The 103,150-nt window shown below is 43.3% G+C and overlaps 1 protein-coding gene across 1 annotated transcript; it reads left to right on the top strand.

Moving 5' to 3' along the window:
- The first annotated feature begins 6,089 nt into the window (after window positions 1–6,089).
- Window positions 6,090–98,924, top strand: iglon5 (IgLON family member 5). Its single transcript, XM_051407785.1, has 8 exons — window positions 6,090–6,710; window positions 81,004–81,082; window positions 84,025–84,257; window positions 86,070–86,189; window positions 92,403–92,534; window positions 92,815–92,935; window positions 94,057–94,208; window positions 95,951–98,924. Exons 1-8 carry the CDS (start codon window positions 6,650–6,652, stop codon window positions 96,052–96,054), a joined length of 1,002 nt encoding a protein of 333 aa, XP_051263745.1. The 5' UTR covers window positions 6,090–6,649; the 3' UTR covers window positions 96,055–98,924.
- Window positions 98,925–103,150: the final 4,226 nt, after the last annotated feature.

A 103,150-nucleotide genomic window follows, 5' to 3' on the forward strand; every position in this document is an offset into this window, starting at 1 on the left:
GATGACAGGGACAGAGAATCCATTAGGGCACTCGGGAGTGGCTAAGATGATGTGTGAGCCAGTCATAAGCAGACATGCTCAAAGCTTAAAACTATGGCACTTGGCATGGTTATCCGTGATAGATATCTACCTTCAGATACTGGTTATTCATCAATGCCACATTTCTGCTGGCAGTGAGACTACCAATTCAGGCTCAGAGCAAAGTGTTTCATGGCCTCTCCTTTTCTAAGGTTTTTGAATGGACTAATCTCGACCAAACTGTTTTTGTGGACCCTTCTGTTGCTGCCTTATGGCTGAGTCAGAGTTCAATAATCCTTACACAAGTATCATTGATTAATGAGTTGCTACTTAAAGTGCAACAGTTATGGATACAAATGGATGCAAAAGTACTCTGGTTGATAATGAAGCACACCATTTTTTTTCTTCCCACCACCGAAAAGTTCAGTTTTTCGCTAAAGATCTATGGGATATGTGGATGATTTATGGCATAAGGAATGCTCTTGAAGTACTATCATTAAGAATTTTTTAATTAGTAGGGGATGGTTTGCGGAGTGAGACGCAGCACTTATTCCCAGACTGAGGCAAAATGAACAGAGCTCAGCAGCAAAGGCCTCTTCTTGGCCAGAAGGCAACCAGCGGACACCAACTAAAGCACTGATGTGACATGAAACACGACCAACTGATCTGACATCAATCTGCGCTAATAAAGTAATTATACTGATGTTTTTTGTGTAGTTGTTCTTCAATAACCCATGTCAGTGACTTGCATCTAGAAAGTCAGTGTTGCAGTGATGGAGAAATTTGATGGATTGGCGAATTAAAATGAATGGAAAATGGCAGTTGCATTCTGAAAGCCATAAAACAGAGATAGAGAGAGAAAGAGAGAGAGAGAGAGCATTAGGCAGCAGACATGATTAAATTCCATCATCTATTACAGCTCGGCTCGTGGCTTTGATCTGGCTTCAAGGCCGCACTCTCCGACGCACTGAGGCTCCATTCGCTTCTTAAAAGGTGACTCTCCCTGCACTGTGTTTCATCATTCATTTACTATCCATCATTCTCTGCCTATGGGGAAACACAACCATGTATATGCCTGCGTAGACCCACATACACTTACCCACACACTCATCCTTTGGTTGAAGCAATTAGCAGCCTTGACCAAGACGGAGTATAACATTTACATTTTGACCCTCAAAGGGAGAAACCTTCAGTTTTTTCTATATTTGACTTTCTCTCCCTTTTCTTTGACTTCTCTCCATTTCCTCCATGTCTTGGCAGCCTCTCTTTGCCATCTCCTCTTCAGATTCAGATGCAGTTCCTCAATTTCAAGGTACTTTACAAGCGTGGCGTGTTGCAGCAGCAGCAATCAGCGGTGAAAACAATTGTGTGCTTAAAGTGGATGTAACAACATCAACTTGCGAGGCGCTAACAGCAAGGGTTGTATCAGCGGTGGAAATGAACCAAATTAATAGGTTATGGTTAATAAATCAATTTTCATGAATTGGAAATGTGAGGCCTGTTCCTCCCTGACTTTTTCTCTCAGTTTGGGAAGTTTACAGAGGATGAAAACCATTTATATTACAACAAGTGGAGCTTTAATGTCAATTGACCTTTGTCATCTTCTTAAGACCTACCAATCCCATCTTTTTCCTTTTCATCTTCTTCATGTCGATCAAACATCCTAACCCCCATCCCCCCACCCTTTTTTCCACCGATCCAACTACCAATCTCCATCCATAATCCCCATACATGAATCTCCCATCCAATTCTCCTCTCCTTCCATCTGTAGTCCTCCATTTCTCCAGAAGCAAGGGAGCTCACATCACAATTTCCTCTCCAGCTTCTCCCTTTCTTTTCCCTCCATGTTCCATATCTTCCTCTCTCGCTTTTCCCTCCCTGTCTTTCTGCTTCCTTGCACCTCTTGGGATAACATAACTCAGAGGACAAGCCTTTCGAGACTAAAGTCTCTCACTCGCTCTCCCTCCGTCCCTCTCTCCTTCAATCCTTCTCAGTGGGGTTCTCCAAGGGACAGTGATTACAACCAAGTAACTGCCGCCTCTGCCATGCCAATTAATATGGGGGCTTAAAGACGGAGCAAGGGGAAAGAGAGAAAAAGTGCCCGTGCCCGCATCTCCATACATTACCATACTAAACAGGCTGGTGGGGCGTCTCAGCCCAACTGGTAGCTCTACAGCAGACACTTCAGGGACAGGTTCCCCCCAGCCAGACGTACTCCAAGCCAGACATGTTTGCATAAACTGCCCCACTCTTCAAACAAGCTCGGTGAGGTGTCCTTCTGTGTTTGTCCTTACAGTCAAGGTGCCAACATCTGACATTATAGTATGGGTCTGCTTTATACTCTATTAATTGGGTGTGAAATTACTGTCATTTCAGCCCAGGCACTCTGTGAATGACCCTGGGTGATAGCTGCACAGGCTTAGGAATATCCCCCCCTAACTGGACATTTGAGTGTATGCCTATACAGACAAACATATGCTACCATGCATCTTGCAGAGATTTAAATAGCTTGCTGCAAAGTGCGGTTAAGTTACAATCCATCAAACTAACCTCTCTGTACCTCCCCACTGATGAGTAATGATGCATTCAGTGGCATTGTGGCCAGTCAATCACACTCTAGTATGCATCATGACCCCATCATACATCAAGACCACATCAAACCACCCTGATCACTGTGACTCTTAAGATTTCACCTCATACTCAGGGAAGCCAGATGAATAAAGTAACTATTCTATTTTGCTACAGCTTCACCATGACAGCGCCGTGAAGCCTGTTAGCTCAGTACAAGAACGACTACAAGAAAATGGTCACTCACTGAAGTTATGAAAAACAGAGATAATGAGAGTGCAACATTTTTGTAGAAATGATTGGGATTATTAAGTGAAACATTAGTTACAATAACTGGTTGCTACAGCTATAAGAACCTTTACTTAGAAAGAAATTAAAGACTGAAAGTAAAAACATAAAATCTACAAAAGGTCAGAGCTCCAACATGACTACTCTAATTAGTGTTACCTTCAAATAAGATGAGGTCTTACCACTCCAGAAAAAAGTCTCCTGCTCTTCTGTGAGTAAGAGGGCCTGGGAGAAGCTCTAAAAAAGCTCAAAGTTTTCTCTGACTCATCTTATAGTCCATTGCATTACATCCTCTTTAACCCCCACCCCCCATACAAAGCCACTTGCCTTCACTTGTCTTTTGTATTACTTTGCTTTCAGCCAACATTTGAAGTTACTGAGCACGCATATACAGACTCATTTCTAACCTTAAACATGTACTTTTCTTCTATTGTGTATTCACCTTTACTTACTATCTTTGAATTTCTCTTCATTTAAGCATTTTTTTGCTCTTTCTCTACTTGCCCTTGTCTGAAATGAGGATCCACTAAGTTATCTTAGTGAGTCTCTGCGGGCCATCCAAGTCTTCAGGAGCCCTCAAGTCCAGTTCGACATTAATATCAATGCTGCACATTGATGCAGGACTAACATGATCGGTCACGTTCTTCTTGGCAGTGTTGCCCTGAGGGGCAAAATCAGACATTAAGACAACAATGCTTTTAGATAAAATAAATAAATTAGAACGCTATATTGATTAGAATTTGAAAACATCACACCAGACTTAACAGCCAAGATGGCTTTAAACTGAGCAGTCAGAAGATATAAAAAAAACCAACTGGCTCTTATCCATTCCTCTAGAAAATAAAGCATCTACAGATATGCTGCTATAGTAAATAATAAAGTTAATAATATAACAGACACTCAAAGTAACAACGTATGTATGTATGTATGTGTATGTACACATGAGCATGTGTCAACAGTAAGTGTTGCTTGAGTACGTGAGGTTTTTTTTGTCTCATAATGCAAAATGCAACACCATTTCCTTATGCTGATGCATGTCAGTCTTTTCAAAATGAAGAAATATTTCTCTGTCTCAGCTCTCTTCCACTGTGCTCAGGATGTCATACAGTATGATGGGAGCTGACGAGGTCTGAGGGTAATTGGCTTTGTAAAATCTGAGTCAAAATGCAAATTTATGTCAACATTTTCGCAGGTGTTTCTACTTTTATTAAATAACTTTGAACAACAGAGTACAAACAAACTGCAACTTGTGACAGGTCTATAAATAATATCCACGTGTACGCAGAAATCCAGCTGAATTACTGATTGCAATCATGAATACCATTAATAAAGCTTCGCAACTGCATTGCACATACAGTATGACTTGTTTGGATCAGATTTTTTAGTATCAAGCAGAGGAAAACGTTTCTATACTAATGTGAAAGCTGTACAATAGTGGTCCTGCAGCATTTCAGTGCAAATACTATGTCCAAACGAAGAGGAGGAGAAGGACATGCTGATTAGAGGAACAGCTACCATACTGTGCTACTGTGCTAATTGTTTTGAACAAACAATAGCATATAGTTAAGGGTGTATAAGCCATCTTTAATTGGGGTTACCCTCAGGCCAAAGACTAAAGCTATTGTCTTTATTCAATTTGTATTATCTTTATATTGTTGTTCTCACTGTTTCGTGTATATATATGCAACTTTGCCGCAGCTAATATCAAACAAATCTATCTGTCTATCTATCTATGTCATAACATCCATAAATCATATATCATTAATTTTTCATCAGATAGAGCTAAAAATCAGAAATCAACATTAAAAAATAACAGCCTAATGAGCCCGTGGTTAACATTATAAACATCACTGGCTCCTGATTCACTCCACTGTGTCAAATTTAATTAATAGTGAATAATAAGTATTTACAAACAAATCACACACTGTAAGTAACTAATGTTGGTCTTTGATTAGCTGACTCATTAATCAGTCCTGGGGTTTTGTTCGAGCTTGCCCGTTCATCCTTCTCCATCTTTCATCTGCGACAGATATGCAGTCAGTTATAATTCCCAACTGTATTTATTGTAATTTTGTCTGAATACCATAAATCAGCAAGCAGTGCTTTATTACTTATGCACTCAGCAGTAATAAAGCATTAATTGGTTATTCGGGGAATAAGGAAACAAGTGTATTAGTCAAAAGTGGAACAATACATCAGATTATATGAAAATAATCATCTGAGTCATAGATTAAATGTTGCAAAAAAATGGACCCAATGGGCTCAGCGTGAGCTGTATGTTGTGTTTCTGACCGAGAGGAGGTCCGCATATGATGCAATATGACTGTAATTGACTGCCAAATGTTCGGGAAGTATGCATAAATTTGGCAATCAAGTTTTCTGGGAGTTTCACAGCTTCCTGTGTGGAAGCTGGTGTCTCTCTGGCATCTAGCTTTCATGCGAGATGATTAGCTCAACATGTGAATGCCCTTCCAAAGAAAATGAGGGCTTCACTATACAGGCAACTGCTCCCACTTTTAGCACCAAACGCAGCTCAGAGACTAACATGTTCATAAATGGCTCATTAGTACTTTCGCATAAATATAGTCTTCCTACATGGGGTTTATGCCGCCTGCCATTAAGTCAGCATGTGTGACTGAGTCAGATTTTTACTGCAGTGCTGTTACAATCTGCTCTGATACTCTACCCAGTCCACCCAGTGTACCCACAACTTATATGGTGGCATGTGGGCAATTTTCTCATTGTCTTTACAGGCTTCTCCTCCTCTGGTTTGACAATATTCATTTTCAGCAATTGAGTAACATCTGCTCATCAGCAACACAACGTTCTGTTTACATCCATCGTTTCAAAAAAAAAAAACCGCGCACCGGAGCCCATATGGCTCCACCTGTCCCTCACTCACCCCCCACCCCCTACCCCCCACCTCTGTCCCTGTAGTTATTATGCCCGCCTGTCCCCCTGTGGACTGTTTTCTCTGAGTACTGCAGCAACACCGAACTGGCTATAAATCACATTGCATTATCACCGCGCCGCGCTTCGTTCTCGCGCTCTGCCCGCCCAGTGCGCGCCTGCGATTGGCCGGTGAGGCTCCTCGGCCGGCCTCTCCGCGCGGGACATCGGTGCAATCGTAAATCCCGCCTCCTTCCTTGGGGCCGGTGATTGGGGAAGGGGCTCTCCTTGAACTGTCAATCATGCTCTTTCTTGTGCGCCTCGCATTCAGTGCTGCTCCCTGCGACGCGCTGAGTGCGGAGCGACGAGACGCGCTGCATACCAACAGAGACATACGGGAGCAGGCTAATTAAGGCTGAAGTGGCGACTTGCGACTGGTCGGGACGCACAGACTCCATCCTGTTCTCTGACAACAACAAAAAAAAAACATATTTATGTCAAGTCAGTGGACAGTTGAAATTTTACCATCTCTTCCCATGTATTTTCTAAAATATTTTATCTTTCCTTCAAGGCTCTGAGAGACAAACTAAGTGTCTGGGATATTTGTTTTTTTCCTGCTCCTGATATTTTTCTGGTTGAGAGATTCTTCTACACAGGAGAAGACAAACAGACCTCTCCGTTTCTCTCTCCGACATCAAAAGGAAAAGTCAAGTGGACAAGACTGATGTTTTCGTCCAGTCACATGTAAAAGCGTTGGACTATTGCTGTTGACATTCATTCACCGGGTCGGTTTTTTTATACACAGAGTCCCCGCAACGGCACCGTAAAGGAGGAATACCAAGGCATTTGGCTGCAAAACAAGCAGAAAATCAATCAGAACTCCATCATGGGCTGCCCCCTCTTGCGGAACGCGTTTGCTGGTTTGATCCTGGTTCTGCTGTCGAAAGGTAAGTTCTTACGAGCTACTTTAGCGATGTGCTGGCGGTTCTGTGCCGCTGCGCCTCTACGCATGTATATCTTTCATTTTCTGACAACGCTCGTGGAGGTGAATACTAATGAAGAAGGGGGGGGGGGGGTCTACCTGCCTGTGAATCACGCGTGTCTGCTGTGCCACTGCGCTCCACTTTTCCATTTCCTCACACAGAGATATACACAAACGTAGAGAGAGATTGGGGGTGTATGTGTGTGTGTGTGTGTGTGTGCACGCGTGCGCGCCGTCGTCGTGCGTGAGCGCGTGCGTGTAAGCGCAGCGCCAGGTTCATCTCCAAGCCAACCTCGTGGTTCAGTGTGAGCAACGGGTGATGCATGTTAAGATGTTTACTATGGAGGAAGAAAAAAAATAAATATAAGACTCCCATCCCCAGTCGTCTGTGAACATTCCTTTACGTGACATGAATGGCCTGGTATCCCACGCACATGACGCACCACCAGTGCGGGGGGGGGCTGGTAGAGGGGGGGTTAACATAAGTACGGGTAAAAGCAATGCAGAGAGACTCGGGAGAGAAAGACAGTGTTTTGTTCTCGGTCTTCAAACCCAAGGTCGAGAGAGACAGCGAGTAATAAATGGTGAGGGATGGACGGGGGCTGAGGGGGTCAAACATGCACCGGGTAATCAAGCCTACATTTCCTCTCCTTGCACTGGCATAAAACACCTTCCCCACAGTGCCAGAGATAACTTGCACAACCAGAAGATTCAGGTGGCTATTTACACTGCTTCATAATGAATAACACAAACAGACAGTGTTGTTATGTTGTTGTTGTCCACAGGGAATGCTGACCAGGGGATATTTAAAACTCCTCTTGCATTTTTTATCATGCCATCCTCTAATATCCTAACCATGCTATGGGATGTCCCATCATATATTAGTTGTACACGGCATTCTCACCATGTACTCTAATTCCCCCCTGCCCATCTAGCATGAACACAGACACAGACACACACACACACACACACACACACACACACACACACAAAAATACACACACCTGGCTCAATTAGTCCTGCCTTCATCCTGTGGGAAATCAGTATATAAATAAATTACTCTGGCCCTTAATAACAATAATTGATGTGTCAGTGCAATAAGATGTGAGGTTAACAACCTGCAGATGCAGACGGGCTATAGCCTCCTGCTCCTGAGCTCCTTGTGGGTAGGAGAGCCCAGCTGGTCATGGTTGGCTTGCCACAGCAAGCCCCTTTTCCACACCAGGCAGAGACCAGACGGACAGCCCTGCAGGACGCACACAGCACACAAACACAATGAGCTGAGCACCACACAAACCGACCCTACAACCATACTGAGTCTCATTTCAGCTTTCGGCCCTCTGAATTTGTAACCTGTGGGTTTTGGGATGTGAAGGTGTGACCAATCATGTAAGCCACAGTTGAGGAATGATTGGGTATTGATGTGAGTTGTGCACATTGCAGCACATGTGAATCAGACTCATCTTGGAGAGGGATCCCATCTGCTGCTCTGAGTTGCTGTAGGTCCACATCACGTCCGTATTTTAAGGTAGAAAGCATGCATTATAAAAGAAGAACATGACTGTTAAAAGGGCACTGTCCGCTGCTTGATAAATCATGCAGCAGTGGAATAATCCTCTTAATCTGTGCCCCTTAGAGTCGGACCAGTGTGGTTTGTGGTTGCCTAAATGCTTCACCACCATCGTTTAGCAGATTGTGTGTGAGTTATTAGTGCCAGGTTAATGATGTATAAGACAAATTCCTCTGAATGACTGTACAGTATTTTATTCATCTGAAGATATTTCTTCCGCTTGACAGAGATTATCACTCATTTAGCCACTTCACATTAAGCACAGGCACAGCAAATATTTATTAAGAGGGAGTGCTATTTTATCTTCCATACCCTCAGAAACAGATAGTAAAATCTGTTTCAGACCTCTACAATGGCATGCCAACCAGGTTGAAAAGGGTCTTTTTCTATGCTGCAAAACACAATTAGACTATTCAAAGGTTTCCTACTGGCTTGGCGTGTGAATGCACAAACCACTCCATGGGTGTGATGGCCAGCTCCTGGCATACCATCATGCCTTTCCCTTCCTCTGTTATTCTCTCTTTTATTGCACTTAAAATGTCTCAGAACTATAACTCTTAAAAAAGGTGGATGGCCAAGCTCCCGTTCATACATACAGTAAAATATCTACATCTTTCTGGCAAATAAGCCGTCTGCAATTTCTCAAAACTTGTTTCATCCATGAGACTAGACACTGTGATACTTTGCTTTTTTCCCGATGATGGAACATTAAGGCTGTGAATGTGTTCACACACACACCTCCACACGAAATTAAACAATTTACCCTCCGCTCAAAGTATTTCTGTTTCTGTTATGACAGAAACCTGCAAGATCTGATAATGAGAATAATGCCATCATTGATTCAGTGAAAAGTGAAGATGACAAGAGAAATTGCTTCTGCTTATGGTGCTACATTAGGTCACAGCAGAGGACGTTTGAGGTTATTTATCAAAGGATATTATTTCAATGATATATTTAGATGTTAAAGAAAGGATTTCTGCCTTACAGATATCCATTAAGGCAATTATTGCAGTAAATCCCACTTCACGCTGTATTGTATACTGTACATATATGTCCAACTGTCTAACAGATGGGTCTTCCCACCAACATGCACTGCTGTGATGGAGGTTCTGGTAAGAGGAAGTGTACAGGGCAGGAACACAGGTGAAAACAGTCGGGGTTGCTTTGTAGCTCACCATCCTTCTTGTTTCAGCAACATATGGGGGCCAAGTGGGGTCAATGCGCATCGCACATGTTAGCACGTAGCCACCCTTCTTCCCTGCCCCCTCGCACACATACACAAACACGCACACTCGACTGGATCACCAGTCTTGGCTTGTAGATGAAGAGACGGGAGATGCCAGCATCAACAGATGCCTTGCGCTCCTATTCTGGAGGGGCCTCTGCTTTTTCTCCCTCCCTTTGAAATCCATGGTTTCTGTGTGCTGTTGTTCTCCATGTTTGGCTTAGAAATGCTCTGCCATTTTGGCAGGTTTTATTTATCTGCGAGTGTTGCAGTGAGAGGGCCTGGATTTGGTCTCAAGAGCCTCAGGGACAAGGGTCTGAGGTTTAACCAGCCTGGAGTGGCTCTGTGGTCTGAATGTTTTTCCCTTGGGTTTTACTTTTTCTATTTCTCTTGCTGCTCCGTGGTGGCCTGTGGTGCTGTGGATCCAACATCTTCCACTAAATCTATTCCTCACACTAGTGGAGGAATAGATAGTACCTTAAGAAAAAAAACAGCTGCATTTTGACCAAGAACTTGCAGAAACAGGTGCAGTGATGGAAAACCAAAGAGGTGAGTGTGGTGTTTAAAGGAAACTTCATTTGAATTTCTGGTTGAGAATTGTTATATGGAAATTAAAACACGTTGCCACCCTGATAAAGGCAAAATGTTTGGAGAATAAGGCATGATGTACTGGAGAAGAGTTGTGAGACCACTTTTCATTTTGATTGGTTAATGTTGTCGGGTGTAGCAACGTTAGGAAGTGCTGTTATGGTAAAGACATCAGAGTAACAACAATCTTGAGATATTCTCTTAAAGAAAAGAAACATTTTGAAATGTACTAGAAGTTATTGCATTGTCAAATTCCACCCACCAATGATTTAGTAGAATCACTTTAGAAGGGAAACAGCTATTGTACCATGACTTCTGAATACAGTGCAAAGAATCATGTCATGCCATGCGACTACTGACAGTATTTCTATTGGATTCCAAGGTGTTAAGGATCCACATCAAGAACTATAATTTACAACCAGTTTAGTTCAGTCTTTATTGTCTCGCATGGGAAACGTAGCTTGCAGAATGGCAAAAACACACACAAAAGCAGACTCATTCATCAGTAAAATATGATTTTGAAGGAGGAACACACAATAAACCATAAAAACAGTAAGAAACAGTAAGTAAGAATTAATTTGTAAATATGAACAAAACAAATTTAGCAAGTTGAAAAACAACTAGACAATAAGGCAGTAAGACAGGGGCTGTATTTTTGGTAACAACTAAGGCTGCAAATTAAGTAGTCTTATTGCACACACTAAAAATAAATGTTTGAAACTATTGCACCTAGCTCTGGGGAGTCTATTCCTCGGCCCTAATTGAGGCAGCTCAGACTCCTTATTTAATTGGTGGCAAGTATCAGTGGCAATACCGAATGATCAGAATCGAGAGAAATGTTGAGTCGTATTCATCGGCGTGCCCTCACTACGTGGGTTTTGCAGCATTTCCAATTACAGGGTAGACAGAGATGAATAACCCCTTAGCTGGTGACCCCGCGACCTGCCAGGCTGAAAGCTGAACTTTGCATCTCTGAGTGTTAGCAGCTATCTGGCCAGAGAGGTGACTGAGAGGTCGCAGGTTCAAATCCTTTGAGTATGGTTAGCCATAATGTTGCCCAGACGATAGGCGGATGCAGCACCTCCTCGCTGCCCTTGAGATTTCTCCTGTCGGTTTTGATAAACACTTCACTGGGCCTCACATATTGGTTCGGGGGGTTAGCAATTACACATAGTGTCAGTGTCATAAATAATGATTACAGCGAGGCTTGTTTGCAATTATAATTACAGTTATAATATATGGAGTTCAGTGTAATGGAAAGGAACTGGGACCGCTTTCAGCTCAGGACAGGTAGTTATACTGTTTAATTACTGTAGTAATTCGCTCCGTTACAACCTCCCCTCGTCCTCCCTGTGTCCCAGTCCCAGCTTAAAGACCTGCGTCGGTCCGGGTGTGAATATGAACATTAGCTGTGGGTTCTCACTGTAACAAATGAAAGAGGGATATGTTTTATTTAGTGCACAGGAAGGATCATTCAAGAGGGAGCAGAGTGGCTGTAGAAGCAGGAATAAGTGGTGGCTCGTGTACTCACGTCAACCACAGCCCACGCAGGCACGCACCCACACCCACACCCACACACACTCTTACGAAATAAACGTATGCATTTATACACTGTGGAATAGCTCCTTTACTTGGGCCACTGGGAAGATGAATTTCTACAATTCCCTCGCTAAAGGTGTGAACGGTAAATCAATGGAAAGCCAATGTAGCCGAGGCATGAGGGAGATGAGAGAATATCTTTATATATATATATATATATATATATATATATATATATATATACACACACATATACACACACACACACACACACACACATATATATAAACACACACACACATACACACACACATCAATATAGATATTAATAACTCTCCATTGATCTCTGTTCAGTAAGGTTCATTTAGAGAAAATCGAATGAGTCTCAGCACAGGGCAAATTTTTACGCTTTAGTTTTCAAGCAGTCCATGCTGCAGATTGAGCTGTCTGCAGGGAAAAAGAGAGAGGGAGAAAAAGAGATGTTTTCTTGTTTGGTGATGTGCAGATGTTACACATTTAAGAGGAATGAATACTGTTAGAGGGGGAGAGAGAGCGCTGTGTGATTTTCTTCCCTCTATTCCTCTTCCTTCTAGTCTTTTTTGTGCCAGGGAGTTAGCATCATTGGAAACACAATTCAGATTAGTGCAGGCGGCTTGTCCTAGGGGAGCCGGGAGGGACGAGGGTCCCGCTTCTCTCCCTGTCCTCATTACCAAAAGACAAGGAGCTCGCCGGCAAATCAATGGAAAAGGCTTAGGCACTAATGCAGGCCATGCCTAGTGATGGGACTTAGCTTTGTGTGTGTGTTTTTTTGTGTCTCAGTGTGTTCATGTGTTTATGTGTGTGATCCTTCCCTTGTGTGTGTGTGTGTGTGTGTGTTTGTGTGTGTGTGTGTGTGGAAGTTTAATCATTTGTGCTACAACAGAAGGCTGGAGAAAAACATTAGTTTCAAACGACTGCTGAATTGCTCGCCGTTGGAGTAACCTCAAAACTCCCGGTTAACTGCGTTGATATTTACCACGGGGACATACGATAGCACGGAAGCCCTTTAATTACGCAGAGATAACGTCAGATTCATCAGTGAATCCATTTAGTCCAGTACTAACACTGTTACCATTGTAATTATAATTGCTCGGGGCATTGTTGCCATGACTACTCCTACTTCAATACCCTGCAGTTGTGTACAACTTCCTTTACACTGACAGAAAAGGAACAGCACCTTGGTGTTTCCTGTCAACAACCCCCTGCAGCGGATGATGGCATCAAAATATGCTGAACCATCCCCCTGTCTCACGGCTCAATCTGTGCCGCATCTGTCCTTTCTGTAGCTGATGTTGTTCTTACATTTACCTTCATCCCACACTCACTCCTTTTGTTTTGTTTACACAGGTAAAACTACTGGGTGCAACAAATGCTAAATAATGGTTTCATGTTGTGGATTTTCAGCCCCTCCGCCGCCTCTGACATCTCATGGTGCTGGAGGTGTTTCTGGGTCTGTGCAGAAGGGAAGGGAGGGCAAGAGGGAAGAAAGGGAAATAAATAAAACTGAGGAAAACAGATCAATAAATATTTCAGCAGCTGCTCCCTTCACAGACTTCTCCTGAAGCCATAAGAGGTGGAGAGAGAGCTAGAGAGAGGGAGGGATGGATAAAGTGCAAGAAGGAGAGAGAGAGAGAGAGAGAGAGAGAGAGAGAGAGAGAGAGAGAGAGAGAGAGAGAGAACAGGGGTAATTGTGTTCCAGACTCTCATTCACAGTGAGTGAGAGAGATGGAGGGTGAAAGAGAGAGACAGAGAATGGGGATAATTGTGTCCCAGACTTTAATAGACAGAGAGAGAAGGCATGAGTGAGGGGTGGAGAAGCGACACAGGGTGTGCTAATGAGCACCACATACCAACATTGTCTCCTATGGGAATGAAAAAAAGGCATATGAGAGGCTGGGTCCCCGGACTTTGGCACTACATAATAGCGACTGTAAGAATCTCTCTCGTCCTGACTTTCACATAATTCTAATTCCTGTCAGGAGTTAGCGACAGACCGTGTGGGTGTGTAGTTTGTGCAGCGAGCAGTTCTAAATGATAATGAGCCGGTCAGCAGCTGAGACGGCTAACGTGTTGCTGTGAATCAAGTGCGGCCAGCATCAGCGCCACCTTTCTCCAGTCATTAGCTGATATGTTCTCACATTGGCATGAAATTTGCACACACAAGGAGCACATTACATGCACCGTGTTTGGTGGGGTATGTATAGTTAATGCAGATAGTGTGAAGCAGCGGGGGGGGTGGGCTTATGAGGGTGGACAGGCTGGAGAGATGGAGGAGTTATGAAAAAATGATTGAAGGAGGGCTGCTGGGAGGAAGCAAGGGAAGAGAGACAGATGGTGTGAGGGAAGAAGGGGAGGAGGGATTCAAAGACCCGCAACAGGCAGTGATCGAGATGGATTGATTTTGCAGGAAGATGATTAGGTGGAATAAAAAAACATGGCAGGTTTATCCTGCCGATGAAAACTGTGTTTGGGTGATATTGCTATGAGTGGGAGTAGTAAAATTGTTTCAGGGTCACTTGTTGTGTGATATTGCGGCATTAAGGAGTTGGTGCTAATGTGATATGCCACTGGTTAGGGAGTCATTCCAGCGAGGCAGCACACCTCTAATAAGACGCTCATGCAGTGCACCCACATCATAATAAGTGGTTTGGAGCTTGTCAAGAATCCACAGGTTACATAAAATATTATATTTAGACACTCTTTAACATTGCCAGCAATCAAATGCTAACGGTTGCTATTTGGAAAGCTACATTATTCGGAAAACAAACCGTGTCAGTACCTAGTGATAGTTACTGCTTAGTGTAGTTGTTGCCCCACACTCAGAGCTTATGGTGTGATTTAGAGATATGCCACAATTCTCCTGTGGCTTAGGGCTGGCACGTGGCTCCATCCCACTGGCAACTCCAGCTGCGAAGGTGCCGGTGGGATTTTCTTGTAATAAAGTGCCCATATTAGCGCGACATCCTGACAGTAAGACTCAAGTTAAGGGGAATTTCACTAAGGATTTGTCTGTGACAGCCCATAAATGGACAGGAAATGTTCTGCAGTGTCTTGAAAGATGTTGATTCTGCATGCAAACCTGTGTATGGGGTGTGAAAAATTGCCTCCCACATTTTCAAGCAAAAGATCACAGGAATATTTTCTTAACAAAATATCAGATTTGTGATGTATATTTGGTAGTTGGGATGTTAGGTGAGATTTCATCAAACATTTGTACTGCAATAGGCCATTAATTGGGTTTGGGAGAAGACGCTGCCGTGTTATTGTATTATGATATTTCACTAATTAGATGTGTAGTTGGATAACTCTGAAAGCCTGTGCTACTCTTCCCAGTTTTGTAATGCAGTGAGTGAAATTCCATTAGTGCTTGGACCTGCATGGGGGCAGTTGCGAGCACAGTATTTGACTCAGATGTTATTTAAGACGTTTTCAAGATTGGGTCTGCTTTTACATTGTGCTTCAAACACATTTTGTTCCTTTATTCATTGTGCGATGTGGGTGAATAGTGCTATCTATTTTTTTGTGTAATATCATTCCTGGGGTGTCAGTGTGATTTCCAAATACTGATCAAAAATAATTTAGTTTTTGTTTCAAGGCTGTGGTTCACTTTGAAAGCACATTACTTTTTTCCCTTTCCCCTTGTGTTAGAGCGGTACTAAACATGAAGGAATTTGGCCAAATTGTACTCATTAAAATGCTTATCATTCCACAGATGCAAGTCAAATTTCCAATTAAAATTCCTCTTCATTCTGTCCTTGTTGAGCTTCTGTTTACTCCTAGTTTCAGCAGTTATTGCAATATTAGAGCACATATAAATGTATCAATACAAATGATTGCAAGAACACAGTGTTCCCCGTCATCCAAAGGGTTCTGGATTAATGCTATGATCAAATATACAGCAGGAAATGTCAAATAGGTTTAGTAAATCAAAAGAAAAACAAACATAAGAACAAATCTCCATTTAGACACTGTAAGATCATTTTGTCACAGCAGCAAAACATCACATTCTCTCTCCATCAAGGGGGTACCGACTGTATCGATGTGACCTTTCTCTGGCCAGCAGACCTCCAATTCCATTAAGAAATAATGAAGGTGTCAGAAAAGGGCAATTAGCTGCTTAATGTTGGGCAACAGTACTCTAATACAACATATTTCTGCTGACAGGTCAATATCTATACCTGACAACAACTGCTGTACTGTGAGACATGATAAGAGTTATTGCAATGGTTGTCATTATAGAAATGAAGATTGAAGTTCCACTGAGCCTGTTTCACTGTCGCTTTAAAAACCAAAGTGTTATGCACCTCTGCATTGACAGACTGGATGAAAATAACATCTGCGATAGAGATGCTTTTAAATGGTACAATAAAATGAAAAATCTAATCATAGACTGATGTGATGAGAGGCCACCAATACCAAATAAAACGTGAGATGGTTAAAGATAAAAGTATTGGAGTTTTGGAAAACAACAAAACAAAATCTGTATCAAGTTGATGTCAGAGCCAAAGACCCACAGTATTGAAGATTTAAATCAGATGATTTCTGAACCCTAGAAGATAAACAACCCAATTCAGCACTTGTTATTAAACTTCATGTTGGCCTATTTATTGTAAATATCTGCTTTATCAAACCTGCAGTTACCTTTGTTTGTTATTTGGGGTTTGACAGCTGTAATCAGAATTGATCTGTATACTGCAGGGAGGCAGCTAAATCAGACATGACAAATGTGGGGCAGACAGTGCAGGTGTTTTCTCAATCAGACCGACTTGATTGATCCTCCCTTGAATCCATCATGATCAGGTCTTATTGACATTGGGTTTCTATTTATATTTTTTTTTGACAGGAGTGATAAAAGAAAGATAGCATGCAATTAACTACCGTACGAAACGTTTCAGCAAAAAAATTGCATTTCAATTCAGTCCTACAGAGGATTTATGAATCCAAAAATGTTAGAAGGAATTCTGCTGGTGGAATTGATTTTCCTTTAATTAGATTTTTTACCAGACTGGTTTTGTGTGGTGAATTAATGTGAAGAGTTATGATGGCAAGGGAAGATTTGCCTTAAGGTTCAGTTATTTCAGACAGTTAACGCAATTACATCATATGTGTAATGGATTGCATTTGATTAAAACGTGTTTTGTCTCTCAAATTTGGTATAAGGATCTGAATATGGTGCACTTAAGCAAATATGTTTAATATAATGTTCTGAATAAGAAATGCTTTAGCCAATGCTTGCCATTTAATGCCTCATTTCTGCTCCCTTCATCACAGCAAGGCTTTTATTCTCAACTATATAGATGTCCGTTGTCAGCATTTTGACAGTGCAGTTTGATGTAGAGCAGCGATTTCTTAAAGCAGAGACTTCTAAATGAGCAGATATTCTCTTTTATACAAGTGTGCTGCAGAGGCTGAAAGCAAAGATGGCACAACACAAGTTGTCAAGGCATATAGACTGAATGGCTTTGAAATACAGTGTCTTTGAAACTGCAACATTTCAATTCAGAGGACAGCAATTACACAGTCAAACATGGAAGTGGATAGAATTGCATTACAGTAGCGACGCATTCATTATAATGTAAAAACCCAGCCAGTTTGTGTTCTATAAGTTATGCTTTGGTGCTCAGCCCCAGGGACCCCCTGGCCTTCCGACTGTGCCCACTCACCCGTTGCTACTTCCTGCTCTCAGCTCACACTTAAAGACACAAGCGCACAACCTAAGGCCATCTGTTTGCTTTTTCTGGGGCAACGTTGTGCCTACAGGGTTATGGACATATATGATAAAAAGTACCATCAGAGTTGTCAACCTTCTGTGTCTGCCCTGATTACCTGGGGAACACCACATCTTCACAACTTGTAATAAAAACTTGTAATTAAAAATTAAAAGTGTTTAATGGGAATATGTGCAGTTATTTATAATTGAATTCATGCCATGCTTGTGAAACAATCCACCATCCGTTATTCTATCAAAAAAGTATATCATAGCAGATGACAGGCTGAAGAAAGGCTGTTAATATCACAATAGTGATTACAAATATCTATATAAACAATATCTATATTTGTCTTAATATGACCAATGCATGTAAAGTTTTCCATAAACTTTTTACCTCCTGAAATTCTTTCTTCAGTAGTTTAACAAGTTGTCGATGCCTTTTTTGTTTTTTTGCCCATTGTGCCCAGCTGGTTGAAACACTAATCAATGTAATGTTATGGGAGGGAGAATTATGTCCTTTTTGTTTTGTTTTGTTTTGTTTGTTGTGAAGAGTTGTTAATTCATCAGTTGGTCGCCGCCATGTTAAATCACACTCCTGGTCGCACAAGATTGGGAATCATAGTGCCATCTCACTCCTCATGAGGTGACACTCAATGGATTCTGGTGAAATGATTCATCCAGTTTGAAAGAACATCAGGGGGAGGCAACATCTACAATGGCATGTAAGGAAGTGGTAAGTTAGAAGAATGCTGCATTGCAGGAGTTAATTGCCTGGGCTGGAAAGGGTATGGCCACTCCTGGGATGGACTGCTTTGCACAAAGGATGGATGAGCCAGATAGAGTTGGTTGAGACAGAAACACACCATATGGAGGGCTGTATCTGGCTGTGGTTGGTTGTTTTATTTATTAGCTCTGCCAGGTTGGTTGCCACATTCATTTCATGCCTGTGTTACTCCACCTGCATCTTCGGTTGAAGCTGCTGATTTTAAGTAGCTCCATAATCGGGAAACACTTGCTTTCCCTCAAACTGCAGGGGGAAAAAAAAGGAGGAAAAAAGCAATGGGGTGTTTACTGTAATTGCATGTGATTAATAAAATGTTAAATTTTTCTGTATTAGCTTTAAGCGTTTGATCTTGTGCACACACTTGCCTTTTGATCTCATGTATTCCCCTTCTCAGATATTCTGGCGTGTGCCACTGAATACAGATGCACTTTGATATTATCCCAAAATCGTCAATTGAGCAGCAGATTCCCAACATAAACGTGACAAATCAACTCAGCAGTACTGCACTGACTAATATCAACTTACATCATGTTCCCTGGCACGTTAGCTTATTTACCATTTCTCACCAGTGTTTCTTTCAGTTACTCATCATAATGTCAGTCACCTCTGATTCACTGATTGATTGAAGGAGAATTTGTTTGAGTAAAAATACAAATGTTTTAGGACTAAATGGATTGAATATGACAGCCCTCCATTTCCAAGACACAAAGAAAATATCTCAGACTCACATCTGTTGTGTCACATGCTCAGAACGTTGGGTCATTGCAAATTTAGCCCTAGCCAGAAAGGTGAGTTGTTTGTAAATTGTTCGTGACAAACCAAACTCAAGGGTAGTGGAGTCTAGTGGCTGGAGAGAGGAGGGGAGTAAAGTGAGGAGTCTGACCTCTTGGCCAATCAGTGAGTATCAGTTTTGAGGGGAGGACAGGCTCTCAGCTGCAAGCTTCTTCTCTCATATTGAAAACAAAACCCTGAGCAAGAAATGAGCCCAGCCTCAAGCATCCAAAAAATAAGCCATGCCGTATGATTTGACACAAACATTAAATCTGGATCCAAAATCTGTAGTCTCTCTTTTGCAGGTTCGCATAAATAAGAGAAACTGCAACAAGTGTGCCTGAGAACTGAATCCCCTCTCTCTATGTCTGCAACAGGATGACCTACCTGTCCAAAAGATTGTCTGAGTCCATGATCCGGGTGCTCAACTCTAGTCTCATCTCATGGTCCGTCAAAACCCACTGGGGAAACAGCTCTCCCCTCTCTTTTTTTCTCCTATTCCTTCTCTCATATCAAACAGACAGCCACTACTAAAAGATTCATGCATGTGGACTTTGGGTCATTAAAGAATGATCCACAGCAAAGCTGTTTTTCACCCTCATAATGAAATCCAATATTCATGAAATGGATTTTCCTCTCTGCTCTCCCACTCACTCGAGCCACAGATGTGTGTTTGCTGGTGTATTTAGTCTGTGTTTGCGCAGCCTTGTTAGGCTAGCACGGGTTAATGGTATCCTAAAGGCGCATTTTCAGGCCACCCAGTTAATTACACAGGGTTGACGGATGACCTTGCCATACATTACCTGTGTAAAGCAACGCAGAGTTGGGGCATATCTGGGCTTTTCTAAGATTGGGGTCAGAGTAAAGACCAGTTAATCAAAGCTTTGTTTACACAAGTACGGTACTCACCATACAGAGCTTCCAGTTAGAGGTAGCAAGACAACATAATCAGATTGGTACATGTGTATCTGAAACCTACAAATGCAAATTTTGACATTTAAATAATAGAGAAGAAGAATTTTCATACCTCATCAGTCTGTTTCTGATCCTGCTTTTCCATGTGCACATTTTCAATGTTGCACTGTTGAAGACATTGTTCATGTAGTGGTTAATAATAATAATTGTAATACAACTTTTTTTAATACCGCACGTTATTACAATAAAATAAAAAAAAGGAGATACATTAAAAACAAAGCAGGAGAAAGGATAGAGACAGACAACAAATTAAAGCTTTAATTTATTCATTCATTTTTAATTAAAACTAACAGTAAATTAGTTACAATGAATCCTATAGGCCGGGTATAACTAAAGAACAAGTTTCTTGATAAAAGCAAGGAGCTAAGACCTAAGCTGTCGGGGAAGTGTGCGTGTCGCCCTCTGACGGTTTATAACTTGTCATTTTGAAGCCTGTTGTGTTTTTGGTTGCTGCTGTGTCATTTTTGGGAAATGAAGCAGCCAGATGGAGCAGGCAGAGCCAATGGGGAGTGCAGTAGGTGAAACCTCAATCTACTGAATGATGACTTAGACACTGGTTGTCATATCAGTTTATTTCTTTCAGTCCTATTGTTTTGTTTTGTTTTAGGGGGTTTTGCACTCATGTGATCCCCTCCAGATCCTATTTAAAAATGACATTATTTCCTCCAGTTTGTGAAAACAAGTTTATATATAGTAAAATTTGATTTCCTGCATGCATGAGGATCGAATTATCATACAACATGACTCAGATGTTAACAGACACAAGTTTCTCTCCACTTACAACCCTTTACAATGTGTGTTATGTCTCCAATCGAGACAACACAATGTAATAACCCTCCTGTAACACCAAGGGGCCCCAAGTAAAGATCCTATCTCTAATCAGCCTGTAATACACTCTGGCACTGTAGTTCTTTTGGATCTGACCACTAGATGGCAATAGCTTAAAAATTCAACCACCTTTTTAGCAGGTGGGATCAACATACATAGACAGAACTTGTTAATTAAAGAGGACTGATTTATTTATGTTCTATATTGCAGATTGTCCTGTTCTTCAACACCTGTGTCAGCCTTTATGAATGCTGGTTACCTCAGCCTCAGGCTAGATGGTGGACAACTCATCAGTATGGCTGACTGGAGTTGGGGTGGGACCTTCACTAACTGAGGGGAAAGAGGGTGGACAAGCTTAAAAGCTTAAAGCTAATTAAATCAAGAATAACTTGCTTCTGTAGGTATGAAAAAAGGCCATGTAGCCCTATTTAATTTTTAGGGTTAGCAGTCATACTAGATTTAAAATAAAAGCAAGTGAGTGACACCAGTGTTTTTACCCCAGGGCAATATTGGTGGTTGAATATTCATGAAGTAATATGGGGGATTGCATTTTAAAATGCAAAAAAAAACCTAAGGGCATTATTTGATGCAAAACAGCCTTCCTGCTATACTGAATTATGGCAGAATATGTAAAATCTGGAATCTCTGTGATTAAATTGTGCCAACAAAATACCACTATCATCACTGGCATCAGTAGCAATTTTAATCAAGTCATCTTTTTTTGTCATATCATCAAGACATTATGCCACGTTTGATCCTCACCACCTTCATTATGATAACCACCAACACTGTTATCATCAACACTGATAATCAGCCGAATCTTTCCTCCCCATCTTCTCACTGTTATCTCCATCTTTATCACTGCTGCTAATTCCCAGCATCACACTCAGCTCTCGGCAGCACAATTGTGTTTTGTTGTCACAGCGAGTCAGTGTTTTTTTTTTTACCACAATTACATACTCCACTGAAGCAAAGGAGGTAATCCTTTCTCTCACTGTCTTTGATTATATTTCATTGCACTCATTCTTCAACCCACCACCCCCCAACCCAATCTTACCCCTACCCCTGGCCATGCACCCTCTTCTGGAATTTGTAGCCACCTCAAGATGAGGACATCTGTCCTGACAACTTTTTTTTATAAACGTCAGTGTACGCCTTCTTTAAAACCTGTTTGTCTTGTTTCTCCCTCAATTTCACTTGTGAAGTCTCTTTCTGTGCCTTTTTATGTTCCTCTCTCAACCCATCTGCTCCCCATTTCTTTTTTATTCAATTTGCTCCATCTCTTCATTCTTATGTGCTGGACCTCTGCTGCTCTTCCCGTCTCTCCGTGCCATAAACTGTGAGATTGCTGTGTCGCACCGGGCGTACTGCTCTGCATGGAGCTGTTGGGGTGTGTAACAGGGCTAGGGGGCGCTTGATTTGAAGAGTGTGTTTGTGTTTGCTTGTGTCTGTGTGTGTATACAGCCGTCATGCACGTGTGTACATGTGCACATTTGTTAACCAGGCCTATTCTCAGTGTGAATCTAAATGAATCTAGAATTCTGGAAAAAGGACTGATGTCAGGAGGGCTGTCGTACATGTTCACATGCATGCACATGGAGTGTTCATATTTGTGTGTATAGCATTTGCTGATGGCTGCAATGGCATGTGTGTATCTGTCTGACAAGAGAAGGATGGGTCACGTCTGTGATGCCTGAGGCTTTGAGCACAGAAGGAGGCAGGGTTAAAAGGTCAACACAGGGTAAGCGCTCCTCCCCCTATAAAGCATGAGTCACCACAGGAAGTGGAAGCCAGCGGTGGGTCCGGTGCAATGTGCACCCCCCTCCCCCTCAGGGGACCTCCACCCGCAGGGACAAACACCTCGTTATCTCCTTCATCGTTATCTCTGTTACTGTCGTCCACACCTCGGTTGCTGTCACTGTGAGGGAGAATAAAGTCATCACACCCACACACACGCATGGTAGCGGGAAGGGGAGCGCTTGCTCCATTAACAAGTGTTTTCTAATTGGCTCTGAGCACTGACAGACAGCCACGCGCTGAACAAGAACAAGAGCTTTCTATAAATACAGTCTTAACAAGCTTGCTTCGCCCCAATGTGAAGTGTACAGAGAGGAACGCACACCTGCCTTCACACAGGCACACATATGCACACACAAGTTACACAAACAAGTGAATAAATCAGAGCCTGAATAAATCGAGAGATCTGGATATGTATTTTCTCCCTCTTTTCTTTTGGCTCATCTGCTCCTGCCTTCTGCTTGATCTTTCAGCCTCAACAGGAAAAGAGAAATTGAATTAAAAAGTGCTTTTGATATCTCTTCCTTGCTGCAGATAAATAAAATGATCAGACTCTGTCAACAGGATGACTTCCGCTCCTGTTTCACCCCCCTCCTTCCATTTCTTTGCCCCCTCCTTCTATCCCACCCCTCTCCCCTGATTGGAATCTGGAAACCCATTTGCTGTCTTGCTCTCAGACCCAACTCAGGCCGTGTCAGGTAGTCTGCGCACGTCCCCCTCAGTGCTTCTCCCCTTGTTCCCCTCCCTCTCTCCTCCCTTCCCTTTTTTCTCTCTTATTGCTCTCTCCTTTCGTCTTTATCCCCCCGCTGTCTGCTGCAGGCTCTGTGGAGAATTTGCCCAAATTACCTGTCATACTGGCAGCTACGTGTAAATAAGCCCAGAAAGTGTGTCGCTTTCTCAGTGCCCCCCCCCATCCCCCACCCCTACCTTGACGCTATCTCATCTCACTTCAAACTGCCCTTCCCCTTCTTTTCAATCCATCACATCTTTCCCCCATTTTTTTTCTTCTTGCCCTCAACCTCAATCTCCCCTTGCTGTTTATACCTGCTTCTCTCTTTCTCCATCTCTGCTCTCTCCGTTCGCCAACAAAGTCTTTGTGATTCTTTATAGTGGGGAAAATGAGTTTGTTACTGACTCCGTGGGAGATGTAGCATGCAGAGGAACAGGACATTGACTACCCGTCATTTAGCTGCAGGGCTTAGTGAATTAGAAATTGCAGCCTTTGGTCCACTGTCCTGCTAGCACCAAACAGCTTCGGGGTGGGGGGAGTTGGGGGGCAGGAGGGAAGCGGTGTGTTGCATGTTCTTATTAATGAACAAAGGGCAGGTACATGTCTGTTATGATGTACCGACGTGATAGTGATTAATTAATATGTACTTCATGCAGCAAATGTTAATGTTTTTTTTCATTCTTTTTTTAATTCTGGAGGTGTTCAACTCTGTTTAATGGTTGTTGTTTTGTGTTTCCACACATTGTTAGTCAAGGTGGGTGGAGGTGGAGGTGTGCGAGTGAGGTCAGGGCCAAGCTCTCAGTTCAATTTCTGCTTCGGAAGGTGTAATCATCTCTCACCCAGGGGTTACAGGTGCAAAGACTGTGATTTGGAGGGAGGGAAGTGGAGGCAAAACCTGGAGGAGGATGTTGTAGCAAAGTGGAGAGAGCGATAAGAAGGAGGACATGGAGAGAGGGAGCTCTTAAACCTTGTCCAGGTAACAGTGCAAGTCTCTCACCAGCCATCTGGTAAGATTTATTGAATGCCCCACCCGCTCAAAATTATAAGCCAATAGAGATGTGTCATTCTGATAAATGAAGAGTGTTCTGGGTTATTTCTGGGTTTTTTAAGGAGCCCAGTGGGACCAAACACTCCCAACCCCCGTCCAAATTCAAGGACAGTGGTTTTTAAAAGCTGGACCACTTCATTCATCAAAATGCAGTGTCGATTTCATGTCTTCAGACTGATTCAGTACGGACCAACAGAGCTAGAAATCACTAGGGTTTGCCTACACAAATCCAGGAAACCACCTCCGCCTCTGAAATTCAGCACTTATATTTTTTTGTTCTTATCCTGCAGTCCAAAAGCCCACTTTCAATTATGATTCTGTCTGGGATTTCACGCTGTGCCTCTCTTTGTGATCAGATAATTTATACATTTGTTCTTCTTTTACACCTTTTGTGGGGACCATGAGTGTGAAGCGCTGGCAAAGGTTTGCCAAGATGATAGCACCTGTTAGCTAAAGAGGGCTCAATCATGAGCAGTCACGCATCACCTCACTGCGATCCCACCATGTGGGAAAGAGGGCAAGATATGCACACTGGGCCCAAGCTGCAGTGGTGGAGCAGTGTAGTGCTCCTAATTGGAGATGATGGCCTGTAGCGCTGGTAAAATATATATACACAGAGAAGAACGAGGGGAAAAACATGGGCAGGTAGATCAAGACCTCAGAGCATTTATTGCAGGTATGTGTTTCTCTGAGGGTGTGCAACATAGAGCTTCTGCACAAACATACGGACGCAAAAGCACATGCACATACATATCCTTCCACAAACTGATGGTAATCCCTGAGCAGTACTGTAATGTATGCATAGCAGTCCCCTGAGGCATGGTACATCCATGAGGATAGAAAGCTAAGAGAGAAATTCCTCCTTCTAGTGAATCTCATTAGCATACCTGTTGGAACAACACACCTCAGGGCCTTTTTTCACGTGTTCGGTTTTCACAGACATAGAGGTGGGAGGAGATAGAGGTGGGTGAGCGTGTGTGGAGGTACACTGAAAGAAAAAAAAACAAGTGCTGTTCCCCTGCTGACCATCTCTTACCTGTGCAGCTTTTTCTGTGAACTTAAAAGACAACAGTGGATCTTAAAAGCAACATGAGGTAGTGGGGATTGTGAATTCCAACCCGTTGCACCTCCAGACTCACACACAGACTAATTGCATATAATAGTGTGTTACAAGCAGTGTCTTCAGATTTTTTCTTTTTGGGCTATCCACTGTTCAGATTAGTCCAGTCAGTCAGGCAGGCAGACTGAGCAGAGAAGCAACAGAGAGGGTGTTAGAAACTGTGACAGCAAACTGAGATAGACGCCTTTGATCAGGGCAGCTTTGTGACTCCACACAGCCCTATTTACTCTGGTCTCACTGACACACAGCTGCCCTATTGTCACGAAGCACGGAGAGGCCTCAGGACCCTCTTCCTCACCTCCTCTATGGCCCACTGTTAGTTTGACAAGCTGAAGCCAAGCTTGATTTCTCCCACGGCTTGTTTGCCAGAGAATATCTGCAGAACAAAAGCCCAAACAAACATTCACAATTAAAAAGCATTCATGAAAATGTAGAAGCCAGAGAGAAAAAAATATTCTATCGGCATATTGTGCACCATTACGGTGCACGAATAAGGAAACATGCTTTCCTAATGAGCTCAGGATAAAATTCCCCACCATGCCATGTTGGCTTTTCATGGCTTGATTTCACATCCATTTATCCGCCCCCTCACAGCAAATGGGCTTGAGAATTTATGCTTTTCTACAACAGTGGTGCTATCAAAGCGGAAAGCTGCCTTTGGATGGGAGAAGAGATAATAAAAGGGGTGTACGACTGGATCAATACCACAGCACTCGCTTGTGTTCAGCCAACAGCATAAAGGTGTAACAGCGATTGAAGCGCTTGAGCCAGATGGCAAGAAGACATGCTCTCGTAAAAAAAAAAAGTTTTGTAGGTTTAATTTTGTTTCCATTTCCTGAAAGAGTAATTTAGGTGCACGCATCCATAGACATCCCTGGCTTTCTTGAAACGACAGTGCATTATGTTTACGCTCCGCTGCTGTTTGGTTGAATGTCTTCTTTCTTCCCCTCTTTTGATCTTCTTTTTTTGTTTGTTTGTTTTCTTTTCACTCGTGTACGCAGGACACAGACACCAAGGCGGAGCTGGATCACATACAGCTTTGGCTCTCCAAAGCTGATTGAATTCCTAAGCCCATTTCCCTTCAGAAAGGGAATGAGAAAAAGCAAAAATGATGCATCTCCCGGGCGCTCCAAGACTATCTTCTGCCTCTTCATTCTCTTCCCAGTTTAACTATGTAACAAAATCCCAAACTCAGATTGAATGATATGACCTTCTTATTCACTCAAGATAAGCAGGAGCCCTTTATTTTCAGCTGTGAGAGTAAAAACTAAACTTTGATTTGATTTACTATGCAAACCTAATTTTCTTTTCTTTTCTTTTCTTTTCTTTAAAGGACGAGCTGAGAGAGGGCAGGGTTTTGAGTTATTGATTTCTACATATTTCCTCCAAGAGAATGCTTTGCAGGTGTACAAATGAGCAAATAATGGCATCCCCATGATGCATTTTGATTGGATTACTCCAGTATCCAGGAAGATGCCTGCTCAATAGGTTGGCAGTGCAGTGAGAAGAAAGTAAATGGACATTCTCAGATTGGGATTGATTTGGCAGTCCACATCACTGGAGCGCTTGTTACTCACCAGTGTTTCCCTGGACGCCAAATTATCCCGAAAACCCAAGCAAATTAAGGGCTCGACTGAGTGTGTTTGTGCAGCACTGTCCAACAAATGTGTCATTTATGGTGACTTGTGTTGTAGATCTCAGAGAAATTGTATTAGCAGTTGGGAATGCCATTAAATGATAGTGAATCTCTTACAGGAAGTGCATCTGCAAGGACCATTAGTCATGCTTTTGCTGCTTTTTTTTTTCTTCATAGAAATGACACATAAGTGCAATTCTATTTGATGTGATTCCCCAGGCAGATTAGCGCTGCAGCTCAGTGGGAGACCCAAGCCTGTCCACCGTAGCTCTCCTTTCCTGCTAAGAGGGGTCGTGGATGTGCTACAGAGAATGGCTGGGGTCCCGTCAACCTAAAACTGAGCGGGAGGAAGAGGAGAAAAGGGAATGGAAAGCGCGGAGTAACAACGAACGAGGGAGAATAATAGGAGCATTTGTAGTAATGGAGACGAGAAGTCATGGCAGTGTCAAGGGAAAACACTTTGCTGATGATGGATACACTGAAGAGTATTGTTAGCCATGGTGGGGAGTAGTGCAAATGAGAGTTAGGGGGAAAGAAGCATTGGTGGAGGGGGATAATGAGCTGGTCAGGGTAGAAAAGACAGGCGCGCATTGTACAGTGAGGATGAGAAAGAATCAGAGTTAGACGAAGAAAAGGTGAGATACAGATACAGAAGCAAGCTCGACTCATGTATTATTGCTACCCATATTGATTGAGCTGGGAAGGCAGAAAAAAGGGAACTACTGACTGTCTTGAAACCAAGTACTGATGGATGATGGGATGACAATACTGTTATACAGACGAATAAAGCATTCATTCTCCACAGTGAACAACATCCAAGAGCCTAGTGAGAGTTCGCAGCAGCGTGTATAGTTCATCCTAACTTTGTTAACGACATCCCTTCATAGGTTTACACAAGGAGCTGTTGTTATCCCTCTAGGTTAGAGGCAGATGATCTACTAACAGAATGATTGTCATCAACACTCCCAGGGAGGGCAAACTGCATGTTTACCATCGCTGATTGTTTTTTGAATGACTAATACAAGCAAATACAAAATGGTTGTTGTTGTACCACTTTTCCCCCCCACAGGCCTCAACCTCTCGCAGAGGCAATTAGAAATCGAGCATAGACGTAGACATGCGAACAGAGGGAGTTGTATGTCTGGCTCCCTATCCCCCCGGGGGAAACCACTGTCTGTGACCTTGAGCAAGGTGCGCAGTTTTCAGTCAGTGAGCATGTGACAAGTGCAGCAATTGCAGAGAGTCTTATCAATGTGGGAGTCGTCGTCTCATCAAGCTGACATGCAGATAATAATATGGCTGAAACAGGAGAAAGACAAAATGTTTGGGCAGAAAAGCTTTCGGCTCAGCACGTCTGTCCACGGGCAAGCTCTCGTCCTTGGCCCCGGCCATGGTTTAGTGCATGTTTGTGTTGGTTCTCTGTGATTGTGTGCGTGCCTGCACTGTGCCCGACAGTGTGTTTTGATTATGTCTGTGTGCACGCCCTCGTGAGTCTATGCGCAAGCGATCTGTGGCTAGAGCCATCCCTCAGGTGTCTGATATCTGATCGCCTGGATTGATCGGCCCAAGGAGAGCGTGACATTCAGCTCGTGCTATCATGCCGCAAGCTCACCCAATAAGGCTGTGGAGCAACGGCGGTAGAGCCCTTTGTTACAGAAAGTTAATTAGGCCTGCTCGAATCACACAAGTGAGAAAAAAAAGAGAAAAGACAGGGTAGCTACTATGAGTCGCGTTGATTTCCCAGCAGTGGATGACTGCACGATGGAGCTTTCCACGGCTATGATGTAGGAGGGTGGTGGGGGTGGGGGCGTGTGGGTTTCCCTCTTTCTGCTGTAAGGCGAGTCCCCGGGGATGCCAGCTCCGTCTTCAGAAGAGACGCAGAGGCTTTTAGTGGGGCTCCAGGCAGCACAGGTGCTGCCCCTGCATGCATTGATCTTTCAGTGCTTTTACTATAGGGAATGTCAACCGTGACAATGGAATACACCCAGGCATGGCTATAAGACATGGTGCATTGTAACCACATAGTGGAGGCTGCGCATCTAATATGTGGCATTGCTGTCAGTGCATCTTTAGTTCAAATGAATACTGCATGACATGCTGACTTTACTAATGGAATTTTATGGTCAAACGATAATGCATAGTACTGAATACAGCAAGCCTCTGGTCTCTTCCCTAGTTTCCAGCATGACATGATCTTACGAATACTACCAATTTTCTATAAATGTCTGTGGTTTTGGAGTAAAATACATCCTTTGATTGGCTTCACTATAACTTTAACAAGGTTTAGACATTGCATGCTCTCCTCTGTCCTTGATCCCCTACCACTCTTAACCAGACCATTATCCATTTTACATCCTGTACTGCGTTCTCTTTATTTATCAGTTTTGAACTTTTTAATTAGTTTGTTTCCATCATTTGAATGTACATTTACAGCATTTTCTTATGCTGTACTTCAGCACAAGGCATATGCTGTACTGTATATTGCATTTGAGGGACCTGGCCTTGCCTTACAAGACAGTTTTGGTTTTGTGCTATGGCCTTATGTCACATGATAGGCATGCATGTTGACAGATAATGCCCAGGCCATTGATTCAATTAATGTTCTTTTCTGATGTGGTCCACAAGGCCGCTTTTTCACAATAGACCACTGGAACAACCATGACTGCTGTCTCCCATTCAGTCAAACAGTTTTTTTCTCCTTCTGTAAGATCTCTCTGACAAAAGTCTCTCAGTAGCTGCCAACTGGGAAAAGTTCCCCCCTGCATATCCAATAAGACCTATGCTCATATAACTTGACACAATAGATAATTGTCCTATGGAAAGTTTATTTTTTTATTTTTTTTTAATCAAGAGTTTAATTCTATTAAAAGGGAATTAATAGGAGTTATCGCAAGCTCCAGAGTGGTGCCAGAAGTCACAGTGGATCCCCCTGGATCTAGATCAAGAGTCCTTCTAGTAGAGGATCCCACAAGACATCATTAACATTATCTTGGCCGACTGGCTGGAGGGACATATTTTCTCTCTAATTCCACTGCAATGTCCTGAGTAATCCCCAATCATGGAACCCTTTTTAAAATGTGCAACCAAAGAGTGGTCATTACCGGCTAAATGAGGGAACTCAAGGTTAGTTAAAGTGGACAAAAGGATTACATAGATAATTGATGAGACATTGTTCCATTTTTGTTGGTGTGGATCCACTGTGTTGTTGTGGTGCCAGCAACAATAATAGTTTTCTAGCTGGCATTGCCTTGATACGGCTCATCTCTGCTGACATCGTAGTCCACATTGTGGATTTCTTCTGGCCAGCAGCCATGGTCATCAGTGGCAGTTATGCCTGTCTTTGATCATCAGCTGGGAGGGCAGAGCCTCACACTTCACAGCACCTGGTTGCCTCACGCCCCCGCATACCGTACACCTACCTAGCTTTCCCTGCAGTCTGCTGTGTCCTTCCAAACTCCTTTAGCTACTGCTGCACTCCAGATGTCCACCACCGCAAACAGGATAGAGGTGGGGCGTAGTTTGCAAAACAATTGTAAATATAGCCTAGTCACACATGCTGCAAGACTTGATCACATTCAAAACTACAGCCCCTTTGTGCCTTGTTAAAATTATTTCAATTTATATGAAAATCTCTGTTTCCTGTATGCAAACTCTGCATCCTGTGTAATCCTGATTAGTGGCTGATAGAATGAATCACAGAAGCAGCAGGTTCAGAATGAAATGAATACATTTTCTGGTGAGGCAGACTGCCTGTGACACAATTGAACATGTGGCCTCAGAGGCTGCCCAGCTGATGTAATTGCATATGTTTTAGTCACTATGTGTTTAGCGCCCAAAGATCAAAGGCCATAGCCAACATTTTCTTAATGTGTGTGTATTTTCTGAGGTCAGAGCATCCTCTTCTCACCAGTCATTTTATGCAGGGCACCTACTAAACCTTTCATAATTTGCTAATGTAGCGCTTTGGTTCTGAGGTCAGCTGTAATAACGCATTTCTCTGAACATTTAGCCTTATCCGGAGTTTTGCTCAGAAAGCACTATTAATGTTTCATTCCAATTTGTTATTGGTAAACACTGTGAAATTGCATGAGTCAACAGCTTCACTGTGGACCTGATTTGCATTAGTTTGCTTTTTGAAACAACATCCTCCCTCTTAAAGTATGTTTTAGTCTGCACCATCTGGTCCTTAGTTCAGTGCTGTATCATACACTGAATAGTCATTCTCCGCACCAAGAACGGAAGGTTTCAATTTTCTTCTCACTATTGCCGTCTGCAGCATCGAGCGTCAAAACCAGAGTAAATTATATGATGTAGGACTATATTTCATCTGCTTCTGCTGAGTAAATCCTAATGACTATTTTGTAGATGGACTAACATCTGTCTTCCCTGTAGATCTCTGATTCGTCTTTTAGTTTTTTGTTGTGAAGAGTGTTTATTTTTCTCATCCTGAAATACCAAACTTTACAGGCCATAAAATTCTCTGCTACATAGCAGTGCCAGTGAATGTATCTAATGTGTATTTTTATCACGCCTTTGAAAATGGGTGGCTGCCAAGTGAAAGGATAATAAGATGTGGAACGTGCGGGTGAATTTTAAAACAATTCCAATTTTGCCCTCCGTTTCCATTATCATAATCTTCAAAGATGCTTGTCTTGTTCATTTTGCTCATGACCCTGGCAAGTAAGTCATTGAATTTCCTGAAATAACTGCAAATAAGAGAGCCATCATTAAGATCCCCAGCGTGTAGGAGTGATAGGACAGCAGAGACTTAGGATATGAAAGGACATCCAGTTGATGGCTTTGCAAATGATCTGAACTCCACTCATGACATGAATGCAAATCTGTCAAGTTTTCCTCTTCTTTCTGCAGTGCTGACTGACCCCCATAATTAGATGAGTGCTGAGAGATGTGCTCTGCTTGTGGCAGTGCTGATGTGAAAGAGAGTGAGGTGTTTTTATACACGGTTTAAAGGTTGTAATACATAGGGCAACTCTGATAGGTAACACTGTACCTGAGTTGACTCAGCACAGTTCTAATCTCATAGGAATATTTTATTGAGAGGAAATATTTGACTTCCTACTTTATATTTTTTAAATATTAGATTTTTCTGAACTGTTTTTTATACTTTGATGCTTGTTACCAGAGCTTCTCTGCCTGAAATATGGGCTCGGGTGACTGTTTGAAATGTCAGTGCTATAATACCTGAGTTTTTGTGTCAATACTAAAACAATACTTATTACTTTCAGTGCCTTAAATTGTGATGTCTACAAATGCATTTTGTCTTTGATCTAGCTAAATATGCCAACCTTTACAAAGCATCAGTGTTTGATGTCATCTTTACGCAGTCAACCACATAAGAGCTTTGCCTTAATAATATAATCTAAAAGCAGCAACATTGAGTTCTTGAGGGAACACTTGATCAAAGAAATAAGTGAGAACCTGGCTGAGAACTGGTGCTAACTTTTGATACTTGATAGTTTTGAAAACTCAGTGCTACAGACATATTTCAGTCGATACTCAGAGCTTTGATACCAAGCCATAGTCGCTCAAACCAACAGCAATTAGGAGTATAACATTTCTGGTAGGTGCAGCGTAGAATCAAAATCAGAACTCAGAGGCAGAGCAGGTAAGGTTACAACAAAGTATGCTTGATCAATATTGAGAAAACAGGTCAGCAACAGGCAGACACTTAGTGAGGTTCAAAGTCCAAAAAAAGGATGCAGGCAAGCTAAAAAACTGACAGAGATTATGAACAGACAGGCAGCTCAGACAAGAACAAGGAGGAGGTTGAGAATGCTATTATGGAATATAAGACAATCTGGCTGAGGACTGGATGTGGGTAGGTATATAAATACTAAGTGAGGCTGATGAGAGACAGGTGTGGCTTGATGATGGAAGGAGGATCAGATGGGTAGGTGGTTGTGGAGATTGTGTGACTGGGAAAGTCTGAGAGCATTTGGTGAACAGGTGGAGAATATCAATTAGGAAAGTACAAGAGGTTTGAGGGTGAAGGGAGGAACAGGCTGAATCCAAACATCCACCCTGCAGACTGAGCCCTCACAGTCTTTGGTCACATGTACCTTGACATGATTGCTCATCATCATCATCAAGTCATGTCTATGAAGGTTCTGAACCACAGGGGGTTAAAATGTGCTTTGAGACAGGATTCAATGAAGATTAAAAACAGCTTTCCACACAACTTATGTATGTGCAGGGTATCCTTCTGTACATAGTACTTATGACACATATGGTAATGCGCAGTGAAATCTTCTCTCTACATGAGCTGCTAAATGTTACTAATATTATATTCGCATAAAACACTCAACTGAGGACCTTTACACTATAAATGGATGAAAACATTACTTTTCACTTCTAACTTTGCATATTAGGCTACGACAACTTATTCCTTGTGTGTATTATTATTTCTTATTTCTATCTATCTATTAACACACTTATCTTTATGAATAAACTTAGATAATAACAAAATAGCATAAATGTCCTCAAAAATAACATGGGTACATATTTTATTTTTATTTATTTTTACATTGTCACAAGCATAATTCTGTGGATTGTGGTAAATTTTCTGGACAAAGTCTGGTGAACTCTCTAGCAGAGTTTCTGGAAGTCCACAGAAGTCCACTTGAGGCCTCTTATGGAATTATAAAGAATTGTGGATTTGGACAGCTCTGGCAGACTTCCTGCGCCTGTTAAGTCTGCAAGTCCAGACATTTGGATTCAGCCACAGACAACTTGTCGTCATGACAATACATCATATGCAATTTCCTCTCCTGGGAAGTCGGTATTATGCTAAACTTTTAGAAATACCAAAGTTCAGCGTTGAGCTAGTGGCACCCTGAGCAGAAACCCTGTGATGATTTTTCCAACTAGAGGAGGCAATATATAACTAGTTTTGCCTTTCAGATCATTAGGGGATCATTAGGAAAGGATCATTTCACCCCATCAGATCATCAAGGGGAACTGGCCAATGAACCAAGCTAAAGCCGTTCCACTTGGAAACAAATTAATGATAAAACTCAATTCTGTTTCATTGTGTTCTGTCTAATTTGCTGATTGTGTTGTCGTAGTCTACAGGCAGGACTTAAACCTTTAGAGTGTTAGATGAATGGGAGGATGTGCAACTGAAAATCTTCTTGATGAATCACTTTTTGTCTTAATATTGACTCATTAGATTCAATTATTTTCACTCTGTAATAATATATTTAGAGAATGTTATCAGTTAAGCAAATATTGAGATAAAACAGGATAATAACAACCTCTGCAACAGCTTTCCAATGGGAATATGATTATGGTAATTGCATTGTTCACTTTTAGTTACATTATGCAATAGTATATTCAGAATTAAGAATCACTGTCTGTTTTCTTGCATAGCATGCATAGTAGTATTGCGGGGTATCACTCATTCTTCCGCTACATTGCTATTTACATGTTACATAAGCGTTATGACTGCAGATCTTTGTTTCTGTTTTTGAAGATAGGGAATCTTGGCAGGCCTAAGGCTTCCATTTGCGCAGTTTTACGAGCTTCCACCGAAACACAGAGCCCCAAGGTGAGGGGGGCATCCATACTTGGCCTACTTAGCTGAACTTTCCTCATTCTCTGCTGCTTTCGCCAACATTTCTCTTCCTTTAATGTCACATCATCCAAATATATTCTAAATGTATTCTTTACATCTTTATGTTTGAATGTTTTTGTGCTTTAAGATGTGGTAACATATTTACTGTCCAATGGCACAAATTGATCAGAACGTGTGTGTGTTGCTCTTCAGATTCGTTGTTGATTGACAATAAAGAAATATTACCAGTTGCTGAGATTTAATGGTCTTATAAATAAATGAACGGCTGTAAAGCGCTGTAAAAGCTATGGAGACAAAAAGCCTCATTCTTGAGCCAAACTAAGAAATGGCAATCAGTGATATATTATCTGTTGAGTAAATGATACTTTTGGGTCTCTGCTCTAATTAGCTAAGCCCTACTAGTCTCTATTTTGAGAATTGACTTTATTATTTTTGTCAGTTATAGGCCACCAAAAGCTGTAACAAATTTATGTTTATATTTTTACAGCACCTTAGTGACTGCTAAAGATCAATTCAAATTTTAGACATATTAAGAATATTGCGGAATACATGTAGGGTTTTCTCTCATTTGTGAAAATGTGTGCCCACATTATGTAACAGTGTGATACACAACCTCAGGATTTGCATCAATGCTCTAAAATCCTCTTAGCACATTTTATTTGTTTAATCTTATTTACAACCATGCTACTCTGCACTGACAAAGTCTCGCTGTATCCCATCTGCAGCTGAGACTAATGTCATATATTTTCACGTATAGGGGATTTTGTCCAGTAGTTTCTCCTTGCACTGCTCGTGCCCTTGTTCTATGGAACATGTTCAGAGACAAAAAGCTGGTGAGATGAATCACTGACACACATAAACAATATTTGTGTCCTTACACCGGTGTCATTCGAGGGCAGCTTTGAAAGAGTGCAGAAAAAGTGGTCTTATTTCTGATTATTAATCTGATGGAACTACTAGCTGCTGCTCTAACCCTGAGGTTAGGGGTAAAGGGTCGATGAGGGACGTATAAAACAAAATGTGTTGGGAAGCAAATCCTGTGCTTACCCTCAAGGTTCCTTGCTGTAAGACTTGGTGCATAGCAGTTTGGGATTAAGGGACACAGCTGGGGACAAAGAAAACTGAGTTGGCTATGATTTGCTGTGTTATATACATACCACGCGCTGTTCTACCTGGCACTGCAGAAAACTAAAAGTGGTGGGAAGAAAAATGCAATGCAGCACTTTGATCCATTTTCAGGTGTGTAGCGGCCACATGGCGCTACTGTGATATAAATTACCGTAGAGGTACAGTAAATAAATAAATAAAAAAAGTCGCTAGACCACATTTGAGGTTATAGGATTGTAATTTAACTCAATATTCACACAGAGGACAAGGTAACAAGCATAAAATCCTCTACACCTGGCTGTGGCGCGTGTCCAACTGGCTATCGGCAGCGTGGAGCCGGCAGCCGCAGGCCTGGGGACTAAAGCGACATGCCACATGCTTTTTTTCCCTGCTGGTGCTACTCCCATTGAGACTTATTGTTTTATTCTGTCACTTATTCGCTTCATGGCTGCCTTAATCTAATGCAATTTAAGCCACTTACATTTTTCATACAGTTCACATTAGCGAGTTAGTACTGCCTGAGTGGGCCAGGTTAAGGACCCTCCTGAAGGGCATTGTCACTGTTACACACTCCCTTATCTTCTGGACTTATCCACTGTCTTATACACTTTGTTTTACTCTCTCTTTCTCTCCCACCCCCGGGTGTGGAGTGGATGCAAGGGCTACTTCGTGCTGGGGCTCCTCAATAGGTGGCTCAAAACCCATTTGCAGGCTTGAATGGCCTGGTTCTAGTCCAAAATACAGCCTTTTGTTTTCATGTCTTTTTTTCTCTTTTATTGACTGGACAGTATATCACACTACATGAGAGGAAAAGCCCAGAGTGAGGTGATAGTGGAAATAAAGACAAACACTCTCAGTCTCTCAATCTCTCAGTGGCTCGCCTAAGCCAGGGCATAATGCTATCTTGTAAATGACAGAGTTGTGGCTTAACATTAACATCGCACATACAGTAGCTGGCAGAACGTAGATAATGAATTGTGAGGTTTATGTGTGTGTGTGCATTTATTTGTCTGTGTTTATGAGCATGTTCACCACTGATGAGCATATTCAACCTTGTACAGAGATCCTCTCCTTACTCACTTAATACAGCTTGTTAACTTATTGGGTGGCAGTCCAAGGCCAGACCTTACTTTACATTTAGTATTACGTCATAGTTAGGCGTTACTTATGGAGCTGTGTGGAAGAAGCACCCCAGATAACATAAATCTATTACGGGCAAGGCAAGGAACACAAAACAGATGTTAGCTGTAATTTTAAACTGACAAATTAATATTGCAGTGTATTTATTAATCCTGATGGCAAAGGGGTTAATGGTGTTCACTTCATCACACTTTTGCTCTAATTCACTTGCTTTGCTGCCTCCATCCTTCTCCTCCATCCCATTGGTCTATCACACCATCGTGGTGGTTGTCAGAGATGGAGGAGAGTATTCTGGCTATAGAAACTCACATCGATCCGCTCGCCCGCGGTCCACACCCAAACCTGCTGACTCCTGGCAGAAAATAAAGGGAGAGGGGGAAAAAAAGTCAACCCTCAGCTCTTTTCTTCTCTTTCCACCCCTCCGTTATCACAACCATCAACAATACAGGTCACTCCTTCACTCTTTGGTCCCTCTTCCTTCCTCACGATCATACCTGCCATTTTCCATCTCACCCTTTTCTCTCCAGACAACACTTCCCCTATATCAGATGTGACTTTCCCCAGTGTTTGCTCCCCTGTTCAGCCTTTTTTTTCATCCCAGGATCCAATTTTCCAATTCCCCTCCCCATCTCTCATATTTCTACCTCCCGCCCATCTATCTTTCACCCGCTCCTCTTTGCATCTGCTCCTTTCTGCCTTCCTCTGCACATCTATTTCTCTGTGTACACAACACAAACCCAAATGATCAAACACACACACTCAGACACACACACATCCATTTCTCTCCATCTTCCCCCCTGCTGTTTGTAGCCCACATTGGAGGCTCAGTCATAGGGGATTAGCCACAGACTTGATCAGAGTCTCTGTGGTTGCCAAGGTTGAATCTGTGGCATGAAGATTTACACCAGACACTTAATAACACACATGTTGGGGTCTTGAGCCTGATGTCTGTATTTCATCTTTATGGGGCAGGTTGGACTGCTTGTCTTCAAATGTGTCTGTCCTGTTATTGAAGACATTTCAGTAATGAGAGGCCTGCACATACCACATCATTTCGGCACCACCAACAAAATATTTCAACCTGAAAAGGTTTTTGTCATGTGCCAATTACCTGATTCCATCATCTTTCACTACTTGGTGCCCTCCAGGTGTCACCTTATTCAAGTCAGTAGGTACAAGTTACAATAATACTAAGTTAATAAAATCAGTTAATCAGCTCTCTACAAAAGAGATCATTCATCAATCATCAAAAACCTGCTGTTACATATTTATGAAGGAAGAAATTAGAACAAATCAAGGCCTTTTTCAAGACGACAACACCATAACACATTTTACCCCTCGTATTTTGGAGACATTTAATCATACATTTTAGATAATTATTTGCTCATCCGAAATGGATAACACTTTGGCATAGAACTCTTCAAATATTAACCGATCAAGGATTTCAAAGAGAAAGTGCACAGTTTCTTGTTCATGAAAGAAACAGGGAAAGGCAACCCACTGCTGTGCACACCGTGTGCACATGCGCCCTAGAATACCTAACATTTTTATCTCTCAGCAAGAACAAAGGAGTATTACCTTTTTGAAAGGACTTACTAATTTCCCTGATTGGTTAGTCAATGTGTTCCATTTTTCACCAGTCAGGAATTGAGTTGGAGTTGTAAACGGATTCTCTATGACCGTGATGATAGCTGTTCTGGCCTGTTTTTGAACATTAATACAGAGGCCCTGTGATGTGATGTATTGCATATTCACTGTCCAATAAGCAAGGCGGGAGCGCATTACGCATTCAGTTTTCCATCATACAGCCCTAATTTATAGAGCGTTTTCATCAAAGCCTGTGCCAAGCTGCAAGATTAATGGGTGTCATGTCTTCTGATGTAGATTGATACTGGACGACAGCAGAATCAGTAACAATTCAGCTCGCGTCTGTTTACAGTTTGGTATGCAGCCATGCTATTACGATACAGCGGCTGCCAATGAGTTGACAGTCAGAAGGCTAAGAGCTTCCCTTCTCCCTACTGCGATAAGACAGATCTGATCCGCTCCTTTGCTTGGATGATGTCAGCAGTTTCATTAGAATAAATGAATCACCATATTGAACTGACTCTGCTTCTTCACTTCATGCATACAAGAGGAGGCGTCTATTGGCAGAAACCTGTGTACAGTCTGTTATTTTGTTTTACATTTATTGACCTCTGCGCAAGAACACACACATTTGAGCACTCCAAATGCGAAGAAAAAAAAATCCCTGTTTATTTACACAAATGAGTGTCCGTGTTCCTCGTTAGGCCTCCAAACGAGGTCTTAATTAGTTAATTGGCTTATTACGCCCATTGCTCCCGGGGCAGCCGGTGTGGGTTGGCTGTCATTCATACAGGCCGCTACAAACAGTAAAAGAGGGGGAGATGTCCGGACCAATGACAGACACGAAGGGGAGGGAACAGGAGGAAGCGCCGTGAGAGAAATGTGGCAGTCGCTGGTTGATTTAATAAAGTGTGGCAGTTCAGTGGCTCGCCATTCCAAAGTGGGACGGTCGCAATCTCTCAGTCTGCCCTCAATCTCACAGCAGAACAGTGGGTGAGGGGTGACTTTCAATTAGCAGAATGAGCCTAATTAATCAGTGAGGAGGTGATCTGTAATGGGAACGAGCAGCATCGCCCGCTCATCACTGAGACGGGGTGAGAGGTTTTGCTGCTTCTGTCGCCATGTCGCGGTGACCTTCACTGCTACAGATGGGGACCCACAGAGAGCACACATGACAGCCCAGAATCACTATCACCCTCATTACCGAGCAATATGCTAGAAATTTCTTTCGTTGTCGTACATATTGCAAGTGACCTGTGCATGATGGCATTGTCAGCTACAAGGTTTGGAGCATGAAAGGAACATTTCCATTACGTCCTCTACGTTTAAATTGACTCATCAAATTGGTATCTCAGATTCATCACATGGTGTTCCTCAAAAATTGTGACACACTCTTGGCTCTCCGAGTACCCAGAATAAAAAACTGAATTTTACTAGGTGTGAGGTGCAGAATAGTTTCCTTGTTGCTGTACTTGCTGTCCCACTCAAATAACTGGCCCAGCAGAGAGCTCCAAACATTTATGATTGAAGGAGATTTATGTTGATTGACGGAGCCTCCTGGAGCGGTGACTTGGAAGGACTCAAGAAGACTCTAAGAGTGGAGAGTTTATTAAAAAGTCTTAGGGGTTATATTTCAGGTGATGCCCAACATTTAGTTGTTTTTTTTATAATCCGAAGAAGCGGACTTAAAAATGATGAAGACCCAAGGACCCCCTGGCATGTTTGGCCTCGCAGACCTGGCAGTGTGTCAAGACTGTGCTCATCAGAAAAACAACTGGACTGGTCGTTTATTTAAATGGCAACCTATGTCTCCTCCTAACCTTTAACCAAGTAGCCTCAGTACATAACCATAGCTCAATAATCCCAAAATACTCCAAATACAGTACCAGTTCAAGTATTTTAAAAAGGTCATGTGGTTTTTTAATATCACTTTTTTTGTTGTGAATATGAGGATATGTAAAATATGAAGAACTCATTTAAGAGAAATAGACCCTGCATCAGACTATGCTGCTTGAGAATCTAATGGTATGTCTAGTTTGGGGTGATGCAATGGGCCTCAGTGGTACAAATTATATTTTATGCCATCATTAAATTGCCTTCTAGGCTCTGCACTGAAAGCTGTGATGCAATACACTAATTACCCTGATGTGTGCATTTGCATGTTCTTACAATGTAGAGGCATGTGGGAATGAACATGAGAGCATAGAAGCATTTACACGAGTAAATGTATGTGGAGATTTTGTTTTGTGTCTTTGCGCTAGTGATATGTATGAGGTGTGTACTTGAGTTACTGGAAATAGCGTGGGCGTTGTTGGTGCATTCATATTGGCAGTGGACTCCCTCTTAAGGCTAAAATGTTTGCACTTGACTAAAAGCAGAACACCCACACGCGCCCAGGATTTTCATAACTAGCTGGCTGTTATACAAGTTGAATGCTGATGCTAGCAGCTCCATTGGATCTGTCATTTTCTTTCTGTTTCTGCTTCTTTCTCTCTGTGGTGATAACAGCATCTAAGGTCTCTTCAGAAGCAAAGTTTCACAAATGGTGTTACAAGGCCACAAATTATCGTCAAATCCATTTGCTTTCTATTCATCACTGTAGCATTGTGTTTTGTTTAATTGACTGTGAACCTGCTGGTGTGCATCCAGCTCGTGTTCGGCAGACGCCAGACCTCACAAATGAGTCTGGGGGGAAAAAAGAACCGGCAACAAATTAGCCAATTCGCATGCATGTCAGGGTGCTGCATTTAGGGTGATGGTGGAATGATGGACAGCAGAAAAAGAACAACAGAAAAACAACCACAACTGTAAGACGATGTAATGGCAGCAGCATTTCTTCTTTACTGTTACCCAGGATCACTGCGGGGAGTGTCCGCTCCTCTCTTCCACATTCTGCTCAGCAGCTCTCATGCTCATTTTGATCCAGACTTTTTATTGCATTTTAAATAATGTTCTTACACTAAATTAGGTGAACACTCGTGAAATTGAAATTAATTTCCAAGACCCTAAATGGAAGGTGAAGACATAATGAGTGAGAAAGCAAGAGAAAAGAAACACATTGTATGAGTCATTGCTGATTTTTATGATTTTGTTGATTTGACTGTAGCCCCCAGTAAATGTAGGGGAACCCTAGAGTCTATGTAGATCTCTGAAAAGGCAACCAGTGACATGGAGTGGCAAGGAGGTCACAGATCACTGGGTTTAATTGTCCCTGATGGGCGGCACCCAGGGCAGCACTGGGACTGCTTTACTTGACTTGGTCAATATGTGCTCGTGGTGTGTGAGCTAGTAATTGTGTGTGTGTGTGTGTGTGTGTGTGTGTGTGTGTGTGTGTGTGTGTGCGCGTGTGTGTGAGAGTAAGACCGTAAGATAAAGAGAGAAAGAGACATAAAGTGAGTGGCATTTTCCTCCTACTTGCTTTCTGTTTTAACTCTCATCCCATCAAATGTCCCATCATGTTAACATCACTTTGTTACTCCCTCCACAACACAACTCTGGGGCCTGTTTCATTAGTTGCTATTTTCAGCTGCAGCCCTTGTTGTCTTCCTTAAATTATACTTAGTTATGAGTTATGAGCCCGCCGACTTCAAGAATCCTGTCAGGATTTCAGTCTCATTTGACCCTTTCCCCAGAAGGTGGTTTGTGGAGTGCAATCATGCGTCGGCTCGGGCTTGCCGGCTGTCGCTCATGTTGACAGTTTTTTTTTCATATCCTCACATTGAGCGGCAGGCCACCATGCATTTTTATGCCTCCATCAAATGGAAATGAGCGTTGATATACCCCCTCTGAATGACATTAAAAACTTTACAAGTGTGACTTGACCCGGCAGGGTAGATGCACTAAAAGCCAGCTCATGACCTCTTTTGACAGTGACAAACACAACCTCTTACTTCAGCACTCATGTTTTCAGAAAGCTGTACTGTATAAGTGGCCCTGGCTGTTCGGATAATTAGCAAATCAAGTGGTTTCTCTATATAAGTCAGTAAGCCCATCATGTTCGCCTCCTAGCAAACTGATACTGACATGCATTTAATAACTATAATTAGCAATATCCCCTTTTCCGTCATTCTGACAAGAGTTCATCTGCACGCAAAAAGGATTGTTGTGTAAAGACTTATGTCCATGCTAATGTATTTCTTTGCAGTGTATAAAATTCCCATTATCCATATAACTATAGTGGAGCTTATCAGAGCAACATTGTATCCATTAATTTTCTTACAAATTGGCTAATAATTACACAGAAGTGGTAATTATCCACTGTAATAGTTACCAATATCATAGTATCAATAACCTTGATTCATGATATCTGACTTCATGAAACACATGACTACACTGTAACTGTTCTTGTACTTTTACTGCAAGAAATTAATATAAAGAAAACATTTTAATGAGACCTGGCCTCAAAAAATGTGTTGTTGTTAATTTGCATGATTTGATCATTAATTTTGAAACTTTTTACCATCAAACTACACATTATCCAGCTTATATCAGGTGACAAAATATTTTGATAAGATTCCCAACGTGAACCAAAAAATACCTTTTCTTGTCATTCCAGAAGAAAGGATGTAGCTGGATACCGCTCAAATATTATTTTTTAAATCTAGTACACAATAATTTCTCAGCCTAATTTGATTTAAACTCCTAAATAGACAGTAAGTCATTAAATTTCATGTGTTGATACAGCTGGATGTGATTCTTCTGAGGACAACTATATCCAAGTGTTTTTTCCACAGAGCAATTCACCACCTGGCATCAAAGTCTCCTCCAATATCAGCACCTCCTGCATCAGCCCAAGCTGTGCCAAAAACTCATTAGAACTTCCACCGAGCAGAAATGAGTGTCGTGGGACAAAGGGAATGGGGAGTAAGCGATACAATTGACTTTCAAAGATTTGAGCAAGTGGAGCCCACACATCGATACAGAACCAGAATTTTTATCACATATGGAATTGGATCAGTCACTTTGGATTGGAGAAGCAATTCACAAGGAAGAGCGTTAGGATGGTGGTGTGGGCTTGGTGGACTGATCAGCCGGGAAACAGGTAGCATCAGAGGCAGAGAGCATCATGAAACACCAGCTTTGATGGATGAGCTTTAGACCCACGCTAATGCTAACTCCTGGCAACGCGGCATCGCCTGTCCCTGGCCATATTCAACTGCAAGGAGAAAATGAGGGTACAAAAAGCGTTAAAGGAAGGAATCACAATGAAGCTCACCGGCACCCTTACACATTTTGTAAATCCAAGTCTGCAGTTCATTGGTGTTGCCTATCTAGTGCATGTGTAATAAGTCAGCTCTGCTCTGCATGGCAGGGGTAGTAACACGCTTGAACGGGCTAATTAAAGGGATCACTGTAAATCATCTCTGTGGATGCCTAGTGGACAAGCCTCGTCCAACACTCTGACCTTTAGCCTTTGCCAGCCAACTTTACTCACTACACCAGCCTGCTGACTGGTCCACTGGATTAGGGCTAACAAGCTATTAGACCATCCAGATGGTTATGGTGGCTGGGGGAACAGGCTTAAAACAAGGCTGGTCCATTGTCTGCTGCAACTCTGTGTGTGGCAAAATGTCTGAAGCCATTTTGTCTCCCTGGAAGCCGTCTCAAGCTCATGGTTGCAGCCTGATATGAAGTGAAAAAAGACAATTCCATGCGCTTTTCCTTGAAGTCATTTCACAAGCACTTATAATCTCTTTAGTGGGAAGAAGAAGAAAGCTACTGCTTCTGCTCCTTTTGTTTCCCCTCTTCTCCATCAGAAGCATTCTGGAAAGGAAGCAAACTGGAACAAAGAGACAACAGGGACCAACACAGAAAAATAAATCTGCTGATATAATCAGGTTGCTATGCCTGTCTCTCACCAAGTGGGTTTTATCCCTGCCTCCAAGACAGGGGGGAGCTACGGCAGCGACAACCAGCATCTCACTGATCTAGTGTAACCAAGAGAAGAGATAATGTCACTCCTCTGGGGGCCATGCAAGTTCAGGTTCTGTTTAATTATCATCTCATTAGGAGATGTCTTCAAGACTTAAAAACTGACTGAAACAGCCAGTGTGAGTTATTATCCAAATGACCAGTTGAATTTGGTAATTAAGGCCGGGAGTGAAGAGGAAATAAGCAAGCCAGTTGGACTCTCAGGAGGCAGTCAGAGCACACCTGGTGCTGGCTAACCTTCTCCTATGAGATGCTCTAGCCCACGGAGCCTCAACATGCTCCCACAGCTGCAGGCCCAGTAGGAGATCCCGGCACTAGAGGACCAATTTAGAGCCAAGTCAGAGGATTGAATCATGGAAATAAAACTGGCTGAGCATATGAAACACATAATTTCTCGCCAGTCCTACTCACTGATCTCATCATAAAATCCTGCAGGAGTGAAACTGGGTCTCGATGTGCTATGCAAGCACTCCATCAGCGCCTTGATGTAAATACGTGTTGGGTAACAAGGAGGAGGAACACAACAGAGCCAAACAGGAGGCAGGTTTTTCAGCCTCCGGGGAAATCACAGCTCCAAGCAGCGTCCACCATCCGACAGAGAGAGGCCCTCAGATTCATAAACAAGGCCAGGGTATTTAGGCGGAAAAAGAAAGCAGGGGGCTTTGATTTAATCTTCGTCAGTGTCAGGCACTTTGTGACAGCTGATGGGGAGATATACAGTGGACTGTGTACCATTTAACCCACATGACACACTCCCTGATTCAAAGTGGCTGTCTGACAGACACACTGCCTCAACCGGGTGAGCTGATGGAAACAGTGACTCACAGCAACACAAAGTCTTATTACAGGTAGGGGAGTAGAGAAGACCAAGGAGGATTTTCCTAGAGCCTCCCACCCTTCTTGCACTTCTGGAGGCGTATGCCAGGATGCTAAGAGGCCAACAGAGGAGGTTGTTTGTAAAGATCTCTCTTCTCTGGTCGAGAGGTGAATGGATTGTAATGAAATAGTGAGTGAATGGCGACATCATCAATGGAGGCAACAAGCAGCCATCTCTCCAGACCTGAGGGGGTGTGTTTGTCTTTTTCAGATCAATAGACCCTACAATGATGCCCTGAAAGACAATTTATGAGGCATAAAGGACAGACACATTGGTTCAGCTCCAACTGCCCTCCCCCAGCCCCTGAGATTCCTCTGTGTGATCCTCTTTTATTCTATTTTTTACCCTTTCACACACTTTTGCCTCTGATTTTCCCTCATTGTCATTTGGCTTGCACTCTTTGCTTATCTCCTGATTTGGCAATCACATTGTCTAACTACTCTTCCATCTTCTAGTGTTGTTTTTTTGTAGTTGTCACTCTTCATCTGTCGCTCTTCATCTTCCTCTCTTCCTCTTTTATCTCTCCACAGCTACATCTCTTTCACATCCTTCCGTCTTTCATTAACTCCTCCTCTCTTTCGTCTCTCTCTCTCTTCCCACTCTCCCTCTCTCTCTCTGTGCCACTGTGCCAGCTGTGTGATGAGCCAGGGGCTGATAAGCGGTGGTCAGCCTCTCTCCAGATGGCAGCCTGAGCAGCAGCTGCCTGGGGGGTGGGAGGGTGGGTGCTGATGAGGAGGGGAGGGGGGTTGTCGGGAGGAAGATGGGGAGTGTGGGGATGATTACAGTTTTGTTGCATTTCCAGGTGAAAATGGGCACACACTAAAGAAAATCAATTGTCGGCAGCATGCTATGGTCTGCCTGCTGAGTCGCTGTGTGACACATACACAGGCAGACTCTCTGCTGTGTGGTTTCCGCTCTGATGCCGGAGGTGCTGTGTCGATGGTTGGGCTTTGTGGAGTAGTCGCAGGAGAATGCCGCCTCTGGTTCTGGAAGTGGCGTGTATGCTTTCCCATATGACATCCCTCTGCCATGGTAACCTGGAGGAAAGAGGCTCAATGGGGGATCGCCTCCATATGCGGGAGAGGCAGTGATCTAATTGTGAGCAACGCCATTTGTTCAGGTTATGCAACCACATGAATTTGTCGAACGATGTCTGCAACAAAAAACATATCCTCCCACAATATTTGCTTCAGTGTGAGTCACTGATGTGCCATCATACCCTGGTACGTGATGTAACCCTAATTCCTTTCATCTGCAACGCTGGATATAAAATCAGTGGCTTTTTGTTCTAGCCAATGTGCTCGGTCACGGTCCTGGCTTGTTTCTATGGGTATTCACTGTGTGGCTCTGAGTGAGGGGCCATTACAAGGGAAGAACACTTAAAACAGTCAATAGTTTTAGTGGTTTCAGCAAAGGAAAGTGGAATTCCTCACATGACCAACTTCTGCAATCGACATTCTCATAAATCTTTAAAATAAAAGTGAAAGTCAATACAAACTCTTCAGTAAGCAATGTATTTTTCTACCCAGCACATACAAAACTTGACACACATACTGTATGTCTGACATATACCAACTGACACCCACTTATGTGCATGTCCACTTCACTTGCTCTGTTGATCTTCTCAGAATGTTTATACCATTTCCTCCAATTCCTACCCTCTCCTCAATTGCCCCCCCCAAATTTGGATCCAAACAGGGGCTAAACTCTCTCTGTAGCTCCTCCATCCACTTCAAACAAGGCCTGTTTTCTTAGAGCTGTCAGTGGGAAAAGCCAGCGCCAATGGAGGGTCTCCAAGGGACTTGTATGAGAGGCATACAAGAGAAAAAGGGATGGGATAGTCAGATTGGAAAGAGGAGGATTGGGAGAGAATGGAGTGAGGAGAGATACCCCCTGTGCATTACAATGAGGGGACCATTCAATTAGCATCGCTTTATGGCCCCTGATGTTGATTACCTCAGACAGGCCAGCAAGTCCCATCCTTTTACTGATTAAAACCAAGAGGAGCACAGCAACGAGACACTTGGAAGGATTGGTCAGACAGTAGAGGCTTACTAATTTCTGTTTCATAAGCAAGGAGAAACAAGGTCAATGTATTCTTGGAAACAAAGCCCACTTGTGTGTGTCACTCCCACCACCAGGTAATTGGATGTAAATGGTACACAAGCTGGGAAAAGCAGTCACTAGTTGTCTTTTTTGAACTGGTCTTAATACGTATGTCTTGCATGATTCACATCCGACAAGGAAATTGGCGCTCGACACGTGATTAATTACACTCAGAAATGTCATTACCCCCTACGGGATAATCAGGCCGGCCTCCAGAGGGGTTCTGTGCTGATTGCCAAATATGTCAACAGTGACAGTCTTTGATGATGGTCCGGTTATGCGGGCGTCATGGCCGATGATTCTCAATTTAGAGAGCGGACACAGCTTGCTGCTCTGTGACTCCAGTTCATCAAAGCAACAGTCATCTTATTTACCCTTTAAATGGACCATCTTTCAGTTTATGCAGTCACTACTGTAAACAGTCTCTCAAACCATAGCAGGTATTTCTCACTGTACTGCCATTCCTCCTGTGTACAAACAGTGATGTGATAATTGGTCCCATCGTACTTTTTCCGGAGGAAAAACACTGTCAGAGGCTATAAAAGCTGTAGATACGTGAGCATTAGAAAAGCCAAATCACTGTTGTCTAGTTCCGAGTTTTGCGGCATCAGTTAGGAGACATCCAATGGCAGCAGGTAAATCAGGAAGACATGCAATACACCCAAATGTCTAGTGCGTACCTAAAAATATTCAGTAATTGTTTGAGTTCTCACCTGCTTTCATGTTTGTCCCACCCTGTTTTCATGGCATCACTCAAGGTGACACTGTCATCAAATGTCGAGTAGCATAATTGTGGGCACCGGAAAATAAACACTGACATTAGTGCCTCAAAGGCCACTTGCCACAAAGTCTGTGTCTTGTCTGCCTGCTAAAAAGAACTGTGACAGACAGTTTTGACATCCAATATGAGGGATGAGGTGAGAAGAAGTGGGAGGGAGGGAAGGCGAGGAGCAGCGTGAGGAGCCAGAACAAGAGTATGGTGTTTTTAATCACAGTTTTGCCAGTGCCACCGCCTGCATGTCAGTGATGTTTGCTACTTATTTAATAATTCATCCCAAAGCCACTGACCCACTCAATTAAATCCCCCACGATTCAGTCTTACATTTTTCCCTTTCTCCAAGAATGTAAAGTAGAGGAGACGAATAAATATTGCAATTTCAATATTCAAACAGTTGCAGGGAGGGATAAACAAGTGGGGGGAATTGGTAAATATGATTGCTTCGGTAATTAAAGAAAGAAGGCGAGAGAGTAGTGGAAGAAAGGAAAAGGGGAATGGACGGGAGGATGTGTTAGTCATATCTGAAACGCTTTTGCGACAAGATTACATAAAGAAAAATAGAAGCGGATTACAGAGGGGAGGAGGAGGAAAAATGGGGGAACTAGGAGGAGGCAGGAATTGGATGAGGTCTCGGAGGCCCCGAGGTGTAGATTTAGACCGGCATGACCTCACTGCTGAAGCCCAGCAGATGAGGTGTGTGCGTGTATTTGTGTATATATGTGGCTATTTTTGTGCACAGATTTGAGTGAGTGTACTAGAGAGTGTGTGGATGTGTGTGAAACAAAGAGAGTTAAGGGTGAGATATAAAGCAAATATACAGAGAATGTTTATGTTGGTGGTACTGTCTACTGTACAGTATAAATACATAGTGGGTGAGAGCTCCTGCTTGTGTGTGTGTGTGTGTGTGTGTGTGTGTGTGTGTGTGTGTGTGTGTGTGTGTGTGTGTGTGTAAAGGTTTGACTGTGTGTGACTCGGTTTTCAGTAGAGAATTTATTTTTCAGAACGAGGATACCCATCAACCTCCCCATTGAGTCCCTCATGGCCTTTGCTGCCACAGCTTTGATGGGGGGCATATGCCTGCACTTGTGAGTGTGTCTCTGTGTGTGGTGTGTGTTTGCATGTGCATTTTGTGTGTGTTTATAAGCATTGTGTGTGTGTGCCTGTGGGTGCACTATGGTTCACCGCTTCTCTGAACCCCATTCAGTCAAAAGCGCGGGCAGCAATGGAAAGTGAACAGCGGGGTGGACGTTCACTGAGGTGCGAGGGGAGGTGGAGAGGTGTGCTTCACGGGGCGTTGGAGGGTGGGGAGTGTCTGTTTTTGTGTGGGGTGGAGGCTGGCAACTGGAGGTGATGCTGGCAGCAATGCAATGATGGTCGAATGGGGAGGAGGGGATGAGGAGCCGGGGAGCAAGCCGCGAACTAGATCAATGACACGGCGGGCGCGGCTAGAACAAAGTGCTCCGGCCCTGTGTGTTGATGTGGTGGAAATTGCATCTTCAAGGAAACGTGCTTGATGAGATTGTGGGATCAATAGAGGACGGGGGCTGCCAGGCTGCTGAGCGGCTAGAGAGGCGAGGGAGGCCGAGGCTGGGCCTGAATGAGAATGGGGGGCGAAAACCAAGGCTCCGTAACCTTCCTCTGATGGTCTAATACAATATGTCACCTCAGTCACCAGAGGGGCTAAGCCAGAGAAGTGGGGGGAAGGGGCCTGCCAACAGTAAAGGCTGTTAAGGTCTTTGGAATCCAGAAGCAAATTGAACAGATCCAATTCCACTATAGCGATCCTAGGATTGGTTGAGAGGCTTTAAACGGGCGGTCGTGCGTAATGAGCCTGCCATGCATGCAGCAAATGTAAGCGATGTCACCAATCAAACATCCTGTCTCATTTACATTAATGATATACATTAATGGGCAGGAAATTGGATCAGTAACACACATTCACATGTCCATGGATGCACACCACCACACAGATGAACAGAGCATACAAAGTAGAATGATGGACAGTTGAGGTTTGACTTTACTTTACAATGTACATTATAACATAATTAATAAGCGCACACTGTTTTCTCTTCCCCGTCTGACTTTCTGTCACTCAAACACACATACAAAAACACATACAGCATCCCGTCTCCACAAGTGCCTGATTACACATTCATTCATAAGGTCTCTATCAGACAAACACACACATGCACACACACACACACACACGTACGCACGCACACATACAAAACACTCATCCAAGTCGAGCAATGCGGCAGAGATTTTTTTCCCCCTCCCCTCCTATACAAGGCTGTTTCTATGGCAACAAGCTCCAGTTTCTGGCACTGAAAAGTGGAAACTTACAGGAAGTATGAGCAGCCTCCAGGGGGCGGGCAGGGGGATGGTTGGACGACTGGGTTGGTGGTCGGGATGTTAAAGAGTTGGGGTTCAGAGGGTGGCTGCAGGGTGGGGGCATGCTTTGGGAATGGAGACACCCGCTACTTCAGTGTACGGTCTGAATAGTGGCCAATCCTTCCCCTTTCTTTCAAGCCGTAAATTCCGTCTCTCTTGTGCTATATGTTTACGCTCCTCATTCAGCAAAATCAGTTCGTTAAAATTCATCAAGGAGGCCTGATTGACATCAGAGCATCTGCTGCCAAAATGTTTTGCCATGCAAATGGGGTGGGGGGTTTATGGCTCAGCCTCAGGGCCTGACATGTAGGTCAAGGGTGCTTGGATACAGACGGCTTGTTGCTCATTTCTCCCAGTACGCCTGTTTTCCGTCTTTCTCTCCCATTGAAATCCCCCCAAGTTACTTTCCCTCCTCCAACTGGGCTTATAGAATTATTCTACTCACTTTTGAGCTGGTTTCATGGAAGATTTATCAATGTCTCACCTATAATCTTGACAGCGGAGTGACCAAGGCTATGTAAGTGCTTGAGAATCCTTCAGTCTGAAATTATAACCCTAAGCATGGAAAAACACATTACGAATGCAGCACCATGCAACTGCAGCTTGATTATCTGCCGCAAGAAAAGTTTTTTTTTCTTTCCCTGAATATGAGTGCCTGTTTGTGTTGTGGAGAATTTGCCTGAAGGGGACAGGCTGATAGCTTGGCAGGAGTACTGGCGAACAAACTGGAGGCCATTTTCACACCTAAGTCTTGCTTGACTTAGTGCAATATTAATGTCTCTCTTCATCGCCATCCTCTCCTCTCCCTTCACCTCACTTCCTCTCTGGAGAGATTTGCAATGTGACTGCGACAAACATCTAAGCTTTTCCATTTCTATCGTTTCATTGCTCTTGGTTGCTTCTGCTTAGTGTCTCTTTCTTTCACCTTCCTGTTTTTTGTTCCTATTCCCACTCATTGTTGTTTCCTTACCCTTTCCTTCTATCATGGTGTCGTACTTTCTGCAGCTCTCTTTCAGCCTGAACTTCAAAATGACTGTGATTGACATATCCAAGTGCAATCCCATAGCACACATGACTTTCAAAAATACAACATACACACATGTTTAAAGATATTTCATTCACAGAATTTCCTTTCCACTTGATCCCGATGGACTTACAGGCTTGCACACTTATCAGCTGGCTCACAAGGGGAAATGTAGAGTGTGTAGGCGTGAACTGGCGATATTTATGAAGGTTAAACTCAAACATTGTACTAGTAACAAAGGTAGACATTTGGGATACTTGATAGTGCTACTCGCTGACGGTTTGTGTAAGCATTGCGGATTGAGCGAGGACTGCTGAGACATGTGGCCAGGGTTAAGAGGGAGGAAAAGCTTTTTTCATCATGGACTTATACTTCAATCTTCATCACACAGTAAGCTCTGCTACAGCACTCCAATTCTCGGCCCTTCTGGGAGAAAGTAAAAAATTTCAACAACCTTCCTGCCGTGCCTGTTAAAAAAATATCAAAGCAGTACTACACTATTTAGAGTTATAATTTGGACTGGAAAGATTGGAGTGAATTGTACTTACAATTTTTTGCAACTACATAAGGCGCCTCTGTTGTCTAAGCCCCCAGAATGGAAAGAGATGTCTTGCTCTCAGTGGACCGGTATTCGGAGTGAGTTAGCTGGAATCTGGCTGGCTAACTTGAAATTCTGTGATCGACTCCAAAACTTTGAAGATGCCTCTGACCAGCTTCTGTAAATGAGTTTTTCTTATTTTTCCTCCACTGCATTCGGCTCCTAATCCTCCCATGAGTCAGTGTTTCTCTTTCCCTCTGTGTTCCTTTGGCTCCTTTCCCTCCCTACATTTCATCCCCACACTCCCTCTACCACTTTTTCTCTCTCTCCTGCCCCATGTCTCCCTTGTTTACCTTTGTTCTCCCTTGATCAGACTTAGACAAGCCCAATTCTTCTGACCCTTGGTACCCTGTCCTGCCTCCAGCCTTTCCACAGGAATGAACAAATCTGATGATCAATTCTCTCTCTCTTTTGCAGCACACTGACACATTCACACACACCCCAAACTGCCACAGAGCGGAGAAATCGGCTCAGCCTAGCTGCCTGCCAACCAATTACCACACCACATCACCAACTCTGCCACCTGTCCCCACCCCCCACCTGTGCCTCAATCTATTCACGTCCACTTCCTTCTTCCATTACATTCCAGACTTAGAAGAGTCTGCTTTTATCACCTTTAATTACCCACTGTGCCAAAGGTCTCCCTCCTACAAGGCTAGTGCCCTTGATTGTCTTACACCTCCACCTATTCCATCAATCCCCCAATAGCAGTTTACCCTTTTCCAACTTGTTCGCAATTGTCGCCTAAGTATCTTTTTTTTACCCAATTGTTTCTTGATATTTTTCTTTTCTTTCCTCCACTCCCGAGCCTGTCCAGCCCAAGCCCCCTCTGAGAAAGCTTCCTGGTCCTCTAGATGTTTTCCACTCTCAGCTCTAATTAAAGGCTCTCTGATATGAACACCCATTTTCTACTACTCTACGTCCTCTTCCTTGAGCGTGTATCAGCCATGTAGTGTGATCTCATTAAATACGTGTTACATAATGAATGCCTACTGCTTGCTAATGGGTATATCTGTCATTTAGTCATGTCTTCTTATTCTGTACTACTACACCGGAGCAACACTTTCCATATTAGAGGAAAAAGACTTAAGTAGCATTTTTTTATCCAACTATTTTTTATGTATGGGTTAAGCAGCTGGGTGGTTTGGTGAACTGTGAGCTGTTTGATTTGCAGACTGTGGTACTTCTGAGTTTGTTTTTCTGCAAGTTTGTCTAGACAGACCCAATCAGTCCTTGGTTTTCCTACAAATAGTCTTCCCTTCCGTTTCAGCACTTCATTATAAGAGATATTTTAGTATGGGGGCCCCAGCTGCTTTTTTAGCTTCTCCACTGGGGTGTGGGCGTGGTAGCACTGGGAAATTTAATGCCCAACCAAAGCTGTTGTGGCTGGAGCTTTCAGCTGGGTGCCTCCAGTCCTTTGCCTTTTTTATTGCCTAATTTGTTTGGCCTAGTGTAGTTGGGTTAGACATGCCACTCTGCTAACAGGCACTGTGAGCCACAAGGTCAGTGGTTAACAGCTCGTGTGAACTATCCTGCTGCCTCCTGAAATACACATTTTTCAATTGAAAGGTGTATTAAAAGCTTGAAGAGACCCATGGGCTTTGGGGTTAAAGGCTGTGTCAACCAGTTAGAGTTGTTTACATTTGAGCAAGCTTTGAGGAGAGCAGGCAGGTTTCACACTGTTGTACGGGAGGATTGTGCAGACTCCAATCATAACTCTGAGAAAGGGACAGAGGAGGCATAACTAGTGCTGTGTTTCTTGTCATTATACTACTGTCCAAACAGCCAGCTGAAGACCCTCAAACCCATTTGACAAGCCTTTGTCCAGAGAATAGTCAGCAACAGCCATGTTGAACAAGGCTTGGCCTCTCTGTACAGGTGTCAGGTTGTGTTAACAGCAAAGCACTTATTTGCCCCATTCATCTGTAGTGTTTTTGACCTCCTATCCTCTATCTAAGCAGCCGGCATCCTCCCTCTGACTCTTCACCTCAATTTGCTGCTTCACATCCACAATGCCCAGGCTTCAAAGTTCTTGTGACTGTTGTGTCCGTCTTTCCCAGTTTCAGAAGTTCCTTTTGAAGTAAAAGTTCAGTCTGGAACATTTCACGACCAAGTTATTTTCCAGCCGTTTCCTTGATTTCCTATTGATTCCCATCTGCCTTGGTCGGTTGGAAAAGAAAAAGAAAAAGAGAAAAAGAAGAAAGACGGGGAGGACGGTGGTGGATCGATGTGAGCTTGACCTCCCATGGGGGGATGGGTCGGATGCGTTTCAGATGAAAGTCATTAACCATTTCTCGCTTGCCAGCCTGAGCTTAAGAAACAAAATAATGATAATGATTTGGTTGTTATTTAATTCCAAAAGCTACCTCAACATTCAGATTTCCATGCAATTTTTAGCAGTCTTCCTTCATATTGAACTTGCAAATGCTGTGACCGTGAGATGTTGGTTTTTATTGGAAATCGTTAAAGGACATCAATTTGTGAGCTCAAGGCCAACTTCGGAAATGATAAAGGCAAATATCTGTATCCAAAGTAAGCACTGAAGATATCCTGCACAGCATTACTAAATCTTACCCTGCAGCTATCTCTCTACTTTTTTGTGTCTCTGAGACTGTCACATGCTTGACACACACTGAAAAGGAATAGGGAGCATTTTCCATTATTTTCCTATATGATGCCAACACAGGAAGAGAGCGATGTGGATAGCCAGAGCCATACAAATCAGAATCCCTAATGCTTTCCCTTAAAAATACAAACAAATTGACATGCTGTTCATGTCCATATAATCAGGCAAGCCAGTCATTAATTATGGTAGTGTAGTAGACCTCAAAACCTCAATCCACAAATGGCACAGCTGCATGCAGCAGTCTCCTCTGTGTACTCTGTATCTCCATGCTGTATTCCTAAAGCGACTCCATACAGCACTCCCTCACCAGTCGTCCTCCATGGCTTTGGCCAAGCGTGCAAATGGCAAATGGACAGCGGGCGCCCCAGCAGCCCTCTCGGCCCATGTCTTATTCATGAGCAGGGGTCGGTGTGATGCCCCTCGTCACACACCATGTCAGAAACACACTCTGCCCTGTGCACCAGAGCCTCTTACCACATTCCCCCTCCAAACCTCTTCCTACCCACTAAAACCCCCATGACATTTTCACTTTATGTGCTGCTGTGCTCCTATCCTGCCTAGCACGGAAAGTGATAATAGTAATAGCCAGCCGTAACGGCAAGAAACACTCAGCTGAAATGTAATCCAATGCAACATCCAGCTCGCAGCTAGACAGCGCTCCTCTATAAGTCACACAGATGCTGCATGAATATAATAATGTGATTACTGGTGGTGTTTCCTTATATAGTTGCACATCAGTGAGGAGAATGCAATGTTGTGGTCAGGCTTCAGGCCGCAATGTATCCTGCCCATCCCACCAAGCATCTCATAAAGAGTATAGAGCTAAGCGAGGGGGAGTTGAGGGGTTTAGATGATTACATGGCTGTATGATTTTGTGAAGATGGGTCTAGCTTCTTGGGCAACTATGACATCAGCAGCCTGACATTCAAGATGAAATGTCCACTGTGCAGCACCGGCACTGCTAAGCCAGTCAAGTCAATAAAGTAATAAAGTCGTATTGAGCACTAGGCTTTGCTTAAAGGTCGGGTCATTTTTGGTGGCCAAGCAAAGGTGCTGGCTATACAGAAGGTTGTGGCATTATCAACAATCATGTCTGAATTCCAGAAAGGACTACAACACTAAATGTATTAATTCTCAGAGAACAAATATATTTACGAAGATCCGTCTCACTTTGAACACAGGTTTCCTATGGGAACTTTCTTCTCTTAGAGACTATCCTTAGATGAGTAGGGACAAGCCGAATTGAAGAATTTCACCTTTATAGCGGCTTCATCTTTTTTAGGATCTGGCAGCTTCATTGAGAATCAACTGATCGATTAAATTTTAACAAGACACCAGTGATGGGCTCTCTGCAGGGTTTAAACATCCAATCCATCATGGCAATGACACTCCTTCTTTCACCTTCTACTTAGGTCTATTCTTTCCTCCTAGCTGGTTTGGGGAAGGGAAAATTATCTCTTGATTAAAATTTAATTAAAAGCCATTTAACTTTTTTCCTCCTACTTCATTGCCCTTAACAGAAACAACTTTCCCCTCCGGGTGGGGAGCATCTCGCTTTGGTGGCAGAGACACCACTCAACACTCCCTGGGACACTGATTATTTCTCAGCCTCTTTTATTGCACCTATAGATCAGCGCAATTAAAGTCCAAAAAGGGGTCATAAAAATGCTTTTCCCCCCTCACAATGGTAAACAACAACTCTCTGGTGGTCTAAATGGAATCTATTGCCACACCAACTATTCACGACTATCTATCGTGTTGCTACCCCACCTCAGGTTCAAAGTTAAGTCTATGGAAGCAGAAATCAACTCTAATCCACTTATCTCATCGATTCATCCAGCTCTGACCCCTCGCGCTTTGACTCTGTCGTGCCTGGAGATCATATCTTGGGCCCTGTCCCTTTGCTGTCCTGCTTGGCCTCAGTAACATGCAGTTACAAGGGTCAGGATGCAGAGCAACACTGAGGTGGCGCCGAGGATCCCATCCTCTCAATTAGCTTCCTCCTGAGTCTCCCCAGGCCCTTGGGGGCTCGAGATTTAATTAAGTAATTGAATAGATGATTCCCATTTGGCTGGTACATGCCACGCTGGCTCCCCCTGTGGAAGGTAGTGGAAGTACTATGTGTGCGAATGCATGTATGTGTGTCCTGTGTGCTGTATCTATCTTTCAGTCCCCTTTAACCACCCTGGTGGCACACAAACACAATATTTTGTGTTTTTGTGCTTATGTGTGTCAGTGTGCTTTTGTGTGCTCGTGTGTGTGTGGTCATCCTCCGGCTGTGCTGCAGCTCCTTAATGACCCGTGCAGTGCCTGGGAGCTGGGGGTGTCACAGCGTCGTGACTAACAGCCTGGGCAGATTGGCTGCTGCCAAAGCCCCGGCCCCAGCCAAGCCCCCATCCACACCACACTACACACAAACACACCCATACATACAAACACACATCACTGTCTCTCCTGCTGCTTAGATTCCTCTAAATGTGTTTACGTTGCCATGGATGGCTGCCTCAAGACATTATTATGAATTTATGTGTCGTCAGGGTAGAGATGTGTGTGCAAGTGCAGCAAACATGTATGTGTTGAGTTCATCTATAAGGAAGGATCAGATTGATTGTGCAGCTGTGAAATACCGCAACGTGAAAGAACATGTATGTGTATTTTGCTGCAAAATGCTAAACCAGGACTGTATTAACCTGCTAGGGGGCACTGGGGAACACATGGGCTGTTGAGCCCCCAAATATGTCCTCCATTAACTATGCATCCTGTTGCATGCAAGTATCCATCAGGTACAGTGCACCTGACAGACTAGAAATGCTGAATTATATTTAATTGAGAACCCCAGAAACCAACCATAACTATGAAATACTATACTGCCCCAGGTTTGCTTTGTCAGATAGTTTGTAATTTGATAAAACTCGTTAGAGCTGGGTCTTACTTTTTTATTGTAATTTTTGTTGATATTATACCTAAATTGTCCATATCCACAATCAAATTCATATGCAATATACCCACAAACTGATTGCCACATAGTGAATGTGAGGCCTTCATGGTCACTAACCACACTTTGCCTGGTTACTAATCCAGACTTACATCTGTAAGTAGCCACCTTTGTATACAAGAAACAGCAAGCCAGCCTGAAGTGACAGCAACAGTGTGTGTGTGGTTATGTGCATTATAACATCTCTCTGTGTGTAGGTATGAGTTTATATTTTTTTCAGTGTACATGGATTTATGTGTGTGTGTATATGTGTGCACATACGCATACTGGGCAGGTGAGTGATGAGCACTGCAGTGCCTTGGTGCAAGAGCTTCTGGTTAGAAATCACAGGGGGACCCAAGTGACTTGATTCGCCTTGCGCCTCATATAGATGCACCCCTCCTTCACAACACACACACACACACACACACACACACACACACACACACACACACACACACACACACACACACCACACCCCTTCGAGATATAAAGAAAGAGAGAGAAAGAGAGGTGAAGGGAAGAGAGAACCCTCACATCCTTTTAACTGGGTCTCATAAATCACAGACAGCAGCATGGCAGGATTATGTTGTCAAGTAAAAATTGTGTGTGTGTGTGTGTGTGTGTGTGTGTGTGTGTGTGTGTGTAGGCGTGTGCATATTGTACACTGTGTGTGTGTGTGTGCACACCCCTGTATGTGCCTAATGTGGAGCTGCCTACAGTAGGACAGGTGGCGAGGCACTGACACAGCATTGTTCAGTTGTTGTTTGTTGGAGAAGGGATACATAAAGCCACCTCACACGGTGGAGACAGCTGAACAACCTGAAAAGGCTCATCTGAAAAACCGAACAGGTGGATGAAAAGCTAAAACAGAGATGTAAAGGTTTCACAGTGAGGCAGAGGAGGGCAGAGAGTGTGTTTGTGTATGTATGAGAGAGACTGAGAGTGTGAGAAAAGAATTAGGACGGTTCAGTAGATTCATCAAGAGAGAGAGAATGAAGAAAAATGCTAGAAAAATGCATTTTGATAGCATGGGGGGGGTCGAAGTGGGAGTATATTTAGAGGCGGAGGAGAAAAGATGGAACGAATGTGAGAGAGATGGAGGGGGAGAGAGTCCATCATAGATCTGTGGTTGCAGGCTTCAATCAATTATTAACGCCATGCAGATTAGCAGTCGTGCCGACAAAGATGCAATGATGGCTGTCAGTTTCCCCCGCACCGCCACCTACCTCAGGGAATGATGGAGAATGAGAAAACGACAGAGGGAGAAACAGAGAAGGGAAGAGCAATGATGAGAGATGAATTGGAAAAAAGTTAGAGCAAACTTGTTTTGTGGTTTGTTTATTCCTCTGGGAGAGAGATAGAAGGAGGAACAAGGACAGTCTGCTGAGCAAGTGAGGAGTGTGATGTGTTAATATGGGCAAAAGAGGAGATGAAGTACAGTCATCATCTGCTTTCATGATTGGATGAAGTAGACTGTAGTTTGGTTTAGAGTTAAGATATGGAGATAGATGAGGCGATATAGATTTGTCAGCTGGTTAGAGATGTTGCTAAATCCTTATTTTACCACGGTAGCTATTTCTCAGCTTGTTTTCCGTTTGGAGCAATGCTGCAGATCAGCGAGCCTCGTGTAATGATTTGTGGAACTGCAACTTTGGCAACTGATTAATTATTTAACTCATTTGTCAGGGAATGGGAGGATTTGCTGTGATTCTTCATTTTATATCACTATAAAGCGAATATTCTTGAGTTTTTTTAGACTAATTGGACAAAAAAGGCAGTTTGAAAGACCTTGGGATCTTGGAAACTGTGATGGGCATTTTTCTCTATTTTCTGATATTTTACAGACTAAATGATGATTTATTGATCAAGGGAATAACAGATTGATCAATAATGAAACTAATCAATGTTGAATTAAACTGCAATATGATTTCTTTGTCTTTTAATTGAATGGATCAGCCAAAAACAGACATTCCCATCTGTTATTTCTGTTATTACATCTCAGAGAAAACCATCTTAAAGACCATGTGTTTTCTTTGGCTTTCTCTTTATTTTATAACTTTTATTTTGTTCTCCTTGTCCGTATGTATGGTCTTCTGTCTCCTTTATCTCCTTCTTATCTGTTTGTTCTCCCTGTAAAACACATGTAACTTTTAAACTTAAACAATTTATCAAGTGAATTTCCAATTTGATATAGCGATTAAAAGGAGCAGCACAATAAATGCTGTGTCAGACAGTTATTAAAAAATAAATTAAATACATAATTATATAATATGTTAATGATTCAGCATGTAACCCAGCCTTTACACCTCCAGAAATGTGTGAGATTTTAAATGGAGTGCGGCAGCCAGACAGAAAATCATGTAACGCCAGGGAGAACAGATATAACTTCAAGTCTACATCAATACTCTGTGTTGTTTTCCCAGAACATCCAGAAAACCCCTGAGTCTGGCTTTTTTTTTTCTCCCTTTTTTTATCACAAGTACTTTGTCTAAAATGTCAAGAGTACAAAAGCACAGGAAGGTGATGTTGCCCACTTTCCCAAAAAGTTTGGGAGTAGACAGAGGACTTGAACTTCTGACCTATGTGTGGGAGAACAGCTTTCACCTGAGGCACTGAAAGCAACCAACATTGTCAAGGGAGACGATGATGATGATGACTAGGCAGTTTGTTTGCAGAGGGGAGAGAGACATGAGAAAAGGGGAGAAAAGTGGAGAGGAAAGCTTTTGGGGGGGAAAGGATTGCTTGGCCTTAAAATGTATAATGGTAGAACTCTCAAGGGCACCACAGCTGGGACGCCCTTGAGTTAGCACAATTAACCTATACGCCCATTGGTACTATACATAGCTCTCTATAGAGGTTACCATAGAGTAGTATAGAGCAGTACCATATGAGCTTGTTAAATCTCCCAGAATTCATAAATCATTCAGCGTTACCTCAGGATGTGCTGACCATATAGGAACGCCCAGACAAGTCAATACAGAGATACTCTCTGATGTCCCCGTATTTACAGTATTTTCTGTATTTACAATATGATGTTAGAACTGATGGTTGGGCAAAGGTAACCAAACATGCTTAAATTATACCTGAGCTCAGCACAGCAGCAGACTGCAAGGAATGCATCTTTCAAGGGATAATATTTGTTTATTGGGACAATTTTTGTAGTTTAGGCCCTTTTTCATATCCGTAATGCTAATGTTGCACACTATCGAGATTTTGAAATCTGGGAATGGGAAAGTGAGTTCAGCCAAAATGTAAATTTGGGTACAATCACACAACGTGGTTTAGATCAGCAGCTCCCAACCTTTTTACACTCTGATCCATTAAAATGAATCCATGTCTAGTTGTCGTAACATGACAGTAAGTTATGAGTAGTTCCAGCCAAAGAATGATTTTCCCTTCTTAGATTGTTTCATAAAATCTTTAGAGGCATGAAAAGGTGAACTGTTTTCTTCTTTTCTTTCTTCTTTTTTATACCTTAAATTATCTTGTAACTCCACCGGTTTATTCCATAACCCGTTAGAGGGGCCCGACTCATGAGTTGACAACCATATGTCTGATGGACTGAACACACTACCCCATCTAACTTAGTTGTGTGATGCCATATTTCCAGTAATTAAAAAGTACAATGTTATCATGGCTGACAGAAACTAAATCCAAACTAAATAGGAATTTAAAAAAAATATTTTTATTTAGACCTTAGATGTTTTTTTTACTGAAAAGTAATTGTCCCAAACATTTCCTTCCTCTGTCACCTTATTCACACTTCCATTACTGGTGCCTTCACCCACTCTTTGATGCCTATTTAGGCTCTCAGATACCGAAGGCAGAATTAATTAAGCATTGAATCTTGAAAGGTGTTAGAAAAAAAAAGAGAGAAAAAAAGGGTGTGGTGCTAGTTTAAAAGATGGGGAAAGAACACAACTTTTGGTGTTGTTTTTCTTGCCCGAAGGCTCCCTTGCAGGGAAAGAGGTTTCCAGCTTGCCAGTAAGAAACAAGGCTTTGCAATTAACCAGAGAGCCACTGAAAAAAGGATGGATGGTGAGAGAGTGGTGGAGGAAAGAGCAAAAAGAGAAAATACATTAAAAGAGAGTGTGTGACGTGTGTGCTCACACTGGCTGTTTGTCGGAAGTGTGTATATCTCAAGTATGCAACATGGGAGAAAGTGAAGTTTAGGTGAGGGCAGTGATGTGTTGGTTTCTATACTCCTTTTAAAAGAAGTGATGGCAGACGGTCTATCACTGCAGCACTCTGTCTTTCTTTCTCTCTCCCTTTGCTTCTTTGTTAAGCCAGGGCCCTGGCCGCCAGCGGCTGCCTGCTGCACCATCTGTGGCTGTAAAGTGCCCAAAATTCATTAGTGGAGAGAGGCAAAAATCCACCAGGAGAGTGACACACAGAGAGAGAAAGAGACAGGGAGGGAAGATAGGGGACCGGGAGGGCAGGAGTGGACAGGGCAGCAGACTGACTTTTGAAGCTTTTTAATGAAACATCTCTCTCAAAAGAATGTGGAAGAGTAGTAACGAGAGAGAAAGAGTGGAAGGAAAGAGATGGACTGAGAGCGTGAAAATTGAGTCGAGAAGGTTGAGGTGCACTGAGAAAATGAGAGAAGGGAGAGATGATGCAGAGCAAAAGAGAAAAACGGGAGGAATGGAGTGAAGCAAATGAAGAAACGAGGCAGAGAAGAAGTGACAACAGGGAGAGAAGCTCGAGGAGAGGGGAGATGATGAGGAAGAGGAGGAGGAGGAGGACTAACGGGGGGCCGCTGTGTGGCAGCAAGATGTTCTTTGTGCCTGTCAGAGTCTGACTAAAGATCAGGATTTGTGTGACACATCTGTACTAAATCTCTAACAACGACAATCTGTCTGTCGCTGTCTTTATCTGGGGAGTGGTGACTCTCACTCTCTTTCTCTTTATATTTTTTAAATTTATATTCATTACCTACCTTTTCTCTTGCTTTTATTTAAAAATACTTAATGGCATTTCTGCTTTATTAGACATAGTCTGCAGTAATAGTGGACAGGAAACATAGAGAGCAGATTAAATGCAGCAAAGGTCCTGAACTGAAAACTCAACGGGTAGATGGATTTTATCCAGCTCATCTAACAGGATCTCTTTCATTTTCCTTTTACAACCATTATTTTATTTGTGACCCTTTGGATTTATATTCACTTCGCCCTCTTTTCTTCCATTGCATTTCCTTTTCTCCCCCTTGTTCTCTCACTTTCTTAGCATTCCTCGACAGTGCTTCCTTCCCTTCCACTTCTCTTTCTATCACCTCCTCAACCTCCCACCTTCCTTTACCCTCCCCCCCAGCGCTTACACCGTCATCTATCTGCAGCACTGACTCATGATTCCCACGAGGGCTGCGAGGTGACAGGGATCATAGAGCTTTGTGGAACTTGTATGCTCAGATAAGCTGCTGAATTAGAAGGTGGAGAAGATCAGCTGTGGCGTTGCAGGGGAGAGGAGATGAGCAAGGAAGTGATAAGAAAGTATGGGAGCTGTAGGGAAGAGAGGAGGAAAAGGTGTTGAAAGAAGTTGACAAAGGGAGAGAAAAGAGGAGAGAGGTTAGGGTAGGATGAGAAGAGAGGATGAGAAGTATTTGTAAAGAGAAAGTAACTGAGATGAGAATCAGGGCCACCCATAAGGGGGTAAAAAGGGGAACTTTCTGGGGCCTAGCTGCTTAGGGTGCAAATAGAAGCCAGCAATAATTATTTTCATCCTAAATAAAAGAAACCAGATTTGATTTTGAATCATAATACTAACTAAATATGAAATACTTTAGTAAACTGTAGCCTGTTTCAGAATTAAAACTACCTCTCCTGAAACTAATGAGAGTCATGCAAGGTATGCAATGTCCACATGACATTTACTGATATAAACTAACTACTAGAAAAGAAAGGAGACGAAAAAGAGGGAGCTGGCAACGGCTTTAGAATCAAACAATAATGTAATGACTAACATTTTTTATCAGTCAGCTCAGAAACCTGCTCCAGAGAGAGAGAAAGAGAGAATGTTAAAGCGAATTTGGAGAGTCACTGGACCTTTTCAGGGGCCCAGCCATTTCTGTGTGCAGACCTAATGAGGATATAGTTACAGTTGCTATTGTTTAATGCATTTCTTACACTTGTGTTTTTAGCTTTGGACGGACAAAAATAAAAGAGTTGCCACCTTCCAAACTTTCCTAAGTATCGCTCTTACTACAAACCCATACATGCTGCTCTTTGCACATACAGGTGCCAGGCTATGATTGGACAATCTCTGTTCGGAGTAGAGGTTAGCAAATGGCCAACCTTCAATCCTCAGATTTGTATGCATCTATGTATGTGTGGCATTTCTGTGCATCTCCATAAGAAGGCCTACACGTAGCTTCTTCATGTAAGCTCACAGAACTGTATATGCAAACATGAGCTGGGTGTACCCTATGGTAAACAACATAGAGACCAACACCCATAGAAATAGACACAGAGTGAAAGAACTCTGCAAATACCTGTATTGAGCTACATAGAGAAAAATAAGGAGAAAACATAGTGAGGAAAGTCAATGTATAAAGGATTTAAACTGAGAAAACTTCCCCTGATACGGCTGTCAACTGCTGCGGGAGGTAAAGCATTAGGCTGGAGGTGTGAGGTCAGAAAAAGTCTTTTTAAAAAAAAGGACTGAGCTGCTGCTTTGACTCTTCTCCCTTTTTTATTTCATCTTCCTGTCAGCTTCTTTTCTTACATCTTCCCCATTCCTCAAGGAAAATGTATTTTTAATGCTGTTAAAACACAGTCTGCCATTTTGTGGTCTGATGGGGTTTTTTTCAACTAACTCAGATAACCAGCCAAATGTAGATGATGTGACATCACATAAGTTGTTTTAGCTCTGTGCTGTACAAAATCAACAGTTTTGGTTTCAACAATTTTATGTGGAGAAATCCAGTGTAGACGAGACTAAAATACCAATTCTTCTCAGCTGACGGTAGCCTCAGTAGAACAAAATGCAAAGCAGGTTTAAAAACTGCGTTTCAAGGACACAAGTATCATTTTCACAATCTGACATCTTAGTCTCTTGCACTAACAAGCGCAATTCTAGGAAATTACTTGCTCAAATAAAAGTAGATGAGGCAGATTGCAGCAAGGTGGGTACGCCAAAAAAGTAAATTACTTCACTACAAAATAACTCCTGGAACACACTGAACGTGACAGAATGATGATAAGTTATATAACTAAGAAAAAATCCAAGGGTGGATGATTTTTTTTCTTTGAAAATATTCACCTAATCATCTCCAACATCTTCTTTTTATTACAAAAGTTTTTTCAATCAAGCTCAGAATGTACTGAGTCAGGCACAATCATGTCTTGCTGGAGGTTAACTTACATCTCAGGGGGTTGATTTTAATCCTTTACTCCAGACTGTTGTGCAGATGTAGGAAATCAACATCTGGCTAATGTTTTGTCGGGTCATTTGCAGATGAAGTCGGTGCCGATGCAGTATGAAGGGAGTAAAGATAATGAGACATATTGTAAAAAGGTTAGAAATGATGTGTTAAAAAACAATCCTGCTATGACACATTCACTTGCTCACTTGCTGAATAGTAATAATGAATGACACGTGGAAGCTGTCTGATAATCTTTAGTGTGTCTTATACTAAACTGACACTATATAAAAACTGTTTTTCTACATTAGCATGCAGCTTAAAGGGAGGATGTTTCTGTTTCGACATCACAAAGTTTCTCTATGTTTTGAAGTATTTTTATTCAGTCTTTGACATTTGCAGTACATCCTGGCAGCTGTGCATGTTTTATTATTAATATTTCGATTTATGTGACTGGAAGATGGTTTTGTCCCCTTTGTTCTGTAGTGTAATGTATGCTGTAGTTCTGAAGTAGTTCTGAAGTATAAGATACTTGAAAAATAAATGATTCTCCAGGTAGTTTGCTGTGGTCATCGACAGTTATGTCTAGTGACAAAGCAAGTGAGAATAAATTTGTATGTAATATCTATTATTATATTTTTATATGGGTATATGTACACAAATTATGTCTGCAGTCTTCACAAGCTCAATAGTAAAATTGTTTTTGCAGCTCATTCACACATGAGGGAGAGGGGAGCCAGAGATCATTTTCAGTGCTCCACATGAAGGAGCATTAATCCAATTCAAACTGCTCCAAGGAGACGGCCCTCTAATAACTTATGGTGACTTAGGAATTTGTTTATGTTTGTAACAGTGCACTGAAAGATTAATAACCTCCACAATAGGAGTTATACGACCCTTTCTGCAAGGAAACACAATAAGAAAACACACAAGAAACTGATGTGTAGAGATAAATGAAAGGCAAATTAGCCAGTGGCATTGTATTTAATTACACATACTTCTGTCACAGCTTTAGTTATGCCCCGGATTTCCTCATATTCCTTCATAGCCTCCGGCTTTTGTAAAACAGCTTCATCAGTAACATGAGCCAGCAGATTCATCAGTGGCTCAGTCCACTAGGGCTGACATAAATGCACAGCTTAACTTTGCCTCAAGTAACTGGCTGCATGCTTGTTTCCTTCTCAAACAAACTATGACACATTAATTCACCTTTACCTCTCTTCTCATCTCTCTTTTCTTGATTCTTAGTATTTTTTCTGCATGTCATGCACGAGATCACTCTCTGCTCTGCTCAGCTGCAAAGATTAAATTAAAATAGGCTTTCTATCGATTGCTCTTTTCTAATGCACCGGCCTCTCCAAAGAAATACCAAAAGCATGTCATCACCCAGACTGAAAGAAGGGGTTGGAGGGTGAAAAGACTTGTGTCCAAAGTCTGGTATATTTTTAACTTCATCTTGGCTCCACAAGATGAAGAGAGCAACCAGGGAGCATGTGAGCAACTATCACACTGTCGAGGGAATGGGTAGGGGCTTTTCTGCAATTGAGCAGCGGCAGTACGCCGGTGGTGCCAAAAGCTACCCAGGGTGTCATCCGGCTTCCATCTGGTGTGAGACAGGGATGCAGAGAGAAAAGAGAAGGGAGCTCCAAGAATTGTTGAAGGAGAGTACACTCTAGCCTAGAGAACCAAGGAAAATGAAAACCAAAACTTCTCCAACTTACAGACCAAGGCCTGAGCTTATGGTGGTGGTTTGAATGTCTGCCACAAGCTCTCCAGCACAGTTGTAGCCAAACACAACTGGCACAGCGGCTATGTGTGCAGGAGCTAGCGGTGCCGAGTCACAGCAGTGGAGCAACAATGGCAAGAGCTGCTGCGATTCAGAATGCAAATGAACCCCATCCACAGCTGTAAGGATGGCTGTGGGCACAGCCAGGCGGAATCCAACTGCACACAAACAGACGGAAGTATGTAAACACATGCACGAAAACACACTCAACACACACAGATTCACAAAACACGCACGTAGCAAACGGATTTACACAAGCTTGCAAATACACATATGCACATTCATTCTCACCCTCTCTATCTCTCACACACACACACACACACACAAACTGATGCTTACTTCATCTGTACTTGCCAGCGTCTTAGTGCACTGCACCATGCCTCTCTCCTTTTTTTTTCTCCTTCTCCCATTCCGTCCCTTAGGAGCTCCCTCCTAAGCAGGTGTTAGCTGATTTCTGTTCCCTCAGGTAATTCTGTTTTGTTCTTCGCAGCAAGTACTGCTGCCGTGAATTATCCTGACAGCACCTTACTCCTGGGCTCTGGCCCTCACCTTCTCCCCCACCCTCCCTTCCGTCCTAGACTCTTTACCTTCTCTTTCTCTGCACCCTGCAACTCCACCCTTCCCTCACTGCCTGGATATCCTCCTTTCATCCCCACTCTCTTACCACCCCCTGTGGTGAAGGTAGCAAGACCCCTGAACGAGCAGCCCTGTGGTTTCTTAATAAAACATCAGCCTGACACACACACACACACACACACACACACACACACACACACACACACACACACACACACACACACACACACACACACACACACACACACACACACACACACACACACACGCATGTTGAGTAGGACCTACACACATACTTTAACTCAAACAAACATGCCAGGAAATATACACACATGCATGCATTCAATGACGCACACATGTGCTTAGATGTAACCCAGGTGCACTTGAAACCACCACATCCCAGCAGTACACTCAGTTATTTGTGCAATCATTGAGATTGAGTGTGTTGATGTGAACATTTTGCTGCTCCCCTAGTAGCAAAAATGTTGTTCCCTCCTGTTTTGCTGTTTGCAAAAGGCACAGACAAAGAATGACTTATTTTAGATTGCTCATTACTTTGGCGGCTTCAGACAGTGGCTAATTGCCCTCCATTCAGTCATCACAATTAACTGGTCTTATTACTCTGTTTGAGTATATTACATATTTCCACAGAAATATGTCATTATCAGTATGAAATGAATGGTGCTTGTGGGGGGAAGTTAATAAGCTAAGTCAGTGGTGGTGCCGTAAAGGCTTATGCATGCAAAAAAAAAGCAAAATGAGATCTTTTATTCAGCTCCACATTGACTTGAGATTTTGTTAGAAATTCACTGAGTGCATTTTCAGCACATAATTTTTTGTCTTTGATTGAAATTGATGGAAATTGCATGATTTCAGCTCTTTTAGAGTAAGTTATTGTCCAGATTAATAACAGTGGCAGTAATTCTCAAGCTCTCGTCAAACTCTGTTTTTCTCATTAGTCCTACTTTTCAAGTGTGTCATAAATGACCATTGGCAGCTTGTATTGCCTGGTCTTCCATTTCACACACATAGGCTACCCAACACTCAACTGACTTTTGATGCCTCATTCTTTTTGACTCCACTTTACAGCCAATGGTCCTATCGAAAATAACTGCTCCCATGCTATTACCCTCCTTTGTCTCCTGTCACTATAGCCCGGTAATTGCTGTTTTTATTGTAGCCTCTTAGAGGCTCAAGTGTAAACTATAGGGTAAGCCTTGCCACTATGCTGGAAGCTTAACCGCATGGCTGGAAATGTTTGTTCAGTCTCACAGCATCTGACAGAGCTTATAAACATGGAACACCAAAACATATTCAGTTTTATTATGCAGCTTTATTATTTATTTATTTATTTATTTATTTTGACTTTATCGTGTAAGGCTGGGCAATAATTCACTATTATGGTTTATAGACTTTAAGTTAAATGACCTCGTAGTACAAAATCCTGTTGTACAAATCAGTGATTCCAGGCAAATCGTGAGTACGTTTTTGTTTTACATATGAGTCTTGGAAAAACACTGTATTGTGGAGTGCAATAAGTGAGGAGACAAGAGACGGAGATGCGTCGAGTCAGCTTTACTCTCCACTTCAATATAATAACACACTGTACAGCGAGTGAGGTCAGAGAACGGCTACACTACGTTAACCCGGAACCGGCATCCCCTCACACCTCTCTCTTAAAGGTACAGTCCCCTGGTGAATGTCTTTCAGTCTTACTTGTGGGTCACCACACAGGCCCCCCCAGAATTCACCCATAATAACAGGGCCAGACCGAACAGGTACCCCATATAGAACATAGGACACTATTCACTAGTGCAAAACAGAACAGTCCCTCTCATAACAGTCCCTAGAAAAGTTACGTTTAGGGCGGACCAGGCGGCCTAACGGCTGCGCTAACAGGAGAGGGGCAAGGGCGGGGCAGGGCAGGGGCAGGGGAAGTGCCAGTGGCAGGGGTCGAGGCTGCTGCAGGGGGGCGCCCTCGCCGTGGGGGCTGGGCCAGCTGAGCGGTTCGCCAATATCCACATGAGCAGGCTTGAGACGGTCTATAGCCACCCGCTCAGGCCTGCCCCCATATCCACAACGAGTTCTTAGACCCTCCCACCAGGACACGGAAGGGCCCATCGTAGGGGGCCGCAGCGGGGTACGATGGCCATCGTGGCGGATGAGACGTGCTTGGCTGACGGTAAATCCTTGGGAACGTGGGACTGGGGAGGCCATGGTGGACATCGGAATAGGAACAAGCGTCGGCAATGTCCTGGGCACAGCGCGATGGGAGGCAACTGACCACGGGGCCGTGGCATCGGGAAGAAACTCCCCTGGGACGCGCAGAGGCTGGCCGTACACCAGCTCTGCCGATGAGGCTTCAAGATCTTCCTTGGGGGCTGAGCGAAGGCCAAGCATAACCCATGGGAGGCGGTCAGCCCCGTCGCTGCCCGTAAGGCTGGCCCTGAGTGCGGCCTTCATGTCCCGATGAAACCGCTCGCAAAGTCCGTTGCTCTGTGGGTTGTAGGCTGTGGTACGGTGGACCTTCACCCCCAGGACCTCGGCGACCGCAGTCCAAGCTCCGATGTGAACTGCGGACCTCGGTCCGAGGACAGGTCGGACGGTGTGCCGAAACGGGCCACCCAAGCCATAATGAACGCCCGAGCCACTTCAGCTGATGTAGTGGAGGGAAGGGGAACCACTTCTGGCCATCTGGTGGTCCTATCCACCATGGTGAGGAGGTAGGTGTAACCATGGGAGGGGGAAGTGGGCCCACCAGATCCACATTCCTGATCAAACGTCTCTCTGGCACTTTGAAGGGTGCCAAAGGGGCCTTGGTATGCGAGTCAGGTTGGCCAGTGGAGACGTCGCAGAGGAGTGTAGCGTTGGCCGCGTCAACACCACATCTCCATGAGCAGTGCCGTGGGGGCCGTCCGGTGGCTTGCCCTCTGTGTCCGCAGTCTGATCCCCAGCCATGGCTGCGTAGTCGAGGCCCAGTGGACGGAGCCAGTGACGAAATTGTCTTTGCCGGCTACGTGCTGAATGTCAGTGGTGTACTCCGAGATGGCAGAGAGCTGACGCTGCGTCGACCAGACCATGGCTCCGAAGACTTGGCCATGGCGACGTCAGCGGCTTGTGGTCACGAAGCCGTGAACCGCCGGCCTCCAATAGGAAACGGAAATGACGGGTGGCGAGGAAAGACCCAGGAGCTCCCTGTCGAGGCGCTGTATTTCCTCTCGTTGTCCGGAGCTTCCTGCTGAAAAGGCCAGCGGCTGCCAGCCTCCGCCCACCCACTGTTCACACAGCCCCACGGCGTAATCAGGCGTCTGTAGTAAGAGCAACTGGGGCTGTTGGAGACGGGTGTGCCAGAGAGCAGCGTTGGCCAGCGCGGTTTTGGCAGCATCAAGGCATCAGTCATCTCTGGAGACCACTCCAACATGTCCTGGGCCTCCTACCCCGCAGGCGTCATACAAGGGTCGCATGAGTTGGGCCGCATGGGGGAGGAAGCGGTTGTAGAAGTTCACCATGCCCAGGAACTCCTGCAGGGACTTCACAGTGCGTGGGCAACTGGCGACGGCGTCCACCTTGGCAGGGAGGGGGACGGCCCCCTGCGGGGTGACGTGGTGGCCGAGGAAAGTGATGGCCGACCGGCCAAACTCGCACTTGGCCGGGTTGATGATGAGACCATGCTCACTGAGCCGGCCGAACAGCTGCCGGAGATGCATCAGGTGATCGTCTGCAGGCGCGCTGGCCACGGAATGTCGTCCAAATAAACAAATAGGAACGGCATGTCCCGCAGCACGGAGTCCATGAGCCGCTGAACGTCTGCGCTGCACCCTTGAGGCCGAAGGCATCCGTAGGAATTCGAAAGGCCAAAGGGTGTGATGACTGCTGTCTTGGGGACATCCTGCGGGTGGACAGGCACCTGGTGGTAACCGCGCCCAGGTCCACCTTTGAAAAGATGGTGGCGCCGGCTAGGTGGGCGGAGAAGTCCTGTATGTGCGGCACTGGGTACCGGTCGGGGTGGTGGCGTTGTTCAGGCGACGGAAATCACCACAGGGACGCCAACCGCCATCAGCCTTGGTCACCATGTGCGGGGAGGCCCCGGGCTGTTGGAGCGGCGCACGATGCCGAGGTGCTCCATGGTGGCGAACTCCTCCTGGTGATCGCGAGCTTGGCAGAGTCGGCGCCGGGCTCGTGCATAGACTGGGGGCCAACCGTGGTGATGTAGTGCTCCACGCCATGTTAGCCACCGCCGATGAAAACGTGGGCGTGGTGATGTCAGGGAACTCAGCAAGCAGGCGTTGATACAGGTCCCCGGTGGCAAGCATGTTCGACAGACAAGCGCCCCCACCCCTCCCAGCGTGCAGGGTCGAAGCAAAGAGAGGGCGTCGATCAGGCGGCAGTTTGTAACATCCACCAACAGTCTGTAAGCGCAGAGGAAATCTGCTCCCAGGAGTGACGTGGACACGGCGGCCATGGGTCCCAGCCGAACGCCGCCCGCGAAACACACTTCCACATACCTGGTGCCATAGGTACGAATGGGTGTGCCGTTGGCGGCGTCTCGGGGGCCATGCCCGCCAGCCATGGTGTCAACAGGTTTAGCCGGCAGGATGCTGCGCTGAGCCCCGGAATCGCCAGCAGCCGCCGGCCAGACAAGGTGTCAGTGATGAATAACAGCTTGCAGTCACGGCCGGCGCCCTAGCTGCTAATGGCGCCGGCCCGGGCTTTTCCTGGGCGCCAAACTGCAAGGCTGGCGGCACTGCTTGGCCTTGGCCCCAAACCTGGAATGGTAATAACACCACCCGTCCTCACGCTGTCGGCGGGCCGTCCAGCAGCTGCGGTGCCCGGGTCGTCCTCCGGGGGGAAGCGGGGCAGACGTGTGCTGGGGGGAAGCAGCGCATGGACAAACTGCTGCCGGTTGGCGAGGAAAATCCTGTCTGCCTCCACAGCCAGCGCCCGGTAGTCTCTGGAGGAAGGGAGGGGGGAACTGGCCAGTGCGGTGCGCACGGGTGCCGCAGGAAAATGTGGGCGAAGAGGAATGAGGGATCCGCCGCGCCCAGCACAGCCAGCATCCTCTCCATTAACTCGGACGGCTTGCTGTCCCAAGGCCGTTCAGGGTCAGCGGCGGTTGCTTTCTCCAGCTCATACAGTTCAAGGGCTTAACAGGAATGTTTTGAGCGCGTTGTACTTGCCGTCAGCCGGAGGAGCCTCTAACAGCGCCATAGCTCTGGCTGTCGTCGAGGCATCTTAGGCCGCTACCACGTGGAAATACTTTGTAACGTCCTGTGTTATTCCTCTCAGCTGGAACTGGGCCTCAATGTGCTGAAACCACGGCCGTGGGTTGTGCTGCCAAAGTCCGGTAACTTGATGGTAGCAGCGTAGATAGCCCGCATTAGCCGCGCCGCTAGAGCGGCCGGCGCGGCAGTAGCATTTTACCACCGTCGTTGTGTGACATTATTCAGCCGTATCCAACTCACGTCGGGGTCACCAATGTGGAGTGCAATAAGTGAGGAGACAAGAGACGGAGATGCGTCGAGTCAGCTTTACTCTCCACTTCAATATAATAACACACTGTACGGAGTGGGTCGAGACGGCTACACTCGTTACCCGGAACCGGCTCCCCCACCCTCTCTAAGGTACAGTCCCCTGGTGAATGTCTTTAGCTTACTTGTGGGTCCACAGTATTGCATTAAACATTATCAGTCATCAGTCATTATGTGACTTTGAGACAGAGAGTCCTCAGAAGAAAGATGAGGACTTGGATTGGTCGGCATTGGTCATTTAAATAAATGCCTTAAACAGTGTTTACATTCAAATGACAAAGCCCTAGTGGCTGTAGAGATTATGACTCTTGTCCGGTGCAAAGGTGACATAGACATGAGAGACCTCTGCTTGTCATCACTTTCAGTCAACATTGGTTAAGGTTAGGTATTGTTTGTGGTCATGGTTAACCTAACCAAACCTTAACCATAGAGGTGTCAGGTCAGAAAACTGTTGTATTTGTCTGATTTGTGGCAGCTTTTGAAGGCAATAACATATGATGTAAAATTAGACACTTGGTCAGTCTTGAAGGCATTTACAAGTGCTGTATTTCTTTATTTTAAAAAATATATACATATATACATATTGATAACAGATATATATCCCTATTAATGGTACCCTGCAACCACTATTGGAGATATGGAGCAATATTTTGAAGAACTGGTCTCCGTAATGTTTGTTTTTTGTGGAAGGAAGAAAACTTTTTAGCGTGCCTTAAATATAATACAGATTTTCATCATAATGTCCAGTATAACAAAGACACTAATATGTTGTTAATATTTCGGTCTATCCATTTTGTGCCTTTACTGTATGTTTTTACTACAATATATCACTAAAATGTAAATTTACAACTCAGATTTGCTCAGTGCTGTAAAAGGCACCATGCTGCTGGTAGATTACATATTGGTATTCTATTCCTTTCTGTTGCATTTAAAGTATGTTTTTTTTAAGAGGATGTTAGATGCAGAGCTACTTGGGGTGAATCAGTATTTAAAGCTTCTCTTTTAAAGCAGTGACAGCACTTGCCCACAAATCTGTCAAATTACCAGTGCACAGGGTGTATTTAGGGGAGTCTACAGGGCCTTGTGTAAGGCGGGCGCGTGTGTGTACTCACTGGGAGAGGAAGTAACAGTTTAACTACTGTATTGATTTCAACAGTGCTAAGGGGTTTAGGCGCCAGTCCAAGGAAAATGGGGGGTAAAAGAAAGCAGTAGTGGGGCTCGTCCCTGGTTTTAGCACGCTCGGCTTTTCTCCCACGCTTGATTCAATGGTAAAGGTCTGTGGCTGCCCATTGAAGTTGTACAACTGCTGCATTGAGTACTGTATGGCTCTGTGCACTCTGCAGTGCTCTATTGATTGATGTGTGAAGAGGGATTAGTGAGTGGGAGGGAGGGAAGGAGGGAGAGGAAGAGATGCTGGATGGGAGGGAGGGCTGGGCAGAGCAACCAGAGGCAGAATTGTGGATGCAGCATGTGTACAATAAAAAGGGGCAGATGTCACATCTTTGGTAAGGCCAAGTTAGACACCCGAGGGTGATGCCCTGCTTTTCTGTAAATGTTGATGGTTTTGGCATGTCTCCGAGATCAAGCTGTGTTAGCACTCATATGTGTGTCACAATAGTTAGAATACAGGGGCCCTGTAAGACCAGCAAATATATGACCTTGAATGACGAGCAGCTAAATGTTCAACAAATCCTCTTGATGCCTCAGAACGAGCTCACCAGAACAGTAAATGTCGACATAAGCAGTCCTGAGCATAGTCACGTAAACACGCATTTTAGTCATTCTATCACATTCCTCCAACAAGAAAAAAAACATCTTTGGTCTGAGGGGGGAAAAATGACATTACCAGACAGATTCAAAACAATTCATTCAGAGCGACTTCTCTGACATTTCTTAGATTTCCTGTCTAGTGGAATCCCGCTGACATCCATTTTGCTTCACCAGCAAACGTGAAAAGCAGAAGACCTGCATATCCATCTTGTTGTGCTGTTTAAGTGAGGCATCCAGGTGGTTTCTCACTCCTTGCCCATCACTCTCACCTTCCTCTCCTGTTGCTCCGTCCCTGACAGGTGGTGCTGAGGGTGGAAGGAGTCAGGGATTTCATCGATAGGGAGCAGAGGGGCTGAATGAGTAGTGGAGTGAAGGAGAAGAGGAGAAGGGGGAGGAGGGCAGGAAGATTGGGCTTCGGAGAGGTGGACATGGGGTTGGATTTGGGCCGTTCAAAGTAAATGGGATCAGACGAGGAAGAGAAAGGGATATCTGTGCCGGTTAATGTTTAATCCCCCACCCCCAACCCCTTGTCTCCTGCCTTAGGCTCCCGGCATCTGATAATCCTTGGGCTGCCTCTCTTCATCATCAAGGTGTCGGAGGGAAGTGCCTCAGTAAATATTTAATTGGCTGCAGCATGCCGTTGTTAATTATGCGGGTGTGTCTTTCCTTTGCTTTGCTCTCTGCCCCAGCGTCACTGACTGTGTCCTTGCACAATTCTCCCCTCTTCATATTGATGCTACTCCATCACTCCTTCTCCTACTGCTACTATTAACGCCAGTGCTGCTATTATAACAGTTAAAACTACTGCTTCTACAACTATAACTCCACTGTTACTACTGCTGCTACACAACATCCTGTAATTCCTGTCATTCTTAAAGGCTTTTCTTTTCAGGACCTCACCTCACCCTGGCTACTTATTTTCACCTCACCCTTCCAACCTTGTGCTATGCCTCTCTCCTCCTTTCAATTTCCAAACCACGGCAGCCTACACTAAAACGGATTATTGTTATGAGTTTCATTATAGCCTCTGCTGTTATCCATCCTGACGCCAATCATGCTTTCAGAGTTAGCTTTCCCTCCTCTCTGTGTTTATTTGATCGTCAAGGGCAATGTGAAATAGATGAACAGTACAAAGACAGCCTTGCAAGGACTACGCAGGCTAAAGTTGTACAGCTCAATAGAGCTCTACTCATAAGTGTCTGCCAGTAGCAAGTGCAATTACAAACCGGCGCATGTAAAAGTCAAGAGAATACAAATCACATAATAGATGTCTCGTGAGTACTGAGTTACAACGCTTCTACAGACAAAAGACACAATGCACGAGAGCACAGGGACAAAAGCGCTGGACCACAAGTGGAGGGAATTATGTAAATGTCTACCTATGGGCCAGCAAGAGATAAAGTGTTATCCACAGATGAGTAAAACAGATTTCTGCTTTTGCAAGGTGTATAACAGCTGAAAAGACCTACAGTATAGGTGAATTGATGGTCTACTAGTCCTGTGTTTTCCTGTGTGTAGTCCCTCAGGCATGTCCATAAAATTTTATTCTTTTAAAAATGTCACTGACCTGAGGCTCAATACTGCGCAGACAAAGGCTTGAAGGGGGTTATTTGGACAGCGTGTGTGTGTGTGTGTGTGTGTGTGTGTGTGTGTGTGTGTGTGTGTGTGTGTGTGTGTGTGTGTGTGTGTGTGTGTGTGTGTGTGTGTGTGTGTGTGTGTGTGTGTGTGTGTATATGGTATGGAGATGGGAGTTCCATTTTTGTGCCAAAACAGCAGGTCATAGCAAGGACACGAGATACCAGTAGCCAGCGCAGACTGCATCTGCTGCAGACAACAGTGAGCAGGGGTAATTTAATATGCTCGTCTCCACACCAGCACCAGGGGCCACTGCAGTGTTCACCACTAACCGTGCTTTACATGGTTATTTATCATTTCTATAGTCATACTCAGCTCAGTTGTGTTTTATATAGTCTCAGGATTTTTTTTTCCTCTCATAAACAAACCCACTTTTGTTTTAGTAAAGTAGTTTACTAAAGCATTACAGACAAAAAGCTTTTTTTGGGGGGGGATTCACATTGTTTTTGTGTTCCATATTTAGAGTCTGCAGGGTAGCCGGTGGTTTAAGCTTCCCTATTGGCAAGCACCCTCCTTTCTAGAGTGTCAATGGGCAAGACTCCTGAATCCTCCTGGTGGGCGCAGTTCTTCGTCCTGCATGCTGAGCCCCAGGGGGGAGCAGAGAAAAAGGCAGAATTTGAGATGGGGATCAATAGAACCAAAAGTAACCAAGAAACTGAAAGTGATGGCGAAAGCACACTGCTGGTTGCACTCTGGACTCATTATTGTTCTGTTTGATCATGTCCGTTGTGTTTGGCCGGCAACATTTGAATTAATTGCCTGACAGGGATAAATAATGTGGATTACATCAAAGGGTGGGAGACACATGCTGTCTTTCAGCCAGATGAGGTTTACGTTTTGTTGTTTTACACCCAACACTCCCACTCTCCCATTAATGAGATGCTGCAGATGCACACTTAACCATTTACCTCCATTTCAGTATTCTATTTTATTTGATTGCTTTGGCCATTTTCATAACAGAATCCTGTGATCCTAAATGTTGGGTAATGCATCAGATGTTCATCATAGCATTTTAACCCAAAAAGTGATCAAATAATGCTGTTAAACTAACAAATTATAATCAAACTTGCAGGAAAAATGTCTACCACAAGGTTTGTGTTTTTCATTGTGAATGTTAAATAAAGGTAAAATAAAAAACAATAATGAAATAATGAAAAATAGATTTAGCCTCTCTAGCAGCATGGCTCTAGGGATGGCAGTGTCGGTCAGTCAGTCCACAGTTTTGCCCAGACTAAAATATCTCAGCAACTATCGGATGGATTGCAGTGAAATCTTGGTACAGATCCAATGTGCTCTTAACTATAAATCTATAGCCAGTTAGGCAAGTAGCCAGTCGACGTTCCTTGGCTTGTATACATCGTGGTCTGCATTGGGTTTTTGATATTATCTTGCTGCCAAAATAAAGTAGTCCAGCTGTCAAGAAAATAATATATGTTTGCTTCTTACGCCAGACTTTACCCTCTAGGGGAAGAGAAGGAACCCCAGTATTGTCCTGAGGACACTTGTACGTCAGGACAGAGGTGGTCTCCCATCTCTCAAATACAGATGCTGGTCCTGTTTGTTTGTCCTACATAAACTGTTGATTTACACACATTCTTCGTTTTAGTGATCACCCTTACCTTTGACAAGGTCAAAGCAATTCTTTTACTGTAAACTATGCATTCAAAGGGAGTAAAAGAGGTCAGAAAGGGTTATACAGTAGTGCAGGGACCTCAAACTGCCGGCCATTTCCAGCCCTCCATCCCCATTTTCAATAATATAATATAATATAATCAGCCCACAAGATGTTCACATCAATTTAAACCATCTCTTCATATCAAATAAAAATACAGTTCTATTTTTAAAAATGTATTTCGTTTGGCAAGAGCAGGTCAGGTTGTTTGGCGTTAAACAACAAAGATTATATAAGATAATGACATGAAAATACTGTTTACAAGTATGATATTAGTGGCCCTCCTATGAAATGACAATAGCAGCAGTGGGCCCAAAACAATTTGTTAGAGACCCATGCAGTAGTGGGTGTGTGCATAAATCAGGGAAAGTGGATGCTAAATATTTGTGTATGTGTGTGCATTTCGACTTTGTGTGTCTTGATGAAGTCACATTTGTAAAGTGGATCTTTGCTGTGTTTGTTGTCAAAATGAACTCTGACAAACCTTCTTCTCCGCTGGTTTGGCTCATCGATGAGTGTGTTTGCGTACGTGTGTGTGTTGTGTGTAAACTTGCATTTGTGATTGATCCTGTGATTTAGTGTGTGAGAGGAAGTGTGGGCTGAATGCGTTGACCTGGTTATCATGTTGTATGGCGCCTGGGAGTGGAGGCAGGGTGATACAGGTTTTAGAATGCGAGGTGCCAATCGAGCTGTGAAAATGGGAATTGAGTAGGGAAATGGGAATAGCTCCCCGCTGGTTTGTAACCTTCGCAATGTTGTTTGGAGCATTCAGCGTATGCATTCATCATTCATTCAATCAAAATGTGTGTGTTACGTGGTTGTCCCTGTGGTAACATTATGTGATAGGGAGCGTCTTTTCTCTATGTGTATGCCTGTAATTGTGTATGTGGGGTAGTGTGTATTTATGACAGCATGTCACACCGTCTCCGAGCCCCCAAGCCTTGGACCTGAATTGAATTAACCTAAATAAAGTGTAGTGTGTGGAGTACAGAGTACTTGAAAGGGAACAGCTGAGGGCTTGAGCTGAGGACTGTCGGAGTCTAAGACAGGATTCATGAACATAGCAGTGCTATGCAATGTTACTCTGTAGTAAAAAAAACAGATAAAGGAAAGCTTGTGACAGTTTTTGAACATTGGACACAATGGTTAATGTGCTACGCCCCTCCCTGAAGCTTTCAGAGAGAGAGAGAGAGAGAGAGAGAGAGAGAGAGAGAGAGAGAGAGAGAGAGAGAGAGAGAGAGAGAGAGAGAGAGAGAGAGAGAGAGAGTGAGTTCTGGGATCCTTGGCCGGCCTAGATAGCACAGCAGCAGTGGCAGCAGCAGCACCCATTAATGCGATTACAGCTTTTAGCGGGAGATTTTCAGGGCCAGTTTTCTTTTGAGGCGTCATTAGTTTGTCCTCTTTTCTTGTTCTCCACCGGTATGTCAGCAAACAAACGTACACATTCACTCCCATAAGCAACAGAAATTAAACTGCTTGTATACGCAACCATGAGCAACACATGCACACACACACACACACGCATCACACATGAATATATAAATACTTAAACATGAATATAACCTATATTTACCATGGTATATCCACACAGATATGCCAAACCACCGTCTTACATTCACAAACACAGAGAAAAAGAGAACAAGTATAATTAGTCTTTATTTAAGAGATGATGAATTATTATTTAGTGTAGTTGGCAATTCACAGGACTTTCTACTATGCAGTTTGAAAAACCTTTTGATTAGCAATCCATGATGTGCATTATAATTCTGAAGCTTCTCTCATTATTTTTTGTAATCAAACTATGATTCCACAAAGACTGACTTTAATTCAAAACCCACACTTCCTCTCCATTAAATGGTGCATTGCTGTCATTTTGGGTCTCATTTCTTAGTGGATTCTCATTTGGCTTGCTTAACATGTCTGACTTTGTGCAGCTATTTAACAAACCTTGAGGTGCTTCTTAGCTCCTCACTGCAGTGGCTTCGTTTCATAAAGTCACCATTTATTAAACCTCAAGGCTAGACCACAGCAAAAGCCTATTGTGATATTGAGGTCATCTTGCAGGCAGAGGGAGAAAGAGATTGTCGGAGATAGAGGGAGGACACAAGCTGAGGTATCTGGTGTCATGCTGTTATTTGGCAGAGTTTAGATGGACAGAGCCAGGTATGTTAGTGGGGAGCGGTCTGCCTCAGTGGGAAAATATCACTGCCAGCATATAAGGTCTTTGGTTATCTTTGTCTGCAGTCCAAGCAAATTCACAAAAATGACTTCAAACTATTTTTGAGTGTCTCAAACACATCTCACACATGCAAAGTTCGTATTTCCTCTTCAACTAATGGCTCTCAGGATGTGTCTGTTCTTGTGTATGTTTGTGCTTTTGTAAGCATGTGCCTCGCTTCTCCAAGTGTTTTTGTGTGTGTGTGTGTGTATGTGTGTGTGTGTGTGTGTGTGTGTATTGGTAGGCAGGATGAGCATCCCTTCTGTTACCGTCGCTGTCCCTTCATTTCACGCTCCGGCAGCTCCGCGTGAATCCTCTTCCCTTGGCTCATTATCAGTGCTGTTCAATGAACGCGCACCCCACCAGAATGCAGGGTAAAACCAAATCATTATTCAAGTATGGGGGTCAGTGCAGACATTGTGACTCTTTTGTTTAGTATATTTATTACTTTCCTTTCAGAAATAAGTAAGCAGGATGCAGAGCACATCCCCGCCCAAACTGATTTGGTGAGGTAGTCGATCCTCAAGCACCTAACCTGAGATTGATGAACAGCAGCGTGTTGGAGTGTCTGGTGCCAGTATTGAATGCTCACTGGTCTCTTCTCTTGTTTTTCTTGGCAGGGTCCAGTGTGCACGGAGCAGAATTCGGACACCTGCCGGACAACATTACAGTGTTGGAAGGAGAAAGCGTCACTTTGAGGTAACTCTTGATCCTACACCTGCACCTACTAATTACATGAAAAACATGTTTATTTTTCCTCCCACCTGTCACACAGCTTTAATTGCCAATTCTCTGTCACATAACTTCACTTGGACGCCATATTTTCCAGCATCCTATTGCTAATTGAATCATAATACCGGTCAGATCGCTTCAGTCATCCCATCTGTCTGCAATCCCCTTTTCCTTAAATGTAACAACGAGGCTGCAGTTTGGTTGGTGGACCCTCCTCTGCGTCCAACAACACCTGCCTAACTGTGAGTGATAAAAGTAGAACTCAGCTTTCCACCGGCTCCCAACGAAGCAGAAAAACAGCCAACTTGCTTTTTCCCCTTGTGTGAATATGACCTGGCTTGGCAGAACACTCAGCAGTGCAAAACAAAAAAAATTCTAAGTCAACATTACTTTCATCACCTTTAAGCCTACACCTCACCAGATCTCAGAGCAAATTCCTCTTTTAGTCCCTTTTTTTTCCCCTTGAAAGAAGAGTGGGTCTTCGCCTAAAATCAAATATGTTATTCTGAAGCCAAGTACAGTTCTGTCAATATTTGTTAACATCAACAGTTCTCTCTCAAAGTTGGAAATCAAAGAACCAGGATGCTGATCTATAATGTCATCAAGACGTGTAGCCTGAAGCTGTTCTATTGACTCTGTGGAGAAGTCGGATCTATAGAACTTATTTGGCATCTTTTTAACCCTAAAACTCCAAGCTGAATGAGCCTAGCTGGCAAAATCTGCACTTTTAATGTCACCTTTACAGTTTGGTATCAGGAAAGCTGTGCAGTAATGTTACATTACAGTAATCTCTTTCTTATTTCAACATTTTTTTAAAACGTCATATTAATTGTAGTTTAAACCTGTAGTTCCCAGCCTTTATGACTTTTGACGACTTAAAACAAAAACTATAGTTTGATTTAATACAGGTTTCAGGTGGATTATTCAGTCTGACTTTGTTTTATCTGAATACTTTTTAGAAGCTCAAAGATGTAACAATTTCCAATTTCTAGTAACTCACAAAAAAAAACAACTAAAAGATTAAATCAAAGTTTGAAAAAATAAACAGTATTTTGTGGCAGAATATATATTTTGCTGCTTTGCTCCCCTGTTCCATTTCACAACCCCTTTAGGTTTTTCAACCGCTTGGGGCATCCAAACCCCCAGGTTAGGAACCACTGCTTAAACTGTAGTTGCAGCACTACATATATTGGAATATTGTGGAAGTTTGATTTTATGTCACAGACCTGCTTCATCAGTAGAGATCAGATCAGATCAGATCAGATCAGATCAGATATGTGTGTGTGTGTGTGTGTGTGTGTGTGTGCGTGTGTGTGCGTGTGTGTGTGCGTGTGTGTGCGTATGTTTAGTTGGCACTCGGCAGCCAATAGCTGACAAACAAATAACTAAAGAGCTTTATAAATAAACTCCATTTTCATGTAAAATCACTTTTGCCCAAGTGGCACAAATACTTGTGTTACGCTTTAGACAAGGCTGTTGTGTTGGCTTTGATGCGGGCCATTAAGACAAGGCACATTTGATGCTATTATGGTGCTCATTTCCTCTGGGCTTGCAGTCCTGTAGCAACATCATCAGTGCAGAAGTGATTAATTTTAAAAATAGATTAATAGAACGTTGGTACACAGATAATGAATTTTTGTGGTGGAATTTTCTTATTATATTGTCTCTTTATTTAAGCCTACCAGTCACAAGCTGAATCTTAAATCAGAATAATGTTTTTTTCCCCTTTTCCTTTATTTCCTAAGCTGTTAGAAGTGGTTTAGCCCTTAGGTTATGTGTCAACCTAAACCTCAGACCAGTGCCTTGTAGCCTATTTGTTAAAGATTTCCAAGCTTACCTGCACTGTGGTTGTTATGCATTGTGGTATCACTGCCACTGACTTGGCAGGTGATCTAAGATCAACCTCAACAGTGATATTTATACAGGTCATATCAATTAAACATGAGCACTACAGAGGCATGTCCTCAAAGCTAGTTGAAGCTGGGCAAGGACATCTAGTGGCCAAGCCAAGAACTGAAGTCACACCTTTGGGACATGGTTGCTGTTCTGAAGCGTGCCACATCCCTTTGGAACAGCAATAGTGATACTGTGCTTTAATCATCACTCCATTGTAATATTTAACTGTACTTTTACTACATGTGTTTCTATTTCTGAATTTTTTTATTTTTTTTGCCAATAATTTGAATTGTGATTTCACGGCCTGATTTTGGCAAATGTCCAGTTGATATACATCTGGACTTATGTATGTATTATGGACTGCATTAAGTTACTTACAGACAAAAAGCAGCTTAGAAGAGAAGAATGAAATATGACCACTCCTCATGCAATGCTTTGCCTGCGACTGATTTTTAGAATTTGACCCATTTTGCTCCACCTGTGTAAAAGCACTGATGTATAAATCATCACTGTTTCATACTGTAGAGATAATGAATGCAGATCGTTAGGATGTAGTTGATAAAAGTTTTATGTACTGTGTAGAGATATTTTTGTATCCGTTTATGATATTCATTCATTATTGTGACAGCCACACATCTAGTAATAATTTTGGCTCCAGGATATGTAAGGTAGCAGTGACCTATGGAGGATCCCTTGGAGGACACTAGGCATGAGATGAAGTAGGTTCAGAGGAATGTAAATGATTTCCAAAGTTACATTAGGTTTACATATAAGGCTGTATTTTCCTGTGTTGGTCGAGGAGGCCTTTGTCAGAATGGTGTCCTGTCCCTTCAATAAACTTAAAGAGGTGCAGTGACGTTCTTCTGGTGGCTCCTGGATATTTAACACTGTACTGAGACACTCAATGTAGTTTTATTCCATTGATATGCCCACCCTTTTTTATATCTATACCAATGATAAAACACCTCGCCACAGTATTTAGTATCAACCTTAAACCTCCTGTCCCCTCACAGATGTCGGATCGACGAGGAGGTGACCCACAAGGCCTGGCTGAACCGCTCTAACATCCTATTCACGGGGACAGACAAGTGGTCACTGGACAAGCGTGTGACACTGGCCAACAGTAACAACAGTGACTTCTCCATCCACATCGACAAGGTTCAAATAACCGATGAGGGGCCCTACACTTGCACCTTCCAGGCCAATAACAAGCCCCGCATCGCCCACGTCTACCTCATTGTCCAAGGTAAGTAGCCGAGTTGAAAGAGAGTTGAAATCTTCTGTAAGTGACTTTAAAGAGTTTACTGCGCTGGCCCATCTCTTTAATATATCCAGAGTCTGCAGATTTGGTTGCCACTGCGACTGCAAAAGAAATATGTGTGCACCCATGGTACTAAAGGCAGCCTTGGATAAAAAAAACATCTGCTAAATGGCTTAATTATGCATTTCGTCAATTCATCCAAGTGTAGTGCTGTCTATTAGGTGTGATCGAGGTTTGACATCAGAGGAAGCAATTAAGATTTGCTATGGTTACTTTTCAATGTTCCTTTTCTGTTAAATCATGCTTAAATGTATGACAGACAACTTAGTAGTTAATGTTTTTATGATGTTTGACTATTTAAGGTTGGTAGTTATGGTTATATCAGAATGCAATTACTTGATTACGTCTTGAAAGCTTGGTTGGCCTGTGTGTGTGTGTGTGTGTGTGTGTGTGTGTGTGTGTGTGTGTGTGTGTGTGTGTGTGTGTGTGTGTGTGTGTGTGTGTGTGTGTGTGTGTGTGTGTGTGTGTGTGTGTGGCTGCAGTAAAGCAAGCCTAATGCAGGTGACAGATAACATGAAAGTCGGGTGCAATAAGAAGGCTGGAGTCCATGCCCATTTGTTATTTCCATGGGGCCAGTTAGGGTTACTTTTCTTAATAAACAGAAAGTTAGGCAGATCAGATGGATGAGGGTGTGTGTGTGTGGAGGAGATGAGGTACACAGGGAGGCTGTCCAACTGCCTGACTAAATAACTCACAGTGCAGGACCACGACTGGGGCTCAGTCATCAAGTCAGCAGCTAAGTGAGTGAGAGTCTGACTGATCCTGAGTGACACGATGTATTGGCCAAGGACGCCCAGAGGCTGGATCTCAGACCTTTTCCCCCTGCATGTGTCAGTTTTTATGCATATTTTGGACTGTGTGTAGTGCAGATTGCAGTTATTCATCACCAGCAGGGTGAAACTGAAAACTTTTAACAGGATATATTAGGAACATTCTGCTGGAACGAAAAACACGAGACCCAGCTCACAGCTCACAGGTGGCAGGGACAATGTTAGCCGCTTACTAACAGAGTTTTCACATCGCACTGCGGCCAAACAAACACTCGTGTCTGCAGGGTCCAAAGCTTGGCACAGATGACCATATATACCTAATTCCAAGACGCTTGCAATTTCAGCCCTAGCTTGATATCACACAAAATAATTACACCCTCAAGTCAGTGCATCAAGCAGGAATAGCTTCACCGCCACTCCAATCTGTGCTTTATCGCTGCAAGTATTCAACCCCAGCAAGATAGAGAAAAATAGGATCCTCTGTAGATGTCTTACAAAAAAAAAGCAATCTCATGGCCAAGCTCATTAAAAACAATGATAATGGGCCATTTAAATTCAAGGGCCATCTTGTTATCAAACTAACTACACACATACTGAGTTCGGGGCAAAAACTATATTCAGGGGTGGTCCTTTACTTCAATATTAGAAGTAAAGATTCTATCGCTTTTAAAAATGTCCTTTTTTTGAAAAATTAGATTAGATGTCAGGAGATGGAGATTTTAATGCCCATTTACAGCCATTTAGAATTCAGTGCATTTTAAGTAGACGGTCAAGCATATTGTTGCACAGTTCAGTAAGCACTCGGGCACAGATCATTAATCAACTGATTGCCTGTCTGTCTTAGGTGCAGGGATTTGCATCATACTTTAAACACCTTAATAGGCTGCAGGACCATACCCTATCAATAATGTATGAAATAAAAGGTTATTTTGAGGTCATATTTTAATCGCCTCATCTTGTTTTTCAGTGCCGGCAAGAATCGTCAACATCTCAAAAAACGTGTCGGTGAATGAAGGAGAGAATGTAAACCTCTTCTGTCTGGCAGTGGGTCGGCCTGAGCCCACAGTCACCTGGAAAAACCCAAGATGTAAGCTACCCCTTCTTGTTTGCTTGTCTTCAGATCCAGAGATCTCGTGTTCACAGCTTCACCTTTATCTCCCTGTCTTCACATTCATCCCTAACCCTGTTCAGTCTTTTATTTTTTTCTCTCTCTCATCCCAAAGGCTTATCAGCATTCAACTCATGTTCATGTCTTTATCCCCCATTCCTGTGTCATCATTCTTAAACCCAGCTGTTTAGTCTGTCCCTATCTTAAATTCATAATCCCGTATTTTCCCTGTGTCCCAATGTTTTGTCCCAAATATCCACACATTATACATAATTATCCCCACCGCGCCACCTGTAATCATCAGCATCTGTCTTCATCCACCCTGTCAACCGGCGTCACGGTGCCAACTGACGCTAACAGCCACTGTTGGCATTACATCAGCTATTTTTAGCTTCCATCGGTGTATGGAATCAGAGCTAGTTCAGGGTGGTCAGGGTGGTCATGATGTACAACTTGATAGATGAAGTCAGATCCATTTGATCTGATCAGCACAGCATTTGTTCCCTATCTGTTGCCATTTTTGTCACCACTAATGTCCAAAGTCAGGCAAATAACCATTACATGGCCTCTAGAGATTGTATGGTTTTAGGTTTTATTAGAACTGTAATGGTAGTGCTGTGTCATCTGTTTGGCACATAAAGAGAATTGCTATGCACTGAATATACCAATGTGCTATGACTCAATATCCCTAAGTATATTTTACTACAGTAATTGTTGCCATTTAAACAAAGAAGGCTTGTCTCTTATGACTTCTGTAGTTTTGTAATACAATGTTTGTTGTTCCTTTCAATTTGGCTCTGCACATGCAACACTATGCATGTGGCAAAATATCCACACTGAGTAGATGTACAAGGTGTTTCGTTTTCAGAAAAAGGTTAGAATATTATGTACACTGTGTGACATGGTGCTTTGGTAGACGTTTGTTTTGTATTTTTATGGTTATTTTATTATGATGGGGATTATTTGCTTGCATGCAGGAGCTCTGTGACAGAGTTTGTTTTTTTGTGTGAGATGTTTGTGTGCCAGGAAGTTCTAAAATATCTTTGATTGGAGTTCTGAATATGGCAGATGAATTTTATAGGGAGTTAAAAGAACAAGGGTTGTTATTTTAAAAATTTCAGGGATTTTGAAAGTCAAATAATGGACTCTTTGTGAAGCTGTATTGCATCTGAAACCAAAGTAGTGGTTAAAGCATTTTTTTTTTTTTCACACAACAGTATTGGCTTTATTGTAGCTGACTACAGCAACGGCAACACAGATCAAATGCAGCACAGAGACAGCAATAATAAATAGGTCAGTGTGAACAACTACTCAACATGGTGTAATTATACTGTAAGGCCAATAAATGCACAACCTACTGTATATTGTATTGTTGTACTTACAGACAGCTTTTGGCTTGCTCAGAGGTCTGTTCCTCCTTGTCTCTCCTTTGCATGTCCCTGGGTTAGCCTGCTGTGCATGCAATGTCCTTCTCTGCACAGTTAGTGTTACCTACACAATACAGTACCTCAGGCAGGGACAGGCAGAAGAGGAGAAAACGAAAGCATGCATGAACGCACACCTGCAGCAAACACACATACACAACCTTACATCACAAACTCAGTGCGGTTGTCCTCACTTGCAAGTCTACTGCATTTCTCCTCTGTCAGCAGTAATCCTCCCTCTCTAACCTCCCCCACCATCTCACACCGCCTCCCCTTCTTCTTCCTCTCCCCCACCGATAACCCCTCAGCTTGCCGAGAGAGAGAGAGAGAGAGAGAGAGAGAGAGAGAGAGAGAGAGAGAGAGAGAGAGAGAGAGAGAGAGAGAGAGAGCATTGCTATTCCGTCTGAGTCTCTGCAACCAAGCCATCAGTTGCAGGAGACCAGGGGCGGTGGACGAGCCCGAAGAAACAGCAAGAAGCTGCCAGCCATCTGTCCCCATTACTCAGAGACTGCATAGAGAAATTGCAGGGAGGAGGGGGATGAGGAGAACTGTGTACGTGGAGGTTGAGTGGAAAATGTGTGTGTGTGCGTCAGGAGGTGGTGGGATGGGAGGCGGTGCATCACCTCAGAGGTTAGACAGAGACCTGCTAAAAGTCTTCAACCCCTTTTGCAACTTGTCTGCATAGTTACCATAGTCCTTACTCACAAACATAGTGATGCTGCTCTGCACTCCTTCATCTTCACCAAAGCAAAGATACAATCTGTCGCAGCCATTCACTCTCACTGGCATCCATCAGTTGACCCACTCAGAGACATACAGGCATTTTGTCTCATTCAGTTAAATACACCAGCACATCAGGGCCTTATCATTTGACATCCCATCCGTTAAAAACACACACACACACACACACACACACACACACACACACACACACACACACACACACACAATGAATGAATGGATGCTTGTGACAGTGGGGAGAAAGAGAAGCAATGTGCTTTTAATAAGTCAGCAATATGATAAGCATTTATACATTTGACAGGGAGTTTGTGAGACTGGTTAAATGATTTGGAGGTTGGGTCTGGGTGACATTACTGGTATGTGTTGGATCCAAAATTTTGACTCAATTACAGAGCTGGTTCGACTAAAAAGGGAAGGCAGAGGTTGGCAACAGGCAAGCATTTAGCAGAAGCAAAGAAATCCAAAAACTGGGAATCAGAAGCAGGTGGGACCAAAGGCTTGAACACTATAGTTACAGCAGCAAGGACGATTTAGTAGAGGACAAGCGTTGGTATGTGGGTGTATATACTGAGTGGGGTTGATGAGGGACAGGTGGGGCTTGATGAGAGAATTAATAGCAGGTGTGCAGGTTGGGTGTGGAAATCAGATGATTGGAAAAGGCAGGAGTCTGAAGGCACCCGGTAAAAAGAGAAACAGTGTTGCCAGAGAGTGCTGACAAGTATATTTTTCAAATATCCTGCTCAGTACACAATTTTTTAATAAACAAATGTAACAAATGGGTCCTTTGGATCTGTATTTTTGTCATTGTTAAGTATTTATATGCACTTCACTTAGTGGCTGTGGCTCAGAGGCAGAGCGGGTCGTTCCTTAATCGGAAAGTTGTGGGTTCGATCCCCGGCTCCTGCTGCCACATGTCGAAGTATCCTTGAGCAAGATACTGAACCCCAAATTGCTCCCGATGCCGTGCATCGGTGTGTGAATGTGTATGAATGTTAGTTTCTGTTCGATGGACTTTGCCATCACTGAGTGAATGTGTGTGAAAGGGTGAATGTGGCACGTAGTGTAAAAGCGCTTTGAGTGGTCGGAAGACTAGAAAGGCGCTATACAAGTACAGGTCCATTTACCATTTACTTAGATGCAAGGCTATCAGAAAAACAGTATCAGTGAAAAATGGCAAGGCCTGCATACTTTTATGCCACACAATGTTTCGATCCTAGTTGGATCTTCATCAGGTCATAATGTTTTCATCAATGTTAACAAATCCCATTAAAAGAACAAAACCAAGAGTGTGTTAGTCTGTCTCTCCAACTTCCCTACCCCTCTTGGCTCTCCTTCACCAGCCCATGTGTTCATACTGAAGACCATCCATCCCTTAAACTGGTCCTGAATATACAGTTTAATATTCAGAAATGTAAAAATGATTACACACACACAGTTGTGTATAGCAAACATCACTTAGACAGGAGTAAATATTTATTGGTAACTATTTTCCACCATGTATTTACAGCAGGAGGACAATGTGGGACTGACTCAAAATTAGATAATGTGTGGCTTATTGATGCGTTTTTAATAGTTTTTGGGTAATAATGGAAGTCTGTGACACAGAGGAATACAGGGAAGTGCCGGGATAAGGTGGCTTTCCTGGTTTAAATTCTGCTTTAGCTTCATTTAGCTCAACTAACACACATTTCAGACCTTGTAACTCTTTCAAATGACAGGTTTTACAGTCTGTCAGCCTGTCCATTCTTCTGTTTTAACCCGACATCAGACCTCTCTGCCTTTACGGTAGTTTTTGTAATGGAAATGGATAAGAGGAGCTGAGAAATCAAGTGCCCTGATGATCTAGTCAGGCTCAAAGTGCTGCCGGGAAATAGAGCACGATTTCACTGTAGGGAAGGCCAGAACCCCTGATCCTTTTTCCCCCCTCTCATTCATACACCCCCCTCTCCTCTCAGGTGCAATCCAACTATCTCTGGTGGTCAGGAGTCAGGCTCCTTCAAAAGCCATAAGTGGTTGATGGAGCTGTATTTTACAGGCCATTGTAGGAGTGCCAGGGGCCGGCTCCAGTCAGATATGATCTCCCACCAAAGTGGAGAGAGGTGTGCGATGCCGGTCCAGAGATCTCTAGGGATGGAGAGGGAGGGAAAGTAAGGGAGAGTGAGAGGGCTGCTTTGCCGTCATATTACATCACACACAGGTGCTGGGGATGGAAAGTCCATGAAAGAACCAACCACATCAAATACCCAACTTCATATCTCTGTTTCCCTCTGTTGCAGTTTCTCTCTTTTTCCTCTATCTTTATATCTGTGTATCTCTTTCAGTCTCTTGCTCAGTATTTCTTGCAAATTACCACTCTCTGTGTCTGTAATGCGCTCTCTAGCGCTCAGTTGCTCTCATTTCTTATTTTTTTTGTCCTTTTTATTTCTTGGAAGTCATCTGTAACAGCCTTGTGTGTAATTTCTCCAGTGCTAGTTGTCTGATTCTATCTTTTTCTCTCTTTTTCCCCTTGATGCTGTCGCAGCTTCCCCCCTCTGGCAAAGTTGGTTGCTCTGCCTGCCTGACAGAGATGTCACAAGAGAGCTATATTTATTAGACTAATGGAATGAGTGAATAACATTGCACCCACCCCACCCCATCACCCGGGCGCCCGCCCGCACTCGCTCGGGTGGCACAAGCAGCCATCACCGCGGCTGTCGCTCGCTGCTCAGCCTCTGCCGCAGCAGCTGCAAATAATCGTCTCCAGCTCAGTAGCCGCACTAATAATCCTCCAGTATAATCTTCAATTAGAACCGCCGCGCTAATCTCTGACAGGAATAATCATGGCGTTTAGTGTCTTTTTTTTGTGTGTGTGTTTGCGTTGGTGTTGCTCACAAATGTACTCAGGAGCCGTTTGTGTGTTTGTGAGGGGAAGTAAAGGTCCACTGATTGACAGTGGTTGTGTGTATGTTTGGGAGGCTTTGAAAGGGAAAAGTGAGCTGCAATTTAAGAGCTGGATTTCCTTGTTAGTGGTGAGATTATATATTATGTCGTGTTCCACAGTCTGACTTCTTTAATGGGGTAAAGGGGAGAAAAAAAAGGCCTAATGGTTTTGGAGGCTGTGAGACAGCTGGCTGCTAAGACTTGCAGGGAGGAGGGGGTGTACCCTCGCTCTCATTCTTCTTCTCTCTCCGCTCTCTTTCTCTCTCTGCCACTGTCGATCCAATAACACCCCCAACATCCATTCCCTCACATGAAGGAGCAATAACTTGTAGCCCGTCCCTTCGACTCTCCCCTCTGAAGAGATTCTGTGGCTGTTTGTCGCCTGCGGAAAAAGAGTGAAAAGTGCGAGACTGGCTAATTTGGTTTTGGGGGCACCTGGGAGTTTGTCAACATCAAATAAGAGCCAAATATTCTTCTCACTACGTAATGTAGTGAACAAGCCGGCACCCCCTGGTGTATTCACTGCTTGGAAGCAAAGCTTACAATTTCCCCTGACACTATAAAAGTAATGGTGTCACTGCTGTCAAATCATGTTTACTTACTTTGAAATCTAAACAAAAAATCACCAACTGACCCATTATTTTACTGAACAAACCAGCTTGAGGCACTCAGTTTGGGTCATGTGACAGATATGACTGAAATATAATCAGTTTTTTCTTGATTACAGATATTTGATTAGGTCTTAAGTGGAATTGCATTGTTTTTTCATTCATTTGCATTTCATGTTGTTGTTTTCTGTTGTCCAAATTAATGATTCCTAGCTGCAAATTGTAATTAAAAACAAACAAAATGAGAAAAGTTTTGAGTGTGGAACACGGTTCATTGCATTAAACATCGATTTGACTTATTGTAATTGCTCTGTGCTGCGTATATTATCTGTGGACAATAGTCGTATGCATATCATGAGATTGATTTCTATGATGTTATGTGATATGCATTGACGCCTCCCCCATGCTCTTAGCTTGGGTGTCAGCTGAATCCAAGGTAGTAAACCAGTAGCCTTGCATTTGATATATAGTGACCTTTGACATCTGCCTTATGTCAATAGTTGGGTTGGTGAGTGATGGGGAGTTCCTCGACATCACAGAGATTAAGAGGCAGCAGGCTGAGGACTACGAATGCATCACCAACAATGGAGTGGCTCCACCCGATCAACGCAAGGTCAAGGTCACGGTCAACTGTGAGTATCCCTCTCTGCGCCACAACCCAGCGGCAATAATTCAACTCACACTGGACCTCCTACATTATAGCACAATGATGTATTAACAATATATGTAAATACTGTAGATGCATTATTATGTATGAATTCATACATCTTAATTTGTTCTCTGGGGGGGGGTTTCTACCTTGTTACCTTGTGGCTGACCTGACTTGACTTCTCTGTGAAGGCAGATTTATAATAATTGCAAAATTCCCTCCTTCTGTTTGTCCATTCTTTTCTCCCTACTTTTCACTACCAGACCCTCCCATGATTACAGACATGAAGAACATGCCAGCCCAATTGGGTAAAACAGCCATCTTGCGTTGTGAAGCCATGGCGGTCCCACCAGCTGTCTTCGAGTGGTACAGAGATGACCACAGGTGAGACCACTCAATGCTAAATCAAAAAAAAAATCCCAAAACACTGGGCTTGCATTTTAGTGTTGATGTAGAAAACTTTCGAAAAAATGACGCAGGCCTGCTCAGACACAGTTGGGGGGCTGTAGCTGTGAAGTGAAAAAGACAACCTTTCCCTATAACACACTCTGTGAGCTCTCATTTTAAATGTCAGTAGAGCCGATCACATAGGTGCCGGCATTAAACAGTATTTTTGATTTGTGACGTTGACATTTATTGTTCACTGTCTCAGCGACACAGCACAAGAATAACGGTGCGCCTGGTTAACATGTAGCGTTTATGAGCATCAATCAAATCACTGTTTTATACCAACCAGTTGTCTCACAACAGAAAACATGTTAATGGGAGCAGTTGAATTGTGTGTTCAGCAATATTAAAAACACATTATACAGTAGGTGATTGCAGAGAAAAGGAGGAAACATAAGAGAGATATAACCAGCTGAGGCTCAGCAGGATAACTCGACTGACATTTCAGTGTGGGCAGAGATCTTTACAGAAATTATCTGAAAAAGTTGGACATTTTCACACATAAACAGCATTTTCTGATTCAGCCAGCTTACTGTGGACAGAGTCTTGGCCACCGTCCATTCATCTAACCTCTGACATTAGTATTGGTCTGAGATAATCATGTATGTTTTTGCCATCACTGGAGAAATATTAGCTTGTTGGAAACCTATTTGCTCTCTATTACCTACACATAATCTGTCCTTCCAAGTTTGTAAAAGGTCCCAGCGAGCATAGAAGAGTGAGGGTGATTTGGCATCAGGCAAAGCAAGATGCAGAAGTACTTAGAAAAGCTTTTGCCAGCCAGAGAGAGCTGTTAATAGAGTATAATGGGCCCCAGCAGGAGGTCTCTGTTATTTATGGACTGTTAGATTTCACTATTAGTACAAGGTGAGATATGCGGAGGGGGACTTTGTTGCATGGTCGTCTTTGGAGAAACAGAAAAAAAAAGCCTCTTAGGCGGGCTGAGTCACTAGGTGTGATGATATGTTGTGTTATCTCTCTTTCTCTGTCACACTCTTTTTCTTTTTTTTCTTCCTGCTTCCTTCATTCCCTTTTGCTCCCCCACCACTACCACCCAGGCCGGTAGAGAGTGACAACACCCTGAGGATCAAAAACGAGAAGACGCGCTCGCTGTTGCTGTTCACCAATGTGACAGAGAAACACTTTGGCAACTACACCTGCTTTGCCTCAAACCGTCTGGGGGCTTCCAACGCCAGCATGCTGCTGTTTCGTAAGTTATCCCACAAAACATGCAGGTGCATGCACACAGTGACACTGTGTACACATGTATGCAAATCCAAGCTTTCACAAATACACAAGTACGCTCACTTTTATCTCATGTGACTATCAATCAACGTGCAAGAGTTTGAACAGACGTGACACACTACCACAAAGCGACACATATGCAGTGACACACTGTTCTTCCCCCTTCGCCCTGTCTCATTTTCACTCTGCACACAGCACAGCATTTTCTCAGCCCTCTCCTCCCTCCTTCTCCCCATTTTCGTTATTCTCCGCCCCATTAAAGCTTTGCTTGCCTATATTACCATCTCTCTCTCTCACTCTCTCTCTCATTCGTTCACGCTCTCACCCTCCATCTCTTGTCCATACACATTCCTGCATGCACATACACAGACTGTCGCTCTGCTCTGTCCCGTTACGCAAGAAGTTGTCATTTCACTCCAAGCCCAATTCACATTAACCGTCCCCAATGAGCGATTTCCTACCCTTCCATTTCCCGTCACCCTCCCACCCCGCCCCCCCTTTAGTGCATTCGGCATTACCATCTTAAGTGAGTCCTTCATCTATCCCCTTTCTTCTTTCATTCCTTTACCCATTATCTCGGGCCAGTCTCCCTTCAATGACTCACTCCCCCGTCAGACCCATACATCTTCCTGCTCTCTTTTTCCACCAACGCTGCCTCTTCTGTCAGCCTATCTCTCCATCATCTGTCCTTCTGCCTCCTCTTTCCTTCCTAATCACCTCCTGCCATCATTAGAACACAACAAACCCCATTCTGTTCTGGACCAGGCACGGAAAATCGGGCCATAATCGGATACTTTGGTGGCATTTCTATTCATATGCTGTCCCTCACTGTCATTGCCTCCACTGACTTTGTTTCCCTGGTTTGGTAACTCTTTTGTTTACCATTTTAAAAGGTGCCACATGTAGCATTGTAACATCAACAACACGCTATCACATCAAAATTGGCACATTATTGTAATTACCCTCAACCAATGAGGCCATTCCTGAGACCATTGGCAGCCTCTACTAGCTTCCACTCTACACTGTTTCATTTTTGGCCTCCAGGTTAGATTTTGGAAATCTACTATACTGCCTAATGGCACAAAACTAACACGGGTGAAACTAATAACAATAATAAAAGCTGCATTCCATTTAGTTTCTCCATTCCCAGGGTGCTTGTATTGTGCATGTGGGTTTAGTAGCTTTGATTCCTGACACACCTAAATGGAACAGAGCCATCAAAAATGTTACTAGTTTGACCTGTTTGACAAGTCAAAATGTCAACCCTGTAGGTCTAAACAGTGTATTTTAATGATTTTGACATACACAGCCTTCCGTATTTCTATACATATATATATATTTTTATATATATATATTTAATAACACATTTTAAATGAGTAATTTTCATCATATAAAAAAATAAATGAGGCTTCAGATGGTGTAATGAGTGCAAAGTTCTTGGAATATGGGAAGTGTAGTTGTAATTTTGAAAAACACTGTATCACTATTGTAACACATGTCTCAATTGTCTACAGTAATTATGCCAAGGTATCAGAATTAATTTGGTTAATTAATTTTGAAATGTTTAGAAATATATGCAAGCTGTCACAAACAGAGACCACTTATTTCTAACAGTGTCAATAGCTTTCTGCATGTTTTTAACTGTACATATTTGTCCTTTTCCCCCCCTACCTCCTCTCTTCTTCTGGTCCTTCTGTTTTCATCCAGGACCGGGGGCCATACAGGGGCGAGGGACCGGTTTACATGCAGGAATGAGTGTCAGCGTGTGTGTTTGGGTTTCCCTCTCTGCTTTTCTTCTGCTGAAGGTGTAAAGATCGAGCTCCACCTGGAATTGTCCCTTAACGTCCCTGAAAGGCCCGCCTCCCCCTCCCTCCCTCTCTTCCCCTCTCGGAAAGGAAGAAGGAAATGAAATTCTTTAATTACGAACCCATCACTGTGAACAAAAAGAATATGCATTAATCCAGGAGCCATTGAATCATTACATAACACACAACCACATCACACCCCCACCCACAAAACCTGAGCACCCTCAATTCAATTTCGAGGTCAAATCATTGCCATTATCTCTTCCTCTCTCTCTCACACACACACACACAGTCTGTCTCTCTCTCTTTTTGTCTCCCAGAATGCCTTGCAGATTTGTCTGACTTGGTACTTCCTTCCTCACCCTATTTTCCCCTCATTATTACCACTCGGCTGATGTTGATAGAGAGTGTACATTAATGATTATTGTGTCGGTGAACAAGAAAATAGATAATCTAACAACTGGACGATCATTTATGTAATATACTACATAGACTAATGACTCACCTACAATGTTTGCCTTATGGAAATGATACATTAAATCACAATATTATGGTGGATATTTATGGAAATTATAGTTATAATGTGGTACTGGCGGTCATGTGACCTTTGAAAATTGTCCAATTGGTGGCCATGTGACGTGTCACCCTTTGATCACACACCTACACACTCACACACACACACACACACGTATGGATTTTTGATTTTAACTGTGTAGCAGTGAAGCTGCTATGAATGATGTCAAAATGTATTAAAAAAAAGGGTGGGTGGTGACGGCGTTGGTCTTAAGTACCCCTTTATGTAATTTGGGGGGTTTATACCAAGGTTTCGCATGTGGACACCCTCACTACCCAAACCTTTTTAGCCCCACCCCCCTGCCCCTCTGTTCAACGTGCTCTGTCTAGTCGCCCTTCGCATCGCTATAGTGTTCTCTGCTCCGTGTCACCCCTCTCCTCCCTCCGTCTTCCTCCCCAGTGTAAATATATGCAGTACAGAGGCCATGCCGGCGACCTCAAGTTGCCTGGCACAGAACAACATCTCCCATCAGCCTCGACTACGCTCCAGCTTTCTGAAGCAGCAAGAGACTGTCCAGTGACAACAATATCTTCTGTTTCAAAGCTGCAGCTCCATCCTCTTTGTCGCTTGTTAATAGCATGTACCGGTTAGAGATGTTCCTATTGTGAGTCCATACTCCCTACACTCCCTCCCTCCCCTCCTTCCCTGCACTGTGTCTGTTTTGCTCTGCAAGGTTACCTGCTTTTACTTTTTTGGTGTTAATAATAGTACAGATGATGATGATGTTAATAAGTATTTGAATAACTATGAATAGTAATTCCATGTGAGAAAAAAAATGAACAAAATCTGATGGTAATGAGCCGTGCGTGGGAAAAATAATTTTTGTACTTTACTCTGAGAAGTCACACACATTGAACGACTACAATGAAAAAACAAACAAAAAAAAGATGTAAAGTTTTCGAAGTGATGTGCTCTATTTTGCCATGACAAGCTTTTTAAAAACGCATTTGAAACAGTCTGAGGGATTATTTCATCCGAGTCCAGAAGCAGTGAATGATGATATAATTTATAATTTGTAACAGTTTATGTATTGGACTCTTTTTCTCATGCTGTTAACTGCATCACACACACACATTTACAGCATATTTGTCCACTTATCATAGTGTGTCTCTCTCCGATCAGCTAGATAAATGATTTGGATCCATGTCAGTCTCTGGTCGTGGCCGTAAGTCGGTTCTTGTTCAGCCCGACCGCAGGGAGATAAAGATGTAATTAGCCATTACCTGTGGCTGGCTAAGTGAAGGAGCCTGGGCTCCACCTGTCCCTCCTGCCAGCCAGTGATGGCCCCCATAAATCAAGCTCAATCCTGCCACTGACAGGAATCCTCTTCAAGGACAACCTCGCCTTGGTGCACCAGTATTCCCTCCAATGTGTACCTGTGACATGCAGGCGTGGGCACTACAAAACCCCCATGGCACAATTATCCATCCAGTTCCCCCGCACAGCACAAACAGTGGGAGGTAAGCCCATATTTCAATACAGTGGCTCTACGGTTTCTCCACTGAAACACTGTTCCACTCACATGCAGCGACTATATGCAAATTTGCCATAATGAACCTGCACGGAGAGATGAGTTTACCCCGACTGAACCCTGACTACTGCGACCTTAAAGGGGAATAACTCATTATTGAATCAATTGTCTGAATGTGTTTTGTTTCAAACCAGCAATAACCCCTAACTCTACTGTGCAAGAGGTATCAGATATGGTTAAAGCTGTGGTGTAATATCTGAAAAATTTCCATTAACAAGGTATATCAAATCAGTCTGTTGTTGTACTATTACTGTGTACAGTACTATGAAATGATTGTGAAGCTCTGTTTAAATGGCCCTTAATCTAAAACACTACATGTTGTACTCAAAAAGTCTTGCCCTCTGCGATGTAGTCGGGTTGTCTGTGTGACAGAACACACACTGTTTGTGCATGCATGTTGTTGCTCCTATAATGACGGATTCCATTTCAAGCACAAGAGCAGGTCGTTTGGTCAGTGCATCTTTTTTCTGTCTCAATCACCATTTCATCTCCTCAGTATCTGTCTTTAATGCTGTATTTTTTTTTTGTTCCCCACTCCCATACTGTACACTGTTCCATGTCAGCGTCCCACTGGATTTGTCAGTGGCATATAACATCTGTATGTACATAATCTGTCCTTGATGAAGAAAAACAACAAAAAAACAGAAGAAAACATAAAAAAAAAAGAACCACGGACAAAAATATAACATACTGTCATGTTTCTCAATGTGGGTTTGAAAAAGCACGTCAATGTTCATGTATGGGTGGATTTTGAAAAAAAAAAAAAAACAAGCAAACATTGTATGTTGTGTTCAGGTTTATGGGTTAAGGGTCCAGATGGAGGGGAATTTGGGCAATATGACTTGAAATCATGGAGTGGTGATAAACAGAATGTGGGCATTTGTACAAACAAACAGCAAAAGAACATGTTTTTATGAGTCATGATGTATGTAAATGAGTCACACTTATGGTGTGATAGAGGGGCACTGGAGAGGGTGTGGGCAAGGAGGCCACAGATCCCCTGGGTGAACAATTGGAGTGTAGATGAGGATGCTGTCGAGAGAGCACCCGGCCCCACGGGCCTGTGGGAGGATACCCTGACAATGCAAATCCAAAAGCTGAGAGCCAGAGGGAGATGGGATGACACTAACCAGACACTGAACTCTCCATTTAGGGGAAGAAGATAGACAGGCGCTCATATTGCATTTCCAAACTTTGGCGCTCCCAAGAGAAGGTGTACCACACACTATTTATGGTTGCACTATGTAATATGAATAGCATTAACATAGCCTTGATCACAAACACAGTCTGGCCTACTTCAAGTGTATAAATAACACCCCAACTGGGGTTCAATGAGTTTACAGTGATATAAACAAGACGTTTGCTCGGCCCCTAATTACATTCGGCGCACCCTGATGAGAAAGTGTTGATTGGCTCCTGCAGCTGAAGGTTATGATGATCTGTTTACAGAATCTTTGTTAATAAGGTGCCATGGAGTTGTTGTTTAGACCTTACACAACTAGAACATAGTTTACAGTACATAGCATTATATTGCACTTTAATAGCTGTACTTTAGTTTGTTCGTGGCAAATTTTATTTAATGAGTTTACACAGGTGATAGCTGGAGAAGGAGGTGAATTCATATAGTTAATAATTAGACACTTTTTGTTTTGTTTTTATTTTTGTTAACATATCAGTGCAGTGTTGCGACATGGATTTTTGGAACAGGGTTTGTAAAATACTTTGAAATACATTTTATTTACGGTCACTGAGCACGGTGCCTTTGCTGAGAAGAGTCAGGTAATGGAGCTCTTTAGGTTATAAGGACTGACACAGCACATTGTTCCTGAACTGATGCAGTGATATAGTAAAATAATGATGGTGCTTTAAAGCCAAGACTGTAGAATAGTAAAAAGAAGTGTACAGTTGGCCTGGAGAAGGTTTGAATGTACTGCTTTCTTCATTTTATACGTGGCAGGGTCCGGCTTTCCTACAACACCCTCCCCTTATAGAACAGATCCCGGACAGACTTTCAATTCAGAATGCAATGGTTAATCAATACATTCGACTGAATGGCTTTGGAATAGAGCAATTGCTCCCCGGCCTGCCTTACCAGGTCCCCAGAAGCTGAATTGATCAAATGTCTATAGACCAGCCTTAGAACAGAGAGCATAATTCATCATGCCTGATACAAGACACCCCTAATTGTGCATCGATTTTAAGCCCTTCTCTGAAACTATTTGGGCAAGCTGTAATGTCAGCTCAGTAAACTATGTGTTCAGAGCTATGGGTCAGATCCAGCGAATGAAGGATTAATCACCTGTTTTTCTTTTCTAGTCAGTCTAGGTTGGTATTTCTTGTTTGTTTTGCTGCATAATATAGTACAAACATGCTCCCTGGACATATAATTTACCGGCTGCTATGGTACATTATATTATATTATTAATGACAGAAATGTAACCTATATATTTTTCAGTTGCCAGTGTCAGCAGCTATTGACACTTGGTATCTAGAGTCTTACGTCTGGTTGTAAAATACACACATTATAATATTATAGGAAATTATATGTAACAGATTAAAATTTACTAATGTGAGACACAGACGTTGCAGCACCAGAGTCAGTATACCAAAAGGATATGCTATGCAGAGTGACAATTATATATGAATGATTATCATTGTTCTAAATCCCCTGTTCACGTCCTTTATAGCAAAGCATGCCTAATTCCCATATATTATCCTAATTATCCATTGTTTACCAACTATCTACAGGCTCATTCAGTTCTCTTGGGCAAAGTCAGTGTTGCAAGTCTATTAAGGCCCAGTACTTTTCCATTACCACAGCTAATGAGTGCATTAGTATACAGCATGCTAGACAGGATTGTGACGAAAAAAGTCTCAATAACATTGGGCACGAGGACACTTCAGGTGTTGGAAATGACATCATTGTTAATTTAAACAGTCACCTGGCCGTTGCAAGATGTTCTGTATAGCTAGATTAGTGCTCATTAATTGCTGTTGTTGCATAGAAACAGTTAGATAGATACTGTAGATAGATAGATAGATAGATAGATAGATAGATAGATAGATAGATAGATAGATAGATAGATAGATAGATAGATAGATAGATAGATAGATAGATAATGTTTTAATGCTGTGTTTAGTGTTAGTAATTAGCCGAGAGTTGTTAAGTAGATATCATTCAGTTCAGGTATTCTGTATATATTTAAAACCTCAGATTGCAGTAAAGATGTTGGGCCACAGAGCCACCAGCCTCGCCCTCTTCCTCACTGCGACCACAGATGGCGTCTTGTCAATCACTCACCTCTCTAAGAAATGGAGCGTCTGGCTAATTAACAGCGTGCTGCACTCCACCAGTTGAGCAACAGCAAACGCTCGCATCGACCAGGCAACACAATGGAGGCATCTCGCCCACCGCGTCTCCCCTAGTCATTAAGTCGCCCACCTCACATCTCCAACATAGAAAGAGTCCCATTACTTGGCCTCTCTGAATCACAAGCCCACGCCTGGCGTTTTCCTTGTCAATCAACCGAGGGGGTAAATATTGGTTGTGATGTTGAGGGCTGACAGGAGAAACTTGGATTTCTTTCACAAGTGACAGCACCAACTGGTGTTTTTGTGCTGATTTATATTGCAGTTATGAGACGGTGGGGACGCCGGGCTGCAGTGAAGTCACCGGTGTGGGCTACAAGTGTCTTATTACCGTGTACAGTGTGCTGGAGGCTGGGATACATGACAGGATGTATGATAGGGGCTGATCATGCGCTGTGTGCCTCAAGAGGGCAATAAGAGTGAACAGACTGCAGGGACCCTCACTGTAGGGTAATGGAAAATGTGTCATTTGGAAACTAATAACAAATTTTACTAGGAGAAAACTCACCGTGCATAATTGAGGGAATGAGTTAGCTTAGGTTAGTGTCGAATGTGGAACCCATCTCTCTCTCTCTCTCTCTCTCTCTCTCTCTCTCTCCCCTTCTTCTTCTTCTTCTTCTTCCTCTCCCCTCTCTCTCTACACATACACACCACACACACACACACACACAGTTCCTTCTTTCTTCCTGTCCTCCGTGTCTTTTTGTGTGGCTATAACCTGCAAAAAGTTCTGCCCTCCCACCCCTCCGTACCCCAGGTTTGCCCACTCTGCCGTTGCTGATTTAAATGCTGTACTTGTATGCGTGTATGTGAGTGTGTGTACCCATGTGTCTATGTGCAAATGTGTATTGAGCTCCACACTGAGCATGAGTAATTCAAGGGGCTTCACATTCTACCATCTAACAGTGTGTGTGTGTGTGTGTGTGTGTGTGTGTGTGTGTGTGTGTGTGTGTGTTCGTGGTTGCGTGCGTGCGTGCGTGCGTGTATTCTTTGAGCTGCACAGGGCAGGCATGTTTGGTTCATTTATAACACAGACCTGAATTACAGGCAATCGTTACTTTTCTCAAGATCTCATCGATGTAAACACATAACGCAGAAAAAAACAACAAAGGAACAAAACATTTGTCTCCCACCCTGACAGATGCTCAGTGCTGTGAAGCGATGATTGTACTTCTTTTTGATTCGTTTAGTTGCTGAACTTGTCTTCTTGACTTTTATTTCGGAGTGTGTTTTTTTTTTTTTTTCAAAATCCATGAAGTGGAGTTAAAAATCATATCAAGTGGAGGGAGACAAAAAAATAAAAGTCAGTTTTGTTTTTAAGAGAACTCACTGTGTGTGGTTTGTTGCTAGAAGCGGGGCTCTTTCTGTTGGCCCCTGCGGTTGGAAAGGAGGCGAGGTCAGGCGAGTTGCTTCAGTTTGCTTTTTGCTTCCTGCTGAGCAAAGAGCCTCGGCTTTTGTTGTGTTTGCAGGTTTGTCTCTGAGGGCTTTTTATTTATTAAAATGTCTGAATGTTTGGTTTGATGAGACTCTGTCAGAATAAATGACTGAGAATAAATGTTGTTAGTGAGTGACAATAGAAATGATCTGTAAAATGATCTGTAGTCATTACCAATCATTAATATGAAAAT

This window comes from Dicentrarchus labrax, unplaced genomic scaffold (genome assembly GCF_905237075.1).
Source record: "Dicentrarchus labrax unplaced genomic scaffold, dlabrax2021, whole genome shotgun sequence".
Taxonomy (NCBI): Eukaryota; Metazoa; Chordata; class Actinopteri; family Moronidae; genus Dicentrarchus; species Dicentrarchus labrax.

Coding starts and splice junctions, on each gene's coding strand:
- iglon5 (XM_051407785.1), top strand. CDS start 6,650: ATGGGCTGCCCCCTCTTGCGGAACGCGTTTGCTGGTTTGATCCTGGTT. Junction 6,711..81,003: donor CCTGGTTCTGCTGTCGAAAG/GTAAGTTCTTAC, acceptor TTTTCTTGGCAG/GGTCCAGTGTGCACGGAGCA. Junction 94,209..95,950: donor CGCCAGCATGCTGCTGTTTC/GTAAGTTATCCC, acceptor GTTTTCATCCAG/GACCGGGGGCCATACAGGGG.